General features: G+C 40.7%; 6 protein-coding genes and 4 non-coding genes across 11 annotated transcripts; 7 read left to right on the top strand and 3 right to left on the bottom strand.

Moving 5' to 3' along the window:
• Positions 1-3732: 3732 nt before the first annotated feature.
• On the bottom strand, positions 3733-14952 carry rdh10a (retinol dehydrogenase 10a). Its single transcript, XM_020645196.3, has 6 exons — positions 14322-14952; positions 13739-13974; positions 7648-7746; positions 6386-6531; positions 5397-5528; positions 3733-5263 (listed from the first exon to the last, which is right to left on the bottom strand). Exons 1-6 carry the CDS (start codon positions 14605-14607, stop codon positions 5140-5142), a joined length of 1023 nt encoding a protein of 340 aa, XP_020500852.3. The 5' UTR covers positions 14608-14952; the 3' UTR covers positions 3733-5139.
• Positions 14953-17059: 2107 nt separating this feature from the next.
• rpl7 (ribosomal protein L7) lies at positions 17060-21674 on the top strand. Of its 2 annotated transcripts, none has more exons than XM_020645219.3 (7): positions 17060-17124; positions 17602-17701; positions 17817-17983; positions 18525-18662; positions 19902-20011; positions 20866-21081; positions 21626-21674. In XM_020645219.3, the coding sequence occupies exons 1-6, from the start codon at positions 17111-17113 to the stop codon at positions 21072-21074; spliced, it is 738 nt and encodes a 245-aa protein (XP_020500875.1). In that variant the 5' UTR covers positions 17060-17110; the 3' UTR covers positions 21075-21081; positions 21626-21674. The 2 variants fall into 2 exon arrangements, with proteins under 2 accessions (XP_020500875.1, XP_065804745.1); XM_065948673.1 differs by lacking the exon at positions 17060-17124 and adding an exon at positions 17459-17493.
• LOC114920944 (small nucleolar SNORD12/SNORD106) lies at positions 18353-18444 on the top strand. The gene has a single exon (XR_003809232.1). It is a non-coding gene; the product is annotated as a small nucleolar SNORD12/SNORD106 (small nucleolar RNA).
• LOC114920943 (small nucleolar SNORD12/SNORD106) lies at positions 18797-18887 on the top strand. Its single transcript, XR_003809231.1, has one exon. It is a non-coding gene; the product is annotated as a small nucleolar SNORD12/SNORD106 (small nucleolar RNA).
• On the top strand, positions 20456-20546 carry LOC114920945 (small nucleolar SNORD12/SNORD106). Its single transcript, XR_003809233.1, has one exon. It is a non-coding gene; the product is annotated as a small nucleolar SNORD12/SNORD106 (small nucleolar RNA).
• Positions 21130-21222, top strand: LOC114920946 (small nucleolar SNORD12/SNORD106). Its single transcript, XR_003809234.1, has one exon. It is a non-coding gene; the product is annotated as a small nucleolar SNORD12/SNORD106 (small nucleolar RNA).
• Positions 21675-21795: 121 nt separating the features above from the next.
• On the top strand, positions 21796-25211 carry si:ch211-171b20.3 (uncharacterized). Its single transcript, XM_020645207.3, has 7 exons — positions 21796-22350; positions 22441-22486; positions 22623-22717; positions 23105-23243; positions 23698-23805; positions 23898-23953; positions 24500-25211. The coding sequence occupies exons 1-7, from the start codon at positions 22155-22157 to the stop codon at positions 24637-24639; spliced, it is 780 nt and encodes a 259-aa protein (XP_020500863.2). The 5' UTR covers positions 21796-22154; the 3' UTR covers positions 24640-25211.
• A 6368-nt stretch (positions 25212-31579) lies between these two features.
• On the top strand, positions 31580-35959 carry LOC109993278 (somatomedin-B and thrombospondin type-1 domain-containing protein). Its single transcript, XM_020646188.3, has 6 exons — positions 31580-31700; positions 31914-32732; positions 33658-33852; positions 34286-34364; positions 35071-35247; positions 35453-35959. The coding sequence occupies exons 2-6, from the start codon at positions 32507-32509 to the stop codon at positions 35568-35570; spliced, it is 795 nt and encodes a 264-aa protein (XP_020501844.1). The 5' UTR covers positions 31580-31700; positions 31914-32506; the 3' UTR covers positions 35571-35959.
• terf1 (telomeric repeat binding factor (NIMA-interacting) 1) lies at positions 35864-41103 on the bottom strand. Its single transcript, XM_020646177.3, has 10 exons — positions 40518-41103; positions 39514-39609; positions 39049-39176; positions 38750-38836; positions 38467-38616; positions 37266-37375; positions 37152-37178; positions 36960-37057; positions 36758-36828; positions 35864-36620 (listed from the first exon to the last, which is right to left on the bottom strand). Exons 1-10 carry the CDS (start codon positions 40699-40701, stop codon positions 36459-36461), a joined length of 1113 nt encoding a protein of 370 aa, XP_020501833.2. The 5' UTR covers positions 40702-41103; the 3' UTR covers positions 35864-36458.
• A 2185-nt stretch (positions 41104-43288) lies between these two features.
• Positions 43289-127814, bottom strand: kcnb2b (potassium voltage-gated channel subfamily B member 2b). Its single transcript, XM_020646476.3, has 3 exons — positions 127385-127814; positions 125490-126200; positions 43289-49113 (listed from the first exon to the last, which is right to left on the bottom strand). The coding sequence occupies exons 2-3, from the start codon at positions 126072-126074 to the stop codon at positions 47125-47127; spliced, it is 2574 nt and encodes an 857-aa protein (XP_020502132.1). The 5' UTR covers positions 126075-126200; positions 127385-127814; the 3' UTR covers positions 43289-47124.
• Positions 127815-144179: the final 16365 nt, after the last annotated feature.

Genomic DNA, 144179 nt, shown 5'->3' with positions numbered 1-144179 from the left:
TGAGTCTGAGTCTCGAGGAGGGAGGAGCGTCATGCTTCTTCTGACTAAATGAGTGATGTGTGTTAGGAAGACGATCCCGATCACATCAGATTTATAAACATGCCTCTTAGTGGATTTATCACTAATACTTTCTTTTGTTTTAGAATCTTGTACAGGACTTCAAAAAGTGGAGAAAGTCCAGAAAGTATTAATTAGCATTGCTGGTTACTTTTATTGGAACATTGCTCAGGATAACGGCATCATTTGATTTCTTGGGTTTTTTGGGGGGGTTTTTTTCTCTTCAATTGAGTAACAACTTCTGGTGTGGTATCTCCATATCCTGTTCATTTCTACTCAAAGCACACCTCATCCTGCGGTCGCTATTAGCATTTACCAAAGGACAAAAGTGTTTGTTTTTTTCCCAAATAGAGACACTTAATCTTCAACTTTTATCTCTCCCTGCTGCACTGATTGCACCAGTATATATTTGTGCTCCCTCTTTATCACACACCCGCGTTGCATTCTCCCAACACCTTAACTTCCTTTCTACATGTAAGTCCGCCGCCTCTGCATCACCAGACCTTCTCTGCTCCATCCCATTAGCAAGATGAATGAGCGAGCCGGACAGCGGTGGTCTAATTCAACTCCACTGACTAATGGACTCAGCTGGCAGCTACATCTGCTAGCCATTGAGGAGCGCCAAGGCTGTTCACACACATTAGCGGCAGATCTCTATTCCAGAAGCTTGTTCAGGTAGTGGCTGAGCAGCTTGAGGCCGTGTTAGATCCAAGATGAATTGCTCGGCTCTAACCAGCCAATATGGGAAGTGAACCTAAATGCCCAAAATAGAACAAAATCAATGGGGCGGTGGAGCTTGTCCGTGCCATGCAATAGCAAATCATTGATTTTTCTGGCTGAATTATGTGCCATCGACCCCCTTGAAGTCCTCTAAATTAACAGGAGGATAAAGAGTGAGGGGAATCATTTAGCAGTAAATGAATGTGCTAGGATTTTAGCCAAAATCTTGATAGTTTCTTTTGTGGATGAGCATTTTTGTGTGTGCTTAAATCAAGCCCTTTTTTGCACCATGAGGCCGTTATGAGCGACGCAGAGTCCTGGAGTGTCTGCACTTGCCACTGATTGCTTCTGTCCACAAAGGGGATCTAAACTGTCAGTACAGCTCTCCCCTCATATTAGAGATAATCTGCCACTGAGCAACTTTATCCAGCCTCCATTAGTCACAGCAGAGGAGCAATGTGTGCTGCTCAGGCTCTGACATCGCCACGCTTCCCCATAATGCACCGCTGAGGTTGGAGAGGAACTCGCAGTCTGCCGGACGGGTGGATTCTCTGTCGCTGAGCAAGAAATCGATTAGTTCTTGTAGAGAGATGAGTGTCTGCTACCGCACTGACAGATGTGAGGAGGATAACTCAACACCCAGGCTCCATTTTGGATTCAACAGCTTAAAGGCTCTGAATAAGTTTGTGCCCGCCAACATAAAGAAACCTCCTGCTCCTTCTTGATCTGGTATCTGAACTATTATGCTGTTGATGGAGATTTATTACAGATGGACTGTATAATCTGTGTGGACAGAGTTTCACCACAGAGCTCCGTTTTGGTTTAGGACACGTACCAGAATTGACTCCTGGAGAATTGATCGGCTGTTTGAGAAATGTTAAAGATGACAGTAGATTGGAGATGTGTGACATCATGACTGTCTGACCTAGATTTAGAAACACAATGTTCAAGTGTTCAGGCCTTGACTCATGACACTATTTTAAGACTTTTCTGCAGGAGGGAAAAAAAACAGTTTTTCTTTGTATTTCACGTGTATCAGTTAAACTGTGTAATCATATCATGTTCTATTTACTTGAAGGGATCATTTAAAGGGAGCTCATTTCAAAGATCACTGCACTCAAAAAGTACAGTGATGTATTCCTGAAGAACAAACATGAACCGTTTTAATTTTGATGCTTTTAATGTAAAATGATAAACACGCAGATCTTTTGAGTCAGAAAGAAACATTTCTTTGTGCTTCCCTTCTGTGATTTATTTTGAAATCACTAGGGCATTAACTATTTAATCACAATCAATTAAGGTCTTTTTAATCACATGCTATTTTGTCCCTTTAGGCGCACCGTGGATACGCCTCTGCAGTGTGTCCCTGTAGTCACAGTGATGGAAAAGAACGACACTGCTGCGTCTTTGAACATCTCATTTAACTTCAGAAAAAACTCTGAGGAGCTCAGCTGATGAGTCAGAAGTGATATGCACCATGACATCAAACATTTGACTTTTAAACGTTCCCTTTAGATGTTTTCGTTAATTTTTTTGCCATTATTCAATAGGACAGTGGATTGATCGGGGAGAGAGAGTGGGGACTGAGTTTCGGGAAAGGCGCCACAGTTCAGACTTGAACCCAGGCTGCACGCTTCCAGGACTTTTGCCTCCACACATGGGGTGCCACCTAACCTCTAGGCCATCTGCGCCCCATTCATTCAGTTTTTTTAAATTATTGACATTTTCTCTTCCAGTAGTCAAGTTAATGTCGTAACTTTCGTAACCTTACTTTATTTCAAAATAAAAGCAGGTTTGAATTCAAACCGAAAGTACTCTCAGTTTAACACAGTACATAAATTCAAAATAAAAGCCCAGCATTTTTTTTGTTAAATGTGAGTTAATGGTAATTCAAACATGCCATTAAAATGTGATTATACAAAATTTATTATCAAAATGACGAGATTAAAATTGTAATTGTATGTATAAATGTATGCATATGTACAGATTACAGATCTTTTTTTTATTATTATTAAGAAGTAGATATGTAGCCATATACCCAGATTTATTAACAGGGTAAATTATATTTTCATGTGAAAAGTCATTTTAGACAGAAATAATTGTTATTGAAATGATTGTCCATGAAGTGTCTGCAGATATTCTCTGGGTATACCAAGATTTTCACACCCCAGAATAACATCTAGTCTTTTTTTTTCACCCAGCTCAATAACAACCATGAGGAACTTCTACTACATAAGAAAAAGCTCAACTAAAGGTCACTAATATCCCATACCTCCTGACAAAGACTCAGGACATGACCTCAAAACTTGGACAAACAACTCGGCAGCTGAACATGTGAGTATAGATGAAGCGCATGAGATCTTCATGTGATACTAAACTGACACCTAGTAAGACGTCTGGTGCTTTTTTCTTGCTTTGCTATGGGGAAGTAAAAGGTCAGAGATCGTCCACATAACAGCTAACCCAAGTCCTGCTGATTTGGTTCAAATATTCTTACCCAATTTACCGTTTGCACAGCATGACACCCCTGTTAGTCATGCTTTCTTTGAGAAATCACATTCACTATTTGTACTTTCAAATTCACAAGTCACTTGTCCTTCTTAGCCACACCCTTATCTAGAGGCTACCTGAGTCACGATTAAGCACAATGTGAGAGGACAGTGATACCGATACTAGTCAAAAGAGGAGGAAAGGGCTGGGTGGTTTTTAATCATTACAATGAAAAACTGCCCAAGAGGTTCATGAGCAGTGCAGGAAATTCTCCCGCTGGTTGTGTTAATTCCCCGAGTTTGGCATAACAAGTACTTTCCCCTTCTTCACGTGACACATTTAATAGCAGCTTGAGTAACAAAAGCATGTGGGTGTTCACACATACTACATTTCAAGTGTTTTTGTAACCTGCCACTTCAGGTTGACTTTCCAGATGCAAACTTGCAAGCTAATAACGACACAATGTTTAATAATCTAAATTACTTTTATTAATTTAAGTTAGGTAGAGACACTAAACATTGGAACCACATTTGCTCAGAAAATTACAAAAAAAAGAGGCTTATGTCATACTGTCAAAATAAAAAAAAAAATGGCAAAAATTAAGAGGTAGAGAATTTAGGCTCATCACTGTGACTGGACGAATGACGCCTGTTGGAATGTAGTTGAAATTCATAAACTCTTGCCGTCCCGAAAAAAAAAAAAAAAGTATATAAAATATTCATACATCAAATATAATGGAGACAGTCAGTTTGGGATACCGGGGTACTCACAACATTACAACATTTACATTTCACTTTAACTGGACAAGGTGAACAATGGGCAGGACTTAAAGTGTTACTTTGGAATCAATGGAGCACTAGTGTCTTAATGCATTTCCCTCAACCAAACATCAGTGTTGGGACAGCGGTTCACCTACATTGGGTCTTTTTTTTTTTTTTTTTCTTTTCAAACAAATAATATTGATAACAGATAAATTTACAATATAAACACTGCAGATCTGGAAAATCAAAATGCAATTTCTACTCTGTTTCTCCCAAAGCAGTACATTCTCAATGTGTCACACATCCTAGCTAAACCAAGGACGTCAACGCACTCTGTAACTTTCATTCCAGAGTTCAGTCAATAGAGATGTTGAAATAACAGGACTGTTAAACGGATGAGAACTCATTACTCCGGACGCTCCTAGAAAGATTTCATCCGCCTCAATCTGGCCTTCAGAAGTCCCATCGGGAATGTGTAGACTTCATGATAAACATATACGCTACATGTCTGTAAATGAAGTATGTAACAACAGAATATGGTCAACTTTGAATGTTACTTTGTTGTATGGCACAAGCTGAACGTAAAGAGCCTCTGCATGGGGAGACGAAGGGGAAATTTGAAATGCTGAGTTGGACTTCCCTACAAAGAGAATGCGGGCAGTGTAGAGAAGAAAAATCAGAAATTACAGTGCATGTCTACAAAAATAAAATAAAAGTGAATTTTTTTTTTTTTTTACTGTTTGTACAGTAACATACTGTATATTTCCACAATGACACTAGATAAGGCTGGTGACTACATTAGGTAAATAGTTAATTATTGAAGACCTTTATCTGTATGATTTCAAAACTAGTGACACAGAATATACATGTTGGTTTCTTTCAACTTAAAAAAAAAGACAAAGTCAAATAAATCTTTTATGTAGTACACAGCTTTCTTTGTCCCAGAGGAACAATATGGTAAACCATTGCATTTGCTCAATGCAAGTGCACCAGTCTAGATTCAGTCTCCTTCCTTCCGTCTCTTCCTCCCCCACCCCATTTCTTCCTCAGTGGTTGTTTCCTCATGCGCTCAGGTTTTATGTGCCTCTGTTCCGGTTACAAACAGCGCCTCCTAGATCCCGTTCTTCGCCTCGTTGTTGTTCATGGCCTCCTTTCTCTGGGCAAGGAAGGGGTACATGCACTTATCGGCCCCCAGGAACCGGTACATGCAAACGATGGCCTCAAAGGGCAGGATGCTGCGGAGAGACAGGACGGAGAAGTTTAGTGATACAATACATTTCCCCTGTGCACTGAGGGACTGTGTAGAAACTTAAAGTAAGATATGTTTAAAAGAAAGCAGGAAGAGGATGATGTAAGGAGGCAGCGCACCTTTTCATGAAGTTGACCATATAGACGATGCGAGGCGTGCAGATCATGGGCTGGTCAGTGAGGATGGCCCTCATGGCCTGTTTCACACAGAACTCTGGCTTCAGGGGAGGCAGGAAAGGCTCGATCTCCTTCCTTCATGGAAACAGAAATGACAGATGAGTTAATAATAGGGCCATATTTCTTTACTTTAAATCAATTTGACTTCAAATGGAAAAGATTTTGACATTTTCTGGGTAAATAAATGATTGAGAAAGTTCAGAAACTGACGTGGAAAACATTTAATTTCTTTCGAATAAGCTTGTAAGGCCTTGTATTCTTTTAAAATGTGTTTGACGGTTATTTGCCTAAAGCTATAGTGATTGATCACAGTGTTGACAGAGGCCTAAAATTCAGGAAGCTTAGAATCAAATTGACTGAGAATGGATTAAAAAGTGAAATTTGTTGATGAAAAAATTCAAATACAACCAGAAACTTCAGGGACAATGGATTTTTTAATTAATTTTAAAAAACACATTTTAATTAAGCTAAAAATGACAAAAAAAGATGCTGCTTAATGCTTCTTAGTCCACAGTCACAGCGGAGGGACAGTAAAGTAAAGCAAAGAGAGCGTGCCACCTGCTGACTGTAACCATCAAACAAAGTGAGGACTATTACAGCAGCAGGAGGGAAGGAGGGGGCGAGGGGGTGGGGGGGGGGGGGGGTACAGGTGCACCTGTTGGTGAGGTTTCCCCAGGGAAAGTCGCCCCTTTTGTTTAAAGCAGAGCACTGACCAACAGCATGAAATTGACTTTGTAATATCTCTTAAAAAAAAAACAAAGTCAGCTGCTGCTTTGAAGTTCAAAAGGTCTTTGTGAGGCCGTTTTAGATGGTGAAAATTAGAGAACAAACTCATCCCAGGTGCAAGAAAGCTTTCAAGAAAAAAATAAATAAATGAGAACCTCGCACACACTCAATAAATAAAAAAATAAAAAAGAACTGGCCAAGCTTACCTTATCCTGCAGCCTTTGAACATCCCCGTGTCGACCAGGTAAGGGCACACCAGAGTCATGTTGATGCCTTCCTTCTCGGAGGCCTTCAGCTCATGGCTCAGCGACTCGTGGAACCCGATGGCACCGAACTTACTGGCGCAGTAATCCTGTGGGAAATAAAGAGAGAACAGGTTAGCCCTGTAAAAGTCTGCACCCAGGGACGGCAGAGAACATTATCAAACATGCCCCACGGGCTCAGAGGGCTCTCCTTGCTGTTAATGATACAGCCACAAAAAAAAGCCTGAACAAGCCCGTCCGCCGCTCTACGGTTTCATTAGCATTCTTCTCCGGTGCATCAGGAGACTATTCAGCTTGAAGGAAAAAGCTTTTTGATGTGGTTCGCCGGGGAAATAATCTTTCTAATAAAAAAATATAAAAAAAACCCCGCTTGTGCAAACACAGATGCATGTTGATAAACACTGGGAGGATAAAGAGATTTGACTGTGCAAACATAATAGGCGAGGGGCTTTTGGATCCCTGAAATTAATGCCTGTGTCTGAAATCACATTTGAGGCATTTCCAGGAAGCACAATAGCTTAACAAAAAACTGACTAAACGTTTAGTGCCTTTGAAGGGGGCTTAATCATTATGTTTGAGTGCTTGTGCAACGAAAGCAAAAGAGCAGCTATGAAAACAAAGACGAATGTAGTAGTAGCCTCTGCAGACAATCTTATTTCAGAAAACACGGCTATCATTTATCGCCCTGGCGTCATATTCAAGTGAACCCCTCTTCTATGAAAGCTACCAATTGACTGCCTCTGTAGTTATGGCGATAAATGACTCCACTAAGTATTTTTCTGTGTGTTAAAAAATGACAAAAAGAATCTGTACTAGGAGCAAAAAAAATATATATATAAGAAGGAAAACCGTATCCATCGAGCGCCGTGTGAGCTGAATACTGAGTGGGCACAGAGTTATTCACAAAGCAGTGATGAAGATGTCTCTGTCCCTTGGGGAGCTGTCAGCTCATTCTGGCCCCGGGGGCAGAACCCAATAGGGGCCCCAACACCCCCACTGCTGCAGATAGAAGAATCTATAAGAGGCTCCCCAACGCTCATGTGTGTCCCTTAATTTAACGGGTGGAGGGACAACTAGAGAAAGGGGGCCTAACCTCCCCCAGCGCAGTGTGCTTGCTGGCACGCTGGGCATTTTGGAGGAAAAGCACTGGTTTTGGATGGTGGGAACGATGGGGATGTGTAAGTGTTGTTGTGTATGATACTAACCTCCACTCCAGCTGTGCTGAATAAACCCAGGGAGCTGGCAACCGTCACAATGTGACCGTGATTCAGCTCCAGCATCTTGGGGAGAAACGCCTTGGTGGTCTGCGAGGGAGGACAGAAGAGACAGAAGGGCAGAGAAAGAAAAAGAGTAAGGTTAGTTCACTTGTGCAGTTTGTCTGTGCCAAAGCCCTTTGATCCTCTCTGCCTCCCTCTCCCTGTGTTTCTCCTGCTTCTCCATGGTGATGCAGAGAGAGGCGTCTGAATGAGAATTCATAACAGGCGTGATAATAAAGATCAGTCTGAGCACTGAAGGTGCAGCATTTAAAAATAAAAATGTCACTTTTTTTTTTTTTTTTTTCCCCCCCATCTTGGTAGGTGTGAGTTGGATGCTGAGAGAAGAAAAGAGTTTGGGTTTCCCCTTTGTAAGGCTTTCACTGAACCAAACAGGTATTTGGTGTGCTGCTGCTGTACAATCTGTTCTTTTCCCACACAGATCTGATGCCCGCTGTCCAGCCTGGCTCTAAAGACTTGGTGACAACACCAATCATAGGCCTCCGTTCACTCAACAACAATACAATTCAGCCCCCCGTCTACCCACACAGCCCTGCGCCCCGTCCGAGCAGCAGAACAATCGACGGCAAGATGAGCTCCGAGATGAAAGAGTTTCACCGGACTGCCACGTGAAACCCTGAGTGACTTCCACCAGCCGGCCCAATGAGAGACAGAGAGAGAGAGAGAGATGGTGAGAATAGGAAACCCCAGCAGAGACAAGATTCACAAGAAAGGGAAAAAAGGAGGGAGGAGTTGATTAAGCGATGGATCCGTTGCTCATTCTGGGCCCGTCTGCTGACGTTGGACACAGCATGAGCCAATCAGCAGGTGTGACATGTGACGGCAATGATAGGAACTGACCAATCACTCTCCCACTGGGAGGTCTGCAAACAAGCAGCGTGCCTTTTGTTCAGCGCTCCGCTAGATCCATTCAAGTCAGACAGTGCCATGGTGAAGAACAATGCGTGAAGGCTCCAACACCCTTCTTTTTTTTTTTTTTTTTTGAAAAACATCACGGAGGTTGCAGAGGACGAATTAAATCACAAACAACAAATGTTCTCAACAGTGCAGCAACAAGTAGTTAAGCAGTGGATTAATCATTTTAACATGTCAATCAATTTTCAGTCCATTTGTTAATTAAATAGGATCAATTTCTATATGACTTTACATTTAGAGCAGGTCTAGACTCTACTCAATACTCATTTTAAATGAATATTTAGACTGCTTTGTGAGGGTGTCTTTTTTCTCTTACTACTTGACGTGACATTTTTATTCCCATCTTCCGACTCCTCTGTGGTCCTACCAATGGAAAGTGAGTGTTTCATCAGTTGGAACGGTGTGTAAACCTGGCCAGAGAAATGCTGCCTCCTTTCTAAACATTTACTGCAAGATCCAGAGAGTGCATGGTACCAGGTTGTACAGACCATGAAATCACTGGCAAGGGAGGAAGGGGGGGTAAAGGGGGGGGGGGGGGGGGGGGGGGGGGGGGGGCTCATTAAAACTGCATCAAGAGCTTAACTTCATTGGATCTTCTGACTTCCACTGTAGTGTCATCTCCTCTTCACTTCACATCTGTATTTAGACATGTTCTCTCCTCGTTCAGCGAGATAAGTGAAACTGGAAGCGATGAGTCCGATTTAGGCCGAGAAAATGACTTCATTGTTTCGAGCGTTATTCTATAACCTGGTACACTGGAACTGATCGGACTCGGTTCCAAACATCTGCACTTTTTCCAGAACATAAATTTTCAAGTTCCTGAAATATTTAACTCATTGGATGATGAGGCCCAAAGAGGGAACGAGAGAACACAAAGCTCTGGGTAAAAGCTGAGAAAGGCCTCTGCAAGCCAGAATGGTAGCAGATGACGCAGAGAGTTGCGTGCAAATGAAGCATTAACTTCAGATATACCCATACCTGACTTGAGCCAAAGTTTCCCCACTCCCACAGAAACTGTCAGAGAGTGCGGAATGACTTGATCTGGCACAATACTGTACGCCCGGTGCCAAAACTCAGATACAACTGGACAATTTTGCTGAGTGGTGTGAAAGTAACTGGAACTGATGGAGAAAACGCTGGTTCTCTCATCTGGAGGAAGAACTTCAACTTGAAGAAACACCCCATCTCCCTCTCCCAGCCTCGCTCGAGATCCTGCTTCTCATGGCAGCTCTGGCATGTTGGTATGACCCCCGCTGACCTCTCAGACACAAAATGTGTGAAGGCAACCAGGGGCTCGTGTCCTACATCAGAGTGGCCGTAATTGGGTCTCAACGCTTCCTTGTTCCACTAAATTACCCACTGACACAGTCGGGCCTCCTTGGCCTATGTGGGGGTGCTTTGCCCACTGCGCCCCCTAATTGGTGCGTGCCCCCAGGAGCATTTAAGCCACACAAAGCTTCTTGCAGCTGGGGTGTCAGGATGCATTAGTGCAATGGGAATATGAACAAAATATTGGCCTTTGCGTTGGACCAGATGGCCATTTAATTGGGCTGACTTCTCCCCGGACAAGAGAAAAACGCCAGAGCTCGAGAGCTCGTCTGATCCTACAACAGAACATGGAATTTGAGTGGGCTGGGTTTACTGGACATCAAGGGTGATGAATGGAGATTGGTCATGTTGTGGTGGTCCGTAAGCCTCTGCTACAGTTGACTAAACCTCAACCCCCCCCGCCGCTGCGTGAACAACTGGAATCCAATTTACCTGGAAAGGAACAACATCAATAATCCAGGAAGGAAGTATAGTCGATGTACTACACACCTCCACTTTTTAAAAGGACTGTTCTGGAAATAGATAGCCTTAAAGCTCTCAAATCTATGTATGAATGCAGTAACAGTACTGTAACGTCAGGGTCAGGGAGATAGAATTGGTCCAAAATGCTACTCTTTAAAAATGATCCAAATTGATGTGTTAACTTTTTGATGTTCCTCCGCTCCCCATTCTAAGAATTTAAAACCATCACCAAATGAAACAAAAACCAACCATTTTCATTGATAAGTTAGTCCCTTTTCGAGGGAAAAAGTCAGCAATGTTTGATTCAAGCTTCTCAAACATTAGGAGTCAATGCTGCTCCTCATCACATGAAAGTAAACTGAATGTTTTCAACCATTTTTCAACCAACATTCTGTAGAGTAATAGATAATGATAGAAGATGATTGTGTTTGCCCTGAACCACTCTTTGGGATATGAACAGGTACCTGGTCAGAGAGAGACCAAAGATGGCTTGATCCAATCAGGGGTACAGGTGCACCAGGCCTGAGGAGGGGCCCATAAAAACCAGTCAAGTAGGACCCTTCTGCCTGGCTGGCTCCTTTCTCTGGCTACAGCAGGAATGCCGCCTGTGGAACTTGGCTCCTGTCGCCTGGCATCTTGTCAGGCTGATCCACAGACAAGAAAGCAATTGTCACATAAAGTGGGTCAGCAGCAGCAGCAGCTCACCATTACCCTCTCGCCTTCGCCTGTGGATGGGCCGACACTGCCTTCCTTCCGCTTTTCTTTCCTCTGCTCTTTTCCCGCCATGTCTCAGTCATGTAATTGGACCAGCGAGGTTGGATTTCAGCAAGAGGCTGCGGAAATACTGCTTATCGTTTGTGAGCCACCTGTTGGATAACCAGCTCAAGATGCTGCGGATGATTTCCTTTCATGTCATTCCACTAGACAAACACTAATCCTCAGAACGCAAACTCTGGGGACATTTCCTGAAAAGACTACACACTACCCATCCCGGAATGACTCAAAACTGAGACTCAGACCTCACAAATCTGCAGCTGGACTAATCAAAGCATCATCAAACAAATTAAAAGCTCCGATCCCCTGTCTCAGAAAAAAAGAATTTAAAAAAAAGGAGCAAGGGACTGAATCATAGCTGCTTGTGCACGTGTGTGTGTGTGTGTGTGTGTGTGGCAGAGCCAGATGAACAACCTCCGTGACTGCCATGCAGCTGCACCCACTGCCTCCAAATCAGGTTGGGAGGGGTCAGAGGGGCCTGAGGAAGGAGGACCGAAGCAGTGTGGGCTCTGACAGACACACTCACTTAAATAACCATCCAATTTCCTTGTAATGCCTCCATCATTGTCTTTGTAACAACTGTTGGAAACTGTTGTGAGACTCTCTGTGGTGCATTCTCAAATATTGGGATTAGCTTTAAAGCTGGTGTCAAGACTTCATGCGGGATGATTTATATTGTCTAGCTTGGATAGATGCAGTGTTGCTGATTTTTTTTTTTTTTTGGGAGTGACATTAAATCTTTCATGCCTCCCTGCATGGCCAGTCGTTAAGATGTTCTGCCACTTAAACTTAACGATGAACATTTTTTGGAAGAATTCTCATCACTTCTTTTGTTAGAAAAAAGAACATTGGAGTAAGCACACCTATTTTCTTTTTTTTTAAATACTTAAATGGCAAAGGCTGAGGGAGTCTTATTTCGAATTTTGTCAGGATTAAAGAACATCTACCAAAATAAATGAAGGTATTACTTGAGTCATAAACCACAATTGGGCCATTAAATACATGCTGCTGTTCCAAATGGACGAAAACAAAAGTGAGTGTAATGTAGCACCTGCATGCAGTGCCTAACCGTACTGTGTTTGTGTAAGAGAGGAAAGTGGACAGATCCCTGTTAATCTAAGCTCTATTCATCTAGCTTGTGTCTTTTAATGAACCACATCCTCCATTCTGCCTGTCGCCATTCATTAAGTCCCTCTTTCATCTGCCCTCCCACCCCCTCCTAAAGAAAAACCACCCTCTCCACAGAGTACGAGTGAACACAAACACAGACCCCTATTAAAAATCCTAAATCTGCCACCCAACCACTGGATCCTGACTCCGAATCCCGGATGTAAAAGATCGTGGAGATGGCCAGCGGCGAGACACATGAATGGAGAGTCATTAAAAAGGAGGGGGAAAAAAAACACAACCTGTCTCACAGACAACACAAGAGATTTGCATGCTCAATTAGGTAGCTTTACAATCAGTGGCCTCATGGGAATGCAGGTTTATGAGAGCCTGTGGCAAAACTCAAAAAACGAGCATCAGCCGCGTGCGTCACTGGACACATCGCTCAATATATTGAGACAAACAGTCAATTCAAATGGCATCCTCGGCCCTTACATTTACACTGCAATCAGTCTTTAAACCAGTTTGTATACCATCACTGTGATTGTCCCTTAGCGGTGGTTGTAGCCCAGTCATGAAATCAATTATTATTATTGCTTTAGTTCACATGGGATGAGAGGGGCTTCAACAGCAAATAGCTCCAAGTTCATTAAGATCGCTCTTCTCAGTGGAATGAAAAGCTGCTGCAACCACCGTCTCTCCATCCAAACACACACACACAAAGCTTTTATAGCACCTGGCCGGTTCAAAATGCAGCTCATGTTTATCTAGTGCACCATATTCCCTCCATCAATCTCACGTGGCCTTTCAGATAACTATTCACAGAAGAAAAGGAGCCAGAGAAAAAAAAAAAAAAAAGTGATATACAACAAATAACTTCCTGCCAACAAAATATGGCAAGCTGATTTGATACAGATCCAACCCCTGTATATACAGAACCTCCTTCTCACAGCACGATAAGTCAAGATTTGATCAGATATGCGAGGTGGCGTAGGAGAGAAGAAGAAAGGGGCTGACATACCGAAAGGATCATCACAGACTCAGGCTGCCAAAAGAGCAAAGACTAAAAAAAAAAAAAAGCCAAACCTGTGACTTTCCTCTGACAGAATTAAACACAATAGTGTTGGAATCTGAACATTAATGGGAAGTATTTAGGATCAGACTTTTTTCTTTTTTTTTTAAACCCTGCAGACACACATTCTGACACACCTTGGATTTTTGAGTTTGGCATACAGAAGGAGATGATTACGAATAGGCATGCGAGACAGACTGGAAACATTCCTGAGAATCTAGCTTCACTGTAAACACATTGATAACACTGTGCTCATGGAAACTGATGCAGATGTAATCCATCATATACTGCAAGTCCTAACATCCACTTACAACCTAAATTACTCTAGTAATCACTTGATTATGTTATGTTGCATCAACTCACCCAAAAGTGTGCATGGCAGTTGACTACCATGGTACGCTCGATCAGCTCATCGGGGCACTCCAGAAGATGATGGCCGGAGACAACACCGGCGTTGTTGATAAGTATGTCCACATCTCCCACCTCTCGGCGCACCTTCTCGGCTGTGGAATACACACTCTCCCGCTTTCCCACATCGCACACATAAGTGTAGACCTGTGGCTGGAAAGGAGGGACCTCCTCTACACCTCCAACAGGTCCTGTAAGGGAGAAAACAGCGATCATGTAAAAAAGTTTGATCAGCAGGTGGTTTACACATTGTGCCAGCCTGCACAAGTAAAAACTATGCAGGGATTTTCATGCATGATAAAGAGGTCTTAAGGTTGCACACAAGAGCCAACCAAAACATGCTTTTAGAAGTGTAAATCTGAGATTGTGTGCAGGGAAGCACGTGAGACATTGCAGCCATTTCTCAGTAGCTCTGTGAAACATGCAAACCGTCGCTAATATCCTTGAAACGTGCAGAATAACTCTTTGAATGCGGTTTTGCTGACCATGCGTATAACACAGATGACACCCTGACTGCTGCAAAGGAAAGCATTCTTACCGTCTTTGGTAATGGGAGTGTCCAGTTCGTGGTAAATCTGCCGCACCATCTCCGCTGTTTCCTCGTTGCTTTGGCTGTTTATGTCCCATAACACCAGTATCGCGCGTCTCCGGGCGAACTCCTTGGCGAAGAGCCGCCCGAGGCCGCTTCCAGCCCCGGTGATCACGCACACCTGTCCCGCCACGCTCTTCTCCTTCGGCCGCACAACCCACTTGGCCCCGGCGGTGACAAAAGCCCAGAGCACCTTCAAGATGACCACGAAGAACTCCGCGATGATTATCATCATCTTGACCGAGCTTTCAATCTATCAAAAATAAAGTAAAGCGTCTCCGTCTTTTTAACCTGTTTGCAGCGCAAAGGTGGACAGATCAGGTCACACAGATCAACTTGGCTCACAGTGCACACACGAAACGCTAACAAAGCTCATACAAACACACACACACACACACACACAAAAAAAAAAAAAAAACAAGCGAAAAGAGCGCATAAAAAGCTAATTGTAGTAAACAGAGAGTTCAGATGCTGCTCTATCAGAGTCCAGTTGCATTGAGTTATGATGAGCAGCTACTACAGACTATGCCTCCTACTTCTTCTGCTGCTCCAGCACTCTTCTCATCCTCAGTCGCATCTCTCTCCCTATTTATTCAGTCCACCCATGAGCGCTGGACCCAATAGGACGGAGACATGAGCGCCTGTCAGAATAAAGCGCTTAGTCCGTACTCACACACACACGCGCGCGCACACACACACACACACACACGCACGCACGCACGCACACACACACACACACACACACACACATTTGAAGGTGATGTAACCGAATTTTTTTTTACCTAACACCAATCTGTTGAGATTTTCCCCCGGAATTCAATCTCATTTGATGACCACATCATAGGATTTCATACTATTTAAAAGCAACGACTGTCTATTCCTGTGTTTTATTATTATTATTTATTTTTTTGATCACTTTTTTTTTTATTATAATTATTTTTTTATCAACCACTCATTGTAACGAGAAAAAAAAAAGATTGACTGACTTTCTATTGGTCTTAATTCCTTCAATAAATGCTTTTGTTTAAATCATAATCCTTCATTAAAAATTGGGTTGGGATGATTTTATGAACACTGATACTGATACCAGGTTTTTCCAAGACGAAACGCAGATTTCAGGCAGTCACAAATAAGGTCATACCCTTGAAATCCAGGCCAATGTCCGTCCATACATGGAAGGGACTCAACCGAAAAAGATCCTGGCTCTAATTTTAGCTGCATTTGAACAAAATACTGACTATAAACGTCAAATAGACTACTGTATGTCTGATTCCTTCCGGTAATCCATGGCGTGCACCGTGCAGTTCTTGACAAAGTGAAAGTGGGTGATACGGTAGGCTACGTGCAGACAAACGTAAATAGGCTGACCTATGGTATTCAACAGCTTATCTTTATCTGAATAAATAGAGACAGTCATAGGTTTTTTCATTTACTTCTGACATTAATGTTTTTATGACTGTGGACAGAGAATAATGCCTTCCACTGGCACATGAAAAAATGGTTTCTTTCTTACATGTTCTTCATTCATCGCACGTTTACATTGTGTAATGCCTCGACAACACAGGAGATGTGTTCGCCCATGTATAGTGGGCGTGCCTGGGGAACAAACCATTGGGCCAAGAATGTTTAAACCAACCCCAACACCAAAATGGGATTATTACACTCAGTGAAAGTTCCTACACAAATTTGCAGCAGAAATTGCGTCCAATTATAAACAGTCAACATTCAAACACATCCTGCTGGGAGCCAAAGTAGACATTCTTACCCTGCAATAATTTATTAAATGATAAGCCTATTATTGTGGAGTAGTTTAATAAATAGACCTACTTGGTCTCCATGCCTTTTAAGCTTTATCTTTTAAACTTCCTTCAAAGTATTTTAATTTATATGGACCAATATACATATTTAGCCTCCATAAAATACTGGAGAATTAAGCATTAAGTGTCTTGAAATATAGCCTAAATACTCAAGTATATGATTTGCAACGGAAAAAAAAATCCTGTACTACTTTAAATTAAATACACGTGTTTTTAAATATTGGCAGGTGAATTCAATGTGACAACAGTCTTTTCTTTATTTGTATTTCATAACGACGACGTTCACCACACTGCCTGTGTTCTTGTTGTACAACCTGAAGCAGAAGAAGAGGTCCCCCCCCCCCCCCCCCCCTCCCCCCCCCCCCATGAGTTCCAGGATCAAGCGAAATAATGTTGCAAAGGAAACTTTGAAACAGACGTTTTATAGTGCTGTTGTTAAAAACGAAGTGTTTGCTCCCTCTGCAGGGAAAGCGACTGTATTACGTCACCTGTGGCATATAGTCACAAATCACAAAACGTTCATTTGACATTATATCACTGAGATATTTTTTTTAAAAACAAGAGTTAGGTGATGGATTACAGAAGGAGCGCTTATATTTCGCTCATATGTAGACTTTTTTTTATTTTTTACTTTTACTAGGCTTTCCAAATAGGCAAAATCACACAACAATACCGTTCGAAAATTACACCAGGAAATTAATTGCTATTTCAGTGACAATGCAAACACTATAACGAACTGATGCCACAATTTATTTAAAAAGATTAACAAAAAAAAAAAAACATTGCTATTGTGATACTATGATTATAGGCTACCGTAAGTGACTGTAAAAGTCAGGCAGCAGAAAGGGCAGTCTTTGAAGGTCCTAAATCCTTTAACGCGCACATGCGCAAAAGGAAAAATCCTCTTTCTCGGTGGGCGCAATGGCGGACGCAGAGTGAGTGTCTTCTGTCGACTAGAAATCTAAGCACATCCAGTGTTTAAATAACTATCTTTCTTATTTTAACGTCGTTAACAGTTTGATAAGTTTCCATACGTCTTAAAACGTGTTGTATTGTTAAGGATTATCTTTCCTATTGTTTTTTATATCACTTTTTTTGACACGTATGTGTAGCTACTATAGCAGAACAACATGGCTGTCTTCACCAGTCTCCATGCGTTTAATTGTTCTATTAGACTATTTACTACGTTTGGATTCATTTACAAGAATAATGTCATAGACTGCAGTGCTACTTTTGACTATTTTAAGAGAAGTAGGGGAACACTAAAGCTGGGTTCACAACTGCATGGAGCCGGCAAAAGCCAGGTTAGCAAGCTAACAGCGGCTACGCCGTGGTGTGTTACATTTGGGGGATATAAGATAATATCAGTGTTACCGATACATCCCTAACTATGTTTATATCTCGTTTGATAGAAAAAAGGTTGCGGCGGTCCCTGAGAGCCTTTTGAAAAGGCGAAAGGCCTTCGCCACCATGAAGGCCATGCGCATCAAGAAGATGCTGGCTGAGAAGAAAGTAAGAATACATGTCTGCACTTCAGTGTGGAAGTCTGCATGTGGCCAAACACTACATTGAAACCTGTAAATTTTATTGCCTTGCATGACCATGTGGTGTTTATTTTTGTGTGTAGGCCCGCAAAGTGACCAGGAAGCTGATCTACAAGCGGGCTGAGAAGTACCACAAGGAGTACAGGCAGATGTACAGGCGTGAGATCCGCCTGGGTCGCACTGCTCGTAAAGTGGGGAACTACTATGTTCCAGCAGAGCCCAAGCTGGCCTTTGTCATCAGAATCAGAGGGTGAGAAGCTCATGTTGTATGATAGTTTCTTCATTAAATGGATGCTCTGAGACACCTATTCAGGTTCCTCTTTGTGCTGTTTTATACTTGCATGTAAATGCTGATTTCTTGTACACCTGAAGGCTTAAATGTTCAATAAACTATATACCTAATCTCTTGCTGATGCTGCTATTCTACCATGCTAGTTCTGGAGGAAGTGTCAAAGCTTCTTTTTAAGCACATGGTCAAAAGACCCAGTTGTGCCTCTTCTTTCAAGGAGAGTAGAGTTTTAGAAACAAGGGAAATTAACTCTTTAATTTTAATTTAGGGACCATGGAGGCCCTCATTTGGTTATTTCTATGTAGCAATCCATCTGAATGTACTCTGAAGGTTGTGGTTAATGATGTATCTTCTTTCCCCGACATATCGACTATGGTGATAAACATATTGCACAATAAGCCAATTATTTCTGAAACCACAACAGAAACAATGATAGGAAAAAGTAAAGTTAATCTTTAGTTAAATGAACTATGCTAATCGTTGTTTTAATTTCTTGTCCCAGTATCAATGGTGTCAGCCCCAAGGTTCGCAAAGTTCTGCAGCTCCTTCGTCTGCGCCAGATCTTCAACGGTGTGTTTGTCAAGCTTAACAAGGCTTCAATCAACATGCTCAGGATTGCTGAACCTTACATCGCTTGGGGGTAAGGCTGTGGATACTTTAATCTTCTACATTTTGGGAGAGAAGATTAACAAAAGCGTACCTGTGGTCATTGTTGTATGTTAGTCATACTGTGCTGCTTTTCTCATATTAACTGGTTAATATAAGTTTATCTGGAATGTAGTTAATGATGCTGAACTTTTTTCCCCATCTTATCGACTGTGGTGAATACTGACTGAACTAAGCCAGTTTTGTCTGAAACTACATTCCAGTATAGTCATTGGTATATATTTTTACACATCTGAAGTTTGAGAATGTTAATTACAAAATGAAAAATTTGACTCTAAAAGACATGTGTTGGTAGATGTCTTGACAGAATAGAACATATCTCCAGGTGGAGACTAGGAAAACAGTGACACTTAAGATGGGATTTGGGTATTCTTCTCAGCAGAGGTCTTCAGAGAATGTTAATATAACCTAATAAAGTAGCATTCTCGGATGTATTGTTAAAATTTAAAATGTGCATGTTAAGAAACTTTAGATTGGGTGAAGATTGTGTTTAAAACACTTGGGTTTGTCAAGCACAATAAGTGTTTTTCTCTAAAAGTACCATCAACTCTTATGTTATTCAGTCCCCCAATGCCTATCTTACAGCATGTAAGCAGGGGCACACTGAGGTATTGTTTTGTAAATCTAAAATAGATTTTGGTATCCTTTTTAGCATTATCAGTGAAACGGCAGGGGGCAACATTTAAATCTTCTCAGCTTAATTGTTTAAGGACCCCAAAAAGGATATGTTGAAACTTACTTTAAATTAAAATAATAATGTTGTTCCACCTTTATTTTTTTTCCATCCATGAATTTACGATGCCTCTGAATACATGTGATTGCAGAGGGTAAAAGTAAACAGTAGTTTTTATATTGTACTGTAAATGTAGGTCATTTTTTGTACACAGACTTATCCCCCACTCCACACACTCAAATGTATAAAGCATACAAAGAGGACAAGTGATGATGCTAATCTCTCTTTATTCACTATTTTTTGTAAGTGTTGGTAATGATACTTGTTCATATTTCTTGGTTACCAGGAACACATGTATACCACTATGTGAAATGGAATAGATGCACCTGTGGGTCATTCAAATGTTTGAATGAATTAGAAGAATTACGAGTGACTTCCTAAAAGTAACTCTGCTAAAAATGCACATCCCTAATAATTGACTTTGTTGTTAGGAGTAGATTTGGACCAATTTCTAAACCTGTGTGACCTGTTTTCCTCCAGATATCCCAACCTGAAGTCTGTGCGTGAGCTCATCTACAAACGTGGCCATGGCAGGATGAGGAAACAGCGCATCGCCCTCACAGACAACGCTCTGGTGGAGAAGGCCCTTGGTATGGACATGTTTGGCTTTTAAACTTTAAAAAGGGAAGTTGCTGAAGCATATTGTTGTGCTTGAAGGGATAACTGTTCAGAGGACACCCTCTGGTAACTTCAATAATCACCTCTGGGCTTCATAATTTACAGTAACACATCAGTAGATTGCTGTTTGAGTCTGGTTCTGCTTAAGGTGTCTGCCTGGTAAAATGCATTTTTCTTTACCTCTTAATTTTCTAAATGTTGCCTAGTGCAGTGCACATGGTGGAATAATGTTGTCTTTATAAATAACGTATTGCCGAGTAGACCTGCCCAATTTTCTTGAGATTACATTTATATACAGATAGAGGTTTTGTAATTGCAGTATTAAGGTGGTATAAAGTTTTTAATCATAACTTTAAATATTGTCATCTTTGAAAGTAGACTCACAACTTAACAGTGAAATGCTAACTAAAGAGCTACACGTGGTTAATGATGCACACTTTTTTCCCCGTCTTATCGACTATGGTGAAAAAAAACTGAAACTAAGCCAGTTGTGTCTGAAACCACTTGTAGTGATAATATGTTCAGTTCTTTACACGCATTTCTTACTACTGATCAGACCAAAATCCCAAAAGATAAAATGCATGTGTAGCTCTGAGAGTTTGGTAAACTGGATAGAAGTGTTAAATATTTGGGAAATTTCTTGTTTTGATTTTTTCTCCACCGGTCCAATTAAAATATATTCACTACATTTTGTTTATCTATCAAGTCAAAGTTGTTAATGTTTAGTTTTAAACTTGAATTGTCTTGTATCAACTCCCACCTCAAAAGTGTTTTTGAGCATCAATAACAGGAAAATGTGTTAAGCACACTGCTTTTTGATCTGCAGGCAAATATGGCATCATCTGTGTTGAGGACCTCATCCATGAGATCTATACAGTTGGAAAGAACTTCAAGCCTGCCAATAACTTCCTGTGGCCCTTCAAGCTGTCGTCACCCCGTGGTGGTATGAACAAGAAGACCACACACTTTGTGGAGGGAGGAGACGCTGGCAACAGGGAGGACCAGATCAACAGAATGATCAGGAGGATGAACTGAAGCTGTGGTGAGTCTTTGGAACATCGCAGGTCTTGAAAGCAGACATAGCTCGTTAAGTGTGGTTAATGATGCATATTCTTTTTTCCCCATCTTATCGACTATGGTGAAACAAAGCTGAAAATAAGCCAATTATGTCTGAAACCACATCTAACTCATTAATAAAATCATCGCCTAGGGACACTTAACTTTCAATGAGATGCAATAGAATTAAAGTAAATACACCATTAGATCTGATTTCGGATGCAGTTATGATTGTGAAATATGTTGCTTTCACTCAATCTGAAGTGTTTTTAATGTGTCAACTTCTGATGGATTAAAATGTATTCGCAATATTTAACGTGTTTCCAGCATTAACTACTTTAAAGACAGTGTTTATATACGGTTATTGACATTATTTGATGTTTAAAATTATTTTGATACCAGACTTAACTTAAACAAATGAGAATATTTACAGTGTTAAGGTGTTAACCTAACTTAATGAACATCTTTTATTTTGTAACTTAACAACACTACCATAATATCTCTAACCAAGTTTTGTCTCTTTTTTTTAGGTTTTCAAAGGACTCAAAATGTACAATAAAACCGAAAAAAAAAAAAAAAGTCTTGGTCTTGTCATTATTGTTATTGTACCTTTTTAATGCCATGTCATCAATCCTCCTATAAACCAGAACTTTATTTTGTGTTGGTATATCCCCCTCAGTAATACATTTGTATCTTAAGAGCAGTAGGCTACTAATAATTAAGAAAAAGATGAATGAACATTAATTTAATCCTGGACAAAAGTATGGAAACGCATGCAACTAAACTTAAGTGTAACCTAAATTGTTTATGGATCTGATATTAGTTAAATTTGAAGCAGCCTGCAGCACATGGAAACTTGAGATGAGCAACGTAACATGATTATGAATAACGGGTTAGCCTGTTTCCATGACGACCCAGTGACTCGTTAGCATTTTTGAGAGCTGCAGCCTAGCATTACTGCACGGAGATGAACAGCCAGCACCGTACCGTAACAATGACCGGGTGTACTCAATTTTACCAACAGAGATAAGTACTTCTTCGTTCTATGGCGGCTCCACCATGATGACTTTCCAGTTTAACCCCTCGCTACCAACCGCAAAGGCTTTTGTTTCACAGGGAAGCTCAAATTGCAGCCAGCGCGGCCCTGACACAGCTGCTTATCCAGCGTTCAGGATGGGAGTAGGTGGAGGACCAGCAGCTTTTGGACCTAACAATCGCTTAAGGGAGAAATTTCCTGCGATGCAAACCTTAAACGGTAAGTAAGCTTACCCCCCCCAAATACCTCCCAGATGTTGCTGCTAGCTTTACGGTGTGATGGGAGCTAAAGCAGTCCTCTGTGTTACAGAGTCCAGGGACTGGAAGAACTTGGTCTCTGACTTCGTTGTTAGAGGGTAAGACTTGGCATGTGTGCTATCAGATGAACAACCAAATACTTGTGATCTATAGTTTCATTACTGCGTGGATTTATTTTCTTGGCATCTGTGCTGGTATGACAGGGTCCATGTTTCTCTCCTTCAATGTGTGCAGCTCACCTACTTCATCCCAAAATGTCAAACTGGATTTGGAAAACACTGACCTAAAGAGGGACCTGTGTGGTAGACAGCTTCTTTATGATGAAACATGTAAGGATTGCACAAGAGTAACAGATTATTTGTTTTTTTATTATTAAAATGTTTATGGAAGTACCGTATTTCTATGTTGTCTTTCAGGAATGTATTTATCACTTTTGACCTTACAAAACGATGCACATTGAATTTAAGGTTCCTTCCTGGATTTTAAATTCATCACCAGTAGGTGGCGATGTTGTTACATAATGAGCAATGGTCTCAATTTTCATTACTTGAATGCTACAAATATAACCTTGGATTCAGATTTAAAGCTATTTATGGAACAAGTGACGTGCAGTTTCCCTTGTCCTCAAAAGTCTCTACATTTACAAGTAATGAACTGTCGTCACATGAGATACTAATCCTGCATCTCTGAATCCTGCCCGGTCCCTGACCCAATAGGTACCAGATTTGAGAGGACCAGAACTGTGATTCCTCCGCTGACGAGGGACTACCCTGTGAATAGACCTGGCAACCTGCATCCCGTCAAACTGTTCAAGGAGTTTCCCCACATGCACGGTGGGCGGCCCCTCACCCTTGGGTAACCAGTGAATTTATGTCTAAGTCTAATAGTCGGAGCTGCAGTCTTCATAGTATATTCTTAGAGACAGCTGCACAGATTGCTGTAATTAGACTGAGTCACTGTCTGATGTACACCAGGAAAATGAATTCTGAAAAAAGCAGACAGATACGATTAATATTTTGACATGTGTAATTTATCTGTCACAAACAAAAGTGTTCAAGCTGTTTTTTAATATCTAACAACCCGGTGACATGGGGTGCATCAATAAAGCTTAAGTTATTACTTTGCAGAGTAATGAGATAACATAAATTTATGGGAATAGATTTGTTCTATATACAGAACGTTGCCTTAACTTCCACGTACATAGAACTTACTGATGATCAAATCTGGGTAAAAACATGTTAATCTGCTCTCCTTAGTGTTAAAAAAAAGTTTCTGTTTGTGCATACATGCCCTCAATTTTGTCTTCCAGGTGCCATGGAAGATATGAACTCAACAGAACTCCAGAAATGGTCTTTCCTTCCGCTTTAGTCCTCAATGGCCGAAACACGTTCTCAGTTGGAAACTGCAAGCTCAGCAGGTATTTTAACCCTAAATGAGACCACGTCAATCAATAGTTCTCTCAATTATTCCTGAACCCTGTGCCTCTCCTGCTTCCCCTCTACTCTGCAGGCCTAAGGTGAATTATCCGACCTACACTCTGCAGGCTGTTAAAGACAATCAAAAGAGTGAGTTTGTTTTGAAGCTTTTTCTGTGTAGCCGAGACTTTTCAAGTACATGGTTGTTCAGTTTTTGGTCTGGTATTTGTTGTGATCTTGACAATTCTAGTCAGACTGTCTTGTCTGCTAGTGAGAAAACAACTTCAACCTTTCCAGGTGTTTATGTGGATTTATTGGCCGCAAACATGTCATATTTTATGGATTTTGTTTCTTCAAACAAAGTGGGGCAAGGGGCCTCTTAAAGAAGAGGTGTTTTCAGCTGGTGTGGGATCTCAGTTTGAACCTTTTACTTCAGTTTGAAACAGCACAAACCTGTGCTTTTCTTCCAAATTTCTATTTAGATTTGCTTCTCTACACCAACTAAAATAAGTTCTGTATGAAACAAACAGACTAAGCAAAACCAAGTATCCTGATCCATGGCGTACCGAAACAAAACACCTTTAAAGGGAAACCAAGTGTCAAAATATTGCCCCTTACTTCTTATGTTAAATATTTTTCAACCTGATTTTTCTTCTCTCTCTCTTTATTCCGTTTTTTTCTTCTCCTGGTATTCAGGCCAGTCCTTTCCAGACCCAATGGTCGGAGCGCCTCGCTCTTTCATCCACAGGGTAACTGAGCTGTCCTCTTTGGAGGGAGAGACGGTGAGACAAGAGAAGCTCAAGAAAATGAAGAAACAGAGGAAAGCTCCATCCTGACAATCACCCTCTCCCCAGTCAAATGGGTTAAGGATCAAAACCTTGGAGTCTGTGCCAACAAGGTCAGAGCAAAATAAAACATGGGCACCGTGCTCCTTTCAGTGTCTTCTTGTAACTGCTTGTTTGTCCGCAGCGACAATAGTTTCCTGCTTATCATGGCTGATATTCACATTTTGGGATTCCTGACCTGAGCTCCTCTCCTTTAGTGATTAGATGCAGTATTTATAATGGGAAACGGCAGCACATGCTACCAAAATGAATGCTGAAAACTTAAACTATTTTTACTTGGATCTCAAAGCTGCATGAAAAGATATTTAGTTTACCTCTCTAATGGCTTGTAATGGCTGTTACGTAATTCTGCCATATCTCTCCTTGTATCATCAATATGTTATAGATACTGTCAAGATTGGACCTCATTGCAATAGTGTTTTAAACATTGCCGATATATATTTATTAAGCTTTGTCGAGTAAGTTACATATCTATAAACATATGACATAGTTTAGCAGAACCATTATTGTGCCTTGTATAATGTCTTCCTGAAATTAAATAAAATTTATTTTTGTTATTTCAATTTTTGTTGTCAAGAAAGCTCGTTTTTTTGTGTCACAGCTTTAAGAGTAGCAGAAGCTACTAAAGGGAGCTTCCTCTTTTTAGCATATACACAAATGATTCAACAGCACAGTCATAAATGAGCTAATGAAACTGAGTCTTCATTGCATATCTACAGAACAGATACAAAGTGCCCACAGATCCCAGAATGTGGTACTTTCCCACATGTCCCATTGTTTGGTTGCTGTGTGGAGGGAAGCTCATGTCTCAATAGTTTTGTTCATTGAAATGACAATTGTCTTTTTGTTCTGAGAGCAATGAGAAGTTTGTTTAAGTTTGAAGATGTGGCGGCTGCGGTTAGAAAGTCCAAAGGGGTTTTACGTTTGGGATAATTCAGGTTGCACATTGTTTTAAGTCCCTATTTCACTTTTAGAGATCATCACTGTATCCATGTAAGTACTGACTAGACAAGTGAAGCAGAAAGGTAAGCATCTTTATTGAATTATCTGAATGTAACTATAAGCACTAAGATTACCTTAGACTTTGTATAAGATGCAAACTTTGCTTCTTGGCTGGAAGTGGAATTCTGTAGCTTTTACAAAGGCCAGCAGGGGGCAACTTCACTGGTGGTAAAAGAAGTCTAACTGAAAAGTCTGAGGAAATGACTACTTCTCAGTTCATTTTATTTAACATTATTTAACATTTCCTGAGAAAGAATTTATCTCAATCGATGGATTCTAATCTTCAAAATATCATGATCATTTTCTAACTATGGTCCCACGTAGAGTAAAATAGATGAATAAACAGGGGACGCTGGTGTGACTGTTGTGGAGGTTAAACACAACTCTCACATCCAAATTGATTCCCTTCTGGCTCCAAAAACAAGATGGCATGGTCAAAATGCCAAACTCCAGTCTTCATAACAATATTACACAAACCCTTTTGTGACACCACAATGATTGTTTCCACTTCTCATGAACATTGTTTGTGATTTTACACAAACTAACACAGAAAGATTGCACATCAAAAGTGTTGAGTAAGACCTGGTTCTAAATATTTTGTTTAATTAAAAGAAAAAGTGGAAGTTTACAGGCATTTTGTCACATGTTATCTCCTTGCTGCAGCCATTCTCAGTTTTCACAAGCACACTAATAAACAGAGCCAAGATGGCCCCCTAGCTGACTCTGAAGTGTCAGCCTTCTGCAGTTTGTCATTGAGAGTGTTTCAGTGTCGGAGGAAAAGAGGGACAGATCAAGTCTTCTTGGTGATTTGACAGACTTTCAAATGAGTGATCAATGAGGCGCCGGTAGCCTGTATAGAGTCTAGACTCCTTATCGCAGCGGACGTTTGTTTGTGCCCTTTGCTGCATGTCGTCCCCCACTCTCTCCTTCCAATGTATTCTGTTTCTCTTCAGGTATACTATCCATAAAGGTTCAAAAAATAACTTAAAGATAAAGTGACCAATGTTTTGGTTCCATTTGGATAAGTGGAGACATGAGAGGACTGGCAACAAAGTGTAGAAACAGTGATCAGGAAGTACAAAAAGGAGTTATGCCAATTTTAAACCAAGCTGTTAACTGTTTTATTTAAGGAAGTGTATCCCTTAGCTCCTGGAACAATTGTGATGTTGTCAAATGTTTGGATCTGTTCCTCCCTCCCTCCGTCCCTGTGGATGGTGAGGTGTGCATTTCAGAGGACCCACATTGACCTAGAAACACTGAGCCATCCCCTTATTTATGCTAAGTGAAGGGGTTGTATTCACGCTCAAATGGACTCTGGGACTCCCTCTTCTTGCTGGGTTTTTTACTGTCCCTTTCAAGTGAAGTGAAACAAAATGACCTGGAACAAACAGTCAACAATGAGGGCTTTAATAAGAGCTGAAGTGAGGCCTGCCCACCGGCGGTTTATCGTTTCACTGTAGTCCCACTGAACTCTTAACCAGGACACAGTACAATACTCGTTCAAACCAGCCAGGGTGGATATTGATAAACAATCCTGAATTAACATGTAAGGTACCGGTGCATTCCTGCCACTTATTTTTTCATCAAACTTTTTCACTTTACATTTACACTCTTTCATACATTATTGTTATTGCAGGATTTTCAATCAGAAACACAACATGTGGGGAGAGTCCAGAGACCTCTTCTCAACCTGTGCCATAATGAAGAAAGGCCAGGTTGTGTTACTGTTCTTCGCCTGACTTGATATTGTGCCAGTCGAGTCTATCAGCGGGGATCAGAGAATGTGGCCTGTCTGCCAAATTATAACATTGCCAACGCTTCAAATCAAATATGCCCTAAATATGTTAGGCCCAGTTTCAGAGGGAAAGGGCGAGCTTGATTTCTGGATAAAGATCTTCTGTCATTACAAAATGTCACATGGAGGATGTACTGAGTATGCATTTTATTTGGCCTTCGTATTACCTATTTATTTATTTTTACAACAACAAGTGGTTGAATAAGTTATGTGTAATGTGAAAGGAACAATTCAGGTTCTTAACTTCTACAGAGCTTTTGACACACATGATATTTCAGGTCATTTTCTGGTTTCAACTTTATACTTTTGCTCCAAATGGTACAGCTCCAGCTCCTACATTGAGCAGATTCGGTGCATTTCATCGCCTGAAATTGAATTTATTGAGTTTTAGGCTGTTAGTCAGGCAAATCAAGACATGTGATGATGTCATGTTTGGCTCTGGGGAATTGAGATCAACATTTTTTTATTTTTCTTTCCAGAAGAATAAACTTCTACACTTACAGTATCACATCTATTATTTAGGAATACATTCATAGAAAAGACCTCCAGCTGCCCAAAGTAATCCTTCCTACCAAAGGCTATTACTCTCTTATTGATACATTCTGTATGTTTTTTTTTTTTTTTTTTATCGAACCAGATAGGACTCTGAATAGGCTTGTTAAAAGATCAATTGCAAATGATAGTGCAAACAGGTGACATGTGTCAACAGGAACTTCTGGTCCCATAGCAACATGTGTGTCTCTATAGGGCATGCAGGGGTCAAATCTTCACATCTGCCATCATACAAATACAGCTGGAGGTCAAATATATAGAAAACAAGCTAACTGTGCTGCAAATATCATATAAAATATCAAAATATAGCTTCTTGGGATTTTCATTTAACATCAACATCAATAAAAAACAAGATAATGTTTATCTTTTCAGAATGTCTGCATGTAGGTCTTTTTTTTTTTTTTTTACAGGCGCAAGGAGGAGAGGTTTTAATTTCCCCACCACAAACTTAAGTGTAACTTCAAAAGTGTCAATAACCACAAAAATGTTTGAGAAACTCTATAAAATGCTTTTCAGAGACATTCCTTGACGTATAGCTCGTGCATTTTGTGATATTTATACACTTTGCCCTTGGCAGAGCCACAACACACAAGTCAGGCGGCGTAACCTCTCCTCTGCTCTCTGACATTTCACAGTATGATTTATGAAATCCATGGTGATAGATGCTCCCTCTCTCAGTCATTACCTGAAGTCTCATCTCTCTCAGCGGTGCAGGTCAGTCCCACTTCCCACCCACACATCTCGCCTCATCTGCCTGCCTGCTGCGTCTAATGTTTGCATTGATTTACATGCATATGGAGGTCTATGCCAAGATGGCTGACTGATGAGGGGACAGTTATCAGTGACGATGTCAGGTCCGGGAAAGGGGGAAAAAACTTTCATCAATATCACTGTCTTTGTTGTCATTAGGTTGACGTGGATCCACGGCCAACTTACCTGCAAAGCTGCTGCCTGGGTGTCATCATTCCTCACTGGAGGAGCGTGTGATTGTCCATAAACTGTCGAACAGTAATGACCTGTAATGACTGGAACGTCATTAGTGGGATGTACAGACTCAACTCATTTTGTTTGATGCGAAGACTCTTTCATGTTAAAAAAATCAAAATCTCTTCATATTGCACCTGACTTGACCTGTTCATCCACACTCATCTGTTTCTAGATTAACCCCTGCCTCGATGCTGTGCTTGATGATGACACACGGCAAGTCAATCCTCCAACTGCTCAACTCTTTAAACAATGACTCATACACCTTATTGTACGTTTGTGTGTCATACAAAGGTACACCATTCACGAGAAAAAGGACAATTGACTTTTAGACATTATTCAAATGCCAGCAGCTGAACAAATGCACACACAGGCTGGTACACACACACACACACACACACAGATAATGTAACTGCCTCATGGACACACACACACCCCAATTGAACAAATGTACTCATCAAGGGAGGAAGAGGCTGAGCAGTAAATTCAGTGAACAAAGGCTCTCCATTCATGAGACAGAAACTGGCTGAACTCATGAGGAACAAAAACACTTGAAGAGAAATAGCTTGTCCACCTCTTAAATTAAATATTTGGTTAAGGTGAAATATTTTTGAGCTATATTGATTTTTGAGTTACATATTGGGATTTCAATGTCAATATTTAATTGATAAAAAGCAACAACTAATGTAGAAAATGACTTGGAATGCAAGTGGTACCATGTACCAAATATTTGTGTTTCCTGAAGTTAGGACAAAACTCTTTAGTGTTTTTGTGTATTGGGGGCTGTAGAAGATACTATTGTGTGTATATGTACATGTGTAATCCCCCTCAAATATCTTCTTGTGTGTATGTGAGATACGAAGAAGTGTTATCTTGGTCAAAGGTGACATCATCGGCGCACCTTTACAACCTGCGATAAGAAGAAAAACAGAATTCTAGCATTTGTAAATAGAGCTTTTGAAACTATAGCAACCCAGGTCCGTGGTAACCATGGGGATGGCCACAGTTTGCATTCCCCACGTAGGCGAGATGGCGCTAGGATTCTCCCCGCCGCTTCTTTACACCCAGTTCAAGAAGTGGTAGCACAGACGCAAAATACATCTGAGTAATTGTGCTGTTCCTCTATTTGTCAAATGAAATGATCCGTTTGAGAGACAGTTTTTAATTCAATTTGTGACAGAGTTTGAAGACCATATACAGTACACACACAGTCCCATCTGGAGAACCATTAACACACGCTTAATCTCCTTTCCTCTCTACACTAAGAAAACTTCAAGCAGGGTGCGTCACTGCGGGGAAGGATGATCGGCTTTGACAAGTGCACAGTAGGGCCAGGAGGTCTGGGGTTTGGGGCCTGTCAGATGTAAAACACACATGCTTTGAAGTGCCTTTTCCAACATGCTGGAGCCATAGCAAACAGATGCAGCTGTAGGTCTCGCATCAGTGGACAGATCAAATCAGCGCTGGATATACAATGTGTGTTTTTTAGTCTTTGTGACACCTCTTTAGTAACCCTACTAAACTCAAAGCATTTCATATCCACAATTTTGAAGTCAGAAACCGTCTCACAATCTTTGGTTTTACAATAATGATTATAAGCATAGGACAATAGTTTGGATTTAATGTGTCGATAGAAAAAGACCACAAGAACACAGTGTGGTTTGGTTACTTCATGAGGTCAGTCTGGGTTCAACTCCCCCCAACTTTAATATACACTGATTCAGACACATGCTCCCCAGTGATGCTGCTGCTGCTGCGGATGATTATGGTGAAGATGAAGGCTATTACTGTCGCTTGACCTACCTGCTTATGTTGAGAAGAAGAATCAAAGGCCCCAAACAGACCCCCCTCTGCTCTCTGCGAACTGTTTTTCTGGACAGCAGAGGCAGACGTATCCATATTCTTACAAATATCGGCTCCTTCTGTAGCAGCAGGCACAGGGAGGCCTCCTCCCCTTGCTGATGTTCCCTGCGGAGGCCTAGATTGTTTCCCATGAGACGGAGGACGTACCACTCAATGGTATGAAGAGCTCACAACATCCTCAGACATTCAGGCTCCTTGGGCCATCATCACAGTGATTAATGTTGCTTCCAACCTTCAAATTTACAGGGTAATTTGTCCTTAAATCCATATATGAAGAACCATCTATTACAGGAGAGCTTCTTTTGGAACATTAGAGGCTGCAGTGAACTCGAGAAATTATTTCTGCACCAAATGAATGTAAGTGGGCAAAGTAGTATGTAATGCTATTAGCTTTTATATATTAACACATTTTAATTGCACTCTGGGCAGGAAATCTAATCATCCAATTAATCAATCATCTGTCAGCCACAAGCCCCATCCTAATGAGGTGAAAGAATTAGCCTTGCAAAGGAAGTCTTGCATTCCTCTCCAGAGTCAGTGTATAGAATGAATTTATCATCTGCAGTCCCCTGCACTGTACATCAAGAGTTATAAATGAAGGCCACACCCTGGCCTGTAAATGACATGTCATGTACACTACAGCTCCAGCTTACTGATTCACCAGCCTGCACCTCAACTGAAACGGAAGGAATTCACCTCTTGTAGTGATTATTATACTATACGTCACTGTAGGTTGACAGCGATATAGCATGTATTGAGTTAGGAATAAGTAACACATTTTGGGAAATACTCTCTAATTCTCCAATCGCTTTGTTGCTGATGGATTCATGAGAAGTTTGATACCACCTCCATGCATGTATGTATGTAAAACCAAAATAAAGGTACAAGGTATTGCAGGAAAAGCTTGTTTTGGTAGATTACAGCAACAATAGCTAAAGTAAAGAAATGAGCTAAAGATAGAGAGGTGAGAACCAAAGGGTGGCTTTACAACACCCAGCAGGCCCCCTGGCACAATTGTCTGGACACCTGCCAACTGCTCACATTCCTCCCTTTCTTTTTGGATTTACAGGTCTTGGGTGGCAGAGAGAGGCTGGGTAAGACTGGCGTCAGGGTCCAAGTAACTGCATGGAGAGGTTAAGAAGGAAAAACAGTCAACAACAACAAGACAGGTAAGAACAGGGAACAATGGGGAGAGGGCAGAACCTGAGGAAAAACACACTTTAAACCCACCAGTTCAGCCCTCCCTTGCCCTTATTGTCTCCTCCCTAATGCGACGGCTGAAGGGAGGTGCTCAGCTGGGAGCAGGGAGAGAGATAGCCAGCAGCTCCAAGGGACAGGCACAATATGAGATGCATGGGAGTCTGAGCAAAGCTGGAACAGGGTATCATTCAGTGCTGTAGGTTGCTCTGCAGACCTTGTTTTCTGGAGGGAAACTGAGGGGCTGGACACAGGAGACGGACACAGGAATTCCAGGTCACAAGGGCTCCTGTGGCAGAACAGTATTGGCTGGGTTGGGCTGGTATTCCAACCTCTCGCTCTCATGGTTATGAGTACGAAAGAGTAGCACCAAGGAGGGAGTAAACATAAAGAAAAGGAAAACTCTCTGAAGCACCTTCAGGCTTGTGTTTTGCTTCAGTGGTCAACTTCCGACCTGACTACCTCATGATGGGATCATCTGTGCTAACTTGTTCGCTGCTGCTGGTTTCCACTTTGGGAAATAATTTTGTCCTGGTGTCTGGAGGTTGCTCAGGGAAATGCTGCAGAGGTAGAGACTTGAGCTGTCTGACCACTGACTGGAGGATGGATAGAGTGTATGGGACATGCTACTGCGATGAGGGCTGCGTCAGGACCAAGGACTGCTGCTTCGACTACTTCACTGAGTGCCCAGGTGAGGGATGAATGGAAGGGCCGCTCTGGGGCGTGAATCAGTCACATGGGGAGGGCTCTGTTTGTTTTTTTGCACACACCTTAACTATATGAAACCAAGTGAGAGATAAGCTGTGACATGAGATAACCTGATTGTCTTCTGGATGCGTGTATAGGACAGACAGTAAAGATAGTTGGAGAAGAGAGATTATTTTCAGCACCTTGGTGTTACAGATATAGCAGGGGGGTGGGTATGCTCAAAATTCATCTCAGGCATGTGAAATTGTTTGTACGCATTAATATACACAGTTATGAAGCACTGTGAAACTCTTTTACTGTATCCCTCACACTCTAAGTTCTTCAGTGCACCAACAGTGCAATGTAAACATTTATTTTTCTACTTTAACGTTTAAAAAAAGCAAAAATAAGTACACCTTGGCAGCTCTGCGTCTAACCTCGTTCATAGGACTTGCCCACATAATGGAATTAGTACAAATATTTGAAGAATGTGATTCTGTCAATCACTTGTAGCAATTACAGTTCCAGTCAAACAAGCCAGGCGTCCCTAATAAGTGTGATAGGCCGGTAGACACCAAATCTGCATGCTTAATACATCAAAGCTTGATCATCAAGCAGAGAGAGGAACTGAAAAGAGAAATCACAGGACTTGGTGATTGAATGGTTGCTCACTTGGCATGCTCTTAGAAAACATGTAGTAGAGCAAGAAACACTAATTCTACAAGTCACAATCAATGCTTCATTGAGCTAAAGTTATTTCCGGGATATTTAGGCTCATAACGTCTCAGGGGAAAACTGTAATCAGGCAGGCTGCAAGAACTCAGAGTCAGTGTTGGTGTTTGAACTTGTCACCTTTCCTTGATTGTTTGCAACAAAGGAAGATATCCTGTTATCACTTTTTCTCCAACAATGTGGATGTGAACACCCAGCTCAGGACTGTGCAGTGAGCAACTGGAGCTTCTGGAGCGGATGTGCCAAGCCCTGCAAACCCTCAGTGCGAGTCCGTGTCCGACACGTAGAGCAGCAGCCAGGTAACAGCGGAGAGCCCTGTCCCAGCCTGCAGGAACAGAGTGGCTGCAGGGAGTACAGAGACCACCAGGGTGGACCCTGTGGACTCCACTCAGGTAAATAAATTCATGTAGATACCCGTGTTTGGATGTGTCTGGAGTTAAATGGTTCCATAAGTATTGTGTTTGTTTTTTAGCCTCCAATACACCAATCTATCTTTGATTATTCCAGTCAATGCACCGATCCATTACCATAAATAATTAGCCCCTGATTATCGTGGAACTAGAAAAACAATAATAGTGCGCCACCAGAGCGTGTGATCAAAGCCAAAGTTAGCAGTAATGTCACTAATCAGTGTTTTATTTTTTTTAAGTCAAGGGTTTCGGTTTCTTTATACCAAAAAGGTAAATTTGTTGTTCATCAGTAGTTTAATCCGAATATATCGACCCTTTTTTCCTGTTTTTTTTCCAGTGAGCGAAGTTAAAACACTTGTTTTGTTTTTTCACTTCAGAAATTACAAATAGAAACCTAATTGTTTGCTCTTCTGAGGTCCTGCATTCATCACCAGTGCGGAGTTTGGCAAAGGAAGGCCCAAACATGACAACTATGGAAACCCTCTCGACCCTGGGTAGGCTTCCTTGCCTCTTTAAGTACTTTAAAACTGCAAACTAGGCCCTGACCGATATGGTCATTTTGGGGCCGATATCAACATTGGGGAGGGGAAAAAATTAGATACCGATATATCAGCCGTCATCTTTCTTAGATCCATGAAATCTGTTGATAGATAGATATAAATGTACACATTTATTGCGTTGATCCCTCATATGCAGTTTTCAAACACTTGAAAAAGATACACAATATAACAAAGAAGAGATGGTCACTCAACTGGAAAGTAACTGTGCATGTACGTGCATCAGCGCTAGACACTATGTTATATAGTGTAACCCCAACCATTTTGAACAGAAGATAACAGCCCAATGTTTTCTCCATCTGCATGAGCTACCAGAATGTGTTTGCTCACCTGGACGTCTGTCTACAGACCATTAAATATAGCAGTGCCATGAGATTGCCCACAACCCTTTGAAATTAAATATCAAGGACTGCCACATAAAAGCGTACAAGCAAAAGGTTTGGATGACAGCGGCTGAGTTATTGTGTGCGGTTTTTAGTGTACCCATTGGCTGCATTTATACTCCTGTTTCAGAAGAGGTTTATGTCCACTAAATTGATGCCGTAGATTAAGTGTTAACTTTAATTCCCTATCTTGATTCATTGGTGTTGACATCCAGGGACTGACTGTGTGACTCTTATGACCCTGCTTCTTCTCCCCTCAGGTTTTGTGTTGAATTCACACTGGAGTCCCGGACACCCCACTGTACGGTGCAGAACCGGCCTCACACACACTGGATGCGCTACATAACCGAGGGCTTTAAAGTGTGTGTGGCATGTGAGCCTCCTGCCATGCGAAACAACAGTGGCAGCTGCCAAGGAGACGGTCAGGAATCAGAGAAGTATGAAGCTACGATCCTTCACGTGTTCTCTCAGCAAAAGTTGTAAAAACCTGGATACTGAATTTATTGTACATGGACCGTTTTACCTCCCTGTTCTCTCCAGCCTACAAATCTCAAATTCAGTTGGAATTCAAGTGAAATTATCCTTGTGAAAAAAGAAAATGTGCAGATATGTGCATCATAACTGTTTGGGTCTGTGTTGCAGAGAGGCTGTGCTCCACTGGCAGGCAGTAGGGAACCATCAGTGCAGCGGCACATGGAAGAAGATCCAGAGAACCCAGCAGTGCAACTGTCCACCCCAGCACAGCTTCGTCTTCATCTGATCACAAACTACGGACCACAGAAAACACATGAACTGGTGTCTACAATACCATCTCATTAATGAAACGGAAACACTCAGATCACATGTCTGAACCACTAAGAACAGATTTAAGCCATACCATTGTTACAATGTAAATGTTTATAAAAATATGCTACACATTGCTTTATAATTAACTTTCAAATAACTAGTCTTGATGCACATTTCCATTGTATGTGTAACCTCATAACACTGTATAGACACGTGTTATTTGTACAGTCATTCAGCTTTTTCTATCACATATAAGCACCACTCACATTGATCTACATATTTTATTGAAACAAGCTATTTGTTTTATTCTATTTACAATTTTCTGTCAGAAATATGTAACTTAATAAAAAAGTATATATTTTACATTCAGATAAGATTTTTGCTTAACAACATAACAATGAGGTCATATTAACATGCAAACTACCCAGTTAATCATCAAGTGTTTAGCGCCCCCTGGTGGTCTGATCAATGGACATTTCATTTGTGAAAACAGAGCAGCAAGCACACCACAAAGCAAACAGTTGGGAACAGTTTAGACTGTGGACTGAAACAGGTCAATAAATACTGAAGGAAATTTTAACTCAAATATTTAAAAAAAAACTACTTTGTACAAGTTGGCGAACACAGTTTACATTTCAGAACTATCACAAGCATTCTACCGTAGAAGGCAAAACCACATTGAAAAATTAATTTCTCTCTTGAGTGCCCTCTAGTGGTATTTTTTTTTTTAGTGCAAACAAAGCAGCATCATATAACACACAAAAACATTGTAGAAAGGGTTGGATGAGAGGACCAGCTTAAGAAATGTTTGAATTACAAGCTCATTGCTACATAGCAAAAGTTAGAAAGGCACTGCCCTCCTTTAGCTGACTTCACGTGCCTTCAATAAAATCCTCCAGCGGTCTTTAAGCATGGTGCCTGTGCGTCCTCCAAAGTCATGATCTAGTAATATGCGAGACCAATTCCCCTTGCCGTGACGTTTAACACCATCCTTGAGTTTTTGGTCCAGGTTCTTCGTCCATTTCTACACAAAGTATAAACAACATTTTAAGAGATTACACCCCAAACATAAGGTTTCTTTCAGTGATGCTTCTTAAATGTAGTTGATTAGGAACTAAAAACTGGACATAACACTGAGCTGAGCTGTGTGATTGAACGTACCCGACGTGCTTTTCTTGTTTTCTCCATCTTTGAGGTGTTGAAGGACTTCTCTGATGACATCTTCAATAACTCTGAGAGGCAAAAGATTTAACATTCTCTTTAGCATTTGCTCACAATTTAAAATATGTCAAACCATCATTACTTGAGTTAATGCGTAGAGCTTTTTACGGATATATCAAAAGCAGGGAAAAGATAAACATACCATGATCCGAGATTCTTCTGATGGAGACCACAGCCTTTTTGCATGAGTCAGGTTTCCATACATCAGTAATCTTAGTGGACAGGAGTTTCCGTTTTGTTCTGCAGATGTGTTACAGTGTAAAAAATTATTACTCCTTTTTCATAGTTTAATTACTGTTCTTACTGAGAGAGAGAGAGAGAGAGATTTACACACCTCACACGACCCGTGTTTTTCTTTTTCCTGTAGGGAAAAAAATGATGAGAAAATTGTTCATTACAGGGAATGTCAAATTCTGTTGCAAGCAAAGGTGTTGTATTTATTTCCTACTTTGTATCATCTGTTGAATCGTTGCTCATTTCTGTCCGAGTGCTTTCCAATGTCTCCTCATCCTCCAAATCTTCAGCGTTCTGTTGTGACTGGGCCACCTTAGTGGCTTCCTGATAGATGGAGAATCAAAGAATCAAAACATTTACAAGACTTTGGTTACTTCATATTTCTTTTTTGTGTGTGTCCACAATGATGAACTTACAGGTCTAAATGCAGCTATAATGTGCAAACTAAATGAATGAAGCCTGTCATTGGAGCACCCTTTTAAGTGTAACCTTGGTCTGTAGCCTCGACAGTATGTAAATCATTCTTGAAACTTCCATGAATAAGCGAGTCTGTGAGACCCCCGAGGAGGCTCCGCTGAATGTAGCAGTTTGCCCTTCCAACTAATTTTGATGATGAATCGTCAGTAAAGTGTGACTGATGATGTCCCATCAGCACCTTCAGTAGGTGAAACAACATTACTCAAGAGGGACTACAGCACAGTTGAACAGAGCAGAACACACAATCAAGAATAAGTATCCAGCAGCGAAACGTGTTGAGCCATCCACCGCACGCCTCGTCTATTTGCCGATTAAATCAGGTGTAACTTCGGAAACTCTGCAGATACCTGACAATTCTTCGCTCCCTTGATTGTATTAAAGGAAAGATGCTATAGAGGGCTCATCCTCAGATACCGTGCACAAACACTGAATATTTTCTTGTATCCCTTCCCTCATTCCTTATCTTCAAGAAATACAAAGTTGATCTTCTCTACATTTATTCACAGGGTCAGCTGCAAAAACAAGGCATATGTACATTTGTATTCTTATCAGGAACAAACTGAATAATCCTGCTGTGGGGTTCAAGTAAAGATGTAAGACTTTTCTTCCTGCAAGACAGCTCTACTATGAGCAGTCAAACTGCTCTGCACATTTCAACTTAGTTATTTTCAATCGGGGTTTAATACAGTTAATATTGTTTTGTTGATTAGACATTTCCGTGTGTGGTCTCTAGGCTGTCAGAAAGATGTGATAATACTCATCACAGCTTCCTAGAGCCCAGAGTGGTGTTTTGACTTGGTGAAAAAAGGTGAGACAAGCATATTTTTGTCCCCATTGTTTGAAAAATCCCCAGAAGTATTGACCACTTATCTCAGTACCTTGCAGTTGATTACTTGATTAATAATGCAGCATTACAAATACCGGAGGAGGCTCTGTACCTTTAGAAGGTAGTCTGATGGATTCTTCTCCAAGTACTCATCCAGGTAGGATTGGATCGTCTCCCGCAAGCGGCTGAAGCTGAAGGTCACGAGAAGCGGGTGATAAGTTTCCCTCTCGGTCACCACTGCTGACAGCTGAACTCGCAAGCTCTGTTGAAAAATTATATTGTTTAAGATATATAAATTATCCTAGGCCCAAAAATGTTCCAGTTATGACTCTGTGATTTGAAAAAAAGAGAGAGAAAAAGAGAGAGAGATAGAGAGAGAGCGAAAAGGGGCAGACCTTTGGGAAAGCATGGTTTTCTTCAAACCACTTGAGGGCAGAGTAGGCAGAGGATCTTTGGCCTTTCTCCAAGCACACAGCCACAGACTAGGAAGAGAGAAAACACATCAGGCAACGAACACCCCAAAGGAGTCAAGTCTCCCCGTGCGACGTCAGGACATTATTATTCTTTTAAACAGTCAATTTATAGTATGCATTCATTATAGCCAAAAAGACAGAAGGGTTCTCCTGAGTTATATTGAAATCATCCATCAGCATACTATTAATGCCATATTCAATCTGTGAAGGTGTATGATTACCTGGACAAGCAAAAGGACTGTTACATTTTTGAACAAGCTTTTGTCTGCCACAGTGTCTTCCAGGTCCGACCAGATTTTCGCGGCAGACATCAGAGGTATCACTCGTTTGTCCTCCTCAAACATGACATCTAAGGAAAAACAGCGTATTACATGGTAGAAAAGGACATGTGACTCTGAAGAGCAAGGTATTACAGCTTGGTACATTTTAACACCACACAGCTTTAGCTTCAAGTTACTTCACTTTTTTTTATTCTGGGTCTTCACAACATTGATTTAATGTCTCCAATATCTATCACTTTTACACAAGCTTTAATCTCAGCTGGGATCAGTTTCCACTGTAAACAGCCTCCGGCATAAACTCTCATCACCCCCCCCCCCCCCCCCAAATAATAAATGCTTTCTGCTCACATATTTGTAAGAAGCAGAAAGTTATACAAGAGGGAGGCCTTTTACAGCACTACTTACCCAATTGCTTTCCATGCATGACTCTCGCAAGGAAAGCACAAATCCTTATTTTCTCATCATCAGTGGCTTCCTTCAGAGGTGGACTCTGAGAAATAGCTAAAAAAAAAAAAAAAAAAGAAGAACAATTTAGTGTTTGCCACCCTGTTTTCAGATAATTAATAAAGATAAACTGTATCTAGAAGCACTCCCATTTCCCTTCTTCGAAACGCTTCAGTACTTTTTATTGACGTCATCAGGGGGGGAAAGGGGTATCGTGTATTTAATGGTTAATAGAGTTATTTACTCTTTGTGAGGCACTTTCTCAGTTTAAGCCACAATATTGAGACTAGCAGCAACTGTACTTCTCTAGAAATGGTGTGGGATTACCTAATATTTACAGTCTATGGCAGGGGTGGGCACCTGGCGGCCCCCATCGACCCTCAAGTCAATTTTTACATATCAATGAATTGGAAACATGAAGAAAATGTGACAAAATCTGCCATGAAATCATGAAAACCAGAATAAATCCATAATAATATTTGATCACTGGTATATGTCGAGTTAAATTTGAGACATAATTGATTTTCTTTAAATAATTGATTCATAATTGATCGTTTTTGTATACTACAATTTGGCTCTTTGGCAGGGAGAACTAATTGAATGTGGCCCTTGCTTGTGACGTTGTTGCCCCATCCCTGGTCTATGGGATGGGGGTCTACCTCCTTTAATATCAAGACCTGCAAACATTCAGTCTTTCATGATCGCCCCTCTGGAGCAATTCAACATAAAACCATTGGATGTTATTCTAGCAGTCGTTGTCTGTTTCTATGCTGGGGGAGGTATTTCACTTTCTTCATTGCAGCTTTATTTTATCTCGAATTTAAGATTTCTATCTTTAACTAACCCAGAGTCACTTTTTCATTTTTTTCCAAATGTGCACCATAGACTTGTACCTTTCGTTAAAGATAACTCTAACAATACATAACAACGTTGATAACTGTTTACATGAATCTTTAAAGACTTACCCTCGTAGTTGGACAGCGTGTCATTAAATTCATCAAGTTTGTCCTCCTTAAAATACCGACACAAACTCACGAACAGGAAGTCCAGCGTCCACCGCGTAACGACGACGGTAACTTGAGGGAAACTGACTCTCTGCTCTTCATTACTTGCACATGTGGCGCTTTTATTGTTGTCTTCTAGCTCCATGTTGTTGTTTTCGTAATTTCACTTCTTCTTAGTTCTGAAATAAGTTGATTTCCGCGCGCTTGTTTAGGAGTGTCGCTCAATGTCCACAGCGCCCTCTGGCGTTTCGGGGGAATAACAACGTGTTTTTGGGATGTACCTATGCGATGTACCTATGGGATGTACCTATGAGATGTACCTATGAGATGTACCTATGGGATGTACCTATGGGATGTACCTATGAGATGTACCTATGAGATGTACCTATGGGATGTACCTATGAGATGTACCTATGGGATGTACCTGTGAGATGTACCTATGGGATGTACCTATGAGATGTACCTATGGGATGTACCTATGAGATGTACCTATGGGATGTACCTATGAGATGTACCTATGGGATGTACCTATGAGATGTACCTATGAGATGTACCTATGGGATGTACCTATGGGATGTACCTATGTCTTCAAAAAAAAGAGATATGCTTGACCAGTCCTTGCAACGAAAATCCAGTGTCGTCCTTATTCCTTTTATTTGTTTGTACATGGTGTCACTTTCTAGTTGTCTTAGCTGTACGGTAACTTCTTCGAGTTGTTTCCATTTATTAGACCATATAACAAGCTGTAATCTGCAAGCAAATGCAGCTAAAAAGCTGCTGTTAAATGTTTTTTTTTTTTCAACATCAACCCTAGTTTTGCTTCAGAAGTTGTAAACGAGGCTTCAAGGCAAAGGAAAAGCCTCGCTTACAATAAGTCATAACCGCTGACATCAACACCTGTGGGCCTTGGCTCCAAGTCAAGAGACTTTGTCGTCGTCGTCAGATGCTGGGTGTCAATATCGTGTTACCACAATGCCCGCATGAGCGTCATTCATATGGTAAGTTGGCCATTTAGCTCAAAGTAAGCTTCTTCTGTCATCTGATGCTATGTGTCTGGAGTTTACCTGAACTACAGCTGTCTCACGTTTCCATGTTAAGATGACTTTCTGTATGAAATTCGAGAAGTGCTGCAGTATTTTTTTTGGCCTGGATCAGGTTACATCTGGATATAGTAGTACTCTGTATCTCCTTGACGCTCCTGGTGGAGACTTGATCTGGATAGTGATTATTAATGCTTGTTGAAGTACAATTTTTTAATGTGTTTTGTTATGTAGTGCTGCATGATATAATTGTTTTTGTGATGAAAATTCCTTGAGTGCAGTTACATTTTTCCCTGAGAAAATTGCATCCCGTTTTTTCTGATGTGATATCATTTATTGCATCAAGAACCATAAGCACCTGCTGAGGTCTGAGTGGCCTTTTATTGTGACCAGCTTTAGGCACACCTGTGCAATCATGTTGTCTAATCAGCATCTTCATATGCCACACCTGTCAGGTGGATGGATTATTTCAGCACAGGAGAAGCGCTCACTAACACAGATTCAAACACATTTGGGAACAAAATGTGAGAGGAAAAGGTATTTTATTTACATATAATTTCTTTTTAGCTCTTTTGATTGTAACTCATGAAAAATTGGAGCAAAACAAAAGTGTTGGGTTTATATTTTTGGGCAGTGTAATTCCCTGGCGCTGTTAGTGGACAACACACTGAGTCTGGGAATAAATCCTTTCCAGGCATTCAGTCCATGACATTAAATTAAATTCTCTCATATTATTCCACTATAAAATCCTAAAGTAACTAATCAGACCTATTTTGTTTGTTTCACCAGACTACGGCTATAATCTTGCACATTTACATGTTTGTGTTTATTAATGTGCACTGCCCCTATTTTAAATAAAATAAACCTTTGGTTGACTTTTACCTGCAGATGTGGAGTTGGCCTACTTTCTGTTGGACAGGCAGGTGCCAAACACCGGCGGTGACCTTGTTGCTAGCATGCTTAATTATCAGCTCTTCTATAGGCCTATTCCCAGGAAGCTTGCAGTGTAGCTACAGGCAGTAGACGTACTATTAACCCTTTGTGCGCTTCTGATGGCGATGAGCTCACAAGGAGGGGCCCAGTATAAATTTTGTGTTTACAAGCGGCAACAAACATTTCTACGGACTTTTCTACCTTTTTTAAAGTCTTTTTTAGAATTTACCGTTTTTGCAATTTATCCAATTTTTCTGACGTTAAGAAAAGAATGCAGATTTTCTCACCACATATTATGTATTGTAACTTGTTTGATAATTGATTATGTGATGCAATCATGTAATGCATACCATCTTTAATCCCAAGTCATACAATACAATGAATCAGCGAGTACTTTACTTTAAGAGTGTTTGTTCACCCCTTAGTGTTTGTCATATATTACATAATAACATGCGTCTAGTTTTGAGAGCACTGTACACGATCATATCATTTGGATGGCAGTACACAACAGAAATGTGAAATCCATTAAATGCATCTACAGTAATGGATGATATTTATGTCTGAATATGGAGTTGTCTTCAGTTTTAGATATTAAAAACAACTCATACATTCCTTATGCTACTTCAATATCAGTGTTAATTAGTGTTATGTATTTTGAAACTCATGTTTGTATCATATGATGTAATGATCCTCAGTATGCAAACAATGCACTCAGAAACTGCAGCGCTCGCCTGAAAACACCAGAAACGGAGACACCTGAATTATATACACATTTATTTATTATTCTGCATATGCTAATAGACGTAATGGGGAACGATGCTCTACAGAAATGTTGACATACATGTACCATAACAAAGTGTTCTGTGGTCACATAATTGTCCGGACTACTACATGCATACAAAGATGTTGTTTTGTACAGAAACAGTCTGTAGCTTAGAATGTGTCTAATGATTATGTTTTCCAAAGCTCAACAGAAAATAACAAATCAAAAAGAAAAAAAGAAAAAATGTGGGAGGCAGAATACATCGAGAAATAAGAAGAAAACAATGCTTTATGCATTTTAGGGAGCAGGGTTCATTAAGCACGCATGAGCCACATGGACAATACCCATTCTCTCAGAGAAAATAAAGACACAACCTTCCTCTCTGCACAGTATCACAGATGATAATGCCATTGTGAGACAGTGAGACAGAGCACAGTGCGTTTACTGTCAGCTCGCAGAATTAATGTAAGTGTCCACACAAACATCATCCCAGGGGAATATAGCTGATCAATCCAAATCTCTTGTTTGGTCTACCCTACCTGTCAAAATGAAGGATTACTTGAGGTTAACACAGAAACATGGTAACAAGAAAACATGGGATGAAGGAAAACATTCAATTGAACGTACAGGTACAGAAATAAATGATATCATGTCATTTCCTTCATTAAAAAAAAGACTAATGAATACCCCAAACAAAAACCACCAATGACCACACTTTTTTTTTCTTTTTTTTTTAACTTCAGAGGGGTAACAAATAATTTGTTTCCATCAGGGATCAATAACTCCAAGAATAATTCTGAGCTTAATTATGTAGGTCTGGGCATACAGTACACAGACAAAAGGAAATATGGACCACAACTGAGCACTGATGTGATGTTACCATATTGAAGGACTCCATTTCACCTCTCCTCTGTACTCTCATAGCCTTCCCTCATCCTGGCTTTCCTTCAATCCATTGATCACTGTTTCTAAGGGCATGCCATGAGGTTAGAGCCTCTGAAGCTGTAAGGATTGGAGCATTCAATGGCGTCAGCATGGGAAATAATCAGATGTATCGGTTCAGGGATCCCCTCCCGCCTGTCTGTGGTAAGTTAGACACATCACACTCTCCTCTGTCGAATTCTCAGCCTTTAAACTCTATCCGTCCGACTTCTGTCCCTTTGTTTGTGCTGCTTCCTGCCTCACTGAACACTGATGGGGTGGACACTGAATGTGGTACACAGATTACTTCGGAGGAGGGGGAAATATTGCCGCTCCTTGCTCCAGGAGCCAAGACATCAGTGTGGATTTGACAACATCACCTTTCAAAAAGTACAGAAGTTACTAGTTGACATTTAGCTGTTAAAGAAAAACAGAGAATTTTATCCAATTGGAACATCAGAGAGTTATAGAAAACCTGAGAACTCAATAACATTACTTGTATCTATTACATAAAGACCTGATTTCTCCTATAAAATTAGAATTTTCTGTACAGTGCTATATGAACAAAGCAAAATGACTCGCTACCTTCTCATAAACTGCAGTGTTATGAAAAGGCACGCATCATTTCAACCACCACATGGCAGGAAATTGTGGTCGTGCTCCATTTTGGTTTAGAAAAAATAGATCATTCTCAACGTTAATTCACAAAAAACATAAAATCCTTTGTGTGTGGCCATTGAAATTAGATTATCTTAATATCTCCCACAGAAATTTGTCAGATTTTTTAATGCAAATCCAACAGTAATATAAAAGGCCAAAAGTGGTCAATTTGGATGCCTATTTCCACAGATAATCATATTTGAGGTACATTGATATCTGGCATTAAGGTGCTCGAGAGCATATATGCCATATGATATGAAAAAGTATAATTTAAATTCTCATTTGCATTGTTTGTGAGTTTCTGGTAGTTGTAATACTGTTTTGCCTCATATTAAAGATATAACGTTTGAAAAATACAAGTAATTTCTGCCTGTACACTTACAAATCCCATAGACAGAAAATAAAGTGCCACATTTCTTGGCCTGCATAGATTTGCAGTATGCTGTATTGCACATTCCACACCTCTCTGTCAGAACATAAAAACATGATAATAATAATACGCAAAAGAAAGAAGAAACAACAAAACCAACAACAGAGAATTCAACCACATACTTCCTCTTGGTACCATTCAGGTTTGTGCGGCTTTCACAAACACAACTCTAGTACACTCAGCCAAGTGTCATGCTGAAATAATAAACAAATATTCCAGCAATAAAATTGGAATCAAAAGGCAACATAAAACAGATATTTTCAGTCAGTGTAAAAACAAAAAGCGAGAAAGAAGACGAGAAAAAAAAAAAATCTCCTTTAGGTTTAAGTTTGACTGAAAATTGTTTTGTTCACAATTAAACACAATAATGACATTCCAAGACACTAAGGATATACATCATCAGCAGGACCGGTTAAACTTGCAGTAGTTTGGAACAAATCTCAACACAGACATCAGGGTGCTGAGGGTTGGACAATGAACACAATGCAGGAAAAAAGAAACATTAAAAAGAGAGAGAAAAACAACAACTACTGTTATAATACATGTCGTCACGTATGTTACTATGCAGCTGAGATAGTTATAAGCTTGTTACTGTGCTTGATTTGGTCCATTGACCCACAAGGAATATTGTAATTTTTTGTGGTAGTCAATCCCGTTTAAATTGCCGAAATAGATCATTATAGTTGAAAGCATATATGTGTATTGATGATTGGACTACTGTGTTGAATTAATAAATAGTCCTAACTCTGTTTTATGGAATCCCACTTACCTACAGTAGAACTTTTTTCTACAACCAGTCTAGACCTACTTATTTCATATTTTATTCTTACAACTACTTTAAGGTGTATATATTTTATGTTGGAGAGTAAATAAGGATTATTTCCGTGATTTGGATGGAATTAAAAGGCTGAACAGGGAACTACACATCTTGAACCTTGCTCAAACTTTATTGGACCGCACGATAGATATATATTTTTTTTTTATTGCGGTAATTCCCTTGATAGTTCCTGTCCTTACTGGTTACTTACGTATTTGGCAACTACATGTATTTAGAGGGATTATGGTGTTTTGTCCTTCTTGCTCACTGTTGTTAATTCCAAAACTGAACATCGGCTCAACTGATAGTTCAACAGTTGTTATGAAAACAAAAAAAAAAAACAATAATGTCAACATTACAGTTCCATACACCATTTTCAACGCGAAAAAACATTACAGGGTCGCCATGGGAACACTTTGCATTTCCACAAAAGGTAATGATATGTTTTTTTTTAATAGGTCGCTACGATGCAACACCCAGCTTTTGGGCTCTCAATTCAACCCCCCCAACCCAGCCCCTTTCACATTACAAATATTTGAACCTTCAGAGACTGTATTCCTTTGCCATCCTGTGCATTGTCATTGCCTTTGATGTCCTAGTATTTACAGTGGAGTGCTTTCAGCAAACTAAGCACCGTAAAATATCTGTCTTTTTTAAATGCATGCTTTATACAGATACGTCCCTCTGTGCATTTCCTTTGTTTGCTAGAAAAAGGAGACTGTCATTATGTACATTTGGAGGACCAAAATGTCTACACAAGTTGATGAATTCCCTCTGATTTTCAAAGCCTCCTCGTTAAGCCCACTGTTTGTCCCAAAGTCATTCTCAAATCTGCACGAAGCACTGCAGTTTCTTTTTCAGCAATACACAACAACACAAGTAAAAGGGACTTGTCATGCCATGCAAAAATTTCTGTCTCTACAACTGCACCTTTGTCGTTCCTTCCCACACACCAAGCCGAGGTTGCAGTGGTTTCTGCAGTCCCCGCATAGCTTCTCTCACAGTCACATGCTAGTTTCTAAGGTCGGGGAGAGGCTGCCTTCCCCAGGTATCAGGTGGATATCTGTTGTAAATATGTGGTTCTCCACTTTATGTCCACTTTGGTTGCTGTCAGCCTTGACATCCTCACCCACACCAACCACACCTGCGGTGCAATTTTGTGCTGCTGTTTTGGGTGACAATGGTGCAATCGCTGCGCCTGCAACCTCCATCAGATGCTTCTCGTCATGGTTCTCAGAGGCCGGATCATCATCACCAGGTGGGGTGTCCACAATCAGCCTCTTAGGGGACAATGAACAGGTCTCCTCTTCAGAAATTGGGAACAGCTCCTCCGCCATTGGAATAAGGGGTGACGTCTCCCCCTCTGGCGATTCGTCTTCCAGGATGCTGGAGCTGATGTCTCCAGGAGAGGTAGTGCTGGGCGGTGTTAGCGGGCCTTCAGCAGAGGTTTTGTTGAAGTTCACCTTCAACCCTTTAATTTTCAGAGGATTATTCCCTCTTGGAGAGCTCTGGATGTTCTCCACAGCCCTGTTGATGCTCTCCCCTTCCTCTATTTGAAGCTCTGAGCCGTCTCCAGAATTGACAGATTCATAGAGGCCATCCTTGTGTATAGTGCTTGGAGAGCTGTGTTCATCAATGGTCCTCAGTAGGTTAAGATCCAAAGCAGATGGTGCCTTGTGGTGTCTGCTTTGACCAGGCCCAACTTCTGCCTCACCTGAGTCTGAGCTTTTTCTTCTTCGGTTTGCAGAGCAGCTTGCAAAGTTATCTGGCAGGGAGGGTTGTACCTCCTTCATCTCTAGTTCTACTTCTTCCTTTAATGTAAATTCAGAGCTGTGAGATTTCTTGGGTGAACCAGGGGCAGTCATTGTTGTGCTCAGAGTGCTCATGGAGCTTGTAGTATTGAGGTTGGTGAAAGACTGTGATCTGGTCATTTGGTTGTACATCTCTTCCAGTTTTTGAGCATTAAGGTGCTGTGGGGTCCTATTTGTCCGCTGGGGACTTCCAGTGGTGTTGATGTTTATTCGTTGAGGGGAGCTTTGCAGCAGGGACTCTGGGTTTCTTTTATCTGGGGATTTCAGGTTACTCTCTGAGGAGTGCCTGACTGAGCTATCCCAGCCGCATGGCGATAGGTGGTTGTCAATGGAGGTTTTGTCCTCTCCTTTCTCTACCACCACATCCATCAGTTCCATACTGCGGGCAAAGGCATCTTTTAAGTTCATTGACACAATGCTGCCATTTCTCTTGGCTCTCTCAAGTGCTTCTCTCCTCTTGATGGCCTTCTCTTGCCTCTTCTGTTCTTTGTAGAACTCAGAGAAGTTGTTAACAATAATAGGGATAGGAAGGGCAATTACCAACACCCCTGCAATGCAGCAGAGACCACCCACAATTTTTCCAAGTAAAGTTTGTGGGTAAATGTCCCCATAGCCCACTGTTGTCATTGTAATGGTTGCCCACCAGAATGAGGCAGGGATGCTGGTAAATTTGGTGGCATCTTCATCTTTCTCAGCAAAGAAGACCAAGCTGGAAAATATCATAATGCCCATGGCAAGAAATAAAATGAGCAGCCCCAGTTCATTGTAGCTCCTTCTCAAAGTAAACCCTAGAGACTGGAGGCCTGTGGAGTGCCTGGCCAACTTCAGGATCCTCAATATTCTCATGATCCTGAATATCTGCACCACACGGCGCACATTTTGGAACTGTAGAACACTTTTGTTGGACTCAGTTAAGAAGATGGTGACATAGTAGGGCAGAATAGCCAACAAGTCAATGACATTCAGTGGGCCTTTGAAGAACTTCCACTTATTAGGAGAGGAGAGGAAGCGAAGGAGGTACTCCATGGTGAACCAGGCGATACACACAGCCTCTACATGGGCCAGCTTTGGGTTGTCGTTGGCTTGGCCAAACTCATCTGTTTCCTGGAGCTCTGGTAAGGTGTTGAGAGACAGAGCGATGGTGGAAAGGACAATGAACAGGATCGAGATGATGGCTAGAATCTAGAAAGAAAGCACAAAAATAAAAAGAAAGTTAGCTTTTTCACAAGAAAGTTACTGTTTGTGTGAAAGAACTGTCATTGTCATGCTATGACTGATACTTCATAAAATCTCAGTTGTTTGTCATAGATATAGAATACACTTTGAAACTTTGTTTACATTTTTTAAATGACTGAAATTAATTTAGTATAATTGAAATTAATCTCATGAAGTCTGTCTTTGCGTAAAGGACTTTCTCATTCTTTCATAAAAAGGAAACATCTTCGTTCATACTGAGAAAAGAGAATAACAGTTTTGCTAACTGTAATGAATGCAGCATTAAAACAGATCAGTAAAGTGTGTGTGTGTGTGTGTGTGTGTGAGAGTGAGTGTGTGAGTGATCCATTCACAATACATAAAAGGATAACAGGGTTTTGGCTCCACCTGTTGGCAATAGTCTATACCTACCTCTATCTGTCTTGAAATATAAATGCTTTAATCAAGTACAGTAACTTTTTGAAAACTTCTATTCAATCTTTAAGGAATGTACAATGGAAATGAAATGTTTGGATATCGTTTACTCTTCCTTTTGGGCAGTAACGGAATCGCTAAGAACATCCTGCACAATCCTATGAGGTCAGTGCAGACCTGCGCTGCAGAAGATGTTGTGTTTCATCTGCAGATCTTTACCTTGGCTGGGATTCGTAGACCTTAATAGATGGAATCTGGCTTTAGATGTTCTGACACAGGTTTGGTCTTTTTAAAAATACAGTGTGAGCATTAAAGGGAAGTAGAATTGCCTGTATGACAGTGATGTGATAAGTGTGATGAATGAGCGTTGCTTGTTGGTCTCGAGTGAGCAGTATTACTTGCTCTTTTATCATACATCCCTTGTTCTTCTATAGAACCTGTACACATTTTATCTAAGCCTCTGCTTTACCCTAGAGCCAGACATATAGCTCATAACAATGCTGCTTGGATTCATTTGAACCCACACAGGTGAAAAGTATCTGTCCTACACTATAGTGTCACAGCACAATTTCAACAATCAACTGATATCAAGTTCATTAAAAAATGTGCATTCTTTTGTGTTAAGTCCTCTATGACCTTAGCAATACACAACCTTTTACAATCTAATGAACAGAGATTGAAGACTCAGTCAAGATAGAAAAACGAGGCCCAATGAATACTAATCAAAAACTGCATTAAGTTGCAGAAGGCACTTATAATCTTACAGAGATTTACACAGTGCAGTCTGGAGACAGTCACTTCACCTCATGTGTACTTCCCTAATTTAGCAAACATCCCGTAGCAGACGAAAACATGCAGGGACAGAGCTCAATGCAGGGTTCAGGGTTTAGCCCATTATGTGAACTATGCATTAGCCTGATAACAATAGTGGCTATAGGCTCATAACACAGCTTTAATTCCTTCCATTTGGTGGGGGGAAAAAAAGGATGAAGACGGAGCACAAAGTGAGACGAGAGGGTTTCATGGCTCTGAAGAGGAGGTGTTATCACTAAATTAACGCTGGTGCTGATTAGGTTAAACCTATTAGAAGCTAAGTGAGGCAATATGGGCAGGAAGACAGTAAGGACACAGATTTCTTCCATTCCCTTGAACTTTTTGGCAAGCTCATGTGAAGCGCAACACCTGCTGCCAAGGCACTCGACCGGAAGACCTTTGCTTTGTGTCCCTGTTGATGAATGCTTTGGCACCAAGGGTAGATTAGAACATGCGCTAATGATTTTGCTTAGATTATAGGCTTATTAATGTTTACTGACACAGCTGATTTTTTTTGGATATAGTATGAAGATGAGTATGGTTTACTGCATGGAAACACATGCAAAAGGTCACTTGTTCTTGGAAGTAAATGGTTCTTTATTTAGTTCCACAGTAAGTACTTCAGAGGAGAGAGTTAATCTGTCCTGTTCCCCACTTTGGACCAAGTGAACCCTTAAAAAACACACTCTGAACAGATGAATGAATAGACTGCAGGCAGACGGAGGGAAAAAGTGATTAATGTTTTCACTGACCCACACCAATGTGATCTCACCTTCCTATACACCTAAGCACCCCCTGCTTCTGGACACCAGCAAATGGCATTTTAGCATGAGGATGAGCAATCCCAAGGTGGCTTGCATTAACCTACTGTAATTGAGTGGGAGTTGTTAAGAAGATCAATTACTTTGACTCAGTCGTCTTTGGCCGTGATTTGCATGTGCGGTGGTATTAAATATAGCACCAAATGCTGTGAGTGGTGGATTAAAAGACGGAAACACGCTGTCAGGCCTGCTGACCTGAAAGTGACCCAATGGAGGAATCTATCAGAGACAGGAAAGGAAATGGGGAATTCCATTCAACCGTACACCTTCAGATATCTTAAGAGGAATGCAAATAGCTAAAACGACCAGAATTCAAATCTTATAAGTACCTTGATCATGTTAGTAAGATTATCAATGCTACCTACCCACAGAGCTGCCATCATACATTCCAACTGCATGAATTTTTCCCAATCTTAAAAAAATCCCGAAAATGTCTTCTGTCCATTCTTCATCTTTTCATGTCCTTGTCTCTGAATGGTTTAACTTGTTAGATTATGGTAAGACTAGTCATGAGTCATGATTAGCTTAAGTGGAAGGGTTAAGTCTTCAGATGATTAGGCGAGATATGTGCTTTTAAGTGTCTGATGCTACCCTGGCTCTTTAACTTTCCCTGCGCCAGTTCAACCGCAGCGGCTGTGGAAAAACTGTATCGCTTCAAGACTTCCAATGAGATGGAAGACAGATGGTAAGAGACAGAGAGAGAGACAGAAAAGGAGGGAGAATTACTGCATGTCACATGACTTTTATTTTTATACAGTCCTCTTGAGAATTTCCCTGGATTCTTTGGTCTTTACTCCTGAGCATGTTACAAAACACATCTTTAAAAATAAATCTCTCGATGAATGTCATCACAAAAACAAAAACCAGCTGGCATAGTTCCTCGAGGGACAGCTTGAAATGTGGCGCCAGCAACAGTGTAGGTAGCATTTTGGAATATTTCCTTTGTATCATGGGAATGACTGTGCTTTAGCCGCCAGAATCTGAATCCCACAGCTCCTTTAAGGTAGCATTAGATCCTTGGAGAGGCACAAATAGGAAGTGAGAAGTAGATACAGATGAGTTAAGAGCCCTTTAAAGCCTCTCTTTGAGCCACTCTTTTCTATCATCTGCCACCTGTCATCTCAACCACTACTCTTGAAGTTGTAAAAATCCCCTTCCTCCATCTACTTATAGTTCCCAAAGGAAACAGCCAATAGGCTCAGTAACTCCTCTATAAATGCCTTGTCATCAGCGACAGCCCTGTGGTCGCACGGATACACCTTACTTCACTTACTCTCCCTGCATTCCCATCAGTCCTCAGCTTATGGGAGCAGAGATGCTGTTGGGAAGAAAAATATCCCACACTACACCGGTGGCCCATTCGCCAGCTTGTGGGAGGCTATCGATTGTGTACACATCACATTATGGACACTGAGCCTGGCCCAGCGAGTCCCTATTGATCTCCTTGCTCGGAGCTCTTATGGACCATGATCCACCTCTGAGACCCTCCCCCCACGCTCCTTACCCCTTCCTGATGCCATTAATTTGCACTGGACAAATTGAGCCATTCCTCAGGTATGATAATTTTTTGCTGTGGAATCAATCCAGGCGATTATGGCTATGGTAATGGGAATTGATCCCAGGACTCGCGTGCTATTTCATCTTCTGAGACTGTATCTCTTCAAATGTGACGACCCTGTCAAAGCATGCAGGAGCGCTGGGTGTCACATGGCTTAACAACCTTGAGCCCCAGTCTGTTGATTAATTATGTTTAGCACTTAGTTTATATGTACTAGAGTGCGATTTCACTGCATTATTCAGACCAGTGGCTTTATATGCCTGAAATAGGTTTAAGGAGAACTTTAATGTCGAGGTTTGACTCCCAAATGTGCCCAAATTCCGTTAGAGAGCTATTACCAGCTATTAATGATGGCACTGAGCAAATATAGCATTGTTAAAGAACCTGGCACACATACTTAAAGAGAGATTTATCAGGCACAGATAGTGAGAGTATGACTTGAATGGATGCACCCTTAGAGGGACACAACATTAATCAACAAAAGCGGAGAGACATATTCCTACCCACTCTATGAAGATTCAGCTTTTTAAGTGCCTTTTTTATGGCTGGTTTCCAAAGAGAGAAAAAGCGAAGGGTGGCTGTCAAACTTGGTGGCCGTCCACTGTTTAGTCCCACAGCTCCTCCAAGGTTCAGAGAGGTTTGGAGACACGCCACAGACATTATGATTTGGGCAAAACGGAACCAAATTCCTCGAAACTGGCACAATTGTGTGCAACAGAAATATGTCCCAAACTTTTATTTTATTTTAACAACTTTGCAACAAAATTAGATAACAGTAACCACTCCAGTGTCCATCTGGCTATCTATTTTCAGCAGCTCCAGTGGGAGTTTGGTGCATCATAATGAAGGCTTGTTATTTCAAGGAAAACTTTTAAGCTCTTCATTAATCTTGGACAGCTTTTAGTGCAGTCATAATTGCAGTGGATATGACCCATTTGTCTTGGTAAAAGGAGGCATCATATTGTGTCACCATTAATGTCATTCGTCATCAATCAGACAGACTATATTAGTTGTCTCTCTGTGGTTGGCATGATGTTATTAAAGTCACAATTTCCAGGGTGGACCTCACTCTAACAACGAGAATGCATAACTAACTTTTCTGTTGTTTTGGTTAGGCAAAAAACCTTCACAGAAATGTTTCTTACTTTTAAATTCTCCTTGCTCGAGGCAACAACAGGCAACATGAGGGTTTCAAACAACATTGTAATCTGAAGATGTGAGGTTCCTTCTGCAGCACAAAAAACTGGTTGAGTGGGCTGACAGTTTATAGTGAAATCAATAATGGGATCTCATCAGTTTGAAGGTAGTCCGCACCCTTTGCTTCCAGTGTGCTTGTTTTTATACTACAATGTTATAAGAGAGAAAATAGAGGAAGAAACAACAGATAAAGGAATACAATTTCAAGTGACTGTTTTACATTATTGATGAATGCCCCTCTCCCATCCACCACCATCCATCCCTTCTTTCCACTGTTCCTACTGCTGGAGTGTATTGCATTTGTGGCTACTGTACTTTGTTTTCTTTGATGTCCTTGCCAAACCAACATATTGTCTGTGGCTTTTTCACTCCCCCAACCCAATAGCCCCATTTACTTCTTTCAAGATTTTATTCATATTCAAGTGATATTTGTTTGTGTGTAACTTTATTTTCAAAGAATCAGGGAGGAAAGTGGGCTATCATCAAATATTGTGTTTATATAAATATATATTTAATATTGAGTGTGTTTGTCCGTCAGAGTCGCACAAACACGCCTGCACAGAGAAGGGATACTGCAGTGTGTGTCAGCATATGGCGCTCAATTACAGCACAGATAGTTCAGCTTAAGTGATGCTACAAATATAATACCCATAATGTTACATTATAGCAAACCCCTTTGTACCTGTTGGCATTTTGTCAAAAGACAAGCTTCTTGCATCCCATTAAGACTGCTGCTAATTCATTCCAAAAAAAAAAAAACACTGGGAGGGAGATGTGCCAGAGTGTGAATCCCTAAGAGGGCTTGGAGTTGGCAAACAGCACAGTGTGAGTCTTCTTTGTGATGCTGTGGCAAACTAGATGTTTGTTGTTGTCAAGGGAGGAATGATATTCTTATAATTATTACATTTTCAAAAATAATAGCCAAAAGGGACTAAAGTAAACTTGAAAGTTCAGTAAAATGAATGCAGTGTGCTGTCGGTTCAGTTTCGGCTCCTGTTACAACAAACTGAAAGTTTAAAAGTCCAGCTACAAGCAAAAGTTTTCAACCACCTTCAATCTGTTCCTTCCCTTTCCAGGGATCAATCAATCAATCTTTATTTGTATAGTGCCAATTCACAACAAATGTTATCTCAGGACACTTTACAAAAGAGCAGGTAAGAGACCTTACTCTTTGTGCTAATATGTGAGAAACACCCAACACTAATCCATCATGAGCACTTAGCAACATTTAGCAAAGTTACAGTGGCTGGGATGAATGAGCAGACAAGAGTGAACAAACATATACTCATTTAGGGTTGACAACGTTCAATTTCCTACCGTTGAAATGAAAACTGCACCAAGTGTTTTTCTTTTAGCTAGATTCAGTCAGAAATTAGCTGAGGCTTACCCAACGAGACTGCTGAGAGCTGACTTTTAAATGTTTCTTATTCACTTTAGGACAAGAAACCTGTTAAAACACATGAAACATGACATGTCATGATGCTGAAAGGAGCTAAAGCTAGATACCAAATAGGCAAAAAACCCTTTACTCTTGACATTACCCCTTGTTACATTAACATCTTGGTTCCCACACAGTGAAAGTCTAATCTTCCTAAAAATGGATCTCACTAATTACTGTAATCTCCAAAAAAGGGCTCATGCCTTTGATCTCTGTGTCCTGTGTTCACTATCATTATAAGAGACTGGGAAGAGCTTTTGTGGGGGAGATTGTCATTTCAAACACAGAATGGTGTCGACACTGATGTCCATGTCAGGATTTAAAAAAAATCATTCCTGCCTAAATTAAATTGTACATATTGATCCATTGAAAAATTCATAGCCTATTTGACTTGGGGAAAAAACACATTCTAAACAAAAACCCAAGTTTTCTTAGTTCTTAATTTAAATGAGCTGACCAATTATAGTTCTTAGAATTATAGATAGACACAATGAAGACAGCTTGAGATTTATTTATATGTAGTGTGATAGGCTGACAAATTATTACCTGAAAAATCGATGAAAGCAAATAAGCCTAGAGTTTTTGCTATTTCTATTATAACTAAAGTTCCTGTGAGAATCTTTCAGGTGACCCATGTGGACAAATCAGGACAACTGACCCACTGCTGATCTGAGTAACACTGTGTCCTAACAGCACACAAGTGTTATATATCGCGCTGCATCGCACATGATCTTTGCTCTGTGAATTTCAGTCTCCCCTTGCAAACAACCTGACATCCAGTGATTTTGCATTAAATGTGGACAAACGGATTGGTGGTGTTTTGTATTTAGGAGCTGTTGACTCAAATCACAACACTCGTCAATAACCTGCTTGCGGTGAGCCGGAAAAAAACAGTTTTTCTCTGGTGTTGTTGACAAAATTCAAAAAGCCCAACATTTCAATCATGGATGTGGACACTATTTATGCACCGTTATCTCCCCTTTGTACAACAAGCTAACAAGCTCTGATGAGTGAGAAAAGCAGGTGTCAGTGCCTTGCAGAGCCCCCTCCTTCCTCGTTCTTCGTCGGTCTACGCGAGCAACAGAGAGGAAAATAGAAACGAGATGGTAAAGATGGCGTTCCAATAGGAGACAATAGAATCAGGCTGATTTTGTTGCTGACCCTCCCTCACATTGCAGGCTATAAATAGTGTTTTGTCAGAACAAATAATCATCCTTCTATATTTTAAATTCACAACATTCAACTTACTGTTTTTATCTATTTGGTGTGGAAATATTTGAAATAGGCTGTTTTTGCAGCATTCTGTCAATTGCCTTGTCTGACCCCTACCCCATGACATGGTGACTTTTAAAGTCATATATAGGCATCATTAGTCATGTTACAAACTCCTCACAGAAGCTTTAAATAATAATAATTTCTCCTCAGGATTTTTTTGGATTTGGTAAGAATAAACTAAGGACATAAACTCGTGGGTATTTATGATTCTCAGGGAAAACATACAGTGGGAATATGCTATATTAATTAGGGGAAAATTACTTTTTTTTTTAAAGCTTCTAAACTTTATATATTAATCATTAATTTGAAGGGTAAATAATGGTGAAATGACATTTATCAATGCTGACCTGTGCAGCTTTTAGGCTAAAAATAAGCAGCAACACAGCACAAAAGTACTCAGGTAAACGTTCAAACATTGATGAGCAAACTGCTACACAATAAAACATACACACTCGCAGCAACTAAACTTCACAACGCAGACTAGCGAGGCCGTTTCTGGACTCAACCTTGAGAGAAAATCAGCATCTGTCCTTTTCAATCAAGTGTATTGATGAGTTTATTTAAAGCTTTGATGGGATCCTTGAGCCAATCCGCTGACTGAAATAGATACCAAATGCTTTGTCCGGCCTATTCTATATCCTGTAACATAGCCCTATCTCTCTGATATCACATTTCTACACCCACTATGATCTCCAGGAGATATGATTGCAGTTTGACAGAACTTTATCTGTGTATTAGTAAAATATTACCCACATAGTGCTGATGCTATTTCCGTGTACGGCTCAGCAGTTTTCTGAATAAAGCCCAGGATTTATAAGTAGCTCCTGCTGAGAGAAAGCCTCCAAGGAAGGGCAGCGAGGAAAGTCATGCCCACTGCGCTACCGAGAATTTAATGCAAAGAACAAACTGAGATTTAAAACGAAGTCCTGATAAGTTTGAGTAAGATCATCACTTTTAGCTCTTTATACTTTTGGCAAACTTCTAATCACCGCGATCTTAGTCGCTCTCTTTATCAAACTCCCTGGTTCCCTCTGTAATCTTTCCATCACTATTGCCCTCTTGGCCACCTTGCAGCCAATTATTGCCCCTGACTTTCACACCAAATGTCGGGGGAGAGCCCCAACAACCCCAGAGAGGGAGCATTTGCAGTCACATGCAGGTCTGGTGATGCATGGGAGAACAGGCCGAACTAAACAGTGAGGCGAAGCTGTGTGTCCCTTTACACCGACAAAATTACAACGATATGGAAGCAAAATTCATTTAGGAAATAGAGGTCATTAATAACAAGTTTAAAACCCGCAGTAATAAACAAAAGATACTACTCCTAGCGGGAGAAAATCCAATAAAACTAATTTTCTTGCTGTAAAATATGTAAGAACTCGCCGTGAGCTATGACACAGGCAGAGCTGATGGTTCGCTTATTCCGATGCCTTTGTGTTACTGCTGCTGTGCGACTGCTTCGCTAATGCCTCACCATGACAATAAATCTCCGTGATGATGATTAAGATTTCTATATATTTATTTATATAAGAAAGAAACCGATTCAGACAATGTCCTTCTTTCATGTCTGAAAGGAGAGACGGTGGTGGAAATGTGTGCATGTGCATATGTTTGTGCGCGTGCACTGCATGCTGCTGGTGTGCGCATTTCTGGAGTGAACAAGCCTTCGGCCCCTCATGTCGTGACAACATTATTAACCTATATGCCCCCCCCCACCCCCCTCCTCAGGGGAGAGACAGGCAGCAGGCAGACCTCGATGTACAGCCAGTACCCTCCACAACCCTCGCCTCCACACATGCTCACACGCAGATGAACATTTATGAGCACTTGAGGCCTGTTTCGGTATGCATAATTATGTACAAATAACACATAAACACATGCTCATTATGCTATATTCCATGTGCAAAGATGGAGCTTATATAAAGAAACAAAAGCTGCACAACCAAACACAACCAACTTTTAGTTTTGTTTTGAGAATTCTTCAGCAATCAGTGTCTCCATGTGTGAGACGAAGAGCCAGATAGGGCTAAGTGTGCTAGCCCCTGCGCCTAGGCTGCAATATCCAAGTTAATCACCCAACGAAGGCCCCATAATCAACACTTCCTCTAAGCACAGGCCAGAGGAAATAAGAAGAAACAAACACGCACCCCGGACACTGTAAATATTCATGATACACCGAAAGCTGAAAATAGCTCACTAGGCGCTTGGCTGCCTCACAGCTCGCCTGTACGTATGTAGATAACGGCACGGGTAAGATCTTTTACAAGCTTCCTGCTCCCCTCCAGCACCCAGTCCCCAGATAACATCATGCAATAGAGCTCAGAGGCTGATGGTGGATGGGAAAGGTGTGGTAGCAGTGGTGCTGAGGCATAAATGTGTGTGCGTGCATGCGTGCGTGCGTGCGTGCGTGTGTGCGTGTGTGTGTGTGTGTGTGTGTATGTGTGTGTGTGTAGCTTTCCAGAAATATTTACACAATAAGAATTACTCTCCTGTCACCTTTTCTGGCCTGTTTTTGCTTGACAGATAAAGACTGGGAGAACCTCAGTGGAAAAACTCTTCTCTACACCTCCCACACACGTGAATGCACACACACACACACACACACACACACACACACACACACACACACACACACACACACACACACACACACTTAAACATGCAATGCAGATGCTTGAAGAAATCCCCTAACCCCCCCGTCCACCACCACCTCTTGTTTTCTCACATTCGTTTTTTTCTCTTTCCAAAACACACACTGTCACATTCAGCTGCACTCAGCAGGCACCTCTAGCTCTCGGCATTACACCCTCACATGAAAAAAGAGAATTCCCCACTCTCTCCCTTCTCACTCTCTCTCCTCCTCCTCCTCCTCCTCCTCCTCCTCTCCTCTCGTACCTCGATCTGTTATCCTCAATGACTGCGCGTCACCTTGCTGTCTGAGTCAAACTCTGTAACCATGGCGATGTCTCTTCCAGCACTACTAGCGCAAGTGGAGCAGCGAGCAGCTTTATGACTTAAACATTGTTATTTTTCCGTGATGCCGAGCCTTTGCCGTTCTGCTGAGTGATCTGCAGAAGGGCCTTTGAGTGGCGGGATGACGGGAGACGTATTTCAGGGTAAAAGAGAGGTTCCTTAGCATACTTGAAGAAAGGAGCGGTGTCGGCTTCAATGGATGCTTCATCATGGATTCTGGCTACATAAGATTATGTGTATGCATTTGGTAGAAACTTTAGCTTAAAGTGACTTTAAGTTCGATCGGTGGGAACATTAAGGGAACAGCTTAGAGTTCCACACTGATCTTTAAATGACCTCAGGTACTCTAGAGGGGTTACTGTGTGGTTAGTGAGAGTGACTGTTCCCACAAGAGGGAGCTCCACTTTCTTCCAAAGCTTAACTCAAGAAAACTTCATTTACTGACCTTGTGATTAGATTTATTCCTCTTTTTTTTTTCTTTTTTTTACAAAGGGGCAACTCAGAGCAGGAGAGAAAACTTTTGATGCACAAAGGCGGGGTTGTGATATTCCCTTGGCTGTGGCCTGTATGCATCATACAGAGAATGAAAAATACACCCTCTCTGTCTCCTTCACTGTCTCTCAGATGGTACTGCAGTGGTCACTGAGGAGTCAGCTAATACTAATCGAGTAGAAAGATAAAAGACTAACCCTGAACCCTGAGTGGTACTCCCCTTTCATTTATATTCCCCATGACTTCAGAATCCAGCATCCACCCTAACACCATCACTCCATACGAGGACTGCCTGGCTATTGGCCTCAGAAGTGCACACTGTGTCAATCTCAATTGTACCTCTCACAAAGTGTCTTTCAAGTTATGTGCCGCCGTTGCAAAATTCTAAATCGTGGCTTTGCTGATTTATTGTTATTCAGCTTCACTTCCAAGGACAGACCCATGCCTCCATCACTGTCCCGTCTTTAACACCTTCTCCGCCGACGGGCACGCTCACACTTTTACCCCCCCTGCATCTTTTTCTGTTTTTCCTCAGGGGAAACTGAGGGGGGTAAATATGTTAACGAAACTCTGTTTACCGCCAGGAAACACACAAAGCTGACAACATGCTTTCCTCTCTAATAAGATTCACGCTGAGGATGTTTGCATGAATATATTCATGAGTGACACGGGAGGAGAAACAAGACGGACACAAAGAGCAGCCAACTAAGTGAATAAGTAAATTAAGAGTCTAGGAGCAGACAGGACGACCAACAAACAAATAGCTGACCAAAGAGAAAAACTAATTAGAGGCTACAAAAAGACATAAAACCCCTCTTTTTAATGAAACTGTCGCCCTGCTTCGTGGTTATTGATACTTCAGAGCCTCCTTTTGACCGTAGGTTCTTTTTTTATACTCATTTATTTTTCAGTCCTCTTCTCCCCAATTACCAAACTACACCTTGACATCATCGTCTACTCCTGGGAGAAGAGGCGAGCTTAGCCCACAGGGTGTCAAAAACAATATTTACTTTCTCTTCCTCTCTTTTCCCTTCTTTCTTCTAGTCTTGTTTTTTTATTCATTTATTATTTTTTGTTTTGTCTTCATTCATTTAAGTCCTGCCTAGATTATTCCTGATTATTTTGCAACCGTCTTTACTCTCCTCCAACAACATGTTTTGCATGTTTTCTAGAGCAACTTGTGAGTGGAATCACGACTCCAATGTGTTAAAAAAAGATGACGTCATCACAGGAAAAATCAGAAGAAATGTTGTTTTTCTGTTTCTTTCGTCTGTGCAGCTATAGGAAACCTTTACGTCCTCACACTATCGTGCAAGCACACGCTGCAGTTTTAATAAAGCGGCCGATCAACTGAGTGATTTCAGCAATTATCCTAGCCGGGGCAGCCCCTTCAAATGCAGAGCAACACATGCTGCTCTCTCCCCTTGCAATGTGCCATGATGTTTTACTCCGGTAATGACTCATGCTGGATCAGACTCAGTGGTCGTCAGCAACAAAAGAACAGCCAACAGACCACAATAGAAATGTGACTTTAGGTAAAAAAAAAAAAAAAATGAATGACTGAGCAATTGAGCTGAGTGCTGCTTCATGGTGGAGGCAAGCAGGGAGCGCTGATAAGGGAGCTGTAATAACAGGCAGAATTTCACAGGCTTTGTTCCACCGCAAATGAGAGTGATGATCACTCGGCTTGGGAACGCTACTGGGTGACTGTTTCCATGGTGTTAGAATGAGGTGTGCATGTGTGTGTGTTTGTCTTTGAACGTGTGTGCGTGTGTGTGTGTGTGTGTGTGTGTGTTTGTATCTGAGTGGGTAGTGGTATTGTGTATAGGTCGAGGGGGAGGCAAGGGTATTATTGATAGGTTGCCTGTCCTTGAGAAGGCCGGATTGGGACACCCCCACTCTTCACGGGAGATTTCCTTTAATTAATCCAAATGAGGACACACTCGCAATTCACACAGGCACACAAACACACAGATGTGTGATCTTCACCACAGTTGTCGGGAAAGAGTGTAGTTGTTAGTTTAGCGCTGTCATACAAATTTGATATGACATTCTTCTTCTTACGATCAAACATGCTATAGTCAGTGTAAAATGGTTGTAGCTACCTTTGCTGCAACTGAACTAAGCCTATCAATGCTTTGAGCTCAATGCTAACTCCATCATGAAATCATGCTCATGTTGAGACTGCCAACATGCAGGTAAAACGTACATGCTTAACCATCCTAGTTTGGCTTCAGCATTCTTACACACGCTAATTAGCAGTTACCTTGCGGACCTTTTGTCCTGATTGTGCCTGCACTGACAATGTCCGAAATCACTGTGGCAACATCAGGCATGCTCGTTGAATTTGCCCTCCTGCTCTCATCATAAAGGAACCTTTGACAGGAAATTTATGTGGACCTCCAGCTGACTGGGAATAATTGTTATGATGTAGCTAGCTGCTAGTAAGCTTGTGTTTATTGGTGATACTGTGTGTGTGTGTGTGTGTAAGAGAGTGAGTAAGAGGTGTTTGCTGGTGTGTATATTGAGTCGTGCATGACTCAACAGAAATACACAGTTAGTAGGATCATGATTGATGGTACCAAATTGAATCCAAATCCTGTAATTTCTGTTTTTATTTATTTTGGTTTGTACTAAAAGTGGTTGATCACCTAGAATCAGAATCCAATGAGTGATATGGCTAAAAACCAAATATCCATGAATAACAAGTCTAAAATACACACATTGTTGGAGGCTATCTTCTTGTAAACTGATTGATATCTTTACAGTTTCCAAGTGTTATCACTTTCATTTCAAGGTGACCACATTATGCTGCCTGTGTCCATCCCTTGCACTGGCAAACCTTTGAGTATGATGTGACTGAGTCAGTGTGGCGTTACTGCTTACGGCCTTTTAGGATCAGGTAATCAGCGCAGTAGGTCACAGCAGGTATTGGATTAACAAATCTGTGTGTTGAAGTGGATAAGCCCCCACAACATTTCCGCAAACACCACAAGGGTTTCCCTGCAGGTGGGTGGGGGGAGGGGCGTCTGGAAATGAAAAAGCGAGGTGTGCAATCAGATTATTTGACTATTTCCGCTCATCTGAGGGTAGGAATGAATAACTGCTTACAGCCGTATTTATATCCTTACTAAAGATAGACTTGAAATCCTATTACAATTATCCTGAATCATCCGCAGATTGAATGTAATGAATGCCCCCGTGGATTAGACTCAACCAAAATGGCAGTTCCCTTCAGGAGGCAAAGAAGGAGTAAAAAGGAGAGCCATGGGGGTTGCACCAACACAAACAGCGCATTCTGCACACTCAAGATGTTTTCTTGGCACAACATGAGTTAAGTACACTGCTGCACAGTTATTACAGACCAGTATGGGGTTGAACATTTATGAGCAGACGCAGCCCGAGACAAAAAATCACAGCTGAGCGTTTGCTGTTAATAATAAAGTTGTCATGCCTCGCGGCTGAATTGCCAGGACCAATCAGAAAACACTAAAAAATTCACATGTGGGGGGAATGATGCGATGAAGTGAGAAGTGATTCTGGCCGTCATGAAGTAGAACTAATTTAATCCCACATGTTGGCAAGCTTCAAATCCCAGGCAGCTCAGTGGTTGACAGTGACCTTTTGAACTCTCAGTGGAGGAAAGTAGAGACCGGGCTAGTCCGAAGATCTCTCATAGGTTTAAAAAAATAAACAAGAACAAATCAGGAAAAGTTGCAAAGTAGATTATGACTGATAACTGAGCAAATGAGAGCAGTTGTGTGCTTACTTTTTATGTACTCATTTTGAGAACCAATACATATTTTGGTGTATTGTTGTGAATGGATAAGTTGTGCAGAAAACTCAGAAACAGCAAAAAAAATAAAAAAAATTGACCGTTTCAGCTCCTCAAATTTGAGAACTTTCTTCTTTCTTGTTAAGTTAATACCTTCATTCATTTCTCCAAATTTATTTGAGTATTTCCAGACATTTAACAACTAAACAACCCAACAACTATCTAATTAATCAGCCAAACTACTGAAAACAGAAATTAAAGAAAAATATATTTTTAGCTCTTGACCTACAACATGAAATCTCCTTTTTTCTCTGCAACACCACAATGCAATACAAATCAATGAAACCATGTCGAAGTAACACTAATTAATGCAGAGCAAATAATCACATGAAAATGCTCATACAGCTGGGAAGACACGGTTAAAGTAACGGGTGGTACACTGTGTTCAAACTCAAATCCAATAAAGAGTGAACAAACAATTAAACCTTCACACACTGACATTGTCTGATACTTAATCCTATTACTGAAAGAACTGCTGTCCTGCATTAGTGGGCTGTGAAGTGGATCCGCCGCAGTGTTGACAAACATGATGTTAACTTCGAGAATAATCTTACAGGGTTACACTTAATGGAAATAATAGAGAGACAGGAAGAGACATTACTAAAGTTGGCTGATGGAGATCAAATTAGAAGAACATGCAGCTCTCTTCTTAAATCCCCGGGTCAGGCAAGGGTGAGTGCTACTTTCAGATCTGCAGGCCTTCACAGGATACATTCTTTGCTCCTCTTTTAATCATCTCTTAACATCTCTACAGTATAGGCCGTTCTTTCAAGCCTGTGTCATGGCTGGGAGTCTAGATGTTTTGTTTCATCAAACATTGTCACCAATTTGCCCCTCCATTTTAAAGGTTTGTTACATCTTAAGAGCATAAATCACAACTCAGATCAAATATATATATATATATATTTTTTTTTAAAGATTTATTTTGGGCTTTTTGTGCCTTTTTATTGGAGAGATAGGACAGTCGACAGAGTCGGAAACCAGGGAGAGAGAGAGTTGGGACTGACATGCTGGAAACGAGCCACAGCCCGGATTTGAACCCGGGCCGCCCGCTTGAAGGACCACAGCCTCCACACATGGGGCGCGCACACCAACCGCCGGTGCTACCACACCCCGATCAAATATTTTGTTGATGACGCTTTAAAATGCTGGGGCTTTCAGTGTCTATTAATCACTCTTTTTACACATACTAATAAAAAGCCAACACTTTTAGAGAATAATCACATTTTGAACAGCCTAATAATCCCCATGTATCACACAGAGAAAACACTATTAAACAGGGTCATGTGAGATCAAAGGTAAATTACATCTTGATTTAAAAAAAAAGAGCCAGAAGCATTTATTTTCTGCCTAGCATAAAACCTGTAAAATAGCAACCTTCCCCTGCGACCTAATCTTCCCTTTTTAATCATGAACATCTCTGAAAAAGGTCTTATCTCTAACAACCATATAATGACTTATCCCCAGTAGAAAGTGCTGCAGTCAAAGTGATAGATATGGTGAACTCTAGAGCTCAACGTCTTCTCTTCTGCAGATGTTTCATATTCATGCCAATAAACAACACTGTTGTTTTTGCAGGATTTGTTTGTTTCCTCTGTAACAGCTACGAGACATACATAAGAAAATAAACGTATTTTTAGACTTTTAATGAAGAAGGTCAGGGCGCTGTGTGAAACCAGTTAGTAATTCTTTTAAATGGAAGATGGAAGAATCTTTGTGCTCTCACAAGTTTCATGAATAAGTTTAGAGAACTTTGCTCTGTATAATTTATAACTTTGGTTTTAGTTCAAACTGAGCATGTGAAAAAGCCCAGAATTGTTAGAGTTTCCCGACTTTCAGCCTTGCAGTAATTGGCCTGCTTTTTTGAGCTTGTATTTTTCACATATCTGCCCCAGCTCAAGAAATCTTAAGAAAGAAAACACTTTTTCAACACAACACATTGTGGTTTTCCTTTCACTTTCTAACCTGAAGAAAATCAAGGTCAAGATAATTGGCTGTGTCTCTTCTGGTGCCACTGATTCCGAGTCTTTTTTTACGCTATGTTGCCTCAGCTGTGTAACATCAGGTAAACAATTTATTATAGCAACCCACCGAAACAGCAAGGGAGCTCTTCCTCTTCATAATTTAAGCCGCGGTACAAGATCCTAAGTCCCCTCTGTCTCGCTCTGCTAGTGATGCGCATCGAGCTAACACCTCACAAAGTGATTCGTAGCTGAGCAAACAAAACATTACCAATCTCCACAACACTTAACTTACCAAGATTGATACGCTGGGGGCAAGTCTGAGGAAACAGCACAGTCTGTCTCACAAAGTACACACACAAAAATTTTATATTGTACAACATAATGAGAGTCAACTTTTGCCCCTGGCTTGCATGGTTGATTCACTTTTTGGAGGGTTTGGGGCAAATACCATACCACAATAATTTTCAAATGACTGATGACATCAAACCTTTACTGTTTCAGGATGTTTGCTTACAAAAACTCTGACATTATTTTACCATTTTGAAATCAAGGATGTGTGCGATTAGTCGACTAAGCAATTAAACATCGTCACTCTCGCTTGTCGGCAGCAGTTTGAATAATATTTTTATTAATGTTGGCTGCCACCTGACACTAGCCAGGGCTGTAGCACCAATTCCACAATCGGCCTGCTCACCAAACTCTACTGCAAGGATTTAAATCAAGCACTTTGGATGGATGGCATCTCCTAGGAGCAGCACGGTTTGGCACTGATACTGGAGCAATGCAGATCCACATTCAGCACAGACATGTGGATGTTAACCAGCAAGGAGGACCGAAGGCTGGAGGTACTTGCACTACCAACGTTAGCAACATTAAAAAACAAAAAAAACAAAACAATTTGGCATCCAATCCAATTTGCAGATATTGTGATCCAACCCAGTCTGAAAAAAATGACTCAGCCACTCATCACGACAAAGTAGTGTTTTCTTACCTTTAGACTAATCAACTAGTCTGAATTTAAATGTCTGTTTATTCAACAGGGAAATTTGTGGTTAGGAACATCCTTAATTAAAATGTACAAGTAGATTCATCATTAAATGTTTGAATAGGACTAGAAGGTGTGTCTATACTACTTAATGCAGCTCTTACTGGCCCATTTGCAACCGGTACTAATGACCACTATTGGAATCATCTTACTTCCTGTCTTGACCTCCCCTGACTGCTTGGCTTTATGGCCAAGTTCAAATGCAAAATTTATACGACTGGAATGGCCCATTGAGGCACATCACACGCTCAGAAAATCCCCGAATCAATTTCAAATATTGATTCTTATTCATTAAGTCCAGTCACAAGCCCTCCCAGTGTGTTTGGGCGTTTTTTACTCAGAAAAATTTCCATCAGAATTAATGGGGATCGGTTGATGGGGAAATTTGGTTCCAACAACTGGGAGGTTTGTGTTTGTTATAAATGGATTTAGGACAGTGGCTTGAAATAAATGGATTACTGATGCTATTGTTCAGATCTGTGTAATCCCTGTTTATGATGCATTTTTTCGAAGTAAACATTATTTCTGTGTTTCTCTCTTTTTGCGTCTGATCCACCTTTTCTCTCGTGAAACACTGGCTGAACTGTGACCTGACACCAGTGTAACACAAATAACATTGACTGCATTTGTAGCCAGTAAAGATGATAGTCCTGCAGGGGATACTCCATGCCTGTGTGCGTGCGTGTCTTTGGTTTAAAAGCTTTTCTGTCTATCTCAATGATGATGTCATTTCTGGCATCGGTGGTTCCTGCTTGACAAACGGGAACAGTGGATCCAATGGCTGCCAGTTTTTGTGGCTAAATTAGGCTCAGGGACAGATGACCACACTCTGATGTCACTTAGGGTCTAAGAACAGTTGCCACATGAACAACAGTGGCTTTAACCTTGGCACCTGGTTTACATTGCATTCCATCAGTGCATTCTCCACGTAGCTTTCACCTCGCTTTCTCATTCAACTTTTCTGCTACAACCAGGAAGAGACACCTCACTTGCACTCTTTGTATTGTCCCTGATTCACCTGCCCGGTGTCTTACGACTGCAGCATTATTGTGTTGGGCTGCCAAATCTCTCTGAATGAATCCAGTGATTACTCAGTGTAATAGTTGAAGTTTGTCCTTTGACAAAACAGTCAATAACTTGAAAAACTCTACAATACAAACAATGCTGAACTGTTGTAAGGGTCAAACTAAATTGTCGCCTTTGAAATTCTTGCCACTGTCTGCCCTTCTTTTGATGTTTCCCTCCCCCATATCTGAAATCAGCTCGGCCATAAATTGTGAGATGTGGAATCATCAAAAATGGACATTATGCCTGGAATAATGAAGGAGGTAACAAGGCCTTTAATCCCTGCAGAGCACATTTTTAAAGCAGGGAGTGAATGATGGTTTCCAACAAGGAAACAAATCTGTGTTTTCAGACGGTCCTTTTCTCACACACAATGCTGTTGGCCTGTTTCAAGTCTGAAACAATATTTGTAAAATCACTGGATAATAATGGCAAGTGGAATGTAAGGCAGGCAGGCAGAACCTTAATCCAGCTTCTTGTAACATCCGTATTTTGTTTTTATTCTAGTTATGCTGTGAAAGCCATTTTTCCCCTCTTAACTTGTCTCTTTGCCTTTCATCCTCCCCACTTTCCCCTCGACCGAGCTCCTCATTACATCCCAACTCCAGACAGCAGTGCCTTGCATCCAATTGACACATTATCTCTTGTGACTGCCTTGACGGGATGAAGAAACAACACAGTGTGACAACGTCTTTGTTTTCTCTGACGTCTCTGTTTAGGACAAGAAAAGAGACAAGTTGTGGAAGCCATCTGTGGGAGGATCGGAAGAAATCCTTCCTGACATACAAATCCCTTAATGACTCTTTGCCGCTACAGTCAGGTTTATCAGGACGAACAAGGCAGATATTAATGATAGTAAGTGGCACCACTCATATGCTGCAATGCGCCGTAGCATGTGGTTTCTAGGGGCTGCTGGGTAAACAAGTATAATTCTTCTCTCTTTTGCCTGTGCGGTGATGTATGAGACTACGCCTTGAAATGATGGAAGACAGAGAACATAGACCATGTGGATGCCTTCAGGGTGAAGGGGGTTGGGGCATGTTAAGCACTTGAATGCTTACATATTGCATGTGTGTGCAAAAACACACAAATAAGCACGCAAACATGCAACACACACAGAACGCAATAACACTATGAATGTGCTGAAACATTCATTTCTTCTGCCTTATTCTTTTGAATTAGCTAAATTACTCCCTTCCTTGTTCCATATAATGGTCTTGAAGTTAACCCCTAAAGACCTTTCAATGATCAGACCCTGATTATCAGAGTAAAATGACCACTTAAAGTTGAATATACGACACAGACTGGTGAAGCATTCTTTTTTTCGCAATAATCAATCTCTCTCAATTATTAATTTGAGAAGAAAACAGTAGCAGCTTTGCTTCCCCATTTCCCATGTGTGCCATTACTTTGGCCAAAATGGATTCATAGACATTTAATGCTGATCCTCCTACAAGCATATGTTACAAATACCCTTGATTGGCTCACCTTTATTTGGAACTGCCTATTCTGGGTCAGCACTTTGGGCAGGTATGCTATTTACGGGCAAGTGTAAACGTTCATAGAGTTTTCATGCGTCCCAAAGGAAGGCTGTAGAGGTTGGATGTGTGGAGCAGGTGGATGTTGGAGGGATAAATACAGAAGGACCGTTAGTTGTAGCGACAGAGAAGAATGTGCATTTTCATCTTATAGGATGTCCATTGCGATGTAAGCTTATGAATAAGTTAGATTTTTTTTATTTTTTCAGGAGGGTTTGCATTTTTTTTTTGGAGCGGCAGATTTCTGGATGAAGAATACAAATAATTCTCAGCAAGACTAAGACATCTTGAACCTCTTTAACACCTCCTTGAAAGAGAGGAGAGTTGGGAAGAAATCCAGAAAGGAGCATGTCAAAAGAGTGATTCAGGGTAAGATGGAGTAGAGGGGAAGGGATCACATGCTTGACTGTCTAAGGAAATGAGTATTAATATCTCTTTTCATGACAAATGAGCTTCACACATTGACAAAAATAGGCCCTCCTTTTCAAGCAAATTTCCTCAGTCTCTCATTTTGGATTCCTGTCCTCTGTAAATTCCTGGGAATCCAGCTGCATTGCCAAAAACATGCTTTTGAGAGATCTGCAACAGGTGCAAAAGACTTGATGCTTTCTTGGTCTGTGTGCAGTACGCAAATGTGTGTGTTAGTGAGATTGAGTAGGGAGTCACTTCAAGGAAAAACTGCGGATAGGAGTACACGTGGGAGGACAAAGGAATCTCCCCAAGAGTCTGTGCCGCATCCACACCATATTTGGTGCTTCAGAGTTTCACTGTCATTCAAGCCAGGTTTCAAGCACAGTGTGTACATCCAGCAGACCTTGGATTAAAAAAAAAAATTTCCAATCCAATGTTTGTTTTATCATGTTAAGACTGCCTGAAGGTTGGCATGTATTTCATCAGCAGTGGCATCTCAGATTTGCCTGTGGTCACTCACAGAAACATGTGACAAATCGACTTCCCAGAGATGCCCTTAACTTTCCCTAACTCCAGCTGGTACTCTGTGCCTGTGGGACCATTCCAACCCATTTGGCACTGAAAATACAACAAAGTCAGCTCAAACAAACCATAACATCCCTCGATGGACATCTATCTACCCTCAACTGTAAATAAGATGGCAGTCTGAGCTGAGAGAGCCTCTGTCCACCCAGCTGCTCAAAGTAAGCCTGCGGCGTCCTAAAGCCTGGCTTATGATCCCTGACCAGCGACAAGCACAATCCCTGCTATCTATTTTATGATCTACACTCCTTAGGACACACAATTTAACACACATACATACACACAGACTCTCATCTCTCTGACAGGCACTGTTCTCTTCAGAACTATAGCTGAGAGTAGGAGCCCAAGTTAGCAACTGTATTTATGCATAATGCAGCTGGTCCTGCCTCCCGCTCTCTCCACTGATCTGTAGCAGTGTCGGTGGGGCCGCCTACACACCTTCCTCATCATCAGCTGCATCCTGACTCCTCTAAAGTAGTAAGTCCTGTGAGTGAGCCCATTACTGATGGCAACATTTTGCCACCCTAAGCCTTCACAGTGGATGTTTTTAGGCTTGAGAGTAACTTGACATCAAGAGAACTGTTCCATTTTTAGGTACTTGCATATTCACGGGCCATTGCTGCTGCTCGGGATGTACTGAGCAGGCTATCAATTCACATGGGGGATGCAGCTATACAGATTGGATTGGAAACCTATAACAGGAAATGCAGACTGCTCTCACACAACAGCATGAAAAGCATCCGGGGATGGTGAGCTCCTGATGCTCTTGGTTATAAAAACAAGCTAAACGCAAAACATAAAGTGGAAGGGGAAACTGTAGCAGCAGGGATGCAGCAGGGGGAGGACAGAACCTGACATGGACATATCACCTCTCCAGTGATGCATGGAGCACTAAGGCCCAGGGCAACTCCTCTTGACTGCCCTCAACCCTCGATAAAGACAAAAAGAAATCCCCTGTTGCTGACCTCCCTTCTGTTTCCCTCCCATCCATAACTCCTTGTTCTACAGTCTTTGAAGAGAGGCCACCTTTTAACCCTACAGCGAGAGGAGGACCCATTGTTTTCCTGCATTTCCCCTCATTCCTGTCACTGTTCATGCTTACAAAAAGCCTCTGTGACGGGGAGATTGCTGCCTTTCATTTGTCTAGCCCTCTGCAGTGCTTACTGTGAAGCTGTAATTAGTGTCAAGAACAAATTGGTTGGTGCTAATAAGGCTGCAAGCTGTGGTGCTAGCAAGTACAACATGGTTACATACAGAGCAAAGGGACCAGATGTAGCTACTGCTGGCTGATGGATAGATACACTGGAGGGATAGAGATTAAGGAAGTACCATGCAACTTTTGCGATGCCAACTGATTTAGGATGGCCATATTGGTCTTAGAGTCTGGTGGGTTGGTCCTTTCCCTACTTTTGTCCAGACTGCAATGTCTCAATAACTATTGGATGAATTGCCATGACATTTTGTATAGTCAGTAATGACCTCGAGAGGCCGAATCCTAACGATTGTTTCAAGCCCCCTTACTTTACCATCAGTGTCTTTAGCAGCTTGGCATTTTTGGCTTTACTGAAATAATTAAACTTCTTGTTTTTGTGAATTTTGAGTGAAATGTCTCAACAACAATTGAATGAATTGTAATGAAGGTTTGCTCAGAAATCCATGTGCCCCAAAGGATTCATTTTAATCATTTTCTTATCCCTTTAGTTTTCTTTCCAAACCATTATCTGGTCAAAATTTAATTTGTCTAAATTTAGTTTGTTTTATATGAAAGCCCACTGGCAAATCTACTGACTTTTCATCTTCCTCTACTGTCCTCCCTTGAACACAAACACACGCACACACACGCACCCGCACAAACACACACACACACAAGGATGTGTCTTCCAAAACAAAAAAAAGACGTGATTTACAGTATACAGTACTTCTAACTGCACAATTCATTTGGCCATTTGAATGCATTTTTACTTTATACATCAAAACAAGAAACATACTCCTGTTTCTCTGTGTAATGATTGTTGTTCATCAGAAAATGACTAATAATTTTACCTTGTATTTAGTGTTAAAACGCTAAGCTAAGGTGGTGCATGTTAACATTTATATTGCTGACTTTGCATTAAGCTCAAAGCACAGCTGTACTTGTGAATAGCTTCTCAGCTTTAGACATTTGTTGTTGTTGTGTTGTAGTCAAGTCATCAAACCTGGAGTCCGAGTCGAGTCTGAGTTACCAAAGAAAAATCTGAGGCAAGTCAGAGTCGAGTCCTCACTACCCAAGGTCCAGTCCAGGTCAAAGTGAACTCTGTGTACGACAAGGTCATTTTCCAAAGTCAGTGTATATCACGATATTTGTCTTATCTCAGGGTTGTGAGAAATACCCAGCCCTAGTATAAACCATGACTGACTGCGTGGGTCCTGTTTGGATCTGTAGAAAACACATTTGTTAATATAATATTCTGAGCGATCTTGGGGCGTGTCTGTAAATTTAAATTAAGAATGAAGTTACAGCACTGTAGGTTGCACCTCTCTTGGGGAGAGGGACATTGTGTATGCTGCGGGGTCACTGCAGGTTTCTGATAAACTCAAACATACGTACAACCCACCCATTGATAATCACAATGTTAGTCCTGGACTTGAGTATTACAAGACAGTTACAGGAATCGCATGACAAGACACTACATTTGCAGCAGCCTCAACCAGGAACAATATTTTTCAAACGTCTTATCCTAAATAGCATGTGGTGCTAACTGAGCCTAATTGAATCAGCAAGTAAAGATGAGACTTACTTTTGGGAGTGACAAAAACTAATCAAGGGAACTAAACAGAGCAGTTTGAGAGAATGGATAAAGAGAGCTATTGCTGAGACAAAATATTACAAAAAAAAGCAAATGACTGTAAAATAAAGTAATGATGCCAAGGGATAAAGTATGCATATGGATGACTTAAGATTACACTGAGATGCAGACAGGAAAGCTTTGATTAAAAGATTTATGTACAATGAGATTTTCCTCTGATCCATATAATGATCCGAAATGAGAATGTTGCACACAAGCTGGCTGAAACCAGCCCATTTTAATGGAAATTAGAACTGGATCATTTTCCCAATTCGGGGACAGAAAAAACATAATCTTATTTCCTTTAAGACACAATAGCCAAATCAATCATTCCCATTTGCAAGGCGGAGCAAAATACAGGCCTAATCTATCTCTCTTTAGCGCTCTAATCTTTTCTATTCAGGACACTCTTTACACGCTCTCAATATAGTTAGTGCTCCATGAATGTAGATCTACAAATATTTCCAGCAGAAAAGATCCCAATGTCACACCTAGGCTATCTTATAGAAGCATATTATTAAAGAAGGTATTACTCCAGTGTATTCAGAAAGAGATAATCCATACGCTGCAATCTCTCAGCATATATATATATGCCTCAGGAAAAGCCATTTCATACACCTATCACAATTTTATTGCTTATGAGAGAAGAACTAAAATCCATGACTGTAGACTCAGGTATAAGCTTCTGTGTGCTCAACCGACAAAAGCAGTGTTTGTGCTGCTCAATTCCCCTTGTTATGTGGGAGATGAGCAGAATTCACCAATGGGTATATCAACTGCTACTGTATGTGCTGAGTAATACCTTCAAACAAAACCATCTTATTGGTTGACTAACTCATCACTATAATTCAAAAAGCCCTTTACGGTACATAACAAGTTATTCTTTACAAGGCTCTATTGTTCAAGTCAATATTCTGACTGCACATTTAGCCTTATTGTAGTTTCTCTTTGCCCGCCTTCATCCCACCCACTTTTCCTTCCTGTCCTCCTTCATCCTGATGTCAGCGATGTCCACCTGTAAATAAGGTGAACCTGTTTATCAGATAGTGGAGAGTGTGTCAGTGCTGATTACGGCTCAGAAGATGAACAATCTCTATTACTCAGGAATGGAGATTGAGCCACAGATTACAGACAGGTCTGAAAAAGAAAGAGGTTCCTACAAATATTTTAGATCCCTGCTGTGTTAACATCAGACTCCTCAATGGAAAATCAAGAGGCTAAAACTCCCTTTTCAACATGCAGAGCAGCTAATCATTTAGTATTCAACTTCACTTGTACAATTTTAATTTTCTCTTGCTGATTGAAGTCTGACATGATCTGCGCTAGGTGAGGAAATGGACTCTGCTTCTGTGTGTGAGCTATGCGGTTAATTGGAAGGCTGAGTTTGCCTCGGTATCTCTTGGTAACAGAGAAGGAATAAGAAGGCAAAGGTCATCTTCCTTTTTATAAGCTGCAGGTACTGTAGAATCCAAGAGTTAAACTAATCCCTCAGGCTGCGCGCTCTGTCTTCACCCGCTGTCTTTCAGGGATGCTCAAATCTATGACCTTCCTATATTACCACACAGCAGACCTCACCATTATGTTCTAGTAAGACGCTTAAGCAATATGCTTACACAAGAAATACCATCTCTCCATAGATGTTCATTAGAAAACACACATGACATAAATACGCAACGACACTAACGAAGAAAAAAAAAACAGGTGGGTTCGATAGTATACAATCTGCTCAATTTCTAAACTGATAGGTGAAGGCAAATCAAAGCACTATTTAAATGTATTTACAGATCATCCTCTTTGCTGAATACTTAAACGTACACAAGGATATGACAGGATGTGTTTCATTTTTTAAGGAATTAAAAAAAAAAAAGAATCATTTAAACCACTCAACCTTTTTTCGACTTTCCACCTAAACACAGACACGATTCAAATCTGGCTCTCTAGTGTATACATTCATCCATCCACCATGAGCACATCTAGATATTAGTGAAATGCAAGGCAATAACATTATCTTCTAGCAGGGGTCGCCAACTACATTTGTACAAGGGCCGGCTTCTTTCTTGACAGACTCTGTGGAGGGCGGACTTATGCTTACATATAAACCTGACAGCTGTCAAGTCTGAAGTTGGTGTCAGAGGGAAAATCTAATGTCTCCCATTAATCTAATGTGAGTATTTTAGCCTTGTGATTTTATTTGTATGTTTACTGTTTAATCAATGAGATGATTTATATTCTTGGGGCCGGATTGAAAGTTTTGTGGGCCCGGATGTGGCCCGTGTGGGGCCACCTGTAGATGATCATTGCCTTAAAGTATATTACATACATTTTTGCACAGAGGGTTGCAACTAGGTTGGGATTTCTCAGTGAGGGAATTGCAATTGCTGCTTTATTTAAACTGTGTACTTTAATGACCCCAATGCTACATGTTTTTTTTATTGAATCTGACCTTAATAAGTTAGACAATAAAGAATATGGGATCAACACTATTTATAAGATTTGTTCAATCTAAAGCCTCCCATTGGCCTATAAATGATCACACTTTTTCTAACTAAAATATGGATACTAGTATTAGCCTCACTAATTCAGTATATTTCAGGCAATAACTTCATTCATCAATTTCCAGACAATAATAAATCAAGATAATGATAGTAAATTGATTTATTGTACAGTTTTTCAACATAATGTAATTATGTTATTACTGCCTCTATGGTAAGGCGCATGATCCACAATGTCTAAGTGATCAACAGACTGTAAGCTGTAAAAGGATAAGTGGTTTTCTAGGGCACAAAGACACTCAGCATTACTGGCATCACTAGTGACTTAATTGTACCCCCAGAACCCAGATGGTTGGTGAGAAACAGAAGCAAAGATTTCGACAAGGTGGCTGGAAGGGCAGAGCAGATTACCGTACGTAGGGGTCTGTTAGTGGTATACAACTCTGCGTCAGCAAAGGAGTTCTGATTCCTTTTTTTCCCCCCACTCTTTATCCCCTTGTCTATTTATTTCACTGACCTGTGGCCTGATGCAGCCTCTCCAACATCTGCCCACAGGGGAGCTAAGCAGATTAATTGAAAGATTTAGGATTTCTCTTCATTTAGCTTGGCTGACTCTAAGACTTTCTCCTCCTTTCTCCTCGTCTTGCTCGCAGTCTTTCGACCTTTTCACACACGGCCCCTTGCCACCTCCTTCAGCTATGCGTATCACTGCTCATTCTGGGAAAAAAAAATACCCCAAATACCATCCCAGGATTGTTTATTGCAACATACCTCTGCAAATTTGGAAGTCTTCCTCTGCCTTGAGCTTGGAGAATTGTGTTTTTAATTTATAGAGGAGATAAAAACAAGCTGGCAGGAGAAAGTTAAGGCCTGTGTGCACAATGAGCTAAATAAAAAATATCAGGGGACATAAACTTGTGATCAATCCTAATGTCCCCATGGTACAATAAAAAGCTAGTTTTACACATTGAAAATGTGCTAATGAGGTTTTATACAATAGTATTACTGTTTCTAGGGTTGCAAACCAGTCTCACAATTCATATCTTTATGGCTCCTAAGAATGGCATCCTACACATAAATACACAGCCTCCAACAAGACTGAAGGACGCAATTCTTTGGAGCATTCCCCACTTTCATTGTTTCATTGCTTAGATATTTCCAGACAGGGAGGTGATGGGTTTTGAGGACATGCATGAATTACAACAAAGGTAGATGGAAAAGCTGGGGAACAGGGGAATAAACAGCGGCTGAGGAAATTATAGGGGAGAAGAGCTAGGTACAGCTTGTAATCTGGAGTTTTGAAGGTGAACCTTCAAGGTAGCTATTACAGGCTCTGGGCACTTTGGCTCAACTCCATTCTTCCAGCTCACACGTGATCCTGTTAGTCTGCACACACATACACACATAACACTAATGCAGGTGCATGTAGACCTACAGACTTGTATCCACATGAGGGAAAATGCACACCAACACAGAAACTGGAAAAAAAATCTCACCAACACAAAAAACTTTCCACTTTCCATGAAAAGGTCAAGTTGCTTGCTACCGTTTCTGAGTTAATTGATTGTCATTCAAGCAACATTAGACGGCTTCAACATTAGTTTGCTGATGAACTGACGAACAGTCTCAAAGAATGTCAAATGTTACGGCTTATAAAAATAACATTTTACCAGAAAATCCTAATTTCATACCATATTAGCATCGTTAAAATGTCTTTGAATGTCAACTGAAGCAAATCCTGGATCAGCACCCTTAAACTGCCTCTAATTTGATATGTTCTGTTCAAGCTAATGACTGAGCAAATAATTGCATTAACAAAATGAGAAATTTGCATGCATTTGCAATCACACTAACACTTTAAAGCTCAACTGCTATCATACAAAAGGCTCATATGAACGTACACTATAAACTATGTCTTGCATAATTAGATTCTGCATGGCACACATGTAGAGTCGCACAAAAGCACACACTAGCCCATGGGTGCCATAATGAGAGCGTCTGATTTAGTGTATTGATCACCCGCTGTAAGCTGCAGAGGGTCCTTGGAGAGCATGGCATCACATAAAAGACAACATTACAGCTTATCAGCTGGGGCCAAACACAAGGTGACCTTCCCTTTACTGCCTCTTGGTCCGGCCTGTTACAATTAGTCGCATTGGAGAAGAGATAAAGTGTGTGTTCCAGGGTTTCGCTGTGTTTGCGGTCTACATGTGTGTGTACACGTACATCAAGAGCACTTGTACGTATTTAACTGTACAGAAAAAGTTGAGCAGAGGGATGTTATGTTGAGAAAGCACTATGAATTTTCAAACCTAATGTATATGCTTTGAGCGCATTTTTTACTTTAACATACAAATTTGAAGATTTCCTGCAAAATGATCGAATAATTTTATTGTTATGACAGCATAATTCTATTCCAGCTACAAATAAGGGACAAACATTTTTTAAGTCAACCCAATTTGAATTAATGAAACAAAAATTCTTTAGGAATACCCAGAGCCCACACATGGAAAAAAAAAAGGTTAAAAAAACAAACAAACACCTTTTAAGCTGTTGAATCCTTCAAAATTTTAAACATTCAAAACTCCAGAAAAAGGATTTCTTATAAAAGGCTTAAGCCAGACTCATTGGTATTACATAGCCCAGCGACTGAAGAAAAGAGCAAATAGCAGATGGGGCTCTGTTGGAAAACAATACTTTGTGTACTAAAAAAGGGGGTTAATGGGTTTCCTGGGTGTTTGTAGCCATCCTCAAGTGGACACTCGAGGAACTGCAGGAAATGCTTCTGCATTGGCTTCATTTTTCCACACTAAAGTTTGCTGCTTGGGAAAACCATAAAATATGTTTTTTTTACATTTTGTACACCACCTACCCAGCTGTTTCCCCGTGTGTCCAAGTCATTACAGACAGCTGAGCTAAGCTAAACTAAAACTAAAGATGCATTGATTACAATCATTACATCTGATTCCCAGCAAGAAATGTGAAAAGAGTTTAGTGTCTGTTTATACTGCAAACAATCAGCTGCCCTGACACATACAGAAATATTGTGCACTTGCAGTTTAAAAAATATCTAGCATCATCCCGGCACAGCATCCAGTCTACCCTCACATCAGGCACAGACTGGGCTGAACAGACTGTCTATACAACATCCTTGGACAACAAACAGCATAAAATAGCATCATTAGCCAGCTCTTGCAGGAGGGCTGAACATTTTCGCTCTGCACCCTTCTCTCTTGTACTTTCAAATGACCATATGGCTTATGCATAATTACGTATACATTTTGAATTTATCACTCCTGCAGAGCAATCTTGTTTTTTCCCACACTGTGAGGCACAGACTCAGAGTGGAACAAGATGTGTCATCACATCCAACAAGATTCATTCAAAATTGTTCTGTGTGTCCCAATGTAAACAATCAATGTCTGGCACCAGAGAGGACACAAAAAGCGCAGAATCTTCAGTGTATTTGTGCAGCTCTAGGGACCTACGTAGTCTGTTTCCAGATGGAAGGAAATAAAAGGAGATGAAGTATATCTCTCTCCTTGACCTATGCTCTGACAGGGCTTTGAATCACAACTTTATTCTCCTTCCCAGGGAAATGATAGATCGGAGTGGTCATGAGGAGACGAGAAGACAACCCTTTTTTCAGAGGACTTAAAGAAGACATATTATATCTCTTTTCCACCTTTTCAAACAGTCCCCTGTGGTCTAAATGAAACATCTGTGCTGTGCTTTGGTCAAAATATAACATGAATCAAGCACCAGAGGAGGTTTGTGACCCTGTATAAACCAGCTCTCTCAGAACGCTCCGTTTTGGTGTGTGTTTCTCTTTAAATGCAATGAGCACCCCCTGAATTTTCCCAGTAGATATCACTCCTCTGTAGCGAGAATAAAAATGGCGGACCTGAGCAAAAGTTTTGCTCTAGGCTGGGGGTGGAGTCCATGGGTGGAGGTTCAAGGGGAGGGTATTTCTTTTACCAAAATCCCACTGTGACATCACAAGTTGAGCAAATTTGAAACGGAGCACTTTTCTTTGTGTTGTAAGACTTATGCAGACCCCAAACAAACTGGATGGGTTTATTTCACATTTTGTGGGTTGTTAGACACTCAGGTTACCCAAATATATGTTCAAGAACACTGTCAAAAGGGATTTGTCATAATATGTCCCCTTTAAGTGATAAATACCTGCGCTGCCAATGGGAACTTCTGTAGATCTACTGTGTATTCTGCGTGTTCTGTTTACTACCCATGTGCAAATTTCTAGCACTTAATTTTCACACTGGATATCATGCTCAGTAAACTCACAGACCTCAATGTTAATGCAAGTAGACATTACAACTCGGTTTAATTCAGCACAAAGGAACCAAATGTATTTTGCTCTTTGTCTCTGTTGAACTTTAATTATTGCAATGTAAATGCAATAGATTGTAGATTATAAAAAGTCTTTGGTGAGTGTAATGGTATAGTATAGAGGTGTACAGAGAGCAGAGTGAAAGTTCACCTTCACTACCTCGTGAATGTAAAGGCTGATATATTTAAACATGTGTTTGTACGGCCATGTATGTTAGAGTTCTAGGTGTGTTTGTGTTCACCAAGAACAAGTACTTTTTATTAGTCTCCAATTGCTCTTGTTTTTCCTCATGGCTCTTTATGTTTAGAGATTTTTAAAGCGAAGAGCACTAATTTCTTCCTAAAGTTAACATTTTTTAACTTGTGTAGACATATCATCACCTTAATTTGCACCTACTGGCGTCTTTCCATTGGTGCTCCCACTAATTCGCTTTGCTATCTGTCCAAACAAAAAACAGATATACAAATGTTTTTTACATGTGAAGTGACAATATGCTACTTTGTAGAACTATATATATTATGATGTCTGTGATATTGGAGTGCTTTGGGTATTAAAATCATTGTTGCAAAGGGTAATGGTACAGCTGCTGGATATGGTTAGAATATTTTGCATTGCATTGCATTACATTACATTAAAGCCCCAATTGCTGCATTCACTATTGTTTTCCAACTAAGGTTGGTGGACTTTAATGTTTTCTTACAGTGATTTCATTCGAGTTTAGAAACTAATTTAAATATTTAAAAGTTGTAGAGTAATTGTTCATGTTGGAGCCACAGTTTTGGATTAACACACAACAATGACTGATGGCTTCACCATGTAATTTGAGATAGCCACTGTCATGTAAAGCTCTCAACAGTGATGGGCAGTCCAAGTGAGCATACATGTTTAACCATTGCATCATTCAATATGATTCATCTAATAGGATTCTAATTGGTATCTTATATCAAACACCCCAGAATGATATCATTATTCTACCGCCTGTTTCTTCTAGCCAGAGGATGAAGGCTGAAGGATGGTGTATTTTGGGGGAACACTCTTTGAGTGTTATGTCCTCCAGAGCAAGAGGCCAGTGCCACTTGCCAAAAAGAGAAGCATACCACAATCAATCCTGCCACAGCTATTCCAGGGACAGTGACGAAGTGGGTATATTGAATTTTCCACATTTTGGTCCGAGAGCGATTGTATTATTATAGAAAACTCCAAAGTGATTCCTACGAACGTTTCTAAAAAGCAATTCTCTTGATATGCTTTTTTGAAGAGCAGTGCAAGAGAGCTAATTTCTAATCATGTCTAAAATGAACCAGCCATTTAAACATAGAGCTGACTTCACCACTTTGAAAACCACCAACTAACTTATAGTACCTTAGATTTAATTCTGAGAGTTTGTGTAGGTGTATACCCATGAGTGTTTGGAAGTATGTGTGGTTGCTTGTAGAGCAATAAAACATTCTCTTCTCCTATGATTTCCTTTTCTATTCCTCTATTCCTTTAATGAGGTGTCCATGGTTACAGGCTTGTGCAGGCCCCATTGCAGGAGGATGGATAAGGCATCTATAGTAGAGCAATATAATCCATCACAGCTTATGAACTGGTAGCTGGAGTCAACCATTACAGCCTGTAAGAATGACCAAGTATCTAGTACATGGGCTCTGACAGTCATATTTCTTACATAGTCAGTTTTCTACTGCTTTTTCCTATAACTTGCTGCCCACAGGTCATTTGTGAATATGAGGTAATCAACTCATGAATTCAAGGTTGGACGCTTTTCTACATGTTCTCAAACCTACAATTGAACTGACTGGAAGAAAAATAAATCAAGTCAACTCTAGTTTAAGGTGCCTTTTGGCCAAGCTTCACCACAGTGTGCAGTTGTTTTTGTATTGACAATCATCCTTTCTTTGTGGTTTTCTTGTGCTTTTTGCAGCTTGACATTGGTGTAAATGATGGAATCCTCAGTGATTTTTTAGGCTTAAATAAAGGTTTGAAATGAAATCAAATGAAAAGTGTGGTGATCAATCCATCGATGGGTACTGGACCTGCACTTTCATTTTCCTTGGCCCATTACGCTAAGTTGCCCACTCTTATTAAATCTTATACATATGACTTGAAAACTCGTACCATTCCCTTTAAGCTGCCAACAGCGGTTCCACTGAAATACATACTATCAGTCCATTTCATGCAGCTTGAATAGACTGCTAAAACTTTGAATTTCTTCAAATCTCAACAAAGTTGGATGTTTTAAATGTAGGGGTTTACGAAAATATACGGAAAAAAATTTAACACAATGAATCTAGGTAAAGGCTAAACATTCCTTATTATGAAATCTATAATGTCAGTAAAGCAGTGTGGTTACCCATTTTCTGCCATTTGAATCCCCTCTTCCAATGTAACAATGTTTCTGAAACAGGAAACAGTTTACACAGATCTCAGGCATTATCACAAAAGTATAGGACTATAAGTCAGAAAGCGATTATGGTAACAAATATTTCCTTGCTTACAGTATTGCTTCATTGTAACCCCTGTTTTTTGCTGCCCAAGTTATCTGAGCTTTTATAAACACAATATGGAATTTTATGTCTAATATCTCAGCTGCACTAAGCAACAAATAATGTAATAACCTCCCTCACATTGCATCAGCTTGAGTAATGTTTAGCTAGTAGGCTATATGAGAGCTTTCTTCCTTGGGAGTGGCTGCCCTGGGCTTTATTGGAAATGGCATTGACTTGGTTTGTTGATTTTTACAGGGAGTCCCTTTACTCAAATTTGATTAAGAAATATAGCCTAATGCAGCTTAAAACATCTTTGCACAATGTCCAGACACATTTCCTTTTCATGTTTTGTCAGTTTCATAGCAGATGGAAGGACAGAACCTCAGACCTCAGTGCAAGACGATCATAACACCAGTGATAACAGTCATAAATACAGATTTGCAGCTTCACTTTAAGTTACTCCCCGGGTTGTGCTTTTATCAGCTGCATTTCTTCGAATCAGTATTTAACTCACGATGCACCATACAGCAAAACAAAGTGCTTAAAGTGGTATTATCATTTCCACTGAGAGATATTTATGCTTTACATAACATTGTATATGTATCTCCATTTAGTGCAGTGTTGTGTCAGTTTAAATCCAAAGTGAGAGGTCATACATATTACAGACACCACAAGCTATATAAATATAATGAGTAAACACAGCTAAGACTCTTCATACCAGCTGTATTTGCATAAAATGCTTAATAAAACTGTCCTTTTTTATGGCGATAAGCTTGTCGAAGCCAGTTTGAAACACTGGGATTAATATATAATCATATATTTATTTATAATTATTATTATTATTATTATATATAATAATATATTACTTCTTTTGGCACAGAACAAAAATGGTTTCAAAAATAACTTTGAAGTTGTGTAAAATGAACAGCATGCATTTATTTTTCAGTGTGGGTGTTAAATATGGAAGGAAAGATTCCTGGTACCCTTTCTGTCTTTGTTAACACATTGCAGGTTGCAGCTTTCTTGCAGCCTGTGGAAGCCCAGTTGGTGAGAGTTACAGAAAAATGGAAGGCGCTTGGTGGTAGAGTACTCAGAGGTAAAATCCACCCTCAAGCCACAGAGTACATGACAAGGTTGGAGGTCGAAAACAGTCATTTTCTCAGGGACATGACTGCAGGGAAGTGATTAAGAAGAGACAGTCAGCAATATGGAAATAGGACACAGATTAGGATGTCGATCTGTGCTGGATGGTTGTCTTTATTGATGCAAGAACAGTCAAGAGGTGAAAAGAATGGCGGAAAAAATCTGAGCGTGGATAAGCCACGGGTAACGAACTATGGTAGCTAAAACACTGGGAGTACATGATGGTATGAGCCTGAGCAGAATTTGCTGGTGAATAAAATGATGTTTATATTCATAAGTTTCTTTGTGATCGAAAGTCTGGTCTGAGAAGGTTGTTGCGGATATACAATTCTTGTAGCTTGGTGACGCAGGGAAAGACTTAACTACAGTTGCTGGTGAGCTTACTGCTAACAAGCTAAGAAGCTGCAAACTTGTTAATGCTAGGCAGCCACAAAAGTTCTCTCAAGATTGTCCCCTTTTCTGTACAATGGTTGTCAACTACAGTACTAACTTATGCTTTAAGTGTTGTACATCATTGATTTAATAACTAAGTTATTGAACAGTGACATACACATTGGTTTTTAAAGACTGGAGCTTGGTAACTGGCTTCATCTGGCCCACTATGACCAGAGCAAATGCCAAATACACAAAATTGTGCACACTCATTGCAGGACACTTACTCCAATTTGCATAATTAGGCTGAGTTGACTGATAGTTTGGTGTGTTGTAGCTGTTTTCCAGGAGGCTTAAGGCCCGCCCCGCCCCAACCCCACCTTTTTGCCTTTTTCGAGATAGTTAAATAAGGCCATCATTAGCCTTTTCAGAAACCAATTGGCGACACTTGTGACGATTCCATTGGAACTAATAGTTTTCACTTTTTTTTAAAAGCGGGGGGAGAGCAGGCTTTTAGTGTGACCACCTTTTTACAGTTTTTTGTTTTAGGTATGAATGAAGATACTGCATTTCTTAATCCTTAACCCTGTCTTAAATTTCCAGAAAAATGTACACTTACAACCTCAGAGAACAAACCAAACTAACAGGCTCTGCTTTCACACTCAGCTTTTCCCTCTGATTGAAAACAGCTTTTATGCTCTTGCATTTCAGCCTTGGATCTATTTGATTCAATTAAGAGGCAAATGCAGCTAATGTCAGTTGCTGAACGTCAATGTAGCATCCCATGAGATTTTGATTAGCTGAGATGATTCTCTTCGTGGGCAGGGACAATAGCTCTCTTGCATCAGACAGAAATTACAGTACAAACATTTACCCACTTTTTCTGATCACAGGATTGGTTTATCTTTTGGTACATTCTCAGCATAGGACATTCACAGGAAGACATTTACAAGGAATGGGACATTTTGCTTCCTCATCTTCCTCCCAACTTGGTAATGCAGACAGAACTCAGATCACACTCCATGAAAAGGATAAATAATTAAATTGACTGTGATCCAGTCAATAAGTTTAAAGGTTGACAAAGACAAGTTTCCTCCACTTCCCACACTGTCACCTTCTATCTATCCCTGCTCATGGGCTTTATAGTGAAAAAAGGAACGCTAACATCATGATATCAGCAAGCCGTGGGACACACACAAACATACACGCATACACTTCAAGACCAGAATTAATGAGGTAAGAATACCAGCTTAGGGCTCGCCCGGGGTAAATCCATGTATGGATGAAGCAAAGCTGAGGAAATTCAATCTGCTGTCCTAACATTTGCTGCCAAGGCTAACACAGGCTAACACACACACTTTCCTCTGCAGCTCCCTTCCTCATTTTTGATCAATGCTGGCCATCAAACTCGAGCTGATTCGGCTTCCATTCATCAAGTCCAACTGAGTGATTGAGAGAGAGTAACCAACCACAAAAGTACCTCAGACCTCATCTTAACTCATCCCTGAGGCTTACACAGGAAACACCTCCCTACATCATCTTTCTAACTGTAAAGCACAGTATTATGGTTTGAAGAGGACGGGTTGCTATTGATACAGAGAAGAAGAGGATAAGGAATTAAACATAATCTTTCTGCCTTCTACTTTTAAGATCGCAGGTCAAGCACACTTCAGGTTGCATAGAGAGCTGTTATAAATGCTGCGTCTGAAGTCAACAAGTCCATCATTGATTCGCACTTGCAAGAGTACAAGCCTTTTTTTTATATTATACATTCAAAGGGTTCCTCTGGCCATCCACTAAACTGTCTGCAACAAGATGTTAAGCTTAAACTGTCCAAAATACAGAATAGAATATCAGAGTAGATTCTCAGTCATCCAGGTCATGGTGATTAGAAGTTTAATCCAGAAAGCATGTGGACTTGTTGAAGATGTTTTGGCTTGTTAGTTCTGAAGTGAAAAACGTCTTTAAGGCTTCAACTGCCTATAGAAGCCTTTCCGTTGAAAGGTGAAACATCTTTAATATCTTCCCGGAAAATCCAGTTGCCCTCTGGATTAAAACTGAATTTCATATGAAAAAATGTAAAGCGATTCCTGATATTCAAAGAGATGTAAAGCAGAATAGCGATGGTATCAGATCAAAGTAAGAGTTCAAATTCAGCAATTAGTTTCAGATCGAAGAGGATGCAAACTTAGTCATCTGACAACATTCTATTAAAGGAAACATAGATTTACCAAGGAGCTCATTACACATTGCATCTCTTACATCCACTCATCACTGATTTCCTCTTCAAAACTGCAATTACCATGCCCGCACTCCCCTATCATTAAAATGTCATGGCTATTGAGATAGCAGCGTTTTCCATAGTAGAAGAATAAAAGTAAATTAAAGCTATGAAGGTCAAACAGCTATGGCATATAAGTCTATAAGAAGCTTAAGGTATCGCTGATATGTTTAGAGCGGAAGGCTTTCTTCTCTCGGAAGCTTTCCACAAACATCTGCCCACACCAGGCTAGGAGGAGCGGCTAAGCCACTGCTTGATGTACTCACATGTGCGGACACACATATGCATGCAGATGAGGAAATAAAACAACCCACGACTACTCCAATAAGTGTGTGCCATGCTTCACATGTTTACTTGAAACTTTATTTGACGCCTAGGGAGCCTTTCCATCGACATTTCATGGTTCCATAACCTACTGTGGAAACAAACTGCAATATTTCCCACTTTAAGGAAATCAAAGGTCCCCTTGGTTCATTTCACCAATCCCCTTCCTTTTCAACCTCCTTACCACTGTAACTCCCAACTGCTGAGGAAAAAAAAAAAAAACAATCTCGCACCACCAAGCGTATCTACGGATATGTATGCATGGCAACAGTTGCCCAGAGCTACCAAAGCTAAGAATAACTAGATTTAGAGTGAGGGCTTCAGAAAAATCATTCACAAGAAACCTTTGCAGTTCCACTTAATGAGTCTCTGCTCTCACGCTGACAGTTAATTTTAATGAAATGCAGTTCTTTAAATTTACATAATGATCCCTTCACAACAAAATTAATAACAATGATGCAGAGTATCAATCACTTCTAATTAGGAAATCAGAAAGTCATTTGGCTTCCTTATCTGTATGTAAACATTCTTATTTATGCAGGAGGTGGCCTCGTTGGGGGTATTTTAGGGCACAGAATGAAAAGGGCAGTAAAAGAGAGTGTCACTTGTGAAAAACCTAAGCTGAAACTTTAAACATTAAAATGACTGAAAATCCATTTTAAGCATGTGAAATAGCTTGTGAACGGTTTAGTGTTTAACACAAGAATAACCTGGATGTGCTCCGAGACACAAAAACCCAGACACACAAACACAGCTGTCAAGAACTCACTCTGGCCTGCAGTAGGTTCACGACCATGGAAACGGCTAAATGCCACCGCACATTTTACCCAGTGGAAACTCACAAGCACAATTCCAACTAAATGTCAAATAAGATCCTCCAATAAAGTGTCTCGTAACTCTGGGGAAATAAAAAAACAAAAAAAAAACACCTGTGTCCTTTTAAGCTGGCCTTAATAAATCTGGAGACTCGGGAGTTTGCATTAATAAATTTTGACTGAATTGGCTCTTTTTGGAGGAAAACAGCTACATTGCTAAATACCAATTTTTCTAGGCCTATGATTGAGGTCATACACATTGTGTTATGAGAACCGTAAATCCATGAAAGTGTTGATGCTCCTGACCTTTTGCCATCTGTCTGATTTTTTTTCCCCCACGACTTTTCCATCCACCCTCTCATTTCCGTCTTTGCATGTTTATCCGTTGTTGTGCTGACTCTCCCATCTGGCCGTCTGCTCTCGGATCAGTGAAGGTCCCTGTGACCATGGTTGTTGCATTTGGACCTTGAAAACACCATTCTGAGTGGAGTATGGAGGGCTGGATACCTGGCTCTCCTTGTGCGTCCCTGCTGCTATCATTAGACTGACCCTTATATCCTTCTGCACCCCCCGATCATTCTCTCACCCACATTCGCCCACAAGGGAGGGACAATTAGGGAGGCTTTAGCCTGGTGTGCCAGTCTGCCTTTTTTTTCTCCTATGGGGAAGGCGCATTGCCAGGTAAGAACCGAGAGCTGAAAAGGCGCCAGCAGCAAACATCTGCACCCCATCCTCGAAGGCTGTAACCTCGAGAAAATAACACCCAGATGAAAAAAACAGGCAGAACCTGGAGGCTTGAAGGAGAGAGATGCATGACACAGTTGTGGTCCGATTGTCCAACTGTGTCCACGGTGGAAGGTGAGAGAGGAGGTCAAGGGAGTGAAATAATTTACAGCAGTCTATCTGACCTCGCCTGTCTATGAGTGCACCAAGTGAACCTGAGCACAGCGTCTCCTGTCTGACTCTGGGATGTATAGGTCTTTAGGTGGAGTGTTGCGTGTAACTGTAGAATTTTGAAAGTAATATGGGAGGTATATTGATGTTATAGTATAGTTTAAATTTAGTAAAATAATAACTTCAGTTAACATAATATATATTACTTTTTTAAGTCAAGAAAAAATACTGAGAAAACTTTCTTTTTTTAATAAGACAATAAACTTTTTGTTTTGTTAACGGGCCAAGTACCACAGCTAAACAGTAACCCCCAATTTGACAGACTCCCTGTGCGCCGCGGACTGTTTGCTCAGTCAGACAGCGCACGCTCTGCCCCACTGGAATCCGTTTCTGGAACGTGAGGGCAGTGGATCGCAGCTGCACACACAGAGAAAAACATGCATACAACGTGTAACTTTGTCTTTCTGAGGTTGCTTTGTTGTTCGTTTGGTGCTTGTTTTGACGTAATGTTGATAAAGTATTGGAATGTACGATGAGTCCGTATATTGTGTTTTATTTTGAAATGTCTGACTTCCTGTCCGGGTTGTTCTATTCTGTCCAGCTTTGACGCGTGCCTGCAGCATACCCTGTCGAAAATAGACTCACAGCATATTTAAACTGGTGCAGAGCGTAGTGATGCTGCTGGCACGCTCCTGGGACGTACAGCGACGCCCGCTGTGGAAACACAATCATTGACTACAGTGGCGCGAACTGCAGCGAACAGCGGCGTAGTGTGCGGCGCTTACGGAGCTTACGGAGTATGTGGAATTTGGAAGTCAATGTTGTAAAGGAATCTGCAAACAAGCTTTTTTCTTCAGGTTGAGAGCTTTAGATTTAGGATATATTCCCCTCCCCCTAATGAATGAAATCAAATTAAGAAACAAAATGAAACTACTAATCTTACACAAAAATATACATTTAATGAAAATCATGTTACAATTTTTTGCAGCGATGGCTACAACTATTGATTATTTCAAATACTGTTTTCCCTGAGTTTTCCCTCCTACAAATGAAATTTGTAAAAGGTAGCATCTGAATTTTTAAGAGCCCAAACTTACGTTTTCAACAGTTACAAACTATCACTGATGTGAAGCAGAGGAGAATATACTGAAAATGTAACATTTTGGCTATGATTTAGCAATTCATAATTGGCAAAAAAGAAATCTAGAATGGTAATAGTAATGCCTGTTATGGTGCAGGTTCAGCTTTGATCTCTAAATACAAAGAGAAAGTTTGAGGCGTTCAGAAATAAAAGGTGAGAAGTTAGTTGGTATTCGACAACTGAATGTGGTCCCGAGGCTCATTTTCCTTCTGGCTCTCCTCGCTATGATTTGAGCTGGATTTGAAGAGCATCAAAAGATAGTTACAGAGGAAAGCCCTTCCCTTATATTAGGGCTTATCTCAAACTCCACTGCAGTCTGAAATCTTTTATTCTTATGTGTTGCATGCTGGTTTCACTTGCACACTGCTTGTTATGTTATTTATGTTTGCATAACTCTTCTCATTAACATATTATTGTTATTAGGGCTTCAGCTTACTCACTTAGAACCTTTATTGACATGTGCATCCCTCGCCATTCATACATGTGACTGAACCACCCCCATGTCTCTCCTGAGCTGGGATGCAAATGTAGTCAAATACATAAACATGAGCACTTGCCCAGCCATGTGCAGACATACACACAAACACACACATCCCACATCAGATTACACTCCCTCTCCATTCAAATTTTTTTGTTTTGGAAAACACTCAAATCAAATCCCCCGCCCCCCCCCCACCCTCTCGACTTTGTGTTGACTGCACCAAGGTGTCGAGAGCAGGTAACGAAGATGAAAATCAGCACTAAAGAGGAACCAAAAGCCAAAGAAAGAGTGAAAACTGACAGCTAAAGTGCAGAAAGATGACAGGCAAAGAAGAGGAGAGTGGAAAGATAGAGAAGTGGAAGAAGAACATTTGCGAAGAGATAGAAGAGCAGAGGAGTGGGTACAGTAAAAGCTCTCCTCTGTGTTGGCTCACTGCCAGCCCCTGGACAGAGATGCCGCTCGCTTGCTCGCTCTCCGCCCACCGACCGCCTCCTCATCTGAACGCTCACTCTGCATTAAGCGCCCCAATCAAATATTCATTCTCCAAAACCAGCACTTATATAACCAATACAACAAGTGTGTCTCCAAGCTGACCCGACTGAACAGAACAATGTGTAACACTGAGCGAGGAGCAAACAACCATCCGCGTGGCAAGCAGAGGGTCAGCAGCGCCGCTGAACTTGGAATAGATGATATTCTTGCACAGCAGCTAACAAGCTGTGGCTGTGAAGTGCTTTGCTGCAGCTAATTAATGATAAACCAAAACAGAGGGAAAGTAGGAGTCTGAGTTCATGGTCAGGCAAACACAGAGAGGCCCAGGTTGCTTTATCTACTTTGATAATGAAAGCAAAGCAGCTCGGAACGAAAGCTCTAAATAAATGAAAAGACATTATGAATATCCTTGAGATCTGAGAAACATTTTACATTTGCATGACTAGTTGTTAACGCAGTTTAAATCCTGCTTTGTTTTAACGTTCATTTCAGCAGGCTTTTTGTCCTGTGCCTTTTGTGTATACATTGATCCTGATCATTTTTTTCTTGTAACAATTGGTCCTACATGATGCCCCATAAGGAAAAAATAAACAGCCAAACCACACAGTACTTTATGCAATAAGTCATCTAAACAGCTTCTTCAAATTTCTTTTTTTTTAAACAACCATTAGAACCTAAGGCTAAAAAATATTTGTTTAAGTTTAAGGAACCATTGACATTTTCAACTTTCAAACTTAAGCTCTGTTCTCACCTAAATGACAAGCCCCTTCAGATTAAAGCCCCGAATTTTGCACTAGGCTTTGAACTGATCCCTGCAAAGTGGCTGCCCCAAAAAGTAGTTTTCCAGCCCATAATCCCTGTCCAAAAAAAAGAGAAGACTATATGTATTATAATTTATCCACTAGTCCAGGAGCATTTTTTAAAACTTGAAGAACTGTGTGATCAGATCAAATCAGCGTGATCTTCCCCAATAATGTGTGCAAGGAATCCACTGCACATGACTGTCTTTAATACAGAGTGAGGAAGTCAGCAGAGGTACACTTTTCCCTCATATGTTCATGTTTGTGACCTCCAAATCACCAGGTCAGACCTTAACAGTTCTACATTCCACCTGTACCACCTCGTCCCTTTAACAAAGTCACACCAAACTGATTTTTATCTTATCACAATCCCACTCGTTACACAGACGGCAGAATTCAATGGCAATAACATTCTGTCACCATGGTAACTTGCCTTATCAGCAGGCACCATTGAATGCCTTTGTTATTTGTCAATTGACCTCAGTTCTTCTGGAGGATTTGATCTTTGAGGCGATGTCAGCTCAGCTCAGCTAAAATGCACTAATCCAGGACCCAGGACCAACACGAAAGCATGTAATCTGCCAAATAAAGACACTTTCCCCGGCTGATGAAATATGGCTGGATCCCATTAAAGGGGTTTTATTTTCAGTCTTGACGGGGTAAATTGCACCCTGCTTGGCAATTCAGTGGTTGCATAGAAAAAGATTTCGCTGCCAGTTAGGGTTAGGGGTTAAGGTTAATAGTTTGCATACAAACAAAGAAAGCTAAGAGATTCTTTTTTTTATTTTTTTAAGATTTCTTTTTGGGCTTTTTATGCCTTTAATTGAGAGATAGGCCAGTGGATAGAGTTGGAAATCAGGGTGAGAGACAAAGAGGGGAATGACATGTGGGAAAGGAGCCACAGGCTGCCCGCTTGGAAGACCACAGCCTCCATACATGGGGCGCGCACACTAACCACTGCACCACCAGCGCCCCAGCCAAGACATTCTTTATGATTCTCCAGCTCTGTACACTTCAATGAAATCTTAATTTTCTCAACTCAAACGATGCGCTTGAATTGTTGATTTATATCCAAGTCTTTGAGGTTGAGTTGACTTATAGATGCTATCCACCCCAATAAAATCAACCGCTACGATCTAGCCATCAATCAACCACAGCCTACTGAGCTGATGCGTCCTCATAACTTCTTCGAGGGCAATTAAGTCTGATTATGGATCGAACCTCAATACTTTCCAATGCAATGTTTCCTGCAGGTCTGACATCCATGTTAAGTGAGAGAATGTCAAGTCCCACAGCAGACTTTGGCAGCTTGATGCGTGTTTCCTACTTATTCTGTCTCCAACCTCTGTCTCTGGAAAGTGAATGAAATAGAGTGCCTATCATCTAGACTTTTATAACCTAGATGCAGTTGTGTGTGTGTGTGTGTGTGTGTGTGTGTGTGTGTGTGTGTGTGTGTGTGTGGGGAAAGCCAAAGTCTCCTCTGTTAAGTGGTCAGTAATGGCAAAGTAATTCAATCCGAGTGGGTCTTTCTTTATCCACTCAAAACTTCCGGTACAATCCCTTCTTGTTATGTGGGCGGGGGAAGCTTTCCGGAAAAAAAAAAACACCAAGACATCTTAGTGACTCTGCCAACAAGCCAGTGATGCAATGGCAATTAGAATGCAATTAGGGCTGTGATTGTTCTTTAATTGAATTGGGTCTCGGGCTGTGAAAATAAAGCATATAGGCCACATCTTAATCTTGAGACTGTGCGTAGTGCTGCCTGCTGAGGCGCTTGGGCAAGGTGGTGATGGCAGGATTTTGGGTTAATCCTCCATCAGAACACAAGATTAGAGTCGTATAGGATGAGCTCAAAGGCATGGGAAGCGAAAGAGAGAAAGGGAAACGATGAGAGACAAGATTTAAGTTCAAGAGGAAACAGAATAATTTTTTTTTTTCGGCATTCAAAAAGGTCAAAATGATTCTTCCCTCAGATGTACCTTTTCTTAGTCCAGCATAAGAAAGCAACATGGCACTAATCATCTCTGCTTTTTCTTTAAGGCTGTCTCTGTTGTGACATTGGGCTGCATAAGAAAATGCAAATATCCATTTTGACACCATCACACTAGAAATGCTTATAGGTGTAGCATTGAGAACACTTTCACATCTTAACAGTAAAAATGAAAATGAGCTTAAACTGGCATTAACACTGAAAACAGGGCGCATGTGCAAAGATGACTAGTTGTTGCACTTTATAAAAGAGTTTGCTTCGCTAATGACTTGCTTGGACAAAAGCCAATCCGTGAGCGCTGGTATAAAGTATAACAGCACTGGGACTTTTTCTTTTTTACCAACTTATAACCATTGATCAGTCTGTTCCAGACATCCTCTGTGTGTAGGTAGTTGACATTACAGCAACAGTCTTGGTCTGGATTAAACTTTCAAGCTAGCCTTATTTTCCTATTTTGCATGATAAAAAATTATGTAGATTTATATAGTATCAGGAGAGCAGGATACTGTTTGTTTTGCTTTTCAGAAGTCCAGTCAATTTGTGGTATTGGTGGTACCAAATGAATGATTACGATTATAAAAAAAATATATCATCTGTTGTTTCTTATAACGTTATATATGATACTTTAAGAACTGTTTAAAAGTCAATACAGCTAGACTGAATATCAGCAACGCTGTGGTTATTCAATATTAGCAGTATTGTTAATGAAATTCAGTACGACTGCATGACCTCATGGAAAATATTGCTTTAATAACTCTTGTCCGTAAACTGTCAATACAGCCTCCAACATAGAATTACCCCTTTTATTAAGAATTTAAGAACACTAAAGTCAAAATGTATAATTAAAGCTCAGTAGAACAATCAGCAACCAACTCCAACAAAACGAAAAAGACAGGGTTCATTAAAAGACCCCTTTGATAAAGCTGATAATAAAACTAGAAGCTTTTCTTTCAGTTATTTGCTGAAGGAAAGTCCGAGTGTTGAATGTAAAACAGAGGTTGCTGTTGCAGAGGTGCTGCTTATGGTTCACAGTAAACAAGTCTCACTTCAGGCTACTTGTCATGACAGAATGTTTATGAGGTGACAGATCGTCAGAGCTGCATTGACACTTTCAGGTCACTGAGCTGAAGCATTTTGCAAATCTACAAGAAGTGTTAGGATGTCAAAGTTGGTGCCAAGACGCGCTTTGCTCTGTTCCGACAAAGCATAGCAGCCGATGGTGATGTTGGTGATGTATCAGATGGTGATGATAGAGTACACCTAAGCTCAGTCTCTTCCAGTGGTGTTTGGTTCTAAAATGGGAGCGTTTTTTTCATCTGAGGTTTTGTTGCAGCAAAGGACGTAGTTTACAGACCTTTAAATGGCTGAAGTTGCTTGCCATTAAACCTGAGAGACTCCTTTATGGTGTGTTAAGCAAAAGCACCTATTACACACTTTACAGGTTAATTGTTGTTCATAAACGGCTTCAGAAATAAACAAAAAACACTTTGTCTAAGTCTGATTTTTTGGATATTTAAACAATAGGGGCTTAAAAAATTCCCTGTGAAGTACATTTCGTTTTAAATAAACCATCTTTTTGGGGTAGTTAGATTTGTCTTTTAAGTACACTAATGTTTTGAGCTCTATTTTCTGCAAACTCAACATTTAAAAACCAGGCTATGTTGTGCATCGTCATCCCTGTCAGAACTATTTAGTACTCTCTCACATCTCCAATTATTTCTTAGAGGGCTTTTTGTACCAAACTGTGATGAAACAAACTCTCAAAAAGCATACACACAGATACACACACACACACACACACACACACACACACACACACACACACACACAGTGTCTGGTGCAATCCCGTTTAACTAGATTAACCTCAGCCAAACGCTTAGCAAGCATGCAACACTGACTCAGACAGGTCGAACAGCAACTCTGACCATGCTGCTTGTTAAACATGACCCAGCTCTCCCTCGCACACACACACACACACCAAAAAGAGAAATCAGAGTGGGTATACCTCTGTACATGTGTAATGTTATGAATTATGGATGTGCTGCATTGTCTGTAGAGAGGGTTGCAAAAATAATGCAGTGCCAACTGATGTGTCATATCTCTGTGACCTTTAATGTTTTAGCCTTTCCAATATAAACATATATAGAGTATGTATGTATGTATACATATAAAGACATGTACTATACTTGCATGTTTTGTGCTGAGTTATATTCTATAAACTTTGTGTATTTTTCGCTGACCTTGCCTCTCCGTGCGCACATGTAGGGTGTTGCTTTATGTTAAGCCTCAATAAAGTAACCGATAGGCTGGTTGCCAACAGCCATCCACTTATTAACTGTCATTGTTGTCTCTCCCAGCACGGCACTCTGAAAGTGCACAAAGAAGACATGATGAACCCGGAGACACCACGCTTCACTGCTCCTGCCTCATGGTGAATCTGACCACCTTGTGCTGACACAAAAAGTAAGTGATGACACTGTTGTCTACAATCTGTCCTGGAGGCATCTCCAAAAGAGGAACAACATAACCACTAAAGTGTTGCAGAAATGACGGGTGATTTCAAGAATGTGGATTTATAGCCAGGCAGGTTTACACATATTAAGATTGGGTGCAATGACAGAAATGGAATAACAAATATTAAGCAAGCAACAGCAGTATTCCAACTGTCTTTAAACAAACATACAATAAAATAAAATAAAATAGACATGCAAAATATTATAGAAAACTTTACGTTTTAGTAGGGTCAAGTAGATTTAATTTTTCATGATTAGGCAGCAAACGGGAAATGCATCACAATAATGGTGCAAAGTTTATAAGCATGACATGGTAATAAAATAATTCCTTCCAGGCCATTATGCTGCTCTCATGTGTGCATCACTTCCAACAAGTGTAGAAAGCTTTTGCCTGAACAACACATCGTACAGTCATATTGGTGAGCGAGGATGGCGGCATGTGGTGAGAAAGCTTTCCCAGGTGATGGCAGTGATCTATAAAAGCTTTTACCTTCTCTATTTCCCAGACTTTAGGGAGGCTTCGATATCCAACAATTAACGGCAGAGTGATCATTAATGTCCACAAAAACATTCTGGCCAACCACAGCATGCTGTATAATGCAGAGATTATACATTATATATGTGTTGTATTACCTAATGTTGATTTGTGCCCAACTGAAAATTGCCTTCACATCTCCAACCACTTGGAGCAAGTTTTGAAAATTTTTTAATGCTACAAAAATCTACGTTGCTGCTGCCAGGATATGATGTGGCACACTTAGGGGGAGGATGCTGTACTAAATTGTATCATGTAAACAATGTGAAGTTTTGCCATAAAAGCAAATCAATACTTATTCAGAAAAAGATTTATGAATGCAGGCAGTTACAGAGAGTGTGCCAGACTCCATGCATGCTGCATGGGTTTGGATAAAATAGGGGCATGAATCATTTTCACATGGCAAAAGGCACTGATAAATCATAATTGGCTTCCAGTGAGTCACACGCTGGTGGACGCTACTAGACTGGATCTACAAATTGCAGTGGAGATGGACAATGGTGCTGGGTCATGATGATAGCTTGCTTCCCTAACTTCTTGAAATGGGTCTCATCATAGGACACGGACACACTCTTTGTCTCTGTTAACCAATCCTTTCATGCAGTGTCAAACCTGCTGCGCTTTGTGTTTAATGGGCTGGCGGATCCTATATGTCAGACAACGACAGAACCACACACACACACACACACACACACACACACACACACACACACACACACACACACACACACACACACACACACACACACACACACACACACACACACACTCTAGACACATCGGATGTGAGTAAGAGGAAAGTCATCAAGTCCTTGACTGTTGCAAAAATAATTCCCCCTATAGACGTCCACACACAGACATCCATGCTCAGTGTCCGCCCCATCCTGATAAGCATCGTCAGTGATAATGGCCTTGTTAATGAAGTGAGACGTGCTTGAGACCGGTGGCTGATGCAGCTGATGCTTATCAGTGGGTGGAGCCGTCAGTGGCGCAGTAATAAAGTCAATATTTCCCGGGACAGGGATGTGCTCGGCTATGTTCTCGCACATTATCTGTGCAATCTGTGTCTTTATTGTAAGTGTGCTTCTGATCATGTCACTGCTTTGTGTAGTATGATAATCTTTGGTAATGACCTGATGAACACATGGTGCACGTGTTATGTGTGTTTGCTATTCAAAGCGGCGTTACGACAGCTTCCTGCAATCAAAAGCAAAGCATCCTTCAGCTGCTCACGCTAATGACAGCTTTCATGCAGCAAATTACAACATTCAATTGTAGCAGGAGATCACTGCAGGGCCTCTTGACCATTAGCAAGTCTGCCAAACACAGATCCCACATATTTATCACCCATCATTTAGAAGCAGCCACACTGGGGGATGTTACCTCTCCTAACATCCTGCGGTTTGATGGGATGAGGGTTTGGGGAATGTTCTTTAATGTGTTGTCCATATTGAACCCCATTAAATCTTTCAACCTCTCATTTAACTTTCCAACAGTGCTGGACTTTAGAAAACCATTCTCAGGCTTTCGTCATGAGGTTCAATCAATGCTTTCATTAAAACCAGGCTACAGGCAGATCCCACAACATTCCTCTCACGTCCTTTTATCTGGTGATGAAACCCCTCAGGTGTGTCAGTGTGTCATATAATCAGCTCGCGTTAAATTAGACTCAGGCTAATGTCACCCCAATCTCAACAGGGTGGCTAATTACTCTATCCCATCCTCTTGTCCCTCTGGAGATGAGAGGTCAGAGGGGAGGGTCAGTAATGCAGCTAATGTTACATCTCCAGAGGGGGGTTCTTCTCTAAAACAAAAAAAGTTTAAGTACGGAGAATTTGAAAGAACTACAACTTTTATCCTCCTAAAAAAAGAATTGGAAAAGGGAGTATGGATCCACGTGACAAATGTAATAAATTGTATTTGAATTTTCCCAACCCTGGGCACTATGGTGTTCCCAAAATGTCGAATTACTCTGATGAATTACACTGAGGTCTAAAATGGGGCATAACAGATCATTTGCCAAGCTATAAATCAAATGAAACATATCTATCTACTGCTATCTATCTCCTGTATTCTAGGTGACTGACAGCCATCTGTTCACACCCACCCCTGATCAAATTCAAGCATTACGCACATTATGTCTCATCTGAAAAGATGGAAAGACATCATTCACCAATTTCCCTGCTGTTTCTGTCAAACAGAACAAGCATAGAGAAATGGAGTGAGGAACAATGTAAACGTGAGAAAAGACATGTCAGATGTGAAGACATGACTCTAAGGGGGAAAAGAAGGAGATGTGCACATAGACATAAAGCACCCATTAATCAAAGGGCTGTCCTGCACGCCTCATGTGACAAATGAAACAGAATAATGGTTTCTGTGTGGAGGAAAATATGGAATAGAACAGCCCTCACTCTGTAATGATCCCCCCACCTCTCCTTTGTAGCAGGGTATAAATTTAATGCCAGCTATAGGAGCCAACTTAAGAGTATTACGACCCTTTGCCACATGGGCCTTTACCTAATGGATTAGACAACTACGTCACATGTTTGACAGAATTTATATGAACTCATTCACCAATTCCCTACTGCAATTTTCAGACTTTCAGTTAAGACTGCATTTTCAGCCCAAACACAACTGGTTTAGCATAATCATGATAAAAAAAATCGCTTATCGAATGCACCTGGCTTCTCCAGGGAGGGCTGCGACAGAAAACTGTTAACAGCTAAGAGATAAGTTGTGCTTTATTTCATTGCAGTTCACTGAGTTGTTGAGAGGACTTCAGAGATACACGGTGGATCTGAGTATTAATGATGTTATGCCCGTAGGCAACAAAACAAAAAAATAAAATAAAAATCAACACCAAAGTGAGGATTACTTCGAAATACAGCAGATTTAAGCTCAGAGTGTTTTTTTATAGAACTGATAATGATGATAAATCAAACTTATTTTGAACCTCACCTCCAAGTTTAGAATTGTAGACCCAAATGTCATATTGTATTCAAAATGTTTTTAATTTATTTAGCACTATTCGTTTTACCCTTGAACACTAGCTTAGTATGAACAGTGCAGCTACCAGCACTTGGACGCCCTATTATGACACTTTGTTTGCCATTATTTTTTCCTTTGCCAGTACTGTGTGTTGTGACATTGTGTTAAATTAATCAATCACAGTCGAATGTTGGCTTGTTTGTTTTGTTAGGTGGTCAGGTTCTAAGGTACGCTACTACTGAATTGTGGGACTGTGAGCTTCCAGCTAAAAAAGACAGAAACTATCAAAACCTCCTTCTGACAAGAGATAAACCCTGCTCGATCCAAAGTTAATTTCCCTGTTGTAAATTCTTAGCTTTTCTTGCTAGGACAATTCGTAATGTCCTAAAATTCCCTGTGACCGGACCTCTGAATGTTAGCTAACCGAATGAATGTTTAGCTAGCAGTCAGTCGCCTTTAATCTTTAAGCTAGCTGTCTGTAAAACCCTTATTAAGCTAGTACCAAAGATAATCTGATCACATTTTCTGTGTGTGTTCAACACAGAATATGCAAATAAAGAATTGAGAGGTTTATTTGAGTCCCCTTCTACAGACCTACGTTGAATAAGAGCAACTGTTTAAATGTGTCATGTTGACTTTTGTTGTGGAGTTGTCAAATTATCTAACTTAATTGGAGGCTTATTTTAAATCTACAGTTACTGATTATATTTTCCAACAGCCTGTTGAATGTATAGAGTTTCAACAAGGGTAGCATTCTTACAGACAAACAGTAGTACTTTTTTTTTGCCCTCCTTTACCTGCATGATTTAGTAAGACATTCAGAGGAGACTTGGGCAAAGTGATTCATTCAAGCTACACAAAGAATAACAAATGTGCTATCTTCCCCCTCCACATCATGTCCAGCTGTTTAGTGCTGCATCAAACCCCTGCATTTGTTCATAATTGATCGTCTGCTGCATTGTGAGAGCAGGCTGAGGGGTACGTTTCATTGTTTGGTTAAAACATGAGACATTGTGTTTGGAGTGGTACAAACATGGGTTAACCCCACAGAGAGGTGGGGTGGGGGGGGGGCTGGAGAGAGACAGAATACAGATTGCACTCTGTATTGGATGAGAAAGTGAGAGCTATTACTGTAGCTTCACACACGGTTCACAGCCCCTGCTTCTGCCCTTCCTGTGGGTTTTAGATGACATGTCAGGATATTATGAGGTTTGATGAGGTGAGAGGACATATGTGTGTCTTCACCTTGTGAGTGAACATAAAAGAGAACGAACAAATGTACACTAATGGGGGCATGTGCATATATGCATAAAGTACAGTTATATGATCCGTATAAATATAGCTTTAACTAGGATTCTCTGCTGGGAATATTGTGGGAGCTTTCATGTATTTCTACATTGGGATGTGGGTGTATGTGTGTGTATTGTGTATGTATTGCGTGTGTGTTAGTGTTTGTGTGTGTGTGTGTGTGCCCCAGCTTTGGTCAGGTCAGGTAATATAGAGTTATTGTTCTCTTTGAAGTAAATACAAGAGAATAATCTAAGCGAAATTGCTTTTCAAACCGCCAACACCATCTCTCTGAAAACAGGTTCCCAGTTGGGTTAAGTATAGCAGAAAACATATAGCTAACCTTTCTCTTTCCCTCCTCCTCTGATATAGGGTCCAGCTTAATGATCCTAATACAAGAAAATAAAAAGAGACTACAACAGAAAACAGAAAAACAACCCATAAAAAGCCACGATGATGTTTCAAATGTCACCAAGTAGACAGTGTGCACATCCACATAGCATCCCTCGGAGTGCTTCCTCACACTCCCCCAGAAGTCCATTAGCTTGTCATTCGCTTTCTTTACAGTCATTCAGCTTTTGAACATGGCCCGTGGCAGTGTGGAGCAGCTTGCTCCACATGAACAACAATATCTGATTATTCAGACAGAAGCCAAGTGACTCAGCTGTCTCTACTGTATTCTATCATCTAATTTCTTCCTTTCTCTTCTTTCTATCTCCTCAACTACTTAAGCTCTTTCTTTCCTTTACATTCTTTGACCTTCTCCTTTATTAATCTCGCAGGTCATGGTTCATGTCGATCATTTCTCTTCTCCCTCACACTCTCCTATCTCTCTCTCTCTGTGACTGCTTTTTCTTTTTTTTATCGTGTCTTCATATTCTCTGATGTGTGCAGAAAAGCTAACTTTGCCAACGGCTATGTCGGCTTGCTGTTGTGTGGGCGGTATCACAGAAGGATGAGGGGGAGTGTGCCACATTCATAGGACAGGTAGAGCACAGTAGAGTCAGTCCTGCTGTCGAGACATAAAAATAAAGCCTGGGAGAGAGCGCCCACAGGGAGAGCCTTGTCTGATTCCACCTTAGAATATCCCTAACCTGCTTCTGGATATATTTAGACCAACAGTCTTGTTCATGTTTTCCTTCTTAAACTTCTATTTTAAACTATGAATGGCCTAATACAAGAGAGTCAAAACTTTGATGTACAAGGAAAAACTTTTCGCTCCACTTTTTTTATTAAATCCACTTCTTGAGCTTGTAAATCTGTTAGATTTTAGTCGGGATTGATTTTGCCACATCAGTGGTAAAGTTTTTTCCAAGATTTGTAAAAAAATAATAATCGCTGTGAAGCTTCCTTTTTCAGAAATATGACCGAGGAGCAACTGGTGTGTCTGTTTGCAGTGTAGCCAAACAAACCCAGCTAAATCTTTACAACAGATCTTAGCACAAAAAATAATTGGATTTGTGGAAAATGAGATTGGATTTCAGGCTGCTCACACTGTGAACAGTTAGCATCACAGCAACAGACAACCAAACCACTGCTGTATAAGAAATGTCCACCATATTTATAACCAATCAAAAGATGCAAAGGATTGACCTGTTTTATCAGCACAGTTTGTATGATTGCTGTCAGCCAAATGGAGCCATTTGGATGTTTTGTAAGTTGATTACTTTGAATGGGAACAATCAGCAGCAGGAAATGTTAAGCATTAGTTAGAACTTGATACAGCTATAATATAATAATGATATAATGATAACGATTACAAATACTACAACATGACCATCAATGCAAGATTTTAAGAGTACATGGATTTCCTGTGTGGCTTAATTTTGTGAATTAATAGCATGCAGTTATGGAGGACCCTGCCACTATGAGAACTACTCCATTGATGATTACTTTCATTTGAATATTTTAAAAGCAAACTAAAAAAGTTTCACTTAATACCAACAAATCAACTAGAGCAGAACGAGGTGTTCCTCCGTTGCTTGGGCAGAAATGGAAATGTATGAAACACCTGCCCTGCCCTTCTGACTTGCATGCATCAGCACTGGACTCATTTAAATACTGTGTAAACTGAACGGTCAGGCAGTAAAACAGGCTCACAGTCATGCTTTCTGAGAGGTAGCACGCTTTGATAAGGAAATAAGCCTCAGAGGACACCACAGAGCTGTCCAAGTCAGCCGATTTCAGATCTGGGCAAAGTGCACCTGAACAATGGAGGTGGGACTCTCAAAGCCAAACCAAGTCTACATCAAACGAGCTCTGTCCTTACTTTGCCTTCTATAGATGCTCTTTCTTCTTTTGCCCTCCTTCACTTTCTATTGTACCTTTTTGTGTCCCTTGATCAGCTGTTTCTCCCTTGATGAAATATAACTCCTTCCCCTCTATGTTGGCTCCTTTAAAGTGGGAAACTTATTTATAAGGATAAACGCAAGGACAGATTATCCCCCAACCTTTTCAATGCACATGGGCCCTATTTCCATTTCTCCCCTAAATGCCCACTTTTCCAATGAGCCTCCTTTTTAGAGCCTGGGTCTTTCATTTCCCCTTCTCCGGAGCGGGAGACCTTGTGACCTGAAACATAAAGCTTTCATTGCGGTGATGGAGTGCTGCCCTGCGATGACAGGGGCCACAGGAATCAGTCTTGCAGCAGGGTCATGTTATTAGCAAATGAAGAGATGCAGGGGCATTCATAGCCTAGCAACAGAGACACAGCAAGGCTACTGTAAGACGTTTGCAATCATTATTGAGATTAACCACAAGAACATCAGAGAATTGATAAACATCTGACATCTGTCTTCAGTCTAACATTGACTTATTTGAAAGATTTTTGAAAGAAAACTTTCTGGAGGCCAACGTTTTTGCCTGAATCTGAAGTGTCTTTGAAAGAAGGATTTATGTGCTTTACCCTAACCAAATAGATACTTGGTCATTCTTGATCACTTTTAGAGTTTGCATAAGTTCTGGACTTACAGTAGGCAACATTTAAGCAGTTACCTAATGATGAGTCAGGATGGTATGATAACAGAGCTATCCTGCTCTACCAAATGTTGTGCTCCAGTTCAGTGTCTTGGGGCTCTGTTAGATAATTACCTCTCTTAATGAGAGTTGGGTTGGGGTGGGGGGCGTCACATATCAAATCAGTACAGTTAATGGGGGTTAAGTGAATTGTAAAGACAGGAATGACCGTCTGAATGACTGTATTCATCCGATGCACTAATTACTACTCAGAATAGCAAACACAAAGTCATATTATGATCCCTATTGTTGTCGCTCTCTCCAACACAAAGAGAACAGTGAGACAAACATGAGGATCAGGATCTGAGAGGTATCACATTTCAAGCCGGAACAAAAGATTCAAGGAAATAATTCATGCAGTGCCATGTGAAATTATAAATATGGTATACAGGTGTACACTCTGTCCTTCTATGAAGGATAGTTGGACCTTTTGCGCAAAGCCTTCGCTCAAAAAATATACCTCTATGACTGTCAATCAAGGATCAAGACCTGGCTGGAATCAGTAGCAGTACAATTCCTCTGAAAAAAGGCATCAATAATGGAAAGGATCAGAGAATTGAGATGAGTAGACAACCTAGTAATGTTGCATTAACCATGAGAGGGTGTTCCTGCTTTGTCTTCCCAGCCTTGCTTTTTATAGGAAACAGGAACAGAAGAAAATTAGTACAGAAAGCAGGTGCTCTGGCATTGCAGAAAGGCCAGGGATTGATCGGGGAAATGGAGAAGAGGCTGTGGGCACAAGCCGAGGCCTGGGCCGAGGGCCAGAGTGGACGCAGCTGCACAATTCCCACTGTCCTAGCCAGGTCTGGTGGCGAGGCGCCTCCATCTTGCGCTCTGTGTGTCTAACACGCTTGATTTGCGAAGTGGTCCTTTTTAATTAACTACGCTATACCGCTGCATAATTACAGCTCTAACCTTCTCTAATCAGTCGCGCGCTGGTGCATACCATATTTTTCTGCCCTTGTTCATTGTTCATTACCTGAATGCATCCCTAATGTAAAGCCAACAAGACGACTCAGCACTTACTTTACGGGACAATAGGGAGAGCAAGCGAAGCCTGCTTTGTCTAACTTTGGCACCAACTTGAAACATTGGCCATTTTGAGTCCAAGACATACACTAAGGAGATATATTTGATGAGATGTAACTGCATGAAATATGTTTGCACACCCTGTTCCACAGTCCAATCCGTTGGGCTGTATTTACCAGCTTTGTGCATGCTCCGTCTCTATAATCAGGCAGCTGTATCACAGGAAACGTACATAATTGTATGCTTTCTTTTCCATTCAGCCCAGTTCAGTGTGGAGTGTGAAAGTATCCACTGTTGTCTTGGTTACATCTTCCTTCTTGTCTTTTCTGCCTCTATAAATAACACTGGGGGCTCTGAACTCAGAGGAAGCCCCTGTTGGTATGAGTCAACAGTTGGAACACAGTGTAAAGCAGCCAGTTGCAGAAATGAATGGCAGAGTAGAAAAAAATAACTTTTGGAACCTGGTCAAAAGAACAGTGTCTTATAAACTTTATTTGAGACAGATCAGGAAGTGAGGTTTGGACAAAAGAGATTCATTTAAAACCTCCCCGTCAGTCACCGTGTCAATAATGAGGTTTAGTTAATGAACATAAACATACAGTGTTGTGTATTTGTTTGCTTTGTGTAAACAAATACACAAAGCTACTTGACACTCTGGCATGTGATTCCAATACTTGTGGTATCCTGACCTTCTCTTAAGCCGCTGCATGAGCAATCTGACACTGGAAAGCGTGTGATATAGATTCCAGAGTGTTGCAGTTCATCCTGGCCGGCAGGTAGGATTTAGGACAGCATTTTAAAGGCATTTTGTATTTAGTCGCTCTTAGTTTAGTCATCGATACTGAATTCCTAGAGCACCTGTTTTCTTGGAAACAGAGGCTAACGAACTTGCAGACAGAATAAGCATCTATATCTTAAATGTCAGTCCAGTTGAGGAGGTGACATGAATGAACAAAAGGTATCTTATATCTCACAGGCTTATAGTTTGAGTTGGATTCAGTATAACAATGTCGCTGGATTAATCAAAACAGATGCATATTGTACAAGTTTTATACAAAGTGGTGATTAAATATAATAGAAGGAAACAGAAACAATTGCAACGATATTGTGCTCTTGTGAAGAAGAAAAAAGACGGTAATAACAAAAACGTCATCATGGGATTTTTGAAACCTACATCATCTACAGTTATTGGAGTAGGTATAATAAATAGATTATTGTTTGTAAAATGTAAAAGAAAAAAAATGCCAAATATTCACTGATTATAAATTGATCAATGTTGCTGATTTTTTTAATCCTTCAACGATAATTAACTAAATTAAACTAATTTGGGGTTATTTGAATGTGCCAGCTGGGATTTTAAAAAAAAAACATTATTTATAATTTCACTGTTTTTAAAATAATTTTACAATAATAAAACCCTAATTAATAATTACTTATACCATAAAAATACTTCTCTACAGTTAAAAGGAGACTGTAAATTAATGAAAAACAAAATAGCAGATTTTAGTTACCTATATAAACAATGATACACTGAACCTGAATGGACGTAACCCAGGTGATAATACCTGTTTTTTAAGCATTTCCATTCTAAATACATGCACACGCACACGCACACGCACACGCACACGCACACGCACACGCACACGCACACGCACACACACACACACACACACATACAAGTGCATTACAGCTAATATAGAGTGTATGTAAAGTGCAACACACCGACCACAGTGATTGCATTTCAGATAAATCGACATTAAACTGCACCAGCATGAGAACAGTGAATATATATTTTTGTGGGTGACTCTTCTGAAGAGACCAATGATAACTCTTTTTCTAGCGCTCACAAGAATGTAGGAATTAATCTTACATGTTGTTTTCCTGTCTCTTACATGTTGTTGCTGCTATTCATTTTAAAACATGCAAAGCAGCAGTAAACACGCCCAAACCACAGCGGCTGCTGCTGCTGCATCCTGCAGAGATGCTGCTCCCATTGTTCCCTCTGGGAGATGTAACTGCCTTGTCTGGGATGGGCGGGTGATGTCACTGATGCTTTCCGGTGAGCTGCTCCTGTAATGGAGTCAATTTAGCTTCATGCTGAGCCATTTCTGTCCAGCCTCACCCCATGAAGGACACATTAGTTCCTCCCGCCCTTCATCCCACCATCTCCCCTTTCTTTCTATCTTCTTGCTCTTACACTTCTCCCTGCTTTCTCTGATCTCTCTCTCCGCACCTCTTCTCCTTTATATGTTCACATTTCCTATATTACAGTCTATCAACCTTTTCCATATCACACCTCATCGATGCCTCCCATATCCAGGCCTGCCATCACCTCAACCCTGTTTGCGAATATAAGCATTTATATTTTATAGTCAAATGAAAACTACATCATAGAGTCTTGATTAAATTATCAAGATTGCCAGATTAACTAGCAAGTGGAACACTGAGTAGAGAAAGAAGGTGTGCAAGCCACAGTCAGACAAATACACAGTAGAATGTGAGTGTATTTTTTGATTTAAGTAAACATCCTTTTCACTGGGTTTCTCAGTGTCTTGGAAGCAGCTGTGTGGGAGTACATTTTGTTTAAACACCCCACTATCTGAAGCCAGCACTCCAGTTGCCTCCTTTGAAACTGCCTCAACTTTAACCCCAGACAAGTTTCACATTCTCTCTTCTTTTTTTTTCTTCTTCTTACTAGAAGCGTAAACACACATTGCAATCCATCATGGTTATTCCCTCTCCATCACCTTGCTGTATCTTTCAGAAATATGTGGCATTTTCCTTTTCCTCAGCTCCAGCCGGAGCTCATTAAGCTTGTTAACACCCATTCAACCTCCAACTCCATCCCCTCTATCTCTGCCTCCTGCATGACTACACAAAGAGGGGATTACGTTATCAGGATGATGAAGTGATATCCATACGCTTCTGGAGCTGCGCTAAATTTGACTTGTCACAGTGGAAACTGCACTTAATATAGCTCACTCTGTGTTTATGCCAGATTAGTACCAGGGCATGGACAGCTCACTTGCTAATTTGCCTAAATTGTCTTACCCGGTGGCGTCAGATTATGTGGTGCCATGACTTGCACTCTTCCTGCACGGGCCTACGGGCTTGTCGTTCAGAGCTCAATGAGGGGGAGAGGATGCATACACAAACACAAAAACAAGAAATTCAGGCCTGGATTTGTTGTGAAAAATGGTCGGAGGAAGTAGCATGAAATATTAACAAGCAGCATAAACTTTTATCTTGGCTGATAGAGGTTACTTGCGGATTCCACCACAGGGGAGGAGTAAAACACAGGGCAGTTTTCTCCGCTGGAAACAGGAGATGAGTGGGTGGGTGGGCATGTGGGTGGAAGCAAATAGAGGCCAGAAAAAGAGATCAACATTAAAGGAGGGAAAGGAAGAGAAAAATAGATAAAATAGCAGGCTGGGAAGAAATGAGAGGAATTAAAATGGGATTTAAAGAATTGATGCTCTGGGTGTTTTATGGCATCGACAATAAACACAGTGCAGGTAAAGTGGATCCCCACCCTTTAATCCAGATTACATTCTCCCCCTATGTGTAGACGTTTAAGCCTCCAAGTCCCAGAATGAACCTAACACCTTGACTTTGCTCTATTTTTCTGTTTCCCTTGCACCAGATTATCCCCTGTCACACTCTCAGCCTAGTCAGCTAAATGCAAATATGTCTCATGCAGTACATAAACAGACCTACGCTTTGAACTTCAAAATAAGAGAGGCCGTGTTTGCTCAGGTGAAAAACAGTTCAAAGAAGGTAGGGTTGTTTAAACAACATAACCAGTGTTGGTGTCAGCGTCAATACTGCTCAAATGTGTTATCGCATATTAAACAGTATTTCATTTAAAACATAAATACAACACCAGAACCAGGAAGCCCCCAAACATCACCTGGACTGTATTCAAAGATGGACAACCTGAAAGCTCCAAATTGTGACGGCACAACTTTTGGATCTCCCCTTATTATTTATACAACACAGATCATAAACTCCACCTCCTTCATGTTAACAGAATGGTCGCTTCTCTGAGATTATTAGTTTCAGTTAGTTGCTTGATGTTATAAAAAGGGGTTAAATGCTGTGATTGAAAGCTTCATTCTCAAATGAGGAGCCTGTGGCACTGTGTGTGCAGGCTGTTTCGTAGAGTAGAGGAGGAACGGCAAGAGAAAATGTAAAGGAACACTAACAGAAGAGTCAGAGACCTTTTCATAATAATATGTTTTTAGGCACTTTTGTACAACAGGAGGAGGTGAAGATGTGTTGTCCATCTTTATTTACAGTCAAAGGTGACAACTATAAACATTAGTGTGGTGTAAGCAGAGAGTGTAATGGTGTGTTTCCACCAGGATCATGATTTCTATTTATTGCACTTTTATTGAGGGGTACTTGGTATTGGCCAGTATTTAAGTAGAGGCATTGGAATCAGTATCAGTAATTAAAAAGGGTTTGAATTGTCACTCCAACAAAGGGATAGTACTGTACATCCATTTATGTTTGAAGAAACACACAGGTTTCTGTTCTGCTACTGTACAAATCAAGAGTGGAACGTGTGCTTTGCAAAAAAATGGTACACCCAAGTCGTGGGCTTGGGCTGAACAAACACGGTCATTAAACATTTACCTCAATCTGTAATGACCAGGAGAGAGAGAGAGAGCCGAGGAGGGAGGGAGGGAGGGAGGGGGTAGCTAAAAACAACATTATTTCATTTGACAGCAATATTGATGAAAGTCTTGGATCGAACCAAACATCAAATAAATAGAGTTAGGAAATTATTTAGGGACTATTGATTGAGCCTCAGTGGTGTGTTTTACCTCCCTTGTGCAGACTTCTATGTGGCCTTACAAGAAAAAAAAAAAGAAACTCCAGGATGCAGAAGGAAACAGGAGAGGAGGACACCAGCCCTGAGGCAGTAAGATCTTTTGACTTGTATCTATGTCCCTGTTATGGTCACAGAGTCACTACCTTACACCAAAGTGCCATCCTCTGTGAAACCAGCACTACCGTGCTTTCATTTTTTCATGGCGCTGCAGACTTTAACTGACACACTGTAGCTCAGTGTATGTGCACACTGTAGCACGCTGTAGCTCTCTCTCTCTCTCTGTCTCTCTCTCTCTCTTTCATTCTTCTGCACGTTCTTTATGTTACATTTCCTCCATTCAAGACTCCCTGTTTCTGTCTGCGAGCACTTTGTTGCAATTGAAGTAAATGTCCTGGCTATCAATATTTCATATCAAAGTACATCTCCCTTACTGACTCCACCTTGGAACTTGGAATACCGTTCACTGTTGCTACCCGATACAACTGAGTGCTCTGTCAGAGCACAGATATAATAAGCCTGATAAGATTGAAGATTTAATTATCATACCATTGCAGTTAAAAAAAAAAGAAAAAAGAACTGTCTCAGCAAAATGTTCTTTCAGCCATGGCTCATGTTTAATCTAAAGGACTAAGAACTAAAGGGAAATTTGTTTGACATTTACCATTAAGATGGTATTTCATACGTTCTTGTGAATGGAGCTGCAGAGCACTGGACCTTCTACGTGCTTTGCGTGATGCTGTCCATGCAATGTTCTACATGGCTGGCTACACTGTGCTGCATGCGCACTCTTACACAGTCATGTACACGCTCTGTACACACATGTATGTATGCAGCATGCGCAAATGTGATCTGCAGGCTGTGCAATCTCCATCTTTCAGCGTAGGGACCTGTGAGAACCAATTGGAAGACTCCTGTGATTTTATGCTTTCGCAGGCATTTTTGCCGCCCACATTTCTGTGTGCTTTCAGGTGGGCAGCACACATTAGCACATACAAATACACCTGTACGAATACAAACATGTCACTATAAATAACTTTAGACGAACAAAAGTTTGGTGAAAACTGTTGCCATAGCAAAGTGTTCTTAAGTCAAATCTTAAACTAAAAGAAAGACGTTGGTTCCATTGAGAATAAAAACATGGTCCAATATATTGCAAGCAAATTTCCTCTCAAGGGATCATAGTTGCGATCATCGATCACTAAATGTGGCCTGTTTAGCAGCTTCAAATTCAACATACATTTTCAAACCATATCCACCTCTTATTCTGTCCCTCCCTTTTATTGTAGACTTGTTTTAGTCTGGACATAGAAGCCAATCCCTCCGGATTAGGATGTGAACCCCGGCAGTCCACAGTGTCCCTCAACAAGTTAAACCCTCCCTCTTTAAGCCTCTGCTTGGCTTGCTATTTGACAAGCTAAACAGACAGTCGTTTTAATGAGCCAGCCTCTGGACTTGTTTAGTCTTAATCTGATATATGGCAGCAATGCTAATTGATTCGCCATCGTCATGAGCATGTGATTGTTGCGATGACAGACAGGCAGAATGTCGCAGCTGACACAGGGCTGTTAATTTCTGTCCTCAGACTCTGTGGTGTCGTCAGAGGGGATTAGGGAGCAGCACATCAGGTTGGGGGTGTGTTCGCCTGTCAGTCAGAAGGACAGGAGGCCAGATTTATACCGCTCCACACCACAGTTAATCCCAGCATGAAGACAGACTCAGGCGTTCAATTAGGAAAGAGTCATTTGTGGAATTTTCTTCAGTTCAGGAAGATAAATTACACCGCCCTGATTAAATCAGCGCTCCTCTTAAATGGTTCTCCTCTTATGGTGAACAATTTAAATGAATATTTATTGAAACTTTAAACTATTTAACATAAACAGCATTCCTCTGTCATGACTTTCCACTGCTAGAGAGCGTTTTGTTTGCCCAGGCACATTCCTCCAACTATGAGGAGATCCATCAGCTCTGCGAACTTGTAAACTTGTGTAAATCTGCTAAATAGAATCACACAAATATGAAGATGAAGAATCAAAACCCATGAAAAATGTTTTTTTAACATAAATAAATCAACAAAACTCAGCAAGAATACAGATTACTACCAATCTTTTGATGGATACATCCCTGCATGTCTTCAACTGACGTCATGTATCTCTTTCATCCCTCATGTTTGAATATTACTGTCAGCTCTTTTTGCATTTGTGTGTACTTTAGCGCTTAAGACTACTTAATATTCCAATTGATATTCCATCTAAGACATGCACACTCATTTATACACACAAAGCCAAAAAGATCATCCTGAAAGCTGAATTTGACAAAGATTAAAGACCAGCGCTTCTTCAGCAGTGACATGTGAAGAAAGGGAATAAATACATATTGAAGTAATAACAGAGGAGATGAATCACGCATCCCGGGGTGGAAGAATCACTGACTTACCCGATTTAATGCTTCACATTATAATCCGCATTAGCTTTTACCCATTCACAAAGCAGATACATGTATAAATGAAACCTCCTAATCTCTCACTGTATTCCCTGAGACTAAGCGCTGAGTGGAAAATCTCGATTTCCAGGTTTTATTCGCCACATGATTACACATTGATGTTTACTCAACATGTTGAAATATGGTGAGACTGGTTGTCTAGTTGGTATTTTTAGACGTCAGATTCGCTTACATCTGCTTCTAAGTGTTAAGCATTTCTAACACTAAGCTTTTTGATGTCTATCAGGCATATAAGATGATTTTTAATGCAACATCAATCTAGTTTGAAAGCTGTATTAATGTGATCCAAGTAGAGCAAGAATACTTAGTGTAGTGAAACAGAACAAGCACTCAAATATAGCAAGAATAGCAACACTGGAAATGTGACAAAGGCAGGCACTACTTTGCCTGGATTCAACAGTCATCCATCAACATTAGCAGGTGAAAACTAAGGATGCTAAAGAGCGCCAGGCAGACTTTAGATACCGTCACACTGCTTAAGGGGGATTTATTGCAAAACCAGTATACTTAAAAAATCTTTACTCCGGCCAGTGCCAGAAACAGAAGCAAGCACAAGAAAGTCTGGATTGCAGCCTTTGAGGAGGTCTGGCTAATCGTTTGCGAGCACACGTAGCAAATTCAATACAAATAGGCGAGGTTCAATACATGCTTTTACATTGAAAGACACTCAAAGGTAGAAACAAGTGTTTTGGGAGCAAGGGTGGGTGATTAAAGGACGCTACAGTAAGATTATGAAGAGCAGAAAAGAGGAAGTAAACAAGCATATTTCACAGGGCAGATGCAGATGGTAGAAGAAGGATATAAAGAAAGTCAACTTTACAGTGAGTCACTGAAGGTGAATCATAAACAGGCATAAAGAAAAAAGCTGAACTGCTGTAAAAGACGCATGAAGTTCAGGAAAATTAAATAATCCAGACAGAAATACACAATATGTGCTGTAGCGGAGGGGAGGGGAGTGAAAGAGCAAATATCAGAGACATGCAAGTACGCAAAAGCGCTTGGTCAGTGGTGGTTCTTGGTCAACACTTAATACTACATGGCCCTTTACTCTGAAATACAAAGAGACAGGTGGAGATTTCGGCACATCGGTCAATACCTGAGAGTTATCCTATCGATTGGCAAGGCTTCAACCAAATGTCATCATCACCCAACAGACCCAAATCTGCGCTGATCCTGCAGTGATGAAGGACAGATCCCGCTCACACTGGCAGCAACACATACAAACACTGTGCTGCAGTGTTTCTGACAGCCCTTCAGCGAATGAACAGTTAGGGTTCTTTTTTTAAAACTTGAAACACACATCTACAAACACAGGTGTTTAATCACTTTTAACTACTTAAAATGGACCACACCTAAATTAGTAAAGATAGAAAGTGTATGACCTGAGTGGCTGATTCTTTGGCCCACTGCTGAGTTTCCTGTCATTGACACAGGGTCACATAGTGTGGGTGTATGTTGTCGTCACCGTGTGCCCTCGGGCCTGCCAGTTCCTTTTCCTCCAATGGCGGTAAGCTGATTACAATCACACTGGAGATCTAACTGACCGTATCAATGCCTCTTGTCACCTCCAGCGTCTAGATGCACAGATGGACACTTCCAGTTGAGGTCACATTTAGGGATGTGTTTGTCTGATGTACTGATCTGGTGAGAACTGAATGGGAAAGGGACGGTGGGTTGGACAGAACAGATAAGGGTTTTCATTCTAGTGAAATAGTTCCCACAGCAGCTGATAAGGGAATTAAAGCTGTGACCTTTAGTTTACAGAGAGGTTTTGGTAAATGGTTAGTGATTCAATCAGTCTCAATGTCACATTTTTAACTGATGGGAAAATTTGTCATATTAACAATATGGTAAAATATTATGTATTTTTAAACATTAGAAATACAAAAATACAAGCTGGTGTTGATGGATTCGGGCTGATGCATCTTCTCTGGTTAGTCTGTCCTGTTCACAACCGTGCAAATGTATGCTGGGTGTCATCGGGTGGCATTGTAAAAAATATTTTTGCAGGATATTTTGTGCAGGTTTCACCTGCATTATTAATGCCAGACTAGTAAATCTAATCTGTCAAAATGACGGAACTCCTTTAATTTTTCCGACATTTTTCCGTTAAAAATTCATCCTCTGGTTGTGATACATTTTGTACTGGAAGGTCAAGGGTTCGATCCCCAGCTCCTTCAGCCAAATGTACGATGTGTCCTTGGGCAAGACACTTAACCCCAAGTTGTTCCCGCTGCTTCAGTGGCGGCGTATGAATGTGTATGATTGTAATAAGCTAATACTGACCGCTTTACATAGCAGCCTCTGCCATCAGTGTGTGAATGGGTAGGTGTGACCTGCGGTGTAAAAAAAAGTGCTTTGAGTAGTAGGAAGACTAGAAAAACGCTGTCCTTCGATTCGTCCATTTATCAAGTCCATTTACTAGCCGTAGCAGCAGGCTGTATTTATGTCAGGCCAGACACCAACATAAGCAGACCAACATGTTTACAACAAAGAAGGTTGTTTAGAAAGTTAGAATCGTAAATATTTACCATCTTAATTCAGCATGTAAGCATGCCTGTACTCTGGGGATGAAGTTAGTACTTTGAATCCTCTGAACATCATAGATCTGGCATCCCTAGAGCCAGGTCACTAGCAGGAGCAATAAAAACACTTTTGGCTCACATCTCAAGGAAACTCAAGTGAAGAAACTCTTGAAATAGCAAAAACACAGTATCCTCTGCCATGGGCATGAATTGTTAAAAAGTGTGCTCAAACTTTTATGACTGAATAGGCGGACACACTACCCCAGATGCACTTTTTTTCAGAATGCATGTCAAATAAACTGAAATTAAAGGTGCATCCAAGCGCTTGAAACAGGGCAGAGTTACTGTGGTCAGCACTGAGGAGGAACTCCTGTGGCTAAGCAGAAGACATGGGAGGCTCAGACACACACACACACACACACACAACAAAGGGCTCGAGATATAATAATAACTTCTTTTGTCACTTCCGGGGGTGCAGGGAGACAGCAAACAGCTGGCAGCACGGCCCACAGTGACGCCAGGAGCGCGATGACACAAGAGAAAAGCGATGTGTGAAGCTGGAGGCTGTCCAACAGAGGAGCTAAATTAAGAAAAAGAAAGAAAAAAAAAAAAACTAGGCAGGAGGAAGAAGTAATGAGGAGGAAATGTGGAAAAAAAAAAAAGCCTCAACCAAATCAAGAAACTTTCGATTTGTCACCAAGTATCCATATGGCAACGGCCACGTCACTCCAACCTCTTTCAACCTCCCACTGATCCGGGCAATCCGTCTCTTTTCTCTTACACATCCTCAGAGGCTTCCTCTTAAAGCAGAGGTTTTTAATTAATCTCTTATATCCCTACAAAACCAAGTCCCTGTTCTGCCGCTTTTGCTCGGGAGACCCTCTGATCGTCGGCAAAACAGACGGAGACACCATTCTCCTTCTTTTAAACTCAACTTGAGAATCTGCTTCTTTTTTTTTCTTCTTTATTCTCAAACAAAGGAGAGTCGATTATTCCATCCTGCCGCAATTAAAAATGACAGCATTTCTACGCTCATCATATCACAGCGCCAACTGCACTGACTATGACTGTATGAGCTAATTTGAAACACTTCGCCGCACAATAGGAGGTAACTCCAGTGTCAGCGAGAACTGCTGAAGCATTGTTAGAAGTGACACAAACAGAAAATTAGCAAAAACACTTCAACATGGGGGAAAGAAAAACATCCCAGAGCGGGCGAGTCTGAGCTGCACAAGCGTTTCCCTCACATTTGCATTCGGGGTTGGTTTGTGGGGGCTGAGGTACCAGCTGCTCTGCCTCTCACACAGCCTGTATAGAGATGAATTGCTCCCTGGGTGTCAATAAGTCACCATGGCACACTCTGGTCACCATGGAAACTACACAAAAACGGCATTTCCGGGGACACAAGTAAAATTAACTTGTTTACACATGCCTTTTTTTTTTTTTTCCTTTTCCAGTAATCCTTGAAGGGGGTTTTCTCAGTCGGAGAAGATAGAAAGCCCTCCAAGGATATTCCCTTTTGTTATTTCAGGCTTCTCAGTGTGTCATTTATCAAGATGTCTGGGTTGTTTGTGTATTCATTGCTGAGCCAGAATGAAGAACCAACACCTCCATGATGGAGCTCTGTAAGCAAACGTCAAGTCAGAACACCTGAGGAAGCACTTCTCTGACCCTCAGTGCTAAATCATAAACATGAGTGATATAGAGCAAAATGTAAAAAAAAAAAACACTATCATGAATACTAATATCACCGCTTCTATGATGGAAGTGTGGGCAGGATCACAATTCAGCTCTGTCACCCTGAGTGTAAATAAAGACAGAAATATGAAGGGGGAAGGAAGAAGGGAGGAAAGTGAGAGGAAATGGAAGATAAAAAAAAAAAAAATCAAATGTAAAAAGCAGGCTCTAAGGGCAGCTTGGGTGGTACACGGGGAATGCTGAAAAGGTGAAGGATATTGAAAGAGAGATGGCGTGGGGGGAGCGAGCGAAGGAGGCAACAGTGTGGCACCCAGAGAAAGCTGGCTCAGCAGTATTTGAAGGTTCACGGATAAAGAGGTGTGTGTGTGTGTGTATACTGGCACCTCTGTTTGTGTGGTGTACTACCGAGGGCATATTGTGTATATTAAAGTACGTATGTGCATGGATGTGGAAGACTGACTGTTAGCTGTGAGTACAGAGTGTGTGTGTTTTTGTGTGTTTGTGTGTGAAGGAAGCTCACTGAAGCATGTAATAGAGACCTGGTGTTCTTAGTGTTTAGAATGATGACTCTTCTCTCCCTATCCTCTTCCCGTCTCCCCCTATTTCTGATGCCGTCTTAGACGAGGAAGACAGCAGAAGAACAGAAGAAGGGTAGAGCACACCTCACAGGGGGGTGCAGCAATGGAGGCAATGAGGAGGAGGACAGGGAGGAGACGAGGAGGAAGGAACACATTAGCCTCTTTCTCAGAGTGTCACTCAGGCTGGCAGTGTTAGCTAGAGCTGACGCTCGCCGCTGCTCCTCAGCCACTCCCCGCCTTGAATGGGATTTATGTCTCGCTCTGATGGCGCTCAGACCCGGGGCGTTCTGCCAGTTTACATCCCCTGGACTTTTTGCAGGATGAACAGGCATGAAGTGTGCAACTCAGACAAAGTGTGTTACAAGAAAGGGTATAGCAGGAACATGAATAATGCTGTGAGAACCTCTAATATGACAGTTTGCTCATAGCAATGACACGATAAAAAAGGACTCTGTTCGATCTATGAAACTCTTTAGCTTCCTTTTGCTAAAGACCATACTTCTAAGTTAGAACAGAGCATGCCTTCCTCGAAAGGAAACCTAACCAGGAAGTGATTCAGTAAGTCATATATTGAGATAAGAAGTCAGAAACTCCTCCCCCCTCGGGCTTCTAAAATTAGAGTTATTGCTTCTTTCTTGTTGGTTCAAGTCACAATAAACAAAATATCAAATGGTTTTAGGCCGCTGGTCTGACAAAGCGAGCCAGTTAAAGAGGGGGAAATTAACATTTCCATAAATAGGATGAATTGATTCTGTAGCAGTAGCTCTCGTCATAACAGATTTTGGTCCTTAGGAAATGTGAGGGTGTATTCCGGGGATGACAGAAGAATTACTAATAAGACTTCAGCCATCAGGCCTCTCACACCATCTGGCCGCTCGTTAGGCCTGGCTTGTATCGAACATGTTGTTTGTACTAGACTTGTTTCAAAGCAAGTTTTTCTTGTTCTCCTGAATCTCGTTTCCCTCTATTACAGTGTGCAAATCACAGTGTGGGCCTTGTGACTCTCATTTCATGATATCTTCATTCATGAATCACCACACGCATGTTCAAGTGTAATACTCCTAAAGACAGGCTAGTAGGCTCTTCTGGGACAGCATCGCCACTGAGCTGCATCCTGAGTGTAATTCGTCGGCATGCAAGTTCCTGCAAGTAATCATGAAAATGGAAGAAAGCAGCGGCGGGGTTATAGATGCAAAGCAAAGCGAGAAGAGGACGGAGGTGTGTTTTCCTGTTGCTGCAGATTGAAAAATGGGTATTCCTGAAATAATTAAAAACGTAGAACAGCTCGGTTTCTACAGATCAATTCTGAGAATCGGCTGCATCAATAGCCTTCTTGTGCTTCGACTTCAACATCTTCCACTGCCTCACTTTAGATGTTCCCTTCCGACCCCGCGGCTGAGAGTCGCAGTTAGTATGCTAGAGTTAGATCAATAAAGGGCTGCAGTGTCCTATCCTGTTCTTGGGTTGAAATATGATCCTGGGATAACTCTGCTTGAAAACCCATGACATCAAGTCAGCCTCTTAACAGTGAGAGATCATCTCTGCAGTTAAAGTCACAGATCGTTTGTGTGACAAACTACTGATTTTTATGTTCCATTGCACCTCGCTGAGTGTTATGTAAGCCCCTCCACTGCTATCAATTCAACTGTAAAGCTACAATCTAACATATTTCAAACAGGTTGAAGTATTTCACAGTTAACTGGCATTGCACTCCTTTCTTAATGCTCATTTTGAACAGTTGTTGAAGTTTCTTTTTGGCTGCTTAGTAACAAAACTTTGAATTCTTTGAAACAGCAACAACACAAGAGTGGAGAGTGGAAAGTGGAAAGTGCTCTATCTACTGCTTACGCCTCTCTCAGCGTGTTGTCCATATGAGGAAAATCATGATAAGAGTGACTAAGTAGCTGGACGAGCTTGTGATTATTCGCTGAATAATCAACAAATCGGCTATCTTTATGGAAATGATAAAAGGAGTAAAAGAAGCTCGGGAAAAGAAGTGCTTCATAGTTAGCGTTTCAATTCCCTGTGACTTTAAAAAAAGCTTGCACTATCCTTTAACCCCAATTGTATGCCATTTTAAAACCAAATCATAAGTGAACTGATTTGAGTTCAGTTTAATCCTCATGCTGCAGGAGCAAAATAAAATGAGCAGTGGACACACAGACTGGGTTAAACGGTGTCATGGAACATCCAGATGATAAATGCCGCTTCCTCAGCCCATGCACTGGCCAAAGGACTCATGTCACCTGTAATCTAGGAGGTTCACTCTTATCTGATTATGATTGTGGGGTAAAGAGGATTTAGGTGCTGTTGCCTAAATGCCAGGCTGTACTGATTAGAGACCTGGAGGCAGGCTTATGTAACCAGGAGACCGCAGAAGGTGTGCTCCACCTAAATGACAAACTCCTCTCCTGTAGCACATCCGGACGACTCACTAAAAGCCAAATAAGATAATGTAGTACAATACTTACAGCTGCAGCATTGAGCTTCTCTTCATATTGCAACATGTTATCCCCTTGAGAGACATAACTGACTTAAAAACATCAAAAATCTGATTTTTCAACAGGCAAGGTCAGCATCTGTTTGGCAGGCTTTTCACCAAATAAGCAAAAAGTCCAGAAAAATATCAGTTTGCCAAACAGGCAGAGGACATTTTTCTCTTAAAATGCTGATGTTTATTGATTTAACCTTCCCGAAGATTGACCACAATCCATGCAGAGACGAAAGGAAGATAAGAAGACCTCCTTTTTTGAGTTTAACCCCAGGGCACTTAATGGGAAGATGAAACTGACTAAAGGCCTTCAGCTTATCACCACCTCCCTCCATCGTTAACTCTCACACTGTCAGAAACGACATCAATATGCACAAAAGGCCAAATGCTTCCTTCACTGCTGTTAAAGCCTGGGAGGAATTGGATGGACGGCTGGATGGATGGAGAGTAAGAGGCTGTCAGTTGCAGTGATATGAAACAAGAAGTGCTGTGACAGTTTTAACAGTGTGTTAATTGAATTTTCCAATGCCACACTAGAACTAGTTTCACTTCTGATGTTTGTTCAAGAGTTATCACCTAAACATTAACTGAGCGAATCCGTGGCAGCTCACCATATTCACTTCTAAAGAGTAGTGGGAGGCTTAATAGCTGTTATGAAACAGTTCAGGTATTGTTTATTGCTTCTCGAGTAATGTGAAAGGCCATAATTCAATTTAAACAACATGTTTTATAATGTGTTAGCTAAAGTAAGATAACAGCTAAACATTACAGTATGTTTAGCTAAGTGGCTGAAAGCTAATATTGGCATCTTGCTCATAATGTTAAGAGTTATAATTACAAAGATGTGAAATCCTAGCTAAGACTTTAATTCTTATCTATTGTAATGCTAGCTTGGAAGATTAAATCAAATTAGCTGTTGTCTAACAGCAGGTATTGGGTTATCGAATATAATGTTGTTGTTGTTGTTATTGAAATATGACTCCCTTTGGATTTTCACTAAAAGTAGTCCATAAGTTGCTCGTTCGATGCTAGAGCTTCTCAACATGAGCATGACATCAGTGGAAAAAAATGCTGCATTGTGAATGCAGTGAGTAAAAAGGATAAAAATAACCAAAGTGACATTCACAAAGATTGGCATTTGAGGTGTCCGGTACAGTACTGTATTATGCTACAGTCTCCTCACATTGTGTCATCATCCTCAGCTGTGTGGACTCACTCTGGTTGCTCTACAGCGTGGGAGGACCAAACAGCACAAGTCTGCGCCCATACAGGCCCATTGCTTAGCATTCCCACTAGATAGACTCGATTATTAGATAAGGAAAGACTAATGGTGCACATCCACATTAAGAGCAAGCACAAGGCTAGACACAGCTGATGTAGGGAGGAGTGAGGGAGATAGAAAACCCAACTTGAAAGGTCTGGCAAGTAGGAACATTGATCTCTTTAAAATGCTCTGAATCTTCCTCCATTATTTTCCAGGACTGCCCACACACTGAATGGACTGTAAATTGAAGAAAACCTAAAGAGGGGGAATGGTTTCAGTGTTGGAGTGAAGGTATATTACGGCTTTAATATTTCATACAACATTGTTAATATTCTGGAAAGCGTTGCACAACACAAATCAATGCAAAAACATGCTGCTCTTGCAAACTGAGCTCTACTTCTTTTAAAACTGAGCACTGTAGGCATCTAATAGCAACAACTAATCGCATTAATATATGACATCAGCACCACAGCCTGACTCATATGTTAATATTGAAGCTCTCAATAAATCACCAGTTGTGAAGCTAACGGTTGGCAACGTCCTGATATTTATTATACACTTTCTGCATATCGTTGTGTTTATCTGGAAATAGAAAGAAATGCGAGGAGTCTAACCCCACTTACAATCACATTGACAAAATTTACACAGTTGCAAAAACACTGGCAGGTTACAAATTGCACTTACTACGCCTTTTACCTTTGCTGATCTTGTCCTGCACATGTGTAACTAATATTTTCTGACCATTTAACAGTGCTGCTTTATTTAACGGTCAAATGTATTACTCAGAATGAATCTACGCTGAGGAAAATATCAACAAAGGCTGTTCCTGCAGCGTGCTCTTACTCACTTTGTCTGACCTCTACCCTCCCCGGCCGTGGTTACAGGCATTTAAATGGCAATATAGAAATCTATAGACGTCTTGTAAGCTTCTATAGGTCAAGTCAATTTTGGTTTTAGTCTGTTTGAAAACCAACTAAAACTTCTTACAGGACCTGTCAGTGAAAACTCTTCATCATTGGACTGGTAATTACAGAATATTGTCACTCAAAGTAAGGCTTTTCTAAGTGCTCTCTAATGACTGCTTAAGAAATGATATGCATGCTTATAAACTGATAATTAATCTTGAACATGTATAACATGATTTTAAGTATATGGAGTAGACATCCTACAGCAATGCAGCACTTTGTATACTGCTTTCTTGTGTGAGCTTTGTTAAGTGTGCAGCTAAAGCAATGACTCACTGCAAACAAAAGAGGGTCAGAGAAGTACAAATCCTTCTGGCTCCATATCAAGGATGACACGTTCTACAGGATTAATAGAAATGATAGCCTACAGTAAGGAAACAAAGGCAACATCCTTTGGAGATTTTGGCACGATAATCTTTTCTAATGTTATAGCATATGACAGCTGTTGACCACGGGCTACAAGTAGAGAAAATACAATTTTTCTACAATTTTTGCAATTCCATTTTCAATAAAACTGTCAAAACCAACTTTTCATGGAAGTTCAGCTCAGGATATCCCAGTGTGAAGCTCCTGCAGGTGTTCTTTTCAGTACACGGGCTTACAAGATCATGTTGTGACATCAGCTTCTTGCTTTTTTCCCCCTGGACGCTCACCTGTGTCAAGCCGAGCACCAGATAGAACCGGACACCAAGCAACTCCCTGACCCCTCCTCCTGTTCCTCCTCACATGAGCAGGCCACTCAACCAAAAGTCACGCAGGAACACGGAAAGGCCACTGCATTAGCCCATGTCCACGTTGTTTTGACTATTGCAGTCATCATTCACTGGGAAAGGTTTGCAAAGATCAGGCTTAGCATCCAGAAGTAGTGGGACTGCATCTCTTACATCACTGTCATGCTCTCGGGGCTTTTCCTACCACATCTTTTCACTCCCAGCTTTCATAAACACTTCTGCTCTGTTTTCTTCCTTTTTTTTTTTTTTTTGGTGCAATGGCAGCAACCTTTACAATTCTGCGAGAGCTCGCACAAACTCCCAAAGCATGCATTCCTGTTATTGCTGATGAATGTAATGCTAGCTTGATTGACCCTCCTGCAAAGGTCAGCCCTCTCATGCTTAACCTTTACTTAAGGGCAGAGAGCGCCATATGGTTCCATAAAATAGCACTTATATCTGATTGAGGGACGGACTGAGAGAAAAAGAGAGAATATCGCTACATCGGAATACTCTGATTGCATTTAATGAAGGGCTTACGTTACCTTCTCTAAAAGCACACAGCAGCTGTGTACCAGCCGGCAATGGCATTTCCTTGGTCAAGGGCTTCCAAGGGTTCTCACTGCACCCACAAAAGGCTTCCCTGACCTCGGGGGAACTGCTATCTGACAGTCGAACACCCCCTGAGAGTCTACTTTCCAATGTACTTTCAGCTGCGTGTAACCTTTGTGCGATCGCAGCGCAGAGCCATTACAGTGGAGTTCAAGTTCTCCTGGTGGAGCACTCAGCAGAATATCAATGCAATTTGAATTAGGGTGGGATTTCCCTTGAAGGTTTCACAGGCTTCCCCCACATGATAGTGATCAGGTCAGCAATACCCTGATGCATCTCGAGACCGAGGGGCCACATCAAGGAAGCGTATCACTTCAAATATCCCATATTTTATCAGATTACCTCGCTGCTGTCACCTGAGTGTGCCTTAAATTAGGTATTGGCACTCTCTTTGTAATTGATTCTTATGATATACAAGCTTCCTCGTGGAGGCTGAAGACTATTATTAAACTGAGGCGGGAAGCCTTTCGGTCACAAATTACTGGGTGAAAACCAGCTTTGCAGGGTTAATACAGAAAGGAAGGGAAACATGTTTAGGCGCACCATAAAAGAATTCTGACTGTAAGTGTTACGTCACATGAACATATTTATATCCTTTTCAAAAGTGAACGCACTTCTTAATATTTAGATCAAGATGAATGAGGTCTGAAATTGATTCTACACTTTAAATGATTGTGTATTTGCACTAGATTGTTTTATCCTTGCTCTAGAATATTTAATCTGTGCTCCTGTGCCTTTAATCTGCGCTTCAGTTTCATTAATTTACAGGCTGGATTTTTGAATTTGCACTCATTCCTTGACCTTTACTCTCTATTCCAGAATCTTTACTCTACACTCAGTTGAATGCAAGGCTCCTGTTTCTTGAATTTGCGCTCCTGTTTTATTCATGCCATGCTCTACATTTTTTAATCTATGCTCTTGATTTGTGACTCTAAGCTTTTGATTATTGGATCAAATCTCTTGAAACTTGAATCTAAGCTTCTGATTCCTTATTCTTGCTTTAGAATTTCTAATCTATGCTCTAGATTTCTAAATTCCCTTCCACAAATCCAAACTATTTGTTCTTTAATCAATTCTCTGTATTTTTTTATTCACATTGTTGATTGTTGAATCTATTCTTTCATCTTCGCTCAATTCTTGACTCTATGCGATATATTCTTGAATCCACAGTCTTGATTCTTGAATCCAATGTCTTGCTTCTTTAATCTACACCCTACATTTCTATATCTACCTTCTTGATTCCTGAATCCACGCTACTTATTCTCCAATCTGAGCTCTATCTTTTTGAATCAACGCTCTTGATTCTTGTATCCACATTCTTTTCCTCAATGGGAGCGTCTGCAACAATGCAGCACACGGCGCACACAGCACATCAGGAGCTGTATTTCTCACACAGAGCTTATGATGTTCCCTCAATCGTACACATACAATGGAGCCCCGCGCTTATGATCTGCTGACACGGAATATAATCCTGAGGACAACCCTGTCCTGCGCTGCCTGGTGATGAGATCAGGATACCGGAGAAGCAAAGGTAAATTACCAGTGATTGGATTTCACCAGGGTTGACCTACCTAATTGGGCACTGAGTCAGAGCAGGGATGAGGTAAGAAGGAGGAGGAGGAGGAGGAGTTGAAAGAGACGTCAATGTTTTGGCAAGCCTTGACATTGCCTCACAGTTTTTGGATTTCTGTAGGATTGATCAGGAATAAGGGAAACCTGCCTGTGTCTGATGCAGCATATTTTGACGTTTTTTCATGGGAAGAGAGGAGCATTGATGTCTACCTCAGTTTGCATTGAACAGAAGAAATATGCTCAGAATGAAAAATAGCAAACAGCTTTCCCCAACACACCTGCAGCTAACTTTTGACGTCATCCTGTCGGATACAGAATGAAAAACAAATCCACTAAGACTGACGCATGAAAGCACCAGAAAGGAGGCAAAAGCATATCCCAACAAGAGAAGAGCCGTGTCACAAATCTAGACAAATCTGCTCCACACTGACATACTTTACCCCCACATGAAAACCAACACCCGTAGCTGACGTACTTACCAATTTATTTTTTATTTTTTTCAAAGCAAATGCAGTCTAAATATAGCTGCTGCAGTAATTTCTCTACTAATTTATCAGTGCCAGAAATATACATTTCTCCTCCATGATGTTTGCTTGGGCATTACGCATCCACATCCCAAATGCTACATCTCTTTCTATATTTAGTCGCCCCTTGACAACTGTTGCTTTGCACAAAAATTGGACCCAGACAGATTGCAAAAGAAAACACCTGATGAGAGTACAGTACACGCCTGTTTCAGATTCAAATAGATGGAATCATGCTTCTTTTTTTTTTTTACAGGTGGGAGTAGGCCTGTGAAAATAAGTGTGCTTGTAATGTGCTATGATCCAGGCAGAGTGTTCTGCTTTGAATGTGATCAGGGAATGTGAGACGGGGGCAGTGCGATCACACTTCTTGTTTTGGTTCCCTACCTTGGCAGCCACTGAGGAGCTGGGCTTCTCCAGGAGATCCCACAGCTTCTTCCTCTTGTCTGGGCAGCAGGTGTTATCAAACTCTGTCTCGCCCTCTCTCTCCCTCATCGTCTCGGCCTCCCTCCGCAGCTCCTCGTTCATCTGCTCCTTTTTCTGGTGGTAGCGGGCCTGGCAGCACGACTCAAGGTAGATCTCGTCAATCCCCCAGTAGTCTAACTCTTGGCCGAACGAAAGGGCACACATCTCTTCCATCATGTGTAACTTCCCTGTGCGATAAAAGTTCAGGATGGAAGTGAAGGCCCCCGGGTGCCGGTCGAAGAAGTATTCGTTTTCGTTCAAGCTGTAGTCGTCGCAGACTTCCATAAGGGACTCATGGGTGTTGCAGTCTCGAAGCTTGCCAAGCCGGGTCCTGGGAAGCCGGTCCAAGGTCCGCCACAGCACCTCGTGGTTCAGACCCCCGACGTTGAGGCGGACTCTGCGGGAGCGGGCTTTGGTGCGGATGATGTCAATGGGTTCAGGGGGCAGGGAGGGAGCGTTTCTGATGTTGGTGGGCTTGAGCCCTGCTGGTCCAATCTTCTCAGCCATTTTGATGGAAAAGGAGACTTACTGAGGATGTTAAAAATGACAAAAAAAAGGTGGGGAGAGGGTAGAAAAAAAGGGGTCTAAGGTATTAAACTAAGTAGGATCCTCTTTAGCAAAGTCCCTCCATGACTGAGAAAACAAGTAAGAGACAAGAAACAGTTTGTGAGATAACACATTCACTGATCATGCAGACGTTAGTCAAATGATGCAATACAAAAATAACTTTTTCGCAATCCTTTTTAGACTTTGTGTCTCACATCTCTCGAGGAACAAAAATAAATCTGTTCCTTTCAAGCGAGCATGAGGACACGGTCACGTGTTACTCCGAATTTTCAGTCAAAAAATAGTATCAGCTGTTATTGATCCCTTTCATTACATTTCAAAGACGGTGTTAGATGGGATCAATGGTTTTTGTTTTAACAGTCAATATGGTTGCTTTGCTTTGCTCTCCCCTCCAGCACTGCTGAGGCTGAAAGGGGGGAAGGAACTCCTGCCTGAGCACTACTTTCTATGCAGCCCCATCGGTCGAAATGGGACTCAGTGAGTGGTTAGTCAGGAAACAAATGGACTGAAAGGAGCCTTGAAAATCCACTGATATACTCTGGAGGGGGAAGGCATGTTTGAGAGCTATTACTGCTTTAAAAAAAAAAAAAGTCTTTATTCTACTTCAAATGTTCAAATAGGTTTTCCCTTTTTACGTTTGCTTCTTGTAATCGGAATCTTTGACAAATATCACATGCTCAAGAAAAAAGTAATTCTATAGAAATTTTAATTCTAATAGAATAATAAAATTGCCTCAAACATTTGGATTAGGCCTTTAAAAATGTATAAAGTTGTTGATATCAATGTATTCAATAGGCCTAATTGAAGGTAGCAGGTTGCAGTTCCCAATTAGAAACATAATTTTACAGGATTGAATTAAGCTGATGTGTTTGAATGGAACATTTTAGCTACATTTAACACTGCCTGACAATTTGTTCCGTTTGCAATAAAGCTGAATAATTACTATCCAAACCAAGTGTTTTGGGTAAATAAGTATCCATACATAGTATTACAGTTTTCCACAAAGCAGGATCACCTAATATCTATACCCTGTCATATTCTGCAGTCCTATAAATTCAGAAACACTGCATACCTGTTACGCTACAACGTATTTTCTGTTTGGTCAGGTTTTAGTTGCCTTACACCTTGTGCAGAATGTAAATCAGTTTTCAAAACCTGTCCTGGCAACACACGAGATGTGTTTTCCATTCCGCTCAAAGTGGTATCCAAATTCGTAAAAAAAAAAAGTAACAGAAAACAGTTTCTCTCACCTTGCCGAGATAAACCACCTTTTGCATGCAAACTCCTCTCGTTCCTGAGGGAGTAAAGGATGAAATGGGAGCCGGGATCCCCCCTCCAGTCAAGCGGCTACAGCGGAGGAGAGAAGTCCGCGGTCTCCGCCGAGAGAACGCGCGTCCCACATTTTGTTGTAAATGAGTCGCGAGGAGAAGAAAAAGAGTGTAAATGTCTTCATCTATAAACGGGACGAAACCAGCCCTGTTTCGCCATTGAAGCACTGGGGTAATACAGTCCTGTCTGCCTTCATCCAAAAACAGCCTGGCGCGTGAGAAGAAGACAGGCTCACTGAATCAGTACTGCAGACGTCGCGCGCGTAAAAGGCAACGGGAAGGAACGGGATAAACTGCGGAGTGTCCCGCTGTACACTACATGAGGAGGAGTAGAGGGGTGCACACGGGCTGCACCACGTCCTAGAGGTGACTCAATGTCCTGGATAGGAGAGGATTCTCACCAAGAAGAAAAGAAAACACTTAAATATTTGTGTTTTGAAAATCTATAGCTGTAAGAGCATGATAATGTGGGCGCGCGCGCGATTTGTTTTACTGGTTGAATTATTTTGAAATAGCAGTTTAGGATACAATCCAAACACACTCTTACATAAACAGACACGGGCACGCACACACACACACAGGCGTCAGTTGTAATGTGTTTGAGGTTTTCATTTCAAATGACATAAGGTAACCGTGCTTTAGACGACTTATAGTGAAATTACCATGACATGTACATTTTACTGTAAATGAACCATACAACCTAAGCTTTCGTTACAAGACCTGTACAGAATCTTCTCTTGGGGGAGAAAGGAAAGAAAATAGTATTTAAACGAATGGTATTAGTCCAGCTTCTGTTAGGAACATGAGTACAACAAATACAAAGGTGACAATTTCACCCAGAATATGTAGATGGTCTGACCCTTTTTCTTGTGACCACTTGAAAGAACAGTCAGTAGTAGTGATAAATCCGGGCAGGTACACTGTATGACTCCAAGTAATCAAAACCCATCTTATCTATTAGCCATCAATATGTAATGATCTCCCAACTCCCGGGTCTTAAATGAATAAATAGAGATATTAAATTATGTATCCCGTATTATCCCTCAGATCGTTACCTACAGTGCTCGAGTGCTCTCTCCTCTCCTCCTCTGTCCTCTCCTCCTCTCCCCTCTCCTCTCTCTCCCTCACTCTCACTTCACATGAATGCTGTTCGATAAGGCAAAGATATTTCCTCCATATAGAGCTTATGTGTCAGTTGAACATTCCCCCTTAGCCAAGCGTTTTTCTTGCCAGAATTTGATTACACACTGCATATGTGTAATTGATTCTTTTGCCATGTTCCTTCCTTTCAGTGACAAGTGATCAATAATGCTGCATGGCTTTTTGTGTGTGTGTGTACCATGTCTTAACTGTGTGGTCACTGTTGAATGAAAGTCAGAGGCTTTGGCAGTGTCCACATGTCACATACAGAGCTGCATATTCACATATTCTAGCCCATATCTTCTTTTATGGCATTAAATATGGACCTGATTAATTATTTGAATGTGACTTCAGCTCCATGGCTCTCTGGCCACCTCTTTGCCATGCAAATTTGATTTGAATATGGCAACATGGTTTGGAGTTGTGTGAAAATATGCAGCTGAGGTGCAAAACATGTGAGTTTAAGTGCACATTTACTGTTAAATTCAAGTTTATAGATTTCTGGTAAAACTTGACTCTACAATGAACACGATCAATTGGAAAGAGTTAAAGGATGGAGCAGTGAAGCATCCACCTGACCCCTCACTGACAGATGTAAATTAATCTCTTAATGACAGCAAAACTGCTGATCATACAGTCGTTTCTCAGCGAACTAGGAAATGATTAGGGGCAATTGACTGTATCCCCTTTCATTAATTATTATCAAACTGGCAGCCAATAACCAATCCTGTGAGTCATGATGCAAGAGATAGTAATGATACTTAACAATCAGCAAAGCATGCTTGTGCACCAAAACTCTTCAATACAAACCAATGAATAAAGGAGACAGACCTTTTGAAGTCGAACCTTCCATGTCTATACAAACACAACCTGCATGTACCTTACCTCAGAGAAGGTGGAGCTAGCATGTGTCCAATCATGTGGGCGCGGAAAGCAACTTGAAATCAAGGTAAAGGTATGATTTCATGCACACCAAGTAAGACATAGGCTACAATGTTATTTTTTCCTAGAAGGCGTTCATATAGATGAGATAATGCAGTTGTTTTTTTATTCCTATATACTATGGGCACATTGCTTGTGTGGGCTGTTGCTATAATAAGGCAGATTTATTCACTTTGTCAATTCATTTTGGGCTTTGGAGTCAGAAAAACTTGCTTGTAGCTTGGCTGACAGTGATTTAATCAACTGTTTGGTCAATTAACCTTTGCTGACTGTGTTTATCAGAATATTTTATACACCTCGACAGCCTTAATGTGGCCAAAAAGGGCAAACACTGCAACAGCCCCAAAGATAACAACATTGGAAATATGCTGAGAATGAAAATAATGTGTTTCAGAAAGTTGAAGTAAACACATTAATGCAACAAATGTGTTGCAAATTCATGTACAACGCAAAGTAAAACACTAAAATTCAGGTGATAAATGAAACAGTGACACTGCATATTAAGTAATCCCAATGGAGTTGCTCCATGACCATATGGGCACTAAGTGGTTTTAGATTTTGTGAAACATGTTTTATGGAGAAAATAATTAACATAGAAGAATCAGGACACCTGAAGGATGGTCTTTATATTCACCAAGGACAGAAAAGTTGGGCGAGGACAAACGCAGCCCCCTGGACCAAGGGCCAGTCAGACAGTGACAGAGGATATTTGTATGTGTTAAGAATTTGTATCAGTTTGTCGAACGGTCTGTGAAATGGAAATCTTTTGGGCAGCTGCAGCATGTTTCTCCTTGGTGGCCCCAGTAGAGCCCTGACGCCTTGCTGAAGGTTTATACAGCACATTCTGTAAGAATCTCTTTGTGAGAAGATTCCCATCAATCCTAGATAAAGAGAGTTGACTGACTACACCGACTGCCTCATCCCTGAGCCGTCACTGCCTGCTGTATTTTCCTTTCAAATTTGTCATAAAATGTGTCCAGTCCATCATCCATCCAAACAACACTGCGGACACACTCACAGTCCACAAGTCCTGGCTCTGACGCTGAGAGACACACTGTCATCTGTTCACAACGCCTTCATTAGAGAGATACACTACAGTTCATAGTCAGCTTCTCCAAAGCAGCTGAATGTATTCACTTATAGATAAAGAAAATACTGCTGCACTGAGCTCCTAAAGTATTAAGGTGCTGTGTTGAATGTACAATGAGTCTGTGTGTGGCAGAGGAGATAGAGAGAGAGAGAGAGAGAGAGAGAAATGTGGACAGCTGTAATTTACTGTGAGCTTCTGCAGGAGCGGAGGAGCAAAAGTTACATTCAGTTCTATTAAAATAATAAGCATTCAGTCAATGTTGGTCACTTTTCTATAAATAGAAAGCTGCACAGTTGTGAGGGAAAAAAGACATGGGTGGTGGGCAAGATTAAAAATACAAGACTTGGATGTAACATCTTTTCCAAGGTGTCATTTTTTATTCGTAGAAATTCAAATTTGAGGAAGTCCAAAAAACAACATATCTCGAGGTAGACAAACAGTGAGCTTTTGAGTCTTTGTAACTACACCAAGATACCTTACAGTGGCTACAAATGTGTGTGGCTGCGTCTGTATCTGATGTGTGTGTGTGTTTTGTCAATAAGAGGGAGGAAACACGCCAAAGCAGTAGCCTGTTTATTCTCTTTGGCTATTTTTAGCTGCTGGCCATGTCAAGGTCCACACAAACCACCCACCCACAGTGGGCAGCAGTGGCCTTCAATATAATGGTCTGCTGCAGACCCGGGTCATTAATCTATGTCATGTCTTCATTCATCCAACAAAACACACCTGTTCGCCTCTGATGCTGCCAGGGTGTCAGAAATACACACAACACAATAAACACACTTTGGTATTTTAGTGGCCAATAGTACAGCTCGAGTTCAGGGGTGTCCTGGGGGCAGTCTGTACAGTGTATAGACTTTAGTGCATCCACTAAATCCTGTTTATAATCCAACCAAGGACCTTTGCAATATGTCATCTCCCTCTCTAGTCCCCTGAGTTTATGGTCACTCCCCCCACCCCCACCCCCGCCATCAATCAAAGTGAGAAAACCCTACGTTAAAACCAATCCTGTAAAAAACATATCCTGTTTCAATGTGCATATACATAGTCCATGGAGCTCTGGCTATGTTTCTGTTAGCAGGGGACAAACAAACATAATTGATTACAACTCCAGAATGCTGGTTATGTTTGAATACATCCAGGGCAATGGATCAGTAAATGGATGGGACTTTCTTTATATATTGTTTATTGGGATTTCAGCAGCAAATGCTGGTCAACTCAACTGCTCTCGCATTCATTTTTTTCCAGCACAGCAGCACAGAGAGGTGTTTTAATCCGCTTTGCCTCTACGACTCGAGTATCATTGTTTACCAAACACAAAACACAACATCCTCTGCAGCACTGCTTCAGTGTTGTCTCCAAAATGTCAGAGTTTTGCGCCACACTCATCAACATTTACTGCTGTGAATAATGCCACCTTGCAGTGGGAGACAAGTTACTCAGCTCTGCACCTTAACCCAAAGTGATTGTGGCCGCATGATAATGTGGATATAATGCACTTGGTCTAATTGCTGCCAAAACACCGAGGCTGGCAATTTGGCCTGCTGCTACTGACAAGAGTCGTCCAAGCGTTTATGTAATCAGGGCAGGTGTGGCACCGCTCGCTTGTTCCAGTGATCACTGCATGTTGTAACTGAAGTGAAAGACAGGAAGGAGAGACTGTGGGTTGAATAGCAATGAAGTATCTTGTGGTGTAGCTGGCACATTACCCAGGTTGGAACATTTTGTGTATTCAATCTGCACCTGAGTTGTACTAATGTTATGAACCTGAGAGTGAACTTTAAGTTTGTTTTTCCCCTATTTACTGTGTATTTTATTGCAGCAAGCATCTGAAAGTTTTTACTTATATCAGTGGCCCCGCTGTATCATTGTTACCAACTTCCTCATTGTTTGTATATTTAACAAAATAAGCTAAAATTTCCAGAATGCTTTGCATCCACCTCCGTCTGCCTGCTAATCTATGTAGATCGTTTCTATAAATCATATGTGCTGATGTAGCAAGGCTGCCTTGTTTATGCTGCCATAAGTCAGAGAGTCACATTGATACTGATGTCAGTTGTGTAATTGGGTCCACAGGTAGTGTTCTGGTGTTATGAGTCCCCCTGCAAAATAATGTGAAAGATTAATCATTTGGACAGGAAACCAAAACTTGCCTACTCCTGGGAGGGATATTGTGATGGGGGGAAAATTCCTCCAAAGAGACCCAGAAGAAGGAGCAGGGAGGACCATTCAAATTGTAGTGAGATGCTGACTCTGTAGCTCTTCATCAATGATGCCGTCTTTAAAATAGGTGGATTTCTTTGAATTAATTTAAGAAAAGCCAAACTCCAAAACCAGCCTAAAACCACAGTTACACTAAGAATACACCGTTTCAAGCATAAACAGGCAAAGATTGGATAGTTTGTTAAGATAATAGCCACATACTGCAATAAGGTGTTTTGGCCTCTTGCAATATTGATACCATACTTAACTGCTAATGTGTTGCCAGTCCAATTTTGTGGCCGTTTGGTGAAAAACTTGCTGAAAACAACATTTAGTTTATTGGGTCCCATTCAGGTTTTAGTTAACAGTTTTTTAAACTTACTTAAACTAGAATATAAGATCTTATGTTGTACTCTTTTCAGGTTTTTTTCCTTCCTGCACAAATCTTTCATTTATTTTACTCATGCTTTTCAACTCATTTACATGATGAATGTATAAACCATCTGCATTCTATGTCTTGCTGTGAACAAACCAATAGCTGACAAATAGGGCTCACTATAGGCGTGTACAGACATACATTGTCCCATGTCGAGGTCAAACTGGAGCATGTGACATGGCCCACCTTGTGTCTTTGTTTGGGATGTTGTTTACCTGCTGATGTGGTTTTATACCTGAGATTTAGAAGGCAGCACATCATTCCAGTTTTAAAAGGAGGAGATCCATGTACCCCAAACAATTACAGACCATTATCTCTTAATGCCTTGCAGCCTGTCTTCACACAGTACAGTCGCTGTCACAATAAAGGGTTTTAACGGACATTGTAAATTCCATTGGCTCTAAAGAACACTGTGTTGCCCTTAGGTTGATCTAAAGCCTTCAACACAGTTGACCACTCTGTTCGTTTACAGAGATTAGTTTAAGAAACTTTTTGGATTATTTTCAAAAACAGTTAAATGGCTTGAAAATTACTTGAGTGGTCAAATGCAATGCATTTAACTTGATAGTTTACCTTTGGTTTTCTTAAACAACATTGTGGTGTCCCATGAATGTAAATTTTGAGACCTATCTTCAACATGACTTATATGAATAATTTATGTGAAAATGTAATTGATGGAAAGTTTCACTTTTATGCAGATGGCACTATTATATACATACTTCTTCTTCCTTGGAGAGTACAATCAACAACCTACAAGCAGTGTTTAATGTTGTCCAGCTAAATCTATGTAAATAAGACTAATACTTAATGCCAACAAGACTAAAATGGTGCTCTTTCAAGGTCTGAGAGAATTGTTAAAGAATCTTATCAGAGTTTTCCTTTGGAAAATGAGGAGATTGAGTGTCTCGCAACATATACAGTAAATATCTGGGTTTCAGGCGAAAATCTGTCATTTTGTCAGCACTGACAGTCCAACAGAAGGGAAAAGAGGGTCAAATTAGGTTACTTCCAATGAAACAAATCCTGTTTTTTCATTTGGTGCAAGAAATAAACGTAGACAAGCAATGTTTTTTTATCGATTTTGGTGGCATTATGGTACCCTAACTGATATGTTGGACTCAGTGTACCAGGCTGCATTTGACCATATATATGTCTTACTGCATCTGTCTGCGGTAATGTCTGCTTGTTATGGTCTGTTTGTTCTTTGTGGAAACTTTTATGCTGCTGTCTTGGTCAGGACTACCTTGTAAACAAGATTTTATACCTCACTGGTAATTTCCTGGTAAAATAAAGGTAAAGGTAAAATTGGGTCCACGGCCACATTGCGGAGATAGAGCAACAGTGTTTCTGGGAATATGGCATAGCAGAGACATCCAATCCCTCTCCCGTGAGCTATCTGGACAATGTCCGTTCAGGTTGTACCTGTGTTCATGAGTGACTGATAACCTTGGATATTAGCATTTACCAATTCCTCAAGTCATTTTATGTGCTGCAATAAAATGTACATAACTGACATGTTCAATCACTTTGAGTCTGCAGTGTTGATGGGATATCATTTCATCCTGATTCTGATGTTCAAGGTTACACATATTGGACTTTAAAGATAATGCTAACTGCTGGACATGTCAAGGCTCTTGATGGACTCCAATACATGGGCTCTGGAAGGGCCCTCTAATTTAAAGCAGTCTATTAAAGGGGACGCTGGTGCTGATCTTGAATCCTATCCTTGACTGCTGGTGATCCCCTGAATGCCTCCCAAAGTGATTGACCCAGGCAAGTACTAAGGCCCTGACACACCATGCAGACGGCAAAAAACTAGTGGTGACAAAGGCCACCTGTGGCGTCAGTGCACAACGCCTTTTGTTCCGTACTTCTTCTCGTGCACTGGCTCTCCTATTTTGTTTAGCTGAACAGCCAATCAGAGAGATTCCTATCCTCAACCGCACCGGCGACAACGCACGCCGATTCAACATGTGGAAATGGCCAAAAAAAAGGCAGACGGGAAGCGACGGAGCTGGACACACTGCAAAAACTAGGGCGACGACCGCTCACCGACGGCCAATGGTCTCCTTGATGTGTCAGGGCCTTAAGGGAACAGGAAGATAGAGCATTTGGGACTGGGGACTAACCATAGGTTACTAAGTGCCAGATTACTTCAACTGGTTTGTGCCTGTTAAGTGACTTGATTTGTGATTTGTTTGTGCACCCCTTAAGTTATAAAATCTACTGGCATGATTTTCCTTGGTTTTGAGGTCCAGACTTGACTGCTCATATTTTGCATAATATTAAAATAGCATGCATTACATGCTCAGTTAGAAAATGTCAGGTCAAGCAATATTCTGGTGATTACAGAAGACTGCACACATTGCAAAAGAAATGGGAATATGGAGCTAACTGGAAATGACAGTTCAAGAGCCTGTAAAGCCACCTAGAACACAAAAACACAAATTCTGGATACATTTAAAAATATAGCCTAAAAAAACCTTCTCTTTTAGCATTATCCTATTTGGACATTAAAGTACCTGTCACATTTTGTACACTTTGTACCCAAAAAAAGCAATTTCATAATCTAAAACTGCACATTCAAGGGAATCCCTTGCTTTGCAGGGAAATAGATGAAGAAACTTCTTGTCTTTCTGACTTGCTACAAACACAGAACCTTCAGATTCCATCTCTTCGAAATTGCTGTACATAACCCCCCCTTATTCCTGGAGGTTACTGTTGGGACCAAGAGTAAAGGGGTAGTAAAAGTGGTAAATTAGTCAGCCTGAGATATCTCTAGGAGCTGACACTGAACAAGATTTGGTTTTGTTTTAAGACAATAAAAGATTAGACCTTTATTGAGTAGCCATGTTGTCTTAGAAAACCTATTATTCACAGTAACAGTTTACTCTGCAGAATGAGTCCCAGGGAGATGGAAAATACAGCTCCACGCCAGTTAGAGGATCAGTGCTTTACAGTTTCATTGTTTAGGAAATGCAAGGGGTCATCTGTTTCTCTCATCCACTTCACTTCCCCCACATCCAATGAAGTTCCCTCCCTATAGAAGTTAAACATTCCAGTTTAACGGAATCTTTGATTCTGTTTGTTGCTGTTGCATTGCTCATTTAGTTACAGTTGTGGAAGGGCACATGTTTTCTTATGCAATACGATTTGTAAAGATGTTTTTCTTTGCTCATATTGAGCCAAGGACAACCCTGGTCAATTGATCCTTTTTGTGAGGCGTCTGTGAGGTCAAAGTTAGCAAAAATGTATCAAAGTTGTCTGAAACTAACCTTTTTTAGAAGTAGAGAATTAGATCTCCTGGCCTTTAGTTGATTTTGGGAAACAGTAAACAGATAGATTTTTGCTTCATTTCCAAACTCTTCTGACCAGGCAGACAGAATGGATCCTGTCAGAAAGACTTCCTTCCCTTCATCAATCATGCTGCGTGTCTGATAACTCCACGCAGCTCAACACGCCCTCAACCCAGAGCAAAGGTCCAAGCCCTTGTCCACAAGCAGAGACATGATGAAAAAAATCAAATGAGTTATTGCTGTGACCATAAAGTAGAACCCCAGAGGACAGATGGCAGTCCTTGGATGGTTGTACCCACATTAACCTTCCTGTGAAGAGATGAGGCGCAGGCTTACTTTCACAACAGAGTTAGGCCGGTGTTCTAAGAATACATTTTCTGGTTTTTGGATGGCACCGATACAGACCTGTGTTCAGTTGACCCTTTGGCAGAAAAGCCCTTCCAATCTGGCAGAATGTATCCCTCAACGGAAACATCAGACAGGCCCTTGCCAGCGGCAGTAATGTTATCCCTTGGGTGCTTTGTTACTCACACCTGAGGGAAAGGTTAGCATGCAGCTGAACTCTATCTTTTTGATTATCGTGTCAGAGGCAGAGGTAATTAAGTTAATACAGTTTAATTAAGTTGAGATGGATTCAATAAATGTTTCATTGTATCTCCAGTTACTGGCAGCACATTGCAATGTGAGATAGCCATGACACCGACAAATGTCACCTGAATGCTTTTAGACGTGGTACCGGAAATAAACACTTCCACAGCCGGCTATTAAACTTGTATAGCCAAAAGTCAATCGAGAGAAGCAGGTATCAGTTTAATTATTCATGTGGAAAATAGTTTGTTTTTCTTCCGCGATATAAAAGTTAGAAAACTAAAAAAAATGTATGATGTTAAGCATGCTTTACAGTATCTCTGTATGAAACCTATAAAAAATAAATTTAAAAGCCATCATCGGTCATGCTGTAATGCTAGATGTGTTCCATTTGTACTGAATTGTTTTGAGTGTTTTGCAGCAGAGTGAATATGTTGTCAAGAGTACCATCCACTTATTTTTCAATTGTGCATTGGACACAAATCGGGTCCTTTCAACACAGTATGATTAATTTGAATCAAAAAGGAACATTCCCACTTTCTCCTCTGTGTTAACACAATCTTTATATTAGAGTTTGATCACGAGTACACAAAAAGTGGTTTCTGAACCTGTCTAAACTAATTCTGCTTCAAGGTTGGCAGTGTGTTTACTGTCCATTGTTGAGACAGTATTGAGTGCTGTCTTTTTTAATGACTGCATTCATCAGTATAAGCTTTCAGTCATTTGAAATATAGCTCGGCCGAGTTCTATGCAAGGTGTTTAATTGTCTGCTCTTTAAGTGCCCTCTTGGTATTTTATTGAACTAATTTATTCTGAATGGAAACCCTAGAGGGTATAAAGCCATCTGTTTGACATTGCCAGCTGGACTCTGTCCGATAAGAGACATTTTTACAGCAAGGTTAAGCCTCAGGGTATAAAAATACACAATGCCGCATGGTTGAGAAGTGTGTTGACTGTCAGAAATGATGGTGGAATAAAACTCATTCTAAATAACAGGGGGAGCTACTGAATACACCCTGATTAGATCATAAATTATGATCTCAATCTTGTTTGTCCTAAAGACAGTGTTTGGAGAAATCAATAATCCACAGAGTGCAGGAATAGGACACTTTTAAACAACTGAGATAACAACTGAACACCTGATTGAAGATAGAGAGAAAATTTGTGCAATGCCAATGAATAAATTATTGTCTTTTTTTACTGCAAGGTCAGCTCTGGTACTCCCCTTCTCCAGGGAAGCCTCCGCCAACACATATGAATTCAGACACAAACACACATGCAGACCCACACCGGTCAATCACAGGCAACACCAACACATGCATCAGTGCAAATGTCTTCTTACACAGAAATGCATCTTATCAGCATAACTACTTTTTTGTTACCATTACTGTAAACTAGAAAATGAACGTATTGTAAAAGACTAGCTCTTAGTTGTTTTGAAAGTGTTATAGGATACAATTGGAAAGATTAAAAAAAAAAAATTCTAATAGTAATATTCGTTTACCCTTTAGCAGCTATCGGAAAGCAGCTAAACTAAGCATTAGCCTACCACTCCATTGCTAAACTTTGTGTCATCTAGAGGTCTCCAGTCATAAACAGTAAGGTGACCAACAATAACATTAACAAGTGGCTGAATGCTAATGTTAGCTTTTGTCTAGCCATATAGGATATGATGAAATATGTTTTTCTTAACTTAAATACAGTTTTTAAAGCAAAACCTTTCAAAGCTAGTAGGCCTATATACTTTGAGGCTAATATAAGGCCAAGAAGCTAACATTATCTGGATTTTCATCATACCTTTATGTCAGTTTTTAACCCATGATGTCAGAAGAAAATGGCTACCATGCGAATATAGTGAGCAGATTTTTAGATGTAGTTGCTTACATGTTTTCCCAGTGCTAATTCATTGCAATCTTGCTGAATGGACAACTTTACTTTTTTATACTACTTCACTAAATTCTCCCACATTTGAAGGTGACTCATGGGGTAAGATGGAAAGATAGTGTAAGCCTCTGCCTGCATGTACCTTACAGTATATGCTGACATAAATATGCTCCAATAAATATGCCCCAAAAAAACCCGGAAGGATGGAGAATGATTAAACTTTTAAGGATTATTTATTGTGTGCTGAGCAGACATGCTGGGAGTTATTTATGAGCCGACCATCAAAAACATTTATGAGTCTGTTTCAGCAGTATGCTCTAAACAAGAAGTCATTAATCTACCCGTGTATCCTCACTCCTGTCCTGTCCTGTCCTCTCCTCTCCTTTCGTTCCCTCCATTGAGCTGTCTCCACCTTGCTATCTGTCCTTCCAACTCCTCATCCTCTCATCTCTCATTTGCAGCACCTCTCATCACCCAAGTGAGTGCCTCTGCACATAAAAATTTGCCATCAATTTCAAATTCATCAGTCCTGATTGTTTTTTTTTTTTCAGGGGGGAGCTCAATTTGATTTGGTGTTGCATTTTATATGGTGAAGTGGAACACATTTCATAACTAAGGTCCTTGATACAGCAAAAAAAAAAAAGTAGGATAGACCGTGGCCACAAGGTAAAAAAGATTAATGAGAGTTGCCACGGTTTTCAGATATTACATCCACAAGCATATTCATACATTTGTCAGAAAGGCATTTCCTCTCTAATTAAAAATGGACATCCCGCCTGTCTTGGCACTTGTTAATCGTGATTTGTCTGTTGAAAGAGTTCTAGTAGTTTGTGTTGAAGTCCCTCAGCTTATGCATTCCAGTCAGAAATCTGTGTTGTCTCCACAAGGTGGTGTCATGCTCATTAGCTAAGTGTTGCAGCTCATTTTACAGGCACTCTGACTCTTGTTCACTTTGTTGTGTGGGTGATACTACCCCTCCTTTCTCATATCAACAGCTGAGGGAATAAAGTAAAGTAGTCCTGCAGTGTGTATGTGTTTTTTTATTCATCTTATCCCAGTCATTTCAAACTGTCTCTTGTTATCCTGTTGTATGAAATGCAGACAGGGACACAACCACTAAGAGAGGTGCAGTGATGTGAGACGCTGGAACAACCGCACAGTTTGGAAGGTTTCAGCCTGTAGAGCTGGCTGTCTTGACCCGTCCATTGACCTTCAAGATAATGGTTTAGTTGGAGTAGAGACAGTTCATTACCCACAATGCCTGTCAGTTCACAAGCTCCTACATCTTCAATCACTGAATAAGGGCAAGAAAACAAAGTATCTTGGAGTGGTAAGGCTCTCATCTTTATCTCCTCTCTGTCCAACCTAATCAATCTCTCCCCCCTTTCTTGTTATCATTTCATAAACTCTATTCTACTATTTGTTTCCATACAACGTAGCCTTTCAAAACCTCTAATTTACAGCTGTACGCACAACAAATGGTGAGTAATAATGCAAAACAATTATGAGTAAACCGCTTGTGTCTCTTGTGAGATGCTGCCTTGTGGTCAGCTCTGATTCTGGTTGAGTTAACCCACGCATAACCCCCCTGGTGTCAGCATTAACAAGCTTTGTCTGGACAGAGTAAAGGGAACAAACCGAGTCATGATCCTCTTACTGATCCTTTACTAGAGTTTGTAACACAATTTACAGTAAACACTGGTCAGTCTCACATCAACTTTGCCAAAATGTCACAAACCAATGGCTCTTAGATGAGCTTTTGCATCATGAAGATGCAAAGAATTAAAAAGTGTCTTACTATGTCAGACATTTGAACAAGTATAAGACCTGTTATCAGAGAAATATGTTTCAGAAGTTACAGAATTATAAATGTGATTCATGCTTCAAATAAGTTGGGTGCTTGTTTTGAGTTATGAGGAATGGAGATAGGCCAGACGACCGTCGCACCACCTGTTCTGACATTCATATTTGTCCAAGTTCTGAAGTTTTATGAAGTTGAGATTTCCACAGGAGGATTTTAAAATGTTTGGCACCATCCACACCAGAAGAGAAACATTGCTCCATAGTATTCACAGCAGAGAAAGTGTCATTTTTTCCATTTAGGCACACTTCTGCTAGCTAATTCAACAAAGCTAACATAAAAACCTTTGTAAGCCAAAGTTTAGCGTCAAGGGAAAGAGGTAAATCTCATTTTCCTCATGCTCTCTGCTTATAGAGACCCACAGTAATAGATGTATAACATTTTAACTAGAGGAGACAAACATACGCAGAAAAAAATACATTTGTAAAGGAATATTTTTGGTAGAAAATAAGAAAAGAACAAATAGAGAATTGTTGTAGCCAAATAGAGGAATATTAAGTCGCATTTTTTCAAGTAGTCTTTAACAGAACACGTTCATTTTACAATGTAAAAACACATTTAAAAACCGTTTTAATTTAAGCTGTTCATTTACCGTAAAATCTGGGATATAAGTTGCACAGGTATATAAGACGCACCCTGTTTTGAAGGTCTCTTATCGAGAAAAAAAAGTTGAAACCTTCTTACTGCATGACGATTTATATTGTGTTCAGCGAGGTCTACAACGTGCAGTTTTTGTACAGCTGTGTCGCTCTTTTAGCTGTGTCCGTCTGCTTTCACTTTCGGGAGTTTGCGCTCCTACTAGCTACAATACGGTAGTTGATCTCTCAGCCTGCAGGGAAAGTTGTGAGGCACAGACTCCTAGCTTGCGAGTCGCGCTGCCTGACTCCGCTGGTCACTCTTTAACTTTAATATAGGAGTCTTTCAATCAAAAAAGCACTCCACAAGGTTCATTTACGGAACAATATACCACTGTTTTCTGTAAATGCAGGATTATGACCTCGTGAGGAAGAAAAGATGTGGAAAAAGTCGCGCAGCTAGCCTGTATCGCCGTCTTTTCCAGCACAGTGTGCAACCAGCTTTCAATACACAATGAATGGGGATGGGTTTTAATCGCATCAGGTTGCAATTAGTGGTTGCTGCACCCGCTGTAATGACAGCGCATGTTTCAGTATTTTGTACTGGTATATTGGTCGCACCGGTATATAAGACGCAGCCAACTTTTAAGACGAAAAAAATAGGTATTAAAAGAGCGTCTGGATTTTACGGTATGTATTAATATATAATCTTTTTTCTATTTGTCACCACTAGGCCACCATAGCGTTAATGTGGGTAGTATAGAGTCTTAATAATTGTGTGTAGTAAGAACTGACACTAACAGTCCAAATGTCCCACGCTCTTTCATTGAAATTCTCTTAAACAGTTATTCAAGATGTAAAGATTTTAAACAACATTTGAGGACAATTTGATATGCCTGAAATTTCACAAGTAAGTTGAAACCAAATGTCCTACCGAGTCGAGACTGCCTTAATACTACCGATATTGATCCACACACATTTCTTCAAGTGTGCTCAACCTACATGCATAACGTCAAGTTATACTGAAGGGATTGGAGTTCAATGTCTCTCTAATGCTTTCATGTTGACATTCATGTCACAGTTTTCAAATGATAGCCTATACCAAGTGAACACATTTCTCAAGTCTTAAGTTTTATTGTATTGTCCCATAGTGTAGTATGCATTTTTTAGGCTCCCTTACTACATACAGTTTGCTTGTAATACTGCTTTTCTAAGAACTTACTCTCTGTTTATGACATTGAAACTGCTCTGCATGCTAACGGGTTTGTGTCCGGAGTGTGCATTTAGTGTTAATGATTCTCACAGAGCACAGCATTGACAGATGAATGAATGCAGTTAAAGGGGATTATAGGTCGGCTCGAGGGAAGTGGTCCTTCAGGTACGTCACAGGATGGGGCAGAGAGAAGCATGTGAGGTGCATTGATTGCTCTCCGGATACAGCCTTCTCTAATGCAGTTCTGGTCAGGAGTTATTGCCGAGTTGTGTGATTTAATGTTTTGTGGGCATCAATAGAAAATAATCTTTCAGTTAGATAATCGTGAAGGATGATTAAGTAAGAACACATTCCAGTGGCAAGTTGAGCTTTGAAAGAGTTTTTTGTGAAAACTGGATTACAGGTTTAAAAAAAAAAATCTTCACAAGTGTATGAGGGCACAGCCTTACAAACTGAGCAGATGGTGTCTCTGAGACAGGATGGAAATGATACTGTCTCTGACCTGACAAGCCGCAGCAGCCTGTGTAGCCCATGATTGTTTTCCAATTTTGACCTGTGTGAATCCACACAGATAATCACTGGCTCCAGGATCACGGATTTAGCCCTCAGGGGGGTTCCAGCAGTCATTATGCCTGAGGCGGTCCCAAGACAATGCAGTAGAGCTCACCTCAGCTTAGATCAGACCAGCTAGGGCCTGGAGAGAAATAAAACAAGAGAAAGAAACATATAGAATCTATAGGTTAAACTCTCCTGAAGGAAAGGAACATCATCTCTCTTATGCTCAGATAGTTTTGACACACTGTTGTGTTATACTTTAAATATTTATAGATTTCCCCACAACGGAACATTTTTAAAAGGGTGAGGTTCTTAAAAAAAACCTTTAAAACCACAATTCATAGCAGACAGAGAGAAGACAAGCCCTAATCTGTTTTCTAAAACATTATCAATAATTAATGAGATCAACCAACTTTACTTCATGTTAGGAGCTCCTCATGGTTTGATGCAACATGCAGAAATCAAAGCTTAAAGGCAAACTATTAAACATTTTATGTTACAGGATATTTTCCTGTCAAAAGTTGTTTGTTTTTCATGTTCACTTAACACTGTTGGATGTTCATATATTTCCATATATTTATTCATTCTAATCCGTCCTGTCTATGGAGGGCTGAATGGAAGAAAAGAAGTATTGATACAGAGGTTATTAAAAGAGATAACACTCTGCTGCCTTTAATGTGCAGTCAGTTATTTAAAACACAAGTTACTTATGTTTAAAAATATGGTCATGATAAGTTAAAGTTAAAAGATTTAAAACGTTTTGTTTTTTTGCATTTGTTCATGACATCTACTGCCATCTACTGGTCATTGTTGGGAAGTTCTTTAGCCAGTCACTTGCTGCAGTAAAGCAGTCAGAAAGAGGATTTGTGTCGCTGCTGGATGTTTTTCTACAATTCTGCCCTGGATACCATTTGTCTGTAATATATACATTTGGA

The sequence above is a fragment of the Labrus bergylta genome, chromosome 20 (assembly GCF_963930695.1).
Source record: "Labrus bergylta chromosome 20, fLabBer1.1, whole genome shotgun sequence".
NCBI classification, from domain to species: domain Eukaryota; kingdom Metazoa; phylum Chordata; class Actinopteri; order Labriformes; family Labridae; genus Labrus; species Labrus bergylta.
The sequence above is the reverse complement of the archived record's forward strand: the minus strand, read 5'-3'. Positions and strand labels throughout refer to the sequence as shown.

Excerpts from the sequence above, each read along its gene's own strand:
- rdh10a (XM_020645196.3), bottom strand. The coding sequence starts at position 14,607 with ATGATGATAATCATCGCGGAGTTCTTCGTGGTCATCTTGAAGGTGCTC. Across the intron at positions 13,975-14,321 it reads CACTCCCATTACCAAAGACG|GACCTGTTGGAGGTGTAGAG; the intron begins GTAAGAATGCTT and ends TCTCCCTTACAG. Across the intron at positions 7,747-13,738 it reads ACTGCCATGCACACTTTTGG|ACCACCAAGGCGTTTCTCCC; the intron begins GTGAGTTGATGC and ends CCTCCCTCGCAG.
- rpl7 (XM_065948673.1), top strand. The coding sequence starts at position 17,474 with ATGGAGCCGGCAAAAGCCAG. Across the intron at positions 17,494-17,601 it reads ATGGAGCCGGCAAAAGCCAG|AAAAAAGGTTGCGGCGGTCC; the intron begins GTTAGCAAGCTA and ends CTCGTTTGATAG. Across the intron at positions 17,984-18,524 it reads TTTGTCATCAGAATCAGAGG|TATCAATGGTGTCAGCCCCA; the intron begins GTGAGAAGCTCA and ends TTCTTGTCCCAG.
- si:ch211-171b20.3 (XM_020645207.3), top strand. The coding sequence starts at position 22,155 with ATGATGACTTTCCAGTTTAACCCCTCGCTACCAACCGCAAAGGCTTTT. Across the intron at positions 22,487-22,622 it reads TCTGACTTCGTTGTTAGAGG|CTCACCTACTTCATCCCAAA; the intron begins GTAAGACTTGGC and ends CAATGTGTGCAG. Across the intron at positions 22,718-23,104 it reads GCTTCTTTATGATGAAACAT|GTACCAGATTTGAGAGGACC; the intron begins GTAAGGATTGCA and ends CTGACCCAATAG.
- LOC109993278 (XM_020646188.3), top strand. The coding sequence starts at position 32,507 with ATGATGGGATCATCTGTGCTAACTTGTTCGCTGCTGCTGGTTTCCACT. Across the intron at positions 32,733-33,657 it reads CTACTTCACTGAGTGCCCAG|CTCAGGACTGTGCAGTGAGC; the intron begins GTGAGGGATGAA and ends GTGAACACCCAG. Across the intron at positions 34,365-35,070 it reads GGAAACCCTCTCGACCCTGG|GTTTTGTGTTGAATTCACAC; the intron begins GTAGGCTTCCTT and ends TTCTCCCCTCAG.
- terf1 (XM_020646177.3), bottom strand. The coding sequence starts at position 40,701 with ATGGAGCTAGAAGACAACAATAAAAGCGCCACATGTGCAAGTAATGAA. Across the intron at positions 39,610-40,517 it reads CACGCTGTCCAACTACGAGG|CTATTTCTCAGAGTCCACCT; the intron begins GTAAGTCTTTAA and ends TTTTTTTTTTAG. Across the intron at positions 38,837-39,048 it reads CAGTCCTTTTGCTTGTCCAG|TCTGTGGCTGTGTGCTTGGA; the intron begins GTAATCATACAC and ends CTCTCTTCCTAG.
- kcnb2b (XM_020646476.3), bottom strand. The coding sequence starts at position 126,074 with ATGGCTGAGAAGATTGGACCAGCAGGGCTCAAGCCCACCAACATCAGA. Across the intron at positions 49,114-125,489 it reads GCTCCTCAGTGGCTGCCAAG|ATTCTAGCCATCATCTCGAT; the intron begins GTAGGGAACCAA and ends CTTTCTTTCTAG.